The 144,179-nt window shown below is 41.5% G+C and overlaps 1 protein-coding gene and 1 long non-coding RNA gene across 9 annotated transcripts; one reads left to right on the forward strand and one right to left on the reverse strand.

Annotated features, from left to right (window-relative positions):
* The first annotated feature begins 14,632 nt into the window (after nucleotides 1-14,632).
* On the forward strand, nucleotides 14,633-104,184 carry Tnc (tenascin C). 8 transcript variants are annotated; one of them, XM_013142926.3, is made up of 28 exons: nucleotides 14,633-14,908; nucleotides 38,837-39,421; nucleotides 41,694-43,103; nucleotides 43,790-44,053; nucleotides 44,798-44,913; nucleotides 45,658-45,814; nucleotides 49,369-49,638; nucleotides 50,609-50,794; nucleotides 51,032-51,121; nucleotides 53,588-53,851; nucleotides 62,101-62,373; nucleotides 63,318-63,590; nucleotides 64,185-64,457; nucleotides 66,904-67,176; nucleotides 69,517-69,789; nucleotides 77,659-77,931; nucleotides 79,448-79,720; nucleotides 85,245-85,367; nucleotides 86,472-86,615; nucleotides 88,187-88,306; nucleotides 90,332-90,481; nucleotides 91,235-91,365; nucleotides 94,384-94,516; nucleotides 96,035-96,186; nucleotides 96,955-97,051; nucleotides 97,921-98,082; nucleotides 100,726-100,889; nucleotides 103,480-104,184. In XM_013142926.3, exons 2-28 carry the CDS (start codon nucleotides 38,965-38,967, stop codon nucleotides 103,588-103,590), a joined length of 6,612 nt encoding a protein of 2,203 aa, XP_012998380.2. In that variant the 5' UTR covers nucleotides 14,633-14,908; nucleotides 38,837-38,964; the 3' UTR covers nucleotides 103,591-104,184. The 8 variants fall into 8 exon arrangements, with proteins under 8 accessions (XP_012998380.2, XP_012998381.2, XP_012998382.2 ...); XM_013142927.3 differs by lacking the exon at nucleotides 77,659-77,931 and having other exon boundaries at nucleotides 14,637-14,908; XM_013142928.3 differs by lacking the exons at nucleotides 69,517-69,789; nucleotides 77,659-77,931 and having other exon boundaries at nucleotides 14,638-14,908.
* LOC134478533 (uncharacterized) lies at nucleotides 21,647-30,277 on the reverse strand. Its single transcript, XR_010051230.1, has 3 exons — nucleotides 30,085-30,277; nucleotides 23,527-23,578; nucleotides 21,647-21,844 (listed from the first exon to the last, which is right to left on the reverse strand). It is a non-coding gene; the product is annotated as an uncharacterized LOC134478533 (long non-coding RNA).
* Nucleotides 104,185-144,179: the final 39,995 nt, after the last annotated feature.

A 144,179-nucleotide genomic window follows, 5' to 3' on the forward strand; every position in this document is an offset into this window, starting at 1 on the left:
ATGGTTGCATGAAGCTTGGGGTGGGGGCATCTGAACATAAATCATAACAACAAATTTCTGTAGACTGAGTATTTATGTCCCCTCAAATTCTTGAGTATGTTTGGAACTAATCCCCAACTTGATGGTATTAGGAGCTAGGGTACCTTAGAGGTAATTAGATAATTAGAGCGGATCCTTTCTAAATTGAATTAGTGCCCCCAAAACCTTTCTTCTACATGAGGAGACAGTAAAAAGATGAAAACCAAGCTCTTAACAAACATTAAAGTGCTTCCAAAAATAATGCTAATAATTTAACCTTGGACTTCCAGCTTCCAGAAACAGGAGAAAAAAAGCTCTTTTGTTTAAAAGCTTCCCAGTCTATGTGCAGATATTCTGTTATAGCAACCAAAAGTAACAAAGACACATATGAAATATGATGTCTTTGATATTGATGTTTAATTCTGTTAAAAAATTGGAATATTTATTAGTTCTCATGATAAATACATGCAATACATAGGCAGAAATGTCCAGTCCCTAGCAAAAGATACGAAAATCTTTTCATATTTTCCTCTTTCTCAGATTCCTTCCTTTTGACAGATGAAAATGCACAAAATCTCCTCTTCTCGCTGCTTTGAGGTGAGTTTGGGTTCCAGAAGGTAAAGGACCTGCCTAAAGCACACCAGCCAGGCGCCTGGGTCTCTCAGAGCCAGAGCTGCTGTCCATGTAATCCAATCTGGCTGCAGAGAATGTAACTAAGTGAAACCCCATCTGCTGGGAGGTTTCCGTGGGTTCCCAGGAGGACCTGAGCAGGATATGAGGCGGCGGTGGTGGCGAGGTGAGGAGTCTGCACGGAAATGGTGAGATTCCCCACGTGTAATGTGTCTCACCACAGGCAGCATGGGTCTCCCCCAGCATTACATCATCCTGGCACTCACTGCTCCTCCTGTGGGTAAAGAACTTAGAGTGTTCACGTGTACATGTGCAACGTGCATTTATATGTGCACTTGTGCTTATGTGTGTGTGCATTCACCAGTGTGTGGTGATGGTGGGTAGAAACCAGGGCTTCTCAATTATAACACTGTTTACCTGGTCAGTCGGATAATTTTTTGTGGATGTAGCTGCCCTGTGCATTGCACAATGGTAGCAGCATCCCTGGCCACCATCCACTGGATGTTAGAAACACCTCAACCCTTCCCCAGCTGTGACAGAACCTCTTACAGTCATTTCTGAATGCTTCCTAAACCACTGCCACAAAAACCAGAGAGTAGAACAAATTATACACCTTTCCTAATAAGGCAGGGAAAAGAATTCAGGACAAAATAAAATATAGTGAATATTCAGGTCCTTCCTTTTGATCGATGAAACAGCAAGCCAGCCATCCTTGTGGAGATTTAGCTATGATTTAAAAGCTGAGAAAATAGCTGTGTTTGATGGTTCAGACGATCATTGTTAAAAGACGACGAAAACCTAAACGTAATAATAATTACCAAATATTTAGCACTTTTTGTGTCCTCATGATGGTGCTAGGTAGTTATCTCACTGACTTCTCAAGAGTCCTCAGGGTGGATATGCTCTCTGTTTCTTTGATGAAGATTCTGGGTCCAGGGGAAGTGAATAGTCTTGCTGAGGAACACAGTACTAGTAAGTAACTCAACTTGGATTTGAAATCAGATATGTATGACTCAATGGCACAATCAGAGTCATTTGGTTCTCTTAATCCGTTACTTTGACATCTGTATCCACCATCATGAAATTTCAAAGTCTGATTTAAACCAAAGTGTATGAAATAAGAACTTCTACATCTCACATCATCCAAATTGAAGTGGTGAATCTGAGTAGGAAAATCAGGCTTTCCATGTCTTTACCTGATCAAGACTAAACCGCATTCAGAAATCAACATGAGATAGTACATAATTAACTTCTAAGTGGGTTGCACATGTCATAGCACTAAAAGTAAATAATATTCTAAATAAAAAGAACATGTTTTAATCATTTTTTCTCTACTCACATTCATAAGTGAAACTGTTCCTGAATGGGGTGACTCATAGGTTCTGAGGTTATCATTGTGGACGTGGGGTTGAGAACACAGAGCTGGGATTAGATAATTCAGGATTCTAATTCCAGTTCTAACATTAACTGCATGACTCTGGGAAAAGTAATCTACAGTTGGGAGCCTCAACTCCTCAGCAAAGTGAAGACTGAAATACTTCTCAGGATTAATGGGATTAGCTAATGTCAGGCAGTGGAACCTAATTTAGACTATCTCACAGCAGCTTGCCTTTACATTCATGCACTCATCGATGTTTGTAATTATACTTATTTGTGTACATGCACTCATCGATGTTTGTAATTATACTTATTTGTGTACATAGTTGTCCCATCTATGAGCCTGAAGGTCTATGTGAGTGGGGACCTTGCTGCTTTTGTTCCAGCACCTTGTACTTGGCAATTAGTAAGTATTCATCTAAGATAGTACTCAATAAATAAGAAACATTAATATGCTTTCTTCCTGTGTTTCCTCCAACATGATGCTTTTCTAGACATTAGAAATAGTGGAAAAAGTAGATCTTTTGTGCCCCTGTGTTCCTATCCCAGCTTCTTCTGGTGATTTTCACTACAGTAACTATTACAATATTTTGTAACTACTGTTATAAACTCCTTCAGGGCTAGATGTGACACCTTTCATTCCCTGTGACATAGTCTCATCATCAGTATCTGAAGTGTAAAACATATCTGAGTCCAAAAAATATATAAAATAAATAAATTGATGCCTTAGGGACCACCTACCCACTGAATTAGAAATCACATAACATTATCTTTCTGCCATCTTACAACTCATCAATTTCTAGGCTTTGACAACCCTAACTGCTACCACAACAGCCCACACAACACCCAACAGCCCAGGAACACAAAATTGGTTTGCTCTGTTTGTTATTGCAGAAAATTATAGACAATCAATAATTCTATATTAAATTAAATTGGTTACTTTTACAAAGAAACTCATGCTGCACATTTTCCATATAAAAGTGAGCACCTCAAGCACTGTTAACGGTTCAACCATTCACATATAAAACAAATATCTACAGCACTTTTATTACCAGCCAGCCTGCACTCAATGTGCTGGTTAAAGCTTTAAAGTTTTTCAAGATGGTTAGAATGATTTTGGCATTGGAGAATCCTCTAGGTTACCAAAAGCAACACCAGCTGTTCTTATTGGATTGTTTAGCAGCAGACAGCAATAAAGAGCTCAAGAGTCTTAGACACAAACTCTTCATCCTCTGGTCTCAGCGATGGAGAAAGGAATATCTGATGCGCAAAGGAAACAGTTAAACTAAGCCATATAAACCTCCTGGATAGAGTTTAGCATCTGTGATGGGATGGTTAGGCAATGGAAATTTTAGTATATCTACTTGTCTCATCATCCCAACCACCATGCAATGTCTCTGAAAGCAGGAAAAGTTATTACTTCATCAGTAATTGTTGTTCCTGAGAAAAAAGAAGAAACTAGTGGGGATTTTTTGTGTTTTGTTTTGTTTTGGGTTTTTTTGCAGCTGGGCCTAAACTGGAAACTATATTATGTAGCCTTGTAATGGGTACATGCCAGACTTGAGGGTAAATTATTGCCCTTTATTTTTCTCAATTATGCCATTTTCTTCTATATTCTCACTTAAGCAACTGATAAAACATTCAGTCTCAACTCTGTTGTGAGTAGTTCCCCTGCCTATCTATTTATGGAAGAATTCAGGGGTCTTCTAAGACCAAGGATGTTTAGAGACCAGTTGTATGTCTCAGTCCTCCACAGCCATGGAAAATGTCCTCACTGTCTGAGTCTGTATCCTTATAACTGAATAGTTCTGATTCTTCCATTCTTAGTTGTGATACTTGCATTTGGGAAAGGCCGGGCATCTCCCTAAAGGCAGTCTCTTAGGACACACCCATGACCAGTTGAGCTCTCTTCACAGCCTAGGTCACAACACTGGAAGCAGTTTGTCTGATTTTTTACAAAACCTACACCTCTTCACACACAGATGTTCCACTGAAACTGTGCTTGGCTTGTTCTACCCAAAGTTTTAAATGTTACAGTGTGATTTTGGGGGATCAAGTTTGGGTCTTTCTAGTGTATTATGGTTGATATATGTCATGATTCTTGTACTCCTTCATTACTCACTATATTAACAGTATCCAAATTCAGCACTATTTTCATGTTAGAACAAATAACTAGTTGTTGTGAGACACCATCTGTGCATTGCAGACTGTTAGTAGAGTCCATAACGTCTGCCCACTTCAGGCCAGTAGGAACCCCCAAATCACGGTAGCAAAATTTCTTCAGACATAAACAAGTATCTCTTGAAGTACTAAAATCCACTCCTTTTGAGAAATGACTCTCTGAAGGTAAGCTTAAGAGGTAATGGACTGTCTCTGTCATGTTTGCAGCTGTGCCCATAGTGTCCGCTAGGGCTGAGTCTGTGTATACTTTTGTTAATGTGGATGCAATGAAGAAGTGATGGCATGACTGAGTTCACTATGCACTCTTCTTGCCTCTCTCCTCACTTTCTTATCTCTCAATAAAGAATCCAAAGCAGTAAAACATCTTCTTTAGGAAAACATAACAAAAAGGATCCCCCAACAAGATGAAAGAGCTTTAATCCCTATTCTACATCTGATACCAGCTAGCATTCTTGGTCCAAAGGTAACTTCTCTTTGCCATGTCTGTTTGGGAATAATAAGATCTACCACAGAGTTGCTATGAACATTAGATGAGATTAGTAAAAGTTCTAAAAATGGCATCCAGCATATACTAAATGACCATTAATGATGAAAAATCAAGCTAGTTGTGGTAGTACACACCTGTAATCCCAGTACTGTTGGACACTGAAGAAGGGAAGTTGCAAGTTTGAGCCCAGCCTGCACAATTTAGTGATTTAATGAGACCCTACCTCAAGACAAAAAGAAAGAAAGAATTGGGGATGTAGTTCAGTGCAAAAACCCTGAGTTTAATGTCAGCACTATATAAATCTCCACAATTTGGGGGCTCTCCATGACAAAAGCAATGGCGAAACTCTTTTCTGCTTTATTAAGCAAACTTCCACTAACACACTAACTCAGCTGTAGACCCAAGGACTCCATGCCTTTTACTATGCTCCCTTCTCATCTCTCTGGCTCTCTAGGGCCTGGATCTGTATTCTTATAGTTAATATCAGCTTGTGATATCTCTTCAATCAGTTGGGTATCATATTAATCAGCTTCACATCACTGTAACTAAATACTTAACTCAGGCTATTTATGAAATACAGACAGGTCTATTTTGGCTCATGGATCTGGAGGGTTAGGTCCAAGATTGGGCAAGTGACAGGATTTGAACCTCTGGCAAGACCAATACATATCACAACAGAGGTGCTTGTCAGAGTGAGTACTCATATCAAAAAACTGGAATAAGAGAGTGAAGAATGCCACTCTATCTTTTTTGAAAGCACAATCCCCTATGACTAAGGGACTACCCTTAAAAGCCCACCTCATAAAGATCCACAGTACCTGCCAAAACTGACACCATAAAGACTAAGCCTTTACATATGGACCTTTGATAGATACTCATATGTCCTCAAAAAGTATGTCCTCATTCACACTAGGCTCTACAGAGAGCTTCAATATCAGTGGTGTATACACAGACAGGGGAAATAATTCAAAGCACGGAGGCTGGGCTATTTCAGGGACCTCCATAAAGACCCTCCCCCATACTACCTGAGTTGGCATTCTGTTGCAAAGATGATAGTGTAGAATATCATTTAAAATTTAGCCAAGGTCCGAGGTGCAGCTTATATTCATGGTTTTGGCAATAAAGCTTGGGGTACATTAAGTTTAATCATATAAAAGTGTCATTTAAATGGATCAAATATGGTTGAAGATGGTCAGTTTCATAGGGGTTACTATTTGGATTAACTGTCAAATACAGCTGCAACTTGCTAACGAATCAAATTCTTCAAGAGCAACCATTTACTACTGACTTCAACTCTTTCAACCAGGCTCTCAGAGGATCTCTTCTTGGCAACATTTTACTACTTATCTCAGCCCCTGGAGGAATCAACTTCAAAGCACATCCCTTTCAGTCAGTCTTCTATCCTGCAGCTGTCCTAACTGATTCATCCTGGCCCCGAACCCCGCCTGCCCATGGGGATTTTCAAGACGGCACTGTGATTTCCTTATAAAGTATTTCCACGAAAGGAATCTTCTCTCATCTGCCTCAAGTGATGACTCATCCATCCATACTCACTGAAGATCACTCCCGTTGTACCATTAATCTGCAAGTCAAGTTCAATCCTGGCCTAGACAGGTGGTGCTGCAAAGCCTTTGAACTGCACCGAAAGAAACTGTTCTCCAAACCGGGATGTGAAAAACTTGCTTGATGTTTCACAAAGGGGCAACTTCAGTCTCCAGATACCACAGCTCCATCTGATGAGGTCACTGAGCACAACAGAGACTGGAGAAGGGGAGGAAAGAGAAAGAAACAGACCAGATCTGTGCACTGTTCACCGACGCAATGGAGGAGTCAAGAGGCTGGTATGCATCTATCACTTACTCTCTTAGACTGCTTGTGCATCTTTTTGTTTCCTTAGAATATAAATTTAATCAAGCACAGAAGTGTTACTAAGAATTATTGTGAATACTTTTCTCTTTATGCACTTAGCATATCTTGATCATTTTTATCACATTATTCTCCTCTCCCTTTCTTCCCTAGAGCAACCAAATCTACGTGAAGAAAGTTTTAAGTGATCCACTCAGCCAGTTTGCAAGGATCTTACAGGTATTGAGGCAAGTTTTTTTCTCCCATGTGGAGTATTTCCTTATGAGCAGTCAGACTTGGATGCTGGCTTCAGTTTTATCACAGTCCACAGCATGTGAATAAGACAAGCAATGGCCCTGAACCTCGCTTTCTTATCTCCAGCTCAAGTAAAATTACCCTTTATCTCTTTTCAACTGGAACATGTATGCAGTGGGGGAATCCTCAAAATTATAAATGAGCAGCTACCCACACATGTCTGGCATTTTCTGGGGTCAGGCTGACCCTGGGGTGATAAGGATTAAATGTGTAGGTCCAGATTTCTCACTGAAATTGTGAGCTAAACTACTCAACACTGCAAAACTCCCATATCGACAGGCCACTTCAGAACTGTCAAGCTAATGGAGAAAACTGCAACTCCCCCCAATTTCTGTTTTCTTCTCCATCTTCCAGCCCACACCTAAAAAGAAATCTTAAAGGAGTTGCAATAAAAAAGCTATTTGGAATTCTAGAGATACAGATGATGGAAGTATATGTCTATGGAAATGTACTTCCAATTTTTTGAGAAAAATAATACCATTTCTTCTAGGCAAGCTATTGGGACAATGTAAAATGTTACCATTTTTAAAGCCACATTACATTTAAGGAAGAGATATCATCCCAGAGTTACTGTCTTTGAATTAGTTTCCTATTGCTTTTCTAACAAATTACTACAAAGATGGTAACTTAAACAATAAAATTTTATTCTCCTGAAGTTCTGAACACAAGAAATCTGAATTAAGCTTTAGTAAACTAAAATCAAGATGTTAGCAGGGGTAGTCTCTCTAATGGTTACAGAGAAAAACATGCCCCTTAAATTTTTTACCTTCTGGTGACCACTAACATTCTCTGGCTGGTGGCCACATCACTGCCCTCTGTTTCCTCATCACATTGCCTTCCCTGTAGGCAAACTTTTCTTTCCTCTGACAAGAACATCTGTAACTACATCAAGGGTAATTTCTCTATCCTAGGATCCTTATCTTAGTCTCAACCACAAGGTCTCTTTTGCCAACCAAAAGGGGCGGGGGAAGTAATATTTATAGATGCCACAGATTAACATACAGACTTTGGGAATCATTATTCTGTCTCCCTGATCCCCCTATCAACCCTACATAGTAGATATTTCCCCTCAAGTTTCACAGATGCAGACACAAGATGGAGCTCACATAAGTGAGAGAATTTGAAAAGGGCCACATACTAGTAAACAGCAGAGCTAAGTTTGAACTGAAGTGTGTCTCATTTCAGATTGTGAACTCGCCCTACCATAAAATGATAACCCATAAAACTGGTAAAATAGTACTCTCTACAGATGATTCCGGAAACAAAAGTCAAAGAGCTCAGGAATTTTCATTCGAAGACTTCTGTAAAACCACAAACTGGCAATACCTCATTAATTGAGTCTCTTCACCTCTTCTCATCTTGGTTTCTTCACTTCTAATACGGAAGCGGTCTGGTGTAGAACTGACGGTATGTAAATGCCACGTGATGTAAACCCGAATGGGCATACTTGCCACAGCTCCTACTATTGGAGGGCTGGAGAGTGATATCTAAGTCCATTTTCTGTTGCATGACACAGTATGTCAGACTTTGTAATTTGTGAAGAAAAAAAAGCTTATTTTTTAATGAAGAAAATAGGGAGGCTGCACAGGCACTGACATTCTGATAACTTATTATGACTACCTTCCAGTATGGTAGAAAGACAGAAGGATAAGTAAATACACACAGAAGAAAACCAATGGCTGAACTCCCACAGTGTCTGACAGCTTCTCATAAGAAAGGCATTGAGACCCATTCATGAGGTCACAACTCAAACACCTGCTTTAAGCCCTACCTCCTTACACTCTTTTCATGAGAATCCAATTTCAACATGAGTTTTGAGGTTAGAAACTATACTCAAACCCTAGCAGATGGGGTGTAATAAAGGTAAGGATTACACCCTGACCACAAAGGACCAGCCAAGGGCATGGCCCAAGGAGCCCAGTGATTCAGTCCATTCACTTCCAATCCTACTGAGAAGCTTCTTTCTCTGAGGCATACAATACCTCCCAGGTGAGTGGGCAAGGTAAATATTTTCACCTACGTAACAGAATGTGCAAAAACTTATAAGAGAATGAAGAAGAGAGGCTTTCTTCAAAGGCTGCTACTGAGTTAATGGGCAAATGGAGTTCCACTTTACAAAGAAAATTAGTATTATTTCTCCTAGACAATAATCTCTCAGAGCAATACTAAACACACCTATGAGGAAACACTCATTTCAACGATCTCTCTCTCTCCATTGTTTGTGTACATGTGTGTAAGTCATATGTTTATCTTAAGAGTGAGGGAAAACTGATGAAGGATGTGTGAGTAAATAGAATGACTAACCCGATGTGACCAATCTGAAATCTCATGGGCCATCAAAAAAGGATGAATCTATAATCATTATCACTCATAATATACATAATTATATATTCTTAAATATTTATAATCACTCAACATGTTCCGTCTGAGACCAGAAAAGCAATCATTGCTTTTGGGCAGTTGTTAAATTAAAGCAGGAGAATACAGCCTCAAAATAGTTATAAAACTGGAGGCTGGAATCCTCTTGGTGGCTTTGGATTATCTTGCTACTACTTATTACCCATGCACCCTGGATGTTTATTTGACTTCTCTGTAGCCTGCAATCCTCATCTACAAAATCTAGAAATAATAACAGGACTCACCAAATAGTCTCATTGTGACTATTATGTAATTTAATACATGTAAATTGCTTACATAGTGCGTAGGCCACAGGAACTACTCTATAAATATTAGTCTCTGTTAAGTTTTGTTGTCCACAAAGAAATCTAAGAAAAACATAAGAAAGAAATGAGGAAAAATGACAAATTATGCATTCTCATAAATATCCAACACAGCTGTGAAAAATCAAGCAAAAGCATTTAGTCTGTATTCATTTCAAAGCTGCGCATTCCCTCACTGACCTGCAAAAAGCCCAAAACGGCTTGATTCACTCATACTCATCACTGCAGACTGCGCTCAGACCAATAAACACACGACTCAGCCTTCTGGAGAGAATACCTCTGTCTGTTCAGTCTCCAGCTAAACGTCAGTCTTCAAAACAGTCCCAGGTGGCTTCAACTCCTCTTTCACCCTCTGTTAATCCCTGCAGTTTCCAAAAATATTTCTGATAGAAGCTGAGAATCATGACTTCATAGGCACAATATAGCTAAGAAAAATGTGAGCTTTTAGGGAAAGAAAATCTCACTTAATATCAAGTAGTTTTAGATAGAGCATCAGTTTGCAGAGAACTTCCCTTTCTGTCCTCTTTCATGGTCTTCACACCAACTCTGGGAGATAATCAAGGTGTGGATTCCTATCCTACACTCACAAAAGACTAAACTAACTGCAGAGAAGGAAATTGTTTTTCTCAAGATAATTTACCCTGTAAGTGGTCAAGCAATGCAAGATCACTTGTGCCAACCTTACACGTCTTTTTCTGCCTTCTCCTTCATGCAACCAACCAGGTAAGCCTACCAGCCCTACATAGGAGCATGAACTGACTTGCTCATGCTTTATACAGTCTTGGAACTCAGTGTTACCAATGAGAATAATAGACTGTAATCATCTAATACATCATTTCAAGAATGTTTTCATTGTTTACCTCTAAAATCTCCTGTAGGTCATATGTTTTTCTAAAGGCTGTAATGTGCACTAATGATACCCAAAATAATTAACAAACAACATGGCATAGACATCAGCCATAAATTGGGGCTAGCTATAAACAGATCTGCCAATAAGCAGATGACAAGGCACAGTGCCTACAGTCCACAGTCTAGCAGGGCAAACAACAAGGAAATACTGTGTGTAATGTATTAAGAATGAAAAATGCTGATGTGAATGAGCATGAAAAAGTGGTCTTTCTCTCTGGATGTGACAGTCATGAAGGCTTTCTTGGCAGCAATACCATGAAGTAAGTCTTGGAAAAATGATGACTTGTCATGTTGATCATGTATTGCTTGTTCTAGGAAATTGAATATGCACAGACTTCTAACTTATTTCTTTGAGTTTTTAATGTAAAGTTTTTGAGCTTCTAAGATCCTGAAACACTGGCCATTTAGGCTAGGCATGATGGTGCATCACTATAATTCCAGCACTCAGACGATAGAGGCAGGAAGATTTTGAATTTGAAGCCTGTCTAGACTATATAGCAAGCTGAAGATCAGCCTGAGCTGACTCAAAATCAAGACCCTGACTCAAAAAACTAGAACAAAATTGCTTATTCACTAAGTTATAGAGAGCCAGAGAAGTGAGGAATTTGCCTGAAGTCAGACAATAAGTTGATGCAACATCAGGATTTGAACCTGTTCCAAGCCTAATTCCTTTCTATTCTGCTGTGCTGGCCAAATAATTGACTATCCAGGGTGTTGGGTCAGCTGACCTTCTCTATTCTATCTGGGAAGGAAGCTCCTTTCTGTCCTATTTCTCCTTCAGTAGTCTTTTTGCCCTTGGTTGCCTACAGAAAAATGAAAAGATATGGAAAAGAAGAGCGCTCAGTAAAGACCTGCAGACAACTTGAGAAACTCTGACTCCAAGGAATGTGCTTAGTTGAATGACTCATACATGTTGAATCCAAGATCCTTCACAGCTTTGGGACAGTTTTCTGGAAACTGAATAGTCACAGAGACATTGGACGGGTGTTCTCACACTAGATAGATCGCAAGAAGAAGAAGAAGTCAGAACAGCCAAAGAGTGCAAATCAGAGTGGAAAGTGCTCCATGGGTAATGCCATGTGGAAGTGGGCATTAGACTTCCTCAGTAAAAACAGGCCCAGCTATCAGTACTCATTGGCTGGCCTGTCTGGGAAAAAGTATATTACAGTTAATAGGCCTGTAAGGAAATGAGAATGATTTCACCTGACACAAACTTCCACTTTCTTTCTGGCTTCCAAACCACAAGCTCCACCAGCAACTCATGAATGAGGACCATGAAGAGCAGCAACAGAATCAGTCCTTGGCTGGGAGCTCTGTGCAGAGGTGCGGTGTTTACAAGCACTCATTCTGCCCTCTCAGGTGGAAAACAAGTGCTTACTGTACTGAAACGGATTCAAGTGTGCTAGACCCAAATGCCAAAAGGTGTGGCACCCTCTGGTAAGCAAGAGGATGAATGGTTACTAGTTTCCACAAACATCTTCCGTGTTACTGTCTGCTGGGTGTTGCTTGCTCAGTTCTGATCTTGATGATGACCTGCCTCACAGCAGCCATAATTGTCTCAGGTAAGTCCCTTGTCTTCCCCGGGGCCCATTTCTTCATCTGTGCAGTGAATGCATTAGACATGATAATCTGGGTTCCTCCTCAAACTATATGGTGAAATAGGAAAAACCAAACATTCATTTTTTATTATTTCATCCATTCAACATCTCTGAAATTGTAGTGTTCAAGGCTCTATTCTAGGCATAGAAAAAGCAGCTGTGATCCCTGACTGCAGAAAACCTAGCGTCTTAGTGAAAAATTTAGACATACACGAGCATGATTATACCCATAGAAGTAGTAAATGCCATAACAGTTAGGAAATGTGCATGAAAACTTTGCTTCTGGAAGAAACCTAAGACACTTCTTGGTGAAGCTGGATCAAAACAGGATGATAAATTGAAGTGAGAAGACTTGGGTACTAGAGAACACACATTGTATGCAGATCCATTTGTACATAACAGAGGGACAGGAGGTCCAGGGATAGAAAACAAGTCCTCGTCTAAGCTTTCCTCACTCAGATGCCAAGGTGTGACCTAAAATGTCACATAGCTTTTGGAGAAAATTTTTGCAAGTAGCACCTTCTAAAGATACACAAATAAAGCTAGTTATTCCTTCCTGATGTTATCATAATATTCTTCTATGACAGCTGTTGAGTTAATGTGTAGTAATAGTCTTGTTTGTGAACAACACTGGGCCATTTCCCAAGCTGCAGACCAGCCTGGTTGTAGTTGTTTTCTACAGCTGGCTGAGCCACCTCTGTGAGCAGGTATCAGTGACTGCAGAACACTAAGAGGCCTGGGACAAGGTTCAGGCTGAGGACATTTCCAGAAGAAGCTATATTTATCTTCCAGCTTTCAAGCATGTTCTCTTGTCTTATTGAAACACATACACATAATTGTACGTCTATATGGAGAGATTGTGCATTTGGTGTAACTGTAGTTTGTATGCCATAAAACATATACACTACTCTTAATATTTTATTTGCTTATTCAGGAGACAAGTTTGGTAGATTTACTAATCCCAAGAGGCATGGGAGCATTCCCTATGAGTTGAAAGACACAATCTTCTGCAGGTTAAAACACAGAATTAAACTTCTAACACAATCAGCATTTAAAAATGTTTTAAATGGTGAAAAGAGTTGTTTTATGACATAACTATTTATGAGCTTTCTTGTTATCTGCAAAGGTCAATTAAGCACAGATGTCTAGAATTCCAGAGCCAGAGCTATCATTAGGTTGTCATCAATTTGTCTTGATTTTTTTCAGATGGAGAGATTGTGACCCTTGACAACAATGAATACTGTGCAAACTGTATTTAGCATTAAAAATAGGTCAATTTTTAAACCTCTATTATTAGTAGGCACTAAAAAAATCAAAGATTACTTGTAATTATTCTATAGAACGAAAACCACTTTCCATGTTCCAATATGACAATGATTCCTGTACAAATGGCATAGTAATTTAATAGAACTTAAAATATCATTTAAATAACATCATATACTCTTCCTGGACAATAACATGTCATGGGAAAAACCATGGAGACCGGTGGGATTCAGTGCTTCCCGCGTGGATTCCCTTGGTGAGACGACATTAGTTCTCTAAACACCAGTTTCTTCTGCTGCTAGAAGGGACAGTTGCACCTACTTCCCTTGGCATTGCAAGGGCACAATGAGTGTTCCAAAGCACCCTGCACAGCACTGAACAAAGACTTAGTAAAGGAAGCTTGGCTGGTGCTGCTGCAGGTTACCTGTGCTGCCCTTCCCTGCTGTCTTACACCACGTGCTGCAACAAGCCCAGGAGTCTGTCCAGCATGGGTGGCTGCTACTTCCCCTCCTTCAATGCCCCCACATGCCCTGGGGACACTCAGTGCATACTAACCGCCAAACCAGCGGATGACTCAGAGATTGGATACAATCCACCGCGGTCTGGAGACCAAAGGCACAGCTCCTGGCTCACGGATTAAGTTATTACTTTCTTATTATCACTTTTCGTTGACATGCAGGACCCTTCCCAGGAAATCCAGCTAAGAAGAAAGCACTTGATACAGGGCGTAAACAAGCCCAAAGTCGCTCCCTGGAGGACGCTGGAGCAGGGATAATGATCCCTCTGTGAGGCAGAGAGGCAGGGCTGGCTCCTACTTAAGAAAAGGGAACTGATCTGTGCTGCAGCACGGTACCCACCTGCCGAGACAATCCAGGGTTATCTCTCTGCTGGTCAGAGAAACATGAACCGCCAAGGCCTCTAAGAGCCTTTATCTCCTCTTTCCAGGAACTGCTTTCTCTGAGGTGCCACTGAGCAGCTGCTGCCCAGAGCCCCGGCGAGCTCGGGTCGCATTTCCAGCCCGCTGGAGTAGAGAAGCGAAGCTAGGATCCTGCTTCCTCTCCTCTCTCCCCCAACCCCAGCCCACCCGCTTCTGTTTCCCAATTAGAAAACCCCCTTGGGGGGCAATGCAAAAGTCACACTTCACTAACAGCTACTCTGCTGGAGGGCGGAGGAAGCGGGAATTCCTACTTTCCATAAATTGTATGCAAATGTGTTCTTTCCCTGGCCGAGAGCCGGGAGTGACTGCGTCTCGCATGAGCTAACCCTGTTCCGCTGGGAGGGCTGTTCCTTTAATTCACCAACTGCAAAAGTGGGGAAGGATGTCTGGAGGCGAGGCGTCCCATTACAGAGCAAGGAGCTGGCTATATAAGCCAGCCAAAGCTGGCTGCTCTGGCTACAGTCTGCCTACTGTCACACGCTCTCCCGCGCGCAGACACGCGCCTGCCTAGGGCTACACAAAGCCAGCGCGACTGGGGACCCGAGAGGCTCACGTGGGAACCGCTGCAGCTCTCCAGGTACGCGCTCCAGGGAGCCCTGCGCACGGTCTGAGGTCCCATCCCGGACAGGTAAGTCTGTTTCGTCCCCATCAGCAACATCATTATGATGTGTTTCATGCTGTGGGTATTGCTGGTACCAAGTGGGCTGTGTTTTATCAATTGAAAACTTTGGCTGTGTTTTTGTCGCTGGCAAAAACAGAGTGATCAGTTGATTACAGTCCCGTGGGTGCACCTTGACAGTTGCTTGTCTGCTTGACCTCCTCTGACTCTGTTTCTTTCTGTTTGTTCTGGCTCTATGAACAGTCAGACTGGAAGGAACTTTTAGCAAAGTTTTCACTTCTGCTGTTCTTTAGAAATTTCTTTAAACCCCTGCCTGGTTGATTCACCTGTGGATACATTTGTGTCTTTGAACGCTGGGGAAGTTTTGTTTGAAAGTGTAGTTTTCTCACTTAGGGATGGTTTAGGGGCTGTGTGTGGAGCACAAAATTGTACATCAAAATGACCCTGACAGTTTACAGAGTTTTGGATACCCCCCACTTCATTATAATCTCCACCCTGTGGAAAGAGATACCTTTGGGGCAGCAGAAGATAAGAGGTGAATCTAGGGCCAGAGGACTAACAAGTGAAAGTGGGGGTGCTTCCTTCCATTGTTCCAGGCAAGGAGTGTCCAGGAGAAGTATCCTGCTGGATAGTCCTGATTCAGTGACCCTCAGGTGGGACCCATGCCTGCTCCGAGTGTTTAGAGCCAGCGATATATATCCAGAATCACCTCTTGGGTATCTCTCTAGAATCTCCTCTCCTGACTCAGACACTGGAGAGTTATTTCCTCCACTTCTGGGAAATCTATCTCCTCTTTTGGAAACAATGTGGGGTTCCTCTAGCCTATCGGTAGTAAGAGATTAAGACATCAGATTTCAAAGCCAGAAGTGACTTTAATATTCCCACCACCATCACACATACATCCAAGAGGAATTTGTAACTTCTGTGGCCTCAGTTTCTATTTCACTTCCATTGCAATGAAGAGAAAATGAGGCTTAAGGGGACTGGCAGTGAGTGTTCAATAACTGGAAGTATGGATAATCGTTGTTACTGCCAAAAACTGCCATCACCCTGGAAGTTAGAAAGGGCACTTAGCCAATCTTAGATTCTTTCTTGTGCGTTCCTCACCCCCCAGCCCAGCTGCTGGCCTTTTTATCTCACCCAGGCTAAGTGTCTGGTTAGGCTGGCAAGTCAGAGACTTGGCTGCATTTTACAAGCAGGAGGTTGTGTTGGCACAGGTTGGGAAAGAAGGTAGCAGCCTGAGGCTGGATGTAAATGTCGAATTCTGATTACAGAATGTCATGAGGTTTTGAGTTTAAGCATTTGAGGATTCTAAAGCTGCTGGCTGTAAAGTATAGAGTGCTGCTGGAAATTCTCTGGAAATGCTTTTCAACCGAGGGAGAGTGGGACAGGGAGCCGGTTAGAAGAATGAATGCCTCTTTTTCATGTTCTTGTGGATCTTTATTTTTTTCTCCTCTTTTTTATAGAGCTTTCCCATATGTGCTTTAGAAATGAAAACCGTTGCCCACCACAGCCAGCTTCCCACCTTGTCCTGAGACATAATAAGTCTAGTTCAGGGCTAGGGAAAAGTTGGTTCGGTTCTGAATAAACTCATGGAAGTTTTGCTGGCATGGTGTTTGACTGTGGATGCTCTTCACAGGTCGCAAGTTAGTATGTCTTGGCCCCGTGCACTCCAAGAAAGTAACCACATTTAAGGAATGAAATGGAACACAATATGAATATTCTCTGGTTTGTTCAAACCATGTGAATTGGATGAGGATGGAAAAGGATGTTGTCAAGCTCTGTAATTATGTTTTTTCTCTATGCTTTTTTCTAAAAACATAGCTTTCCTATCCTGTATTTCAAGAATCCCTCCTTCAAGGGGTTATTAATCTTCCAGTCCTTGGTGCCTCACTCATATAAAGAAGGTGACAATCAGCATTGCATAGGGCTCCGGAGACATTCAGCGGAGAGTATAAAAAGTCTTAATACAATATCTTGCACACTGTAAGAGTTCAGTAACAGAAGCTTATCTTAGCTTTTTCGCTTCTCAGTTTGCAAAGATTTAGTTCAGCATTAGTGTACTAAATCAATGATTTTTAAGCTGATTTTTAACAATGGGAATAATCAATGAATTTGGGGCAAAACCTCAGTATTTGATGGGAAAATGTGAGGCTATTTTTGGTTGAAATGCAGTAAGATGCCCTAAACCTCACCCCAGGATGAGGGATATCTCTCTCTGAGGTATCTTCCCTGGATCCTGACCAACTGACCAACGGAAAGTGCAATCACAAATCTTGCAGCCAGCAATGTACATTCAGGCTGCAACTGTGCACTTATTGGCACATTTGTCCTTTAAGTAGTCTGTAAGAGGAGGGAGAGCAAATCCCCATGTATTATTGTAGACACAAATGGGGAAGCAGAGTAAAAGATTTAACAAGGGTTGATTATTTTAACTAATTTTAATGCTAGCCAGAGCCAGCATCTCTGATGAACCTATTCTTTAAGCTATGACCACCTGTAATCATCATCTCATTGAACATCCACACATTTCTGAGGCATGGGTTGTACCGACAGGGAAATAGGACAGCTTGTATAGCAAGGAGATTGAGTCCCTTGCCCAGGCTCTAAACACACAGAGTGTCGGGACTGGGTTTCAGACCCAGGTCTCTATGATCGCCAAATCAGAGGCACATTCTTCCACATTCACCCTGAAGGCTTCTGCTTCTCTCATTGCTTTCAAAAGGAAAACACTTCCTTTCTGAGTAAATATCCCCTCCAGGCAGGCTGTGGCCACCCATAAATACAGCGGTAGCCTGATCGTATAACCAGAATGGAATTTGGAAAGGGAATTCAAGCTGGTGGAATAAAAAATATATCCCTCCCCCCTTAATCCTACCCTTTTAATGCTTGCAAGGAACTAAGAACACCTCTGTGTTTCTCTCCCTTGCTGTCGATGGCCATACAGCCATGCTCCCTTTGCATGCGCCCTGCCAACATTAGTACCAGCCATGCTTTCCTCCTGGAAAAAATAATGAGTTCGTACAAGGCATAACCCTCTATTCTGAAGCCACTTCAATTTGCAAAGTAGAAAGTAGGTTACAAATATTTAATTGGCTCTAAATGCACAGTTCCTTTGTAGTGATAAAACACAGACACACAAAAATAATAGTGAAGGCTGATGATATGTCACATGTGATGGGGCTTTTGTCTGCTGCCTCATCTAGTTTTCAAACAGGGAGAGTAATGAAATTCTAAGGCTCAAAAACACTAAGTGACACAGCTGGCATCTCAGTGAGTAGAAGAGCTGGCTTTGAATCCAAGCTTTCTAACTATACTGCATTGCCTCCTGAAGCCCGGCTCGGCTAAATAAGTACAGGACTCTAGGCGGCATCCTTCAGTGAATGGCTATGATGGTGCAGAAGGCCCCAGCTGGCACGGGTGTACATTGATTCCACAGAGTAGCTATGCACATATCACTTTTCATGGTGCTCACAAAGGTCTGCCTGGATATGAAAGAGTTCAAATTTCAACTCTGGGAGAGATGAGAACAAAGCTAGAGGTAGCGGTCAGGTCATCCCCACTGATTTCCATCCCAGAAAGTAGGCACATGCTTCTCTGTGCTGTGGAAGTGAGAGCTCTGATTGTGGGAGCCAGGCTGTACCTTCCAAAATCCAGGTGAGCTGAGCCTCAGGTTCTAAAAAGACTAATTGGGAGAAGCAGTGAAACCAGCCTTTGGGCACTGAATCCCGGGACAATTTGGAAATGCTTGTGAGCTCCAAGTGACACACTCAGCCAAAACCTCAGAGAAGAAGATTATGATTCAAACACCTCTAACCCTGAGAAGATTTCTGGGAATCCCCTTGCATGTAACACTGAGCCAGTTCAGACACCTTCATGTGGGAAACATTAGAAAAAAGCCGCCTTCCAAAGAGGAAAACCCCCTCAAAGCATGATGAGATGATCTTCTGGCAAACTCCGGTGATAATTCTACTTATCACAAAAGACAGCAGTGTCTCCCCTAACATAGGAGGCTGTACATGCCTTTTGGCTTCTTTGTAGAGAAAGTTCATATATCTATCTGATTCTGACCCTGGTGACCAGACATTTTTCCACTTTTATAAATAAGCCTTGAAATCTTTGCTCTGTTTCCTTCCCCTTTACCTCATACATCCTCAACTTTAACAACCTCGTGTTCAACATTATCGTCACTGTCTTTGACCTCCATTATGGAACAAAATCAAAATGCTGACATTAAAAACAGATTGTGAATGGAAAATACCTTCCATTATATTTTGGCCTATTTATGGGTGACACTTTTTTTAAAAAAAAACTCTTGCCAAGTTCTCTCAATTTTTGAAATTTCCTGAAGTTTACAGGTCCTTAATTATGCAGACCTTGTAACTCACAATTTAAAAGGCTTTGGTGAACCCTTAGTCCTTTAATTCTCCTCAGACGCCCTACACAAGACCCGGGTATGTTTGATAGGCTCTAAAAGTTGACTTTCTAAAGTTTTGCTTTAGAATTATCTATTAACCACCTCTTTTCCTAAAGGAGGTCAAGAGGCTCCCATTAACTTCTAGATGAGTGTGTCCAAAATATTCCAGGAGGGACCCGAGGGCTAACTGCAAGCATAAATTTTACTGAAAATTCTACAGACACTGTGTCCCTTATGCACCAACCATTGTTTCCCAGTGTTGCCACCTCTCTATTGAAATATAGGAATCTGGGGATGAAAAAGCTGAAGTAGCTCACCCTGACACCAAATAAGTAAGTGACTAGTGGAACCAAACTCAAATCCAGTTTGAAACCCTAAGAAATCAGTAACAACCATTAGGCCTCAGCAAGTCAAGCTCAGCACAACAACTGTTCTTACCGTATCTCCTGTTCTACCCCCAAACACTGGACACTTGCCAGCACAGGTACCAAGTCCTCAGCACTTACTGAGAAACAATTCTGCTGTCCCTGAGGAAATGGAACAATAACACGATCTGATTCACTTCGTTTTTTGCTTTTCTGGTTTTTTGGGACTCTTTGGTACTGAGGCTTAAGCTCACAACCTCACACTTGCTAGTGTTTCCCTTCTGAAAGTACTTTTTCAATCAGTTTTGTTACTTTGATAGCTTAAGAATCATCCTCTCATGCAAAATATATATTTTTAACAAACTAATAGAGTCACAAATTTATAAATGCATAGAATGACTTTTTGTACATCATTCCCTGCTGTTCCAAGCAAGTATATCTTATTTTATGGATAAATCAATTGGGACCTCAAACCATTGTCTCTTGCACAAAGTAGAAAGTGGTGGCATTGGGTTCCTGCCCAGGGCTGTCACCCAAAACTGTGCTTTTCTCATGATACTACATGAGTACTAGTGCATTACTCCCATTTTCCAGATTTACAAAAAGACTAAAGATAACAAGCTGCTTGCTAAAGAAGTGCAATTTAAAAGAGTAGATAGCTAGAGAGGGCAAGGCTTAAAGAAATGAGTGAGTTTCCAGTGGTGGACTTCAGAAAAGGGATACTTCAAAGGAGAAGAGCTCAAAGTTTGTCATCTAGCTGATATATGGAAGAGTAAAATCCTACTTGGGAGGTTAAAAAGAATTACAGAGACTCAATAATAAGTGGAAAATATTGAATATTTTTGGCCCAAACACTAAACCGCTAGAGCCAAAAAATCCCTGGGTAGGATTAGTGTGTTGGGAGCTCTGTTTGGCGTGTAACCTGATCTGACCACAGGTAACCTCACCTGCAACACACTCAAGCCAGAAAGACAGAGCTCAGAACATTACTGGACCCCTTGCCAGCGAGGCATGCTTCTGAACATGAGTCCATATAGCCACCAAGATACAAAATAATCTCAGTGATATTTTTAATGCCTATCCATGTGTCTTAGTAAGTTTTCTCTCATTGCTGAGACAAAATACGTGATGCCCAAAGTTAAAGAGGGAAAGGTTTATTTAGCTCACAGTTTGTAGAGGTTTCAGTATATAATCAGCTGGCTTCAAGGCAGGTTGGTGTAGCATATTGTCATCACAGAGAAAAAACAGTTCTTGGTGGGCAGAAGGTAGCAAAGCAACTAAGAGATGACTGTAGCTATTTCTATTCTATATAATTTATCCAGGCCACTTAGAGAGGGTAGCACTCAGACCCTTTAATCTTAAAGCCCTTGACACTAGCAACATACCATGAATCAGTTCCAGCATCACACACTCTGGATCCAGCCACCTCTGAAAAAGCCTCACTTATGACTGCATGAGGTTTTGAGGGGACATCTAGACACAAACCATAGTACCACATAAGAGAGAGGGGCAATTCCCTAAGAAACTTTGATGCAGTAGAGTAAATCCACCTGGCATCAGGTTCCCAAAGCCAAAAAGCTGTCCAAGCATGGGTCAAGTGCACCATTATCTCAGTTCCCAGAAAAAGAGGCTTAACTTTGACATGGCCAGGTTGTGAAGGGTCACGCAGAAGCATCTTGATGCAAAGATGTTAAAGCAGTGCTCTCACAAGTGTGTTGTCTAAACAGTTTTTCTCTAGAACTTAATGTTGAAACTAAAATGACTCAGGAGCATCCTTGCAGCCAAAACCTTACCAACTGCACTGGAAAAAGCCAAGAAGTGGTTTGGGGAAAGTAATAGACAGATAGGGAGGTGAAGGACCACTCTTACCAACCTTATTTCAACCAGAGTGGTTTTGCTTTTATCTGTTTTTGTACATGAGCTTTCTTGTGATATTTTATTTGGTAAAAGAATTTTTGTGGCAAAAAAATGTTTTTACAAATTGCTGTCCTAGTTTAACATCCTTTATTTTAAAGATGGTGAAACCAAGACATGGAAAAGAGAAGGATCTTCCTAAGATCACACGCCAGTTGGCAGCAGGGTCAGAACAAAAATCCCAGGTCTTCTGACTCTTTCTCTTGGAAGCCAGGGACAATATAAAACACTGCAGGATGAACACATTGCCTAAGAAAAGAAAAATGAACAGTCTTATTCACTAAACAGCCTTAGCGCACATAGACTGAGCCAAGAATCACAATTAGTTATTTATTACTGCATAGCAAATTACCACAAAACTGAGTGGCTTAAAGCAATACACATTTATTATCTCATATATTATCACATATTATCTCATATATCTCTTCTATACATTAAGAACCTTAGTGCAAACTAACTGGATCTTTTGCTTTTGGTTTCCATCACAGTGCTGGCTAGGATCAGGGTCCCACATGAAAGCTCAAGTGGGGAACATGCATCATCCAGGTTCACATATGCAGTTGTTGGCTGACTCAGTTCTGTGAGAGCTGATACACTGAGAGCCTCATTTCTTTTTTTTTGCCATGAAGGCTTATTCAGTACTGCCATTTATTTCATTAAAGCCAACAATAAAGGAGTTTCAAGCAAAAGAAATGTAACCTCGTCATAACAGTAGTCCTCTTGCACCTTATTTCAAGTGCTATTGGCTAAAAGCAAATCATTAGGCCACAGCACACTCAAGGATAAGTAACTATACAAGTATGAAAATGCCAGGAAGCAGGATGAAGAGAGGATCATCCTTGTGTCTACTACAGAATGTAAAACAATGTTACCATTTTCTAGCTATCAGTTGTTAGTGACAAGTTCATGCCACCTATCTGTACTTATGATGATGGCAACCAGTAATTATGGCAGCCACCAAACTAACCACTATGACTGTGTCTCATGGAAGTTCCCTTTCCATTTATAAGGTAGAGAAGAATGTTTTTCAGTAGGTCTCATAGGTCACTGGATAGCCCTGATTTTTTTAATATCACACCAGGGTAGGGTCTTCCCAGGCAATGTCTCCAAAATATTACATTTAGGGGCAAGACAGTCAAGGTGATCAAACTTGGAACATACCTATCCTCTTTCTCCCTTTACTTCTCCCAGCACATATAATGAAAACTTAAACCCAAGGTTAATTACTTTTCTTTACTCCACTATTTTGACAAGTAAATCAGCTTACTGCTTTCCCCTCCCTCCATCATTCCCCTTCATGTTTAACCGTTGGCATCTCATGGCTCAACTATTGTGCCAGCTTCCTCTGTGTTCCCTGTCACACCAGTCTTTCCCTTCAGGATATCTCCCAACCTTGAATTATAGAGGTCAGCATTTCTAGACCTAATGAGCTCCACATGGCTCTTTGCTGCCCATGGAAAAAATGTCTAACTCTCTGCCTGATGTTAAAGGTTTTCTGTGATCTTGTCTCTGGTCTCTAAACAGACCTTGTCCCTCAACTAAAATCATACTTTCCACACCAAATATTTTGTGCCTTCTTATGTCATTATAAATGCCAATTCTTCGTGCCTAGAATGTTCTTCTGTATATTTTTATTGACTTAGTCTCTCTTTAAAATTAACTTTAGATGCTTTCTCTGTTGTCTCTCCATTTTACTGCATGCTTTTCCTTCTTATCATCCTGGGATTGCCTCTCCACTCATGTCAAACCTCTAAGTTTGCAGTTCTTAAAAAGAAAATTCTGTTCTGTTTATCTGAAGATGAGTACAAGTGGGTTAAAATTAATCTTCAACAACCAGCAAGAGCCCTTGCTGGGTTCCAGACTGGAACATCCTCTTTCTTACCAGAATTTGTTCAGAAAGCCCAGAACTTGAAGTTGTTTTCATGCCTTACCCTTTCGGTGTATAACTATGCAGAGTGATGACAGGAGGAAGCCAGCCCAGTCCTAGGACAGAAAACCGTTTCAGGACACAGACTTCAAGGAATGTACTTGCTTTTAAGAGGTGGCCCCAGGATAAAAGCATGCATTGCCTGAGACTTAGGAAAACCAGTACCAAGGACAGAGGGAGGCCTGTCTGGGGATCTGAGGCTGAGTCACAAGAGATGGCTGACAATCTGGAGGTTATAAAGATCACCCAAAAACTAGTGAGAGAAATGAATATGCTCAAGAAAGGAATGAAGACAAAGAGCTCTCTCTTTTAGGATGTGGAGAAATCCACAGCCCAAGGGAAGGGATGAATAATGGCTAAGACTATGGCTTTGGCATCAGAAAGTTTGGGTTCAAAAGATATTTGGTTGCTAAGCAGTCTTGGCCAAATTAGTTAACTTCTCTAAGCTTTGTTTTCCTCGTCAATATTTACCAACTTTAGAATGTCATTGTGATAATTAAATTATCTAGTACAAGAGCACTGCTTAACTCAATGTAAATAGCTATGGTCATCATTACCTGTCATCAGAATGATTCTTTGTGATAAGACTCCACTAGAGAAGCAGTTCCTAAACTGTGACTTGTGAAGTGGACTTCTCTTGAGAAGTACCTAAAAGCATGTTCTATAGAGCAATAGTTTGGGGAACCCTTGTTCTTACAAATTCACAGCTCTTGTGTCTATTCAATATTTAACTCCAAGGGCATACAATACAATAGAAAACAACATAAATAAGGTCCTTATATTTATAGAGCTTACATAATTATAAAGTGTACTAGTTCATGTTGGCTGATAAAATGGCACAAACTGGGTGGCTTACACACAACAGAAATCCATTTCTCACGGTCTGTAGTCTCTGGAGTCTAAAATATTGGTAGACTTGGTGTCTGAAGATGACCCACTTCCTGGTTCACAGATGACACATTTCAGCTGTGTCCTCATATGATGAAAAAAAAATGAGGCACTCTCTGAGGCACCTCTCATACGTATACAAACTCCATAACCCTCCTAACCCAATTACTTCCCAAAGATCTCAGTGGCTAATATGATCATGTTGGTAACTAGGTTTCAACATATGAATACAAACATTCAGACCTAAACATGTAGGAAAGGAGATAAACAAAAAGAACCGAATAAACTTTGTGTACAATCTTAGTAGTGATAGTTGCTAAAAAGAAATACACAAGTGTAATAAATCAATCACAGAAGGTTAGATATCATGTGGTTTCTCTTACATGAGAAACCCAAAATACAAGTAAAGAACAAAATACAAGAAAGATGATAGGAAACAGCGAAGTGGATTTTGTGAAGAAGGGGAGAAGGAACCTGGAAATGGGGAAGGACAGGGAGGGGAAGGGGAAGTAACAATTATGAAAATGTGACATCTACTGTACCAGTTACTAAGATGAATATAATTATTACATTCCCCGAAAGTATACTAATAAAAAAGCTAAATAAATAAATAAATAGATCAAGGTAAGGAAACAGACAATGAATGATGGTAAAAGGTGCTCTTTTAGATATGGAAGTATCTTTGGAAAAAACTAGTTCTTTAGGCACTGGCTGGGAGGTGGGTTTTATTCTACATGTGATAAAAAGCCAGTGGAAGGCTTGGGGTAGTATAGTGCATGATGTGATAAATCCTAGAGCAATTAGTTCGTTCAGCATCAGTGAATACAGTACCCACAAACTAATTTGACCTTCTCCAGAAGACTTTCGTCCAAAAACATTTGGAGCAATCACTGAAGAAACTCCACAAGAAATCCCAGATTTTGTCCATTTTCAAGGAACTGTAAATTTGTTCTTACTTATCTAAATCTACAATAAAAAGCCAAAGAAACATATCTGGGCCAAAGCAGGCATGCCCTGGGCAGGAAAATATAACTTCAGAGGCAGAGACAAGTAGAATGGCATCCTAATTAGCAAAACTTTTTGGCTATGATAATCAATGAACATGGCCAGACATCTCTAGATGCTAGAACCCCATCTAGACCAAAGAAAAACTGCCAACCTCTGCCCAGAAGCTAATAAACATTTGCAGGGGGCTGGGGATTTAGCCCAGTGGCATAAGCGCCTGCCTTGTAAGCAGGCAGTCATGAGTTCGATCCCCGGTACCGATAAAAAGGAAAAAGACAAAAAAAAAAAAAACATTTGCAAACAGTATATCTTGGCTTAAGTGTTCTCCAAAGAGGAATGTATAAAACTGGAGATCCAGCCCAAAGCAGGTAGAAAGACAGGGGTCAAATATTTTGGTGCTTACACATGAACAAACATCGAAGAACTGCTGTAAACCTAGGAAGTAAGTGGTGAAGGTAGATTCTAGGACCCTGGTCTTTCTCTTTGTCAGGCAGTGAAAATTTAAGTGCTCACCTTACATGAGTTGAAAGCAATTTCTGAAGAGTCAACCCTATGTAGTTCAAATGTCAGTTAAATTATGCATCTGAGAGCCTCACAGCAGGTTTTGTCTCTTAAGCTAGAGATCCTCTCTGAGTCTCATTTGAATTTCCAAATTGGCATAGTACTGCTTATCTCACTGGGTTATCATGACGAAAGACAAGATACATGATAACATGTATACAAAAGCATTTAACATAATGCTTGGCACAAAACAGGAATGCAATAGGCACTCAACAACGTGTTAGTTTCATGTTAATTTGCTTCCTGTCCAGTTCCGTCTGTATTTGGTTTTCTATTAGTAGATGTCATTTATTGAATAACTACTATACTCCAGTAGGGGTCAGCAAATGAAGTTTTTGGCTCATTCTTCACTTATTGCCTGTAGCTATTTTGTCTACAGCACCAAAGCTGAATAAGTTGTAACAGTGATACTCTGATTTCAAAGTGTAACATGTTTACGGTGTGATGGGTAGACACTGTTGACCCCTGCCAGTCAGCATGGGAAAATCTTTGCACATGATTTTCAGTTACCATAACTTAGCAAGGTATAAATAGTTAGGTATTCACACATATAAAGAAAAGGAAGCAGAAATAAAGATTTGTCTGGCAAGTCCACACCCTCCTAAAACATAGCGCCAAACCCTATACCTGCAGAACCTAAAGAATAATAAAAGAATTACGCATTTGTATGAGTCAGCCTGCATTTTTCATGACCTCTGATTTTTATATCTTTGACTAAATCGCCTCACTTTCCTGCCATATATGGCAATAAATGATCCTATCTAGACAAAACTGTGCCTGTTTTCCTTGCCTATTTGTCTCTTTGTATAATTCCATCCTTTTGGAAATGAATGGTATAATTTGCAAAACCTTCTAAAATACTCTCATGCCTTGCCTGGTGCCCTGGAAACTATACTGTTTTGGGATGGTACATAGCATAGTCCTAATATTATTAACTGACAGATTTTAAGGCTCCCTTTTTGGACACTTCTCACTTTGTCTTTCTATCACTAATTAACAATCTCTCCAGGTCAAAATAAAGGAACACAAACTGTTATCTGCGGCCAGTAAAGATTTGCCCAAAACTAGGTAGCTTAGTGTACCTGACTTTGTGCCATTCCTTTGAGTTCAAAATAATAAATAAAATTAATGTGTGCACCCTAATTCTCCAATTTCACTGTCCTGTATTGCTCCATTTTAGGAATCCAAGAACTCTACTCATATTAATGATGTTGGTTTTCTCCTCTGAAATTCATCATATAATTTTTTAAATAAAACAATAATTTGCTTCAAACCAATATCCTGGTATAGCAGAATAGACGGGGCTTTTAATTCTGATACAAATAATTATTGACTGGGTAGTTTATCCTACACTTTGAAACCTGAAGTTCTTGTACTAGAAAAATGGGAACCATGGTCTTTAACATTTTAGACTGGCCTCACAATTAAACAGCTTGTTCAAGTATGAAACATGTGATAAATGTTAACTTATTTGCCCCATTCTTAGTTTAAATTGCTCCAAGCCCTCCAATCCTGGGGCTTCATTCCTGTCACAGACAGGTATAGCATATTTCCATCTAATACATTAAGAAATGTGAAAGAAGAGAGGTTCAGGGATTTGTTCTGTTCCAGCACTTTCCACATTGTGTGACTCCAGGCCTAATCCTGTGACACACTTCAAGCAGAAAATAATCAGCTAAGTTTGGGAAATACTCTACAAACTGTCCCTTTCTTGGAGATTTCCAAGAACACAAGTACATAAAGACCCTGAAAAATCTGAAGCAAAGAATTCTATGTAATTTGTTCAGCTGAAAATAACATTTGGCTTAAAAATAGCACTTCCCAAACATGTTTAATTAAGAAATACCTTTGCTACCTCCCTTAATAGTTCTCAACATGTTGTAGATTAGACATGAAAATACCATTTAAAGTTATACTGTTAAAGTAAGTCCAAATCAATGGTTAGATACATTTCTATATCCTCCTACCCAATCTGTAAATCATAAAGCTTTTCCATTTCCAACAGTCATTCAGGAGCCCAAACATTCCATCCTTTTGAAGTTAGTCCTTTGAGCTTTATCAAAGATCACCCTTTGCCATCATTAAAACGTAACAGCAGAGCTGAGATACGAATGCTATCTTGGACCATCTGGTCAGCCCACCTGAGTGACATTTCTGTTTCCTGTTTATAGCCTGTCACCAGGAGCATGGAAGATTCAGTATAAACTGAGAGCACTAATAAGGTATTTCACGTAAGGCACATAAAGCACAGATGTTTTTAGCACTGGCTGTGATTGCTGCATTTCAGGGACCCCAGTTTTAGAAAAAGGAGACGATGAGTCATAGTTTTCCCTGAGAGTTCAGCTTCCTGCTAACCGTCTTACAGACCTGTTTTTATTTCAGAGGTCATATTCTATCACGGTGTAGCAAATATTAAGAAACACAATTCTGACAGACTTCTGTAATTTTCACTGGTCCCACCTGGCTCCTTCTGACTTAGGCCTTGGTCAGAATTCTACTCATTTGAATATCAGCACCCTGGGTTGGAAAAGATGTCCAGATCTTTCTGGTCCTACTATGCCAAATATTTAGCACATGTGTTCCCCACTCGCCGCTCCTGTGCAGAGTTGTCTCTGTAACTTGCCCTTCCTTGATAGGTCTCTTTAATTTTTTAACCTTGCCTCGCAGACCTGAGAACTCACTTTCCAAGACATATGAAAAAGCTAATTAGATTCTTAAAATTCTAGATGAAGGAGAAAATAGAAAAGACCACTGTTCCACTGGGAAATGAATTCAGATCTATTTTGAAACTATTTTCCAGAATTTTACAGGAATCTATATTGTTGCCACTTGGTCAGACCTACTTTTTATTTTCTTTTCTGTCTAGGCAAGAAATTGAAAAAAAAAAAAAAAAGCAATGCTCTGCAATTTTATTTCAAAAATTGAAACCAGACCACACCAGGGCAGTTTGTGGTCTGTATGTATCAATGGATCTAGTCATACTTCATCTGAGCTTTTCTTAGGTTTACTAAACCGCAAATATGAATCTCATTATTGCATCTAGATGGAAATATTTTATGGATTAAGTTGTGGATTTAATTTAGTTGGTAACGAAACTTCTGTTCAAGGGTTAAGAGGTAGGGAAGGAGGGAGGGGCCACAAAATAACACCAATGCTCGAGTCAAACAATTTAAGAGAGAAATGATATTTGAGAATTTTGAGTTTTGTAGTTAATGCTGGCCATTTGGCTTGGGTCTAAAATGAAATCTACAATGAATTGCAGCAGAAATACTATTGTACTAAAAGCTTCTCTGCAGTCATGTAGCACTGGGTTCTCAGGAGCCTGTGGTATTGACAAGAATTCTTTGGGGAAGAGTGACGGCTATCTTAATCACTTTTGTTGTACTTAGTATGGTATTTGGCAAATAGTGACTACTTACTGAAAACTGGAATGAATAAAAGTAAGTCTAATTACAGCATTGAGGCTGTGATGAACTGCCTGGTACAACTTGAGTTACAAGGAATCACAGAAATACTTACATTACTCTCCAGAAAAAAAAGAGTATTTGTTCACTTATTAATTCTTCAAATATGAGAACCTGCTGTATGTTGAGTTCAAATCAAGAAGTATATCCATGTTTATTGTAGTCCACCTAAATAATGTTATGCTAAATAATATTTATAATAATAAATATAATTATGTTTTAGACAGTGTTTGGAGTTGATATACAGGCATGAAAGTCTCAGATGTAGTACTTACTCTCATGGAACTGCCAACAGAAAATGATCTAACTATATGTAGACTCGGTGTATACATCCAGCTGTACATAGATACAAAGTGGAATTAGGTAATTTGCAAAGTAGACCTGTCTAATCTTCTCAGAAGTTATAGAAACATAATAAAGTCATTCAAAAGCTTTATAAAACATAGTGGAAATAATATCAGATCAGCTATTCAGACAATTCAAAAAACAGAAAGATCAGTTTTTAGCTGAAGTTACCTGACCTTCCAGTAAAGGATTTTTGTCCAGACAGAGATGGCAAAGGAGCTTTCTAGAATCCTTTGAAGCATGTTCCCAAAAGTAACAGAAACAACAGTGTCCCAAAGTCATCCATCAGCTTGTCTCACCTTCCCATCAGGCCACAGGATGTCTGGCACATTTTAGTTCCCAGAGATGGGCAATATTCCCCCTTCCTTGGGCTTGGAGGCCATAAATACCTCATTAAAGTCAGAAGGGTCAATGGAGGCCTGTCCTTGAACCATAACTCCTTCCTCTGGCCCTCCCGCCCAAAGGCCATCTGAGATGATAGCTCAAGGCACTGTCTTTGGACTCTGGTGGACTTGGGTTTAAATCCTGACTCTACAACTAAGGAAACATCTGAACTTGCACAAACTGTTTAATTATTAGTCTTCATCTGAACAGGGAAAACAGAGTGTACTTTGTGTTATTTTACGAGAATTTGCAATTGGATATATAAAATGCTTAGCATAGTCTCTGGTAAAATAAAACTCATTACCCAATAGTTACAGATACCTTTATTGCATATGTTAACACCTCTGTGAGAATACATCAATCTCTTTAACCTACTCCCTTTCTACTCCAGGAAACCCTCCATGAACTTTACAGCTTAGCATGACACTGCCTTCCTCAGTGCTCTCACTGGGGCTACCAAACCTTGCTTCTTTGTCCTAGGTCCAAAGACATCTGGGAAGAAGGAATCGCTTTTTACTCAGCCTGTTTTCCTCAGTATCCAGCACATTGTGAGGCCCTTAGTAAACAAGCAGTAATTAGCTCTTGTAGGAATCTTAACATTAATAGCCTCACTATTGGCTTTGCACCACATTCTCAACCAGATAGCACTTACAACATCGGAAAGAGTAAATCAACAACATGTGCCTTTAAAAGCAATTACATTTTCCTCTGGGAGCTTCATTACATACAGACCGTGATTATCTTCATTGTTTTACCAATCTTGCTTATTAATATGTCACATGGTAAGGAGTTAAGAAAAATATACTAAAGAGATGGGTGGATGGAAGGATGGATAGATGGATGGATGGATGAGTAAAAGTAGCCTGACAGGACCAAAAAGTTTAGAAATCACTTAACACCAGGGTTCTCTAAGTTCTAACCCTGATATTTCCCTCTGGAAACTATTACGGTGTCTTCAGACTAAGAATTAATAGAAACCTGCTAGACACCATGGTACACCCCTCTGTAGCAGAGGCTGAAGCAAAGATTCTGAGTTCAATACCAATTTGGGAAACTTAGCATGGCCTTGTCTCAAAAAATAAATAAAGTGAAATAAAAAGCCTGGAAATATAGATGTAGCTCAGTGGAAACCTCTGATGCAGTGCATCGCATGATGACAGGTGGTGGAGAGGGCTGCTTGGACTTGGTTCTGTAGTATTCAGAATGTTGCCTAACATGGACAAGGCACTGAGTTTAATCCCTTGTGCCAGAAATAAGAAAAAGGGATTAATGGAAACCTTTCATATATTTCCTTTTTTTTAAATTTTTGCCTCCAACTTTAGTGAGCTATAATGTATAAATGAAAGTATACAATTTAAATATTTGGTATTGTGAAATGGTTAACAGATTTAAGCTAATTAACATAGCCACCACTTTGCGTAGTTACCTTTATGTGGCCTGTGTGTGGCAGGGAGTATAGGTATGTGTTTTGAGAACACTTAAGATCTGTCTTAGCAAATTTCAAGTCTAAAATATAGTATTATTAACTATAGCTTCAGTGAAATCCGCTCAGTTCCCCTTTTCTTCCCCATAAGCTAGAGGAAAAGATGCACCTGATCAAACTCCTTGACCAAGAGGTAAGATCTCTGGGTTTTTATCTGCTTTTTCAGTAATTTTCTGAGTGACCTTCTCTAGATGTTTCAGTTCAATTATTCTCTTAAATAAGAAGATGCTATGCAGAGTGTTTCAGGTCATATGCTATTTCTACATCATTGCAAATAGCTGCCTAGAGTGACAGATTCTGAACACATTGGAAACAATGCTCCCCTGGAGTATCATTATCAATTATAGGCATCTGCCATGTACACAGAATAATATGCATGGCTGTGACTGTTTCACCATCCCTGGACTCAATGGTCTTTTACAGTTGCTTCTAAGCCCTGCTCAAATGTGATTTTGATGCTAGAATTTGATTTCTGCCTGCATATGGAAAGTACTGAGAAGCTGGGCCAAATATTTCCCATTACGAGCAAGCCTTGAAAGATTAAACCACAGGCAATCTGTTCTGGAGAGAGGCCTGGCTCGGCACCACGGACAGCCATCCCAGTAGCAGCACTGCCTCTGAAAAGCCTTGGCCAAAGAACTGACCTCCCAGAAAAAGGCCCCACCCAGCCTTTCCCTGCTACTGAATTAGATTAGAGAGGTTAGGAGGAAAACCAGGGTGGCAAGCATTAGCCTCTATTTTCTCCTAAGAATTTCAGCGCATTCTTGCTACTTGACAAACCAAAACAATTAAGAATTACATACTGCCATGAAAAAAGTCATGGTGCATCTATGGAGGAAGAGACTTCCCAAAATTCTCTTACAATTTTCTCAGTCATCAAAGATTACCCTTCTCTCAACTGCTTTCTTCAACAAAACACACCAAGCAATTATGCAGACCAGATACTAAGATCTTCTTGGTGCTAACTAATTGCTTTGCATGTGTTTTTTTCATTTAATCTCATTTATTCTCAGTTGAAGATGAAAGAACTTTATCATGGAGTTGATATTAATGTTAGCTTTTTACAAATGAAAAAATTTAGGCCCAGAGAGGGAATGGTAGATGTCAAAGTAATAGCTCCTAGATGAATCATATGGAGTTGCCACCACCTAATCATTTTGATCGTTAAAAAAATGACAGCTCCATATGGTTCAGACTAACACTCAGGGGCAGTGCCAAGTTCTAACAGTATCAGATTAATTCTGGAACTGATAGTCTCAAGCATTACATAGACTTCTTGGATATTTGTTGAATTTTAGCATTTATCATTCTTCCCAATAAGGATCTATTCACATGTCTGCCTCCTTAATGGGACTGTGAGCTCATTGAGAGAGAGGTTTGTCTATCACCATGTCTAAAACACCCCACTGTTTCCAGCCTGACCTACAACTCATCTCTGTTGGATATAAGGATAAATCATCTCTAAATGAATTAATTCTCTGGTCTCTAAGTGATTGCTGCCCCAATAGTATGTTAACTGGGCACCAATTAAGGCACCATGCTTGCTAAAGTGATTATTGCTTCTGAGCCCTGGGACCCAAGCACCCAGGGCTAGGAGGGTTTTGGGGTTTTAGTTCAAAATTTTTCAATTTTCTATGCCTCAGGTTGTGCTGACCTCACTCAGTTGTGGGGATCAGATGTCCTCAGAAAAATATCCATACTTAAAGCTGTTTCCTGGCTCTTGGCTCTTCCTGACACATTCCAAGAAGGAATTTATGGATGTGGGGAAGGACAAGGGGTAAAGAATGTCAAGAACATTTAAGAATGCCCATGTAAGCAACTCCATGCTTGACAGATTGGACACAGTAAAATTCTCTTGCCTATGTGTAAGCCAGAAAAGAAAACTGGTGTAAGATGTCTCATGTGTTGCCAAAATGATGCGGAAACAAATTCATCTGCATTTTTTAAACAGTAGAAATCATCCTTGTCCCTCCAAACCATGGATATTTCACATGCATACTTCAGTATTGCAAGGAATATGTTCTTTGAATTACTAAAAATGAAGCCAAAAGTAATTCTGAAAAGTGACTTTAGCCAGTTGGATGTGTTACCATTACCTAAAAGTGAAACTGTTTGTTGTATATTCTCTCGCTGTACTGAGGGAAAATTTCAAAGCATATTGGTTTCTTCATCTAGCAATGGTCTTTTTCCTGAAGTGAAATGATGAAAACTAACCATTAGTTTAATCCATCCTGCTCCAAAATGCCAAACAGCTCACTAGAAAGATCTCTCTCCTGTGTGCAGAAACCTGTCCTCTTTAGCTGACCCCCAATATATGTACATATTAGCACTTATTCTGTTTTTGCGGGCCCAGAGATGAGACATCTCCTGCTTTTCTGGAATTTATACTCGGCAATCCTGCCCTCCTCTACCTTACTGTTCTCAGCTAAGGATAAACAGTCTGCAGTCCTTTCTCCTTCAAGATGTTTTCCAGACATTTCATTACTGATCGCTTCCTATAAAGATAAGCATCTTTTTGTGATTTTTAAAAGGTTTCTGTAGGATAATTGTTCATTCTTAAGATATGAAAGTCCTTCTATCAGACCTTGATTTCTTTATGTCTAACCTAAACCTCCCAAACTGCAAATTCAAGTCACTTTCCCTAAGCCAAGCCTCAAAGGAGACATAAACCAGCCAGTTGTCTGCATGAGAATAGTTTGCATTCTTGAAGGTCATTATTTGCTCCCTGATTTTTCCCTCTCTGGAATAAATATTTCTGGTTCTAGTAAACTGATCTTCACAAGGTTTAGCTCCTCACCCGTCAGTAATTTCTGCAGCTCCTCTGATCTAGATCCAAGTTGCTGCTCAGTTTAGGGTAGGATTCCACTAGGATGTCATGTTCCAGCTTAAGTAAAAGGAGGCCATTGGCATGAGCTCCTGCGAGGTTTTATTTGTTCCCAGAAGTACAATAAAATAGCAGCTTTGTTTAGTGAGTGCCTACTATGGGCCTGAAGCCATACTGAGTGCTCTGTGTACAACTCTCTAATCTTTAATTCCTCCCTGGAATGGTTTCAATCCCTAGCTTTTAAATGAGGTCATGATTTAGCTAAGTTTAGTAAGTTGCCAAAGTGATGGGGCCAGTAGGTGGCATTTATATACAGGTGTGTCTGATACTAAAGTTCAAGCATTTTTTACAATGTGGAAGATGTGATGGGTTCTCCAAAAGCACAAAACCATCCCTTGGCTCTCAGAGCACCATGAGCTGTGGGAAATGCAGAGCACTTAAGAATGGAGTACTACTCAGCTATAAAGAAGGATCACATTAAGATATTTATACATAAATGGGCACAGCTTGACACCATACTCATAAGTGAAATAAATCAAACTCACATGTATGAATACCGAATAGTTTCCCTATTGTAAGAAATGATTCAAATATATAAAAGTATGTGGTAATCATGATTCCCCATTATGTGGCTTTGAAGCCTTATAAAGTTTTCACTCATTAATTAACTAGAATGGCTTTATTCTGGGCTGTTTGATATTGCCTGTGATGATATAAACAGCTATTTTAAAGAAAACAAAACATCATAATAACTAGTGCTGATTTAATATCATCTTGTTTTGAAGTCCCACCAAACTGTTGTTCTTCTGTCTCCATTGGTTTTATCATGTTGTATCTTACTGGATTTTATTATATGTGATACTATAAACAAACAATTTTATAGGCAAAGAGATAATATAGAAACCATTGCTCGTTTTCCATTAGCTGGTTCTAAATACCCTGTAATACTTTCATCCTCTTGAATGGTTTCCCACTGTCTTGATATGTTTGATGCTATAGTATACGAAGTTATATTCAAATATTTCAAGGAAAGGGACATTATGATAACTACTATTAAGTCAGGTTGTCTTGTGATGAAGCACTAGATTGCTGAAATTGTCAAGCTTTGTCCTGTATAGTTATGTTGTTATGTCCTTTTTTATCTCAATCTCCCCCTTTTTCATAAAAAATTTATTTATTTTTATTATTTTTTTAATTAAAGAAAAAATCAAGAAAATTAGCAGAATATATTATAGTAACTTTTTTGATTTCCTATTAACTTAATTTGAAGCCCTGTATTACTCCCACTATCTTGTTTTGACTGATTTTACTCTGTTCTGTTCTGTTTGACAGTATCAAGTTTGAGGGTATAGGCAACTACTTTGAAGGCAGTAAGATTCACCATGATGCCCATTCCAGTTTGACTATTACCTTCATTTGAAGTCCTGTAATGTTTCCAAAGTTTAGGTTTTAATGGTCTTGTTCTGTACTGTTTTGTTCCATTTTATTATACCTAATGATATAGGCAATTCTTTTTAAGGAAGCAAGAGGCATTATGGTAACCATTGTTGATAACCTTGTATTCTGTTTTTACATCATGTGTTATGTCTATCCTTTGTTTTGACTGACTGCTTTGTTTTGTCATATTTGGTTTTATTCTCTTCCAAAAAAAAAGCAATAAGAACTATGGGAGTAATAAAACCCAAAATGTATAAATGTTGTTGTAAAAAAGAGAGGGAAAAAAAGTGCTCTAAAGGATACAACTGCAAATGTGTTTAGGTGTGTTAAGATAGAAGACCATAGTACTAAGTATTTTGTTGTATCATTGAATACAACTGTTTGCAGTCTCACTGTTTGAATGTCCACTTTGTATGCTACACTTTGTATGCAAGTTACAGGATTACCTGTAACTTGAACAACTATTTCTAAGATGACAATATGTAATCTATTAACTATTGATTTCTTACCATTTTTTTAATTCTGTATTACTTGTATCCTTATACTGTTTTGTTTTTTTTTTCCTTTAACTAAATTAAAAAAAGAATGACATGTTCATCCCCAACTTGACATTTCACCGTGTCAGTGCCCATCTCCCAAATATGAGTGAAAACTCCTCACCCAACCCACACCCTAAACTTGGAGTCTTCACCAACAACAAAAGAGTTTTAGATAAAAGTTTAAAAACACTTCAAGCTTAACCCAGGAGCTTTCCAAAAGGAATGAAGTATTTACAGGACAAAGGTAGGAAAGGACTTTGGTAGCATAGTAAAAATTAAACAGACATTCCCATGGAGCTTACAAATATTTGTCCAGTGAACAAATTACCTACATCACAGATCCACAAATAATTACTTAGGTAACCAATTTGAATGAGGAAGTATGTTCAGAAGAGTTGTTTTGTTTTTTTATTTGTTTCTTTGTTTTTTCCTAACCACAAAGTAGAGGCTCTAAATAAGCATTACTTGATCAGTTGGTAAAATATCAGTATGACCATAATTTTATGTGGTGGTAATGTAGTTAGAATAAACCTTGCTAAATGCCTGGCAGGTGCTTTCTCAGCCTCCAGATCCCTTCTCAATCTTATTAAAGTGTTTCTCTGTTCATTTTTTCTACCACAGTCCCTCTCTAAGTTTTTCAGAGAATTTCTGTTGGCATGAAAGTATTAATTATTGATGCATTCTACCACCAGGATAAGATGTTCCTGGGGGAAAAAGTTGGAAAATGCCTTATAGCATAAGCAATCTGAATGCCACAGCTAATTGACATAAATGGTCATTTTAGAATGTGTAAAACGGAAATGTGTTTGCAAAATGATTAACTGAAGACCGAATAACTCTCTATTGTTTATTAATTGAAGAGGATCATGAATGACTTCATACCATGAGCAGATCAGTTTCATATGTATTCACAGTTATTTTAGTCAGTGTTGGATTTGTCTTTCTACATTTACTCAGTAATTTCTCAACCCTCTTTGGTAACGCTCCTTTCCTCTGCTGCCTGATTGCCCGTATAATAGAATAGCCACAAGACAGATGAGTAAGACAGCAAAGTCAGAATGCTTTGTGGCAGGATGTTTTCTCAATACTGTTTCCTCTCTTGCTATTGAAGACTTAGTTTAAATTTCACCCTTTCCCATATGCCAGACCCTGCCATTCTTTGAACAATTCCTTTGCCTTTCAAGCGCCATAAGCAATTAAATTCTGTACCCACAAAATAAATTCCTTGCATTTCTTCTTTGCTCCCTAAGTAGTAAATAGATGATTCCATTTTCTTCTTAATTTTATTATTAAACCCCCTGAGGATAGACTCATGTTCTTATATCTATTTCCACCAACCATAAAACTGTTGAGGGAGCCTGTATAGCAATAGGATTCTGTAAGTGCCGGTTGATTGGAGAAGACCTCAAAGGTTCATGTGTATCATTTCTGAGTCCTTAGTTGCTGTGACTATCAATGTACACAACTATTGAATGCTCTTCTGAAAAACTAGACTTTTGAAAGTTTTGTATTATAAATCAAGAGATGAAACTAGGGTACAGAAAGAAAGAGAATACTACACCATCCATCACATTACCAGAAAGAAGGTTGGCTGAGGTTAAAGCTTGGGGTGCATTCTGGTCTCCTTCATCTTGCTCTCTGAGAAAAGAACCTGTCAGAGAATCTTAAACTCAATTTGGAAGGTCAGAGTTAAAATCACTGGAGAGGTCAGTAATTAGAGGCAGGGTTATAAACCATCAAAGAGGGCTGTAACCTTCACATGACTAATAAATCACTCAGAAGACTTGGCTGGTAAATATTGAAATTAACAAATACACAAGTGATTTCTACTTAATACTGTCACTTACATCATTCTTTCAATTCTGTTGTTAGCCATTATGATCTTCACTGTACATAGAGTAAAATAAGGGCTGGGCATGATGGTGTATGTCTGTAATCTCAGGGCTCATAAGGCTGAGGCACAAGGATTAACATGCATTATGGGCCAGCCTGGATGAGTTCAAGGCCAACCTGAACCACATAACAAGACCTTGTCAAAACAAACAAACAAACAAAGCCAGGTAGCAAAAGGAAACATAATACAAATTACCCAAGGTCTCAGGTAAGAGATGAGAGACAAACCTCACTCTGATGTTTTGCCTTTTCCTCAATACTCTGTTGTCTCCCTAAATTTCCAGAAATTGAATAGTGAGTAAAATAATTCCTTAAGATTGTAAAATTCCTTTTGATACCATTTTATAGGCTTATTACAGTACATACTCAAGAAACATCAGGAAAACTCCAAACACAGAAGACAAAATACAGTTTAGTTGGAATTGTATGTATCCAATAGATTCAATTAGTAGTGGATACTAATAAGTTTGTTTTCCTTCATTTACTTATAGAAAAACATTCTTTCACGAAGACTGAGGATGACCGCTTCAGCTGCAGCTCTGTGCTTCTAATTCCTAAATTAGTACGAGAGTGAGAGACCTTAGTTTCCTAGAAACACCTAGGCAGACCCACCTCCACCATGGGGGCTATGATTCAGCTATTGCTGGGAATCTTCCTAGCTTTTCTTGTGCTCCCTTCAGAAGGTGGGGTTCTCAAGAAAACCATCAGGCACAAGCGACAGAGTGGGTTGAATGTCACCTTCCCAGAGGAGAATCAGCCAGTAGTGTTTAACCACGTCTACAATATCAAGCTGCCTGTGGGATCACAATGTTCTGTGGATCTGGAATCAGCCAGTGGAGAGAAAGATCTGGCTCTTCCATTGGAGCCCAGTGAAAGCATCCAGGAACACACAGTGAATGGGGAAAACCAAATTGTCTTCACGCACCGGATCAACATCCCTCGCCGGGCCTGTGGTTGTGCCGCTGCTCCGGATGTCAAAGAGCTCCTGAGCAGGCTGGAAGAGCTGGAGCTCGTGGTGTCCTCCCTGCGGGAGCAGTGCAGCATGGGGACAGGCTGCTGTCTCCAATCTGCTGAAGGTAGGAGCTCATGGCAGGCTGGCCCCTCCCTACACAGAAGGGACAAACGATGGGTACAGCAGGGTCCATTAGTGGTTTCCAAAGTGGGTATCTAGGTGGTCACTTAAAAATCTCTTACAGTCAAATGAATGTGAAGAACATAGCCATCTCCTTTCTGTTTTCAGTTAAATCATGATGGCAAAAGTTTCTGAGAAATTCCTAGGCCCCTGAAAAATGTGCTTTTGAAAACCCTATTAAATTTCAATGATGTTTCTAAAACTGAGTTAACCTGAAATCTATCATCCTTCACCACAAAATTCGTGAAAGCATTATGAAATTCCTGCCCTCAAGGGATACTCTGTGTAAGATACTGCTCCATCATCTCATTGTACAATTAGAGAAACTGAGGCTTAGAGTGTAAGAATCTCAAGATCTTATAGTGAGGATCTGAGTTAGATCTTAAAACATGGAAGGCCATGCACCAGATTTCTTAGCAATGTATGGTGATGACTGTGATGGTGCGGGATCTATAGGAATTGGAAAACAATTTCCCATGCAATTGAGCCTAATGTGATGATCACAGAGACATAAGCCACCTCCATTCCAACTGCTCTGTATGAGATGCTGTCACTATTACCCCAGTGGATCCTCCAATTACCTTTAAAGACAAAACTTAATCCCCCATCTGTAGGTCTAAGAATTTAAACTTGAAGAAGTTAATCACATGTTACAAGATGACACAAAGAACAAAGAGGAATGGGGCTCCCCTCTGTGTCTTCAGAGCTCATACCTTTTGTTGACACCGTGTATCCACATGCATCCCATTTTAAAGAATTTTGTTCCTTTGGAATTATGTCTTTATCTCCATTCCTTGAATTCAGTAAGACTATGGAATTTTCATCAGTTTCAAATCAGAAACAAAAATCTTTATATCTGCCACTAAAGAAAAAGTATCAGGAAGTACTTGGATAATCATTTCAAGGTTAGACCTCTCCACCATGAGTAAAACATACTGTAGGTACCCAAGATTTCTAATGCAGTTTTTAAAATTTTTGTTTTGTTTTTTCATTGTTGTTTGTTTGTTTGTTGGTACTGGAAATAGAACTCAGGGACTCACACTTGCTAGGCAGTGTCCCAGCCTCTAAGGTAGTATTTTTATATGGTTTCTCTAGGCATAATTGTCCTACCCATCTGTCAACTCCCTGGCAAAATGCAAATGAAAATACTAAGGTTTAATGCTAAAAATTAGGCTGTAATAATTGTTTGTGAGTGCTGTCCAGTAAAAATTTGATGTAGCCACAAGTGTAATCTTAAACATTTCAGTAGTTATAGTAAAGAAAGAGAGTATGAGAATTTTGGTGTTTTTTTTTTTTACTTGAATTTCATGAAGATCATAGCAGTAACTTCTGCAAGTTAAATCAAAACACTTAAGATTCAAAAAGCTGGCAATTTGTCAGCCCTGAATTTCTTTCCTGTTTTGTTTTGTTTTGTTTTGGTCAGCCCTGAATTTCACCAGAACTGTAAGCTTCTAAAAAATAGGATGGGCAAAAGCCAGAGGTGCATGAGTTTTCTAGGACAGAGTCATGTTGAAAGGTGCCCTAATAGTAGTTGAAAGACACTTTTTAGCTGCGTCATTTCATTTATGGAAAATTAAAAAGCTTGCATGATGTAGGTTCACATACCAACTTAGGCCAATCACAGAAACGTTTCAGAAAGGCAAACAGAAAATCACAGGAGTAAGCACTTCGCATTCTCATCTGACCTCCACGTGTGCCTGTGAAGTAGGGTATCAGATCCACCTGACCTAGAAGGAAACTGAGCTCCAGATGCTCAACTCATGCACACAGCTGGCAAACCTAAAGACAATCAGAATTCAGTTCAGTTGAACTATTTTTTTTTAGCTATCTCTTATGTGCCTATCCTTTACTAGGAACCAAAGAAATAGTGACATAGCTCCAAATAACGAAATCCACAAGCCAGTGACTCATAATCACAAGAGACATGGGACCCCTTGAAAATATGAAAACTATAGATACACACACACTGAGAGAGAGACACAAACACACATGATATATCTTATCTTTATATGCAAGTCTATAATTTGGGTGAATTCAGGCTTAGAATTCCTGTGCGTTGGATGTGAACTCTGACTGCACACACTAAGCAATTTGGAACCTAGTGGAACCTAAGAGTGCGCCCTTCCTCTGACCCTAGAGCTGGGCTAAGCTTGAATCTGAGTTTTACAGGGAAATCTTGAGAAACGCCTGCCTAGTCTCTGCTGTCTTCCTGGTAGGTCGTCTGGACACCAGGCCCTTCTGCAGTGGCCGAGGTAACTTCAGCACCGAAGGATGTGGCTGCGTTTGTGAACCTGGCTGGAAAGGCCCCAACTGTTCTGAGCCCGAGTGTCCAGGCAACTGTAACCTGCGAGGCCAGTGTCTCGAAGGACAGTGCATCTGTGATGAGGGCTTCACGGGTGAGGACTGCAGCCAGCTGGCCTGTCCCAGTGACTGCAATGACCAGGGAAAGTGTGTGGATGGGGTATGCATCTGCTTTGAAGGTTATGCAGGAGCTGACTGCAGCCAGGAAGTCTGCCCGGTGCCCTGCAGTGAGGAGCACGGGAGGTGCATCGACGGCCGGTGTGTGTGCCAGGAAGGCTTTGCGGGCGATGACTGCAAGGAACCCCTGTGTCTCAACAACTGCTATAACCGCGGACGCTGCGTGGAGAACGAGTGCGTGTGCGAGGAAGGCTTCACAGGCGAGGACTGCAGTGAGCTCGTCTGCCCCAATGACTGCTTTGACCGTGGCCGCTGCCTCAACGGCACCTGCTACTGTGAAGAGGGCTTCACGGGCGAGGACTGTGGCACACTCACCTGCCCCAATGACTGCCACCAGCAGGGCCGGTGTGAGGAAGGACAGTGCGTGTGTGACGAAGGTTTTGCTGGTGCCGACTGCAGCGAAAAGAGGTGTCCTGCCGACTGCCACAACCGCGGACGCTGCCTTAATGGGCAGTGTGAGTGTGACGACGGATTCACGGGAGCTGACTGTGGGGAGCTCAAGTGCCCCAATGATTGTAGTGGCCATGGCCACTGCGTCAACGGCCAGTGTGTATGTGACGAGGGCTACACAGGGGACGACTGCAGCCAGCTGCGGTGCCCCAATGACTGCCACAGCCGGGGCCGCTGCATAGAGGGAAAGTGTGTGTGCGAGCCCGGCTTCGAGGGCTACGACTGCAGTGACATGAGCTGCCCCAATGACTGCCACCAGCATGGCCGCTGCGTGAATGGCATGTGTGTCTGTGATGACAACTACATAGGCGAAGACTGCAGGGACCGCCGCTGTCCCCGGGACTGCAGTAACCGGGGTCGTTGTGTAGACGGGCAGTGCCTGTGTGAGGACGGCTTCACCGGCCTCGACTGTGCAGAGCTGTCCTGTCCCAGTGACTGCCATGGCCAGGGCCGCTGCGTGAACGGGCAGTGCGTGTGCCACGAAGGCTTCATGGGCCAAGACTGCAAAGAGCGAAGGTGTCCTGGCGACTGCCACGGCCAGGGCCGCTGTGAGGATGGCCAATGCGTGTGCCACGAAGGCTTCACGGGCATAGACTGTGGGCAGCGCTCCTGTCCCAATGACTGCAGCAACTTGGGACAGTGCATTTCCGGTCGCTGCATCTGCAACGCGGGCTACACCGGAGACGACTGCTCACAGGGTGAGTTCAGGCATGCAAAAGGGCATGATGCCAGCTGCATTAACGTCCATACTTGGCATGGGTCAGAAGACTGTATGCTTATCAACACACACTGAGACTCATTCCATACGTTAATGTGCTTCTCCTAAACACACGTGCAGGCACTTCTTTCTGAGGCAGCTGTGGTCATTCACTTGGTACAGAGCTACCTGGCTGAGGACTCAAAAGGGAGTCTTATTTGTGCCTCCCTCAAACACCCAGATTATAAGCATGACAGAGATCCCTGTCATTGGCAGCCAGATCTCAGTGTCTAATATGACAGAATCAGGGTCAGAAAGAACACCACACTGGTGGGGAGGGAATGGGAGTCCCACATTTGCTGAGATGAGCAAGCTTGGACAGACTCAGGCCTTGCCTTCCCACACCGACTCTGAACTAGGACCCGGGAGTGGAGAAGTAGGAGGGGCTAGGTTATGAAGAGCCCTGCATACCACACCCCTGCCCAGTAACATCAAGTGCATGTGGTAGAAGAGACTAATGAATTTTCGGGCCAGAACCTATATTTTAGAGATGACGGAAGCTTGATTTCAGTGGGAGAGCCTCAGAGATCTGCAGCTGACAACAGAAGAGACAGAGGTTCAGAGAAGCAAACCCGGGGGGATTTTACATGGCATGTTACTGACCTCATCCTTTCTGATTTCTGCCAGTATCTCCTCCCAAAGACCTCATTGTGACAGAAGTGACAGAAGAGACCGTAAACCTGGCATGGGACAATGAGATGAGAGTCACAGAGTACCTTGTAGTGTACACACCCACCCATGCCAATGGCCTGGAAATGCAGTTCCGGGTGCCTGGGGACCAGACATCCACCATCATCCGGGAGCTAGAGCCTGGCGTGGAGTACTTTATCCGCGTGTTTGCCATCCTGGAGAACAAGAAGAGCATCCCCGTCAGTGCCAGGGTTGCCACTTGTGAGTGAGCCCACCCTGTAGATCCCCCCCGAGTGGCCTCTCCCTCCTGCTTTAGCAGCCCCTGCCCAGTTGTCGTTTCAGGATTATAGTAAGTGAGAGCCCAGATCCCAGTGGAGGCTGTTAAGTATTTTTTTAAAGAAACTCCTCATTTTTAACCAGCTCTTCCTCCTTGCTCTCCCATTCTTTCCTGTAAGTTGTTCCTTTAAATGTCTGGCATCAGCAGAATTACCTTTATACCTGGAAAGCTAGCTGCATCTAGAGATTGGCTCTTTCTTGCTTAGTAATATTAACACAGGCTACTACTTCCTGAACTTGTACTACAGGTCAGGAAGCAGACCCAGCAGTCCATGTGAACTTTATCACTAAATTCCCAATGTATTCCTAATGGCAGTCAGTGTCACCTCCTTCTCCCAGGAAGAGGAACAGGCTCAAGCCATTTTGTGCAACTTACCCAAAGTCAAATGTTTATAATAATGGAGTTTAGATTCTAGCCCATCTGTCTGATCTGAAAGCCTGTCCTTCATTAATGATATGAACTGGCAATTATCCAACCACAGAATTAGACCTATTATTAATTTTCACCCTGTCCCATAATAAATAGTACTCCAGAAGAACCTTTGAAAAATCATCTTTAATTATCCATCTCAGAATGATGGTCTGTTATGGTCTTAGGGATTCATAACTGGGTGGCCCCTACTGCACATCTGTCTGTCCTTATATCCTACCGGTGCTCTTCCTTTACAGACTTGCCTGCACCCGAGGGCCTAAAATTCAAGTCCATCAAGGAGACATCTGTGGAAGTGGAGTGGGATCCTCTAGACATTGCGTTTGAAACATGGGAGATCATCTTCCGTAATATGGTAAGTAAGAACAGATGTATTTGACCTCAAGGACGTGGAAAATGGCCAAAGCACCTTGCAGACTTTTACCTCACTCCATTTCCTTAACTCTGGAGGACAGATAAGGCTCGAACTAGCACTTTCCAGATTTGCGTATCTATTTTAAGTGATTTTAAGTCATTTCCCCTTTATTTTAATCAGTCAAAAAATACAGAATTTCAGCCTGAAAGCCTTGACAAACAGAGATTAAATCCATTTCTAGATTTTGTTTTGCAAATCTCTACTCAGAGGCAAAGAAAAGAAGAATCAGTTTCTCTTTAAAAACCCTTCTAGGCAGATCTCAGATTTGGGCAGCCCCTCTCTCCATCCCCAAAAGCACAAGTGAGGCAGGAAACTTTACTTCTGAAATGAACCCAGTCTCTGATATGACATACACGTGGCTAAGGGTCAATCACACAACTTCTCTGATCCTCTGTCAAAGGAGGGGTTGAGTTTAGAGTTTCATAATTTCTTTGGCTCTCATGTTCTGTCATGTGACTTTCTTGTCAAATGGCTAGTGGAGAGATTCATGAAAAGACAAAATGAACTAGTGAAATGTCTATCACCTTCGAGCTGTCATCATCTGACATATAACTCTGATGCAGGGGAGGTGCCTGACTGATAGAAGACAAAGAAAGAGGAATAAATGAATGAAGAAGAAATGAACCATGTAAATGATGAGGTTGTCACCTCCTCTGAGGCTCATCAAGGTCTCCTGTCTTTCAGAATAAAGAAGATGAAGGAGAGATCACCAAAAGCCTGAGGAGGCCGGAGACCTCTTACCAGCAAACCGGCCTGGCCCCTGGGCAAGAATATGAGATCTCTCTGCACATCGTGAAAAATAACACTCGGGGTCCTGGCCTGAAAAGGGTGACCACCACCCGTGAGTATTCCCCGTGACCCATAAGAGAGCTGCTAGGGCCTCGTGGCACCTTTGGGTGCTAAAATGCCATCTCATCATATCAAGACACAGTTTGCCAATTAACAAAAAGCTCAATTATTGTGGCTTAAATTTTTCTGCAAATTCATGATTTGATGTTAGGCTCAGCTGAGCAGTCCACCTGTGCTCCACTTGCTCATGCATCTGTGTGGTCTGGGGGCTGATGGCTCTGGTATGGCCTCTACCAGATGGTGACATCATGCACCACATGGTCTCTTACCCTCAGGAGGCTGTGATAGAGGGGTATTCATGTGTCTGTGGAGCAGGCTCACATCTATACTTCTGTAAAAGAAATTCCCAAAGCCAGTCAGGTTTAGGTATAGGGAAACAGATCTATGTCTAGATGAGAGGAGCTTCAAAGTCACAATCTAAGGGTCATCACTGCAAGAAGGTAAGCAACTGAGGTCATTGCAATCTATCTACCACAACATCAATGTTCATTCTCATGACCAAGACAACATTCATGATTTTTTTTTAGTCTGAAAATTTTTTTTAGTCTGAAACTTTTTCAATTTTATTTTTATTAGCAGATGTTTGCAGTATGTAACGGTTACATAGCTTGTGGGGGTTTTTAAAATGTACGTAACACATACTAATTCTTTTTTCATCCACTTATTTCCTTCCCACTCCCTCCATCTCTTGGTACCATCCCCTTTGAAAAAAATGTATCTCCTCTTTAATGAAGAACAAAATAAAAGATAGCAGGGGAAAAGGAGATATACTATCTTTATTTATATTCTGGGTTTCTCATGAGAGAGAAACTGTAATATCTACCTTGTGTCTGATTTATTTCACTTAACATTGTGGTCTCAACATACATCCATTTTCATACAAATGACTCAAACTTATGCTGCTTTGGGGCAGAAGAGTGTTCCATTATACATAAATACCATACTTTATTCTTTCATCTGTTGAAAGACATATAGGCCATTTCCAATATTTAGCTATTATGAGTTGTGCTGCTATAAATAAACATGGGCATGCATGTATCACTGTAATATAATGTCTTTAACTCATGTTACTGTATTTTAAGATGATAAACTGAGGCCTGGAGAAGCTGAATCACTTTAGCTAATACCACTTAGGCCAGACCGTTAGACCACAGCTTTCAGCAATGATTAGTTTCAGAACTTTACTCCAAGCTTTCAACAAGCTCTGGTTTTTGCAGAATATTGATTCCATGCTTTCAACAATGACAACAGAGGTGGGGATATAGCTTAGTGGCACAGTACCTACCAGGCAAGCTTGAGGTTATGAGTTCAATCCCTGGTACAAAAGAAAGAGACAGAACAATAAGAAAATTTTACTCAATACTAATGTCATCAAAATTTCTGAGAGTGGAAAAGAACAAAGAAAGATGCAAGAAAATAATCTTGAATTGCCATTTAGGAAGATCTCTTTACTTTCCAAAGTAACATATGTACCACCTCTTGAAGGAGTAGACTTTTTGGCAAGAGGTCGTTGGAAAAGTTATAACTGTTGACTAATGGCAAGGAAAAAAAAAACATCTTGTATTTAAACATTTGCGCATTTTGCCTAGCTCGGGGCTAATTCATAGGAGTCTCCTTCATAAGCAAGTGTTTTCCATCCTCAGACAACAGCTCTCTGTGGCACGCAAAAGGCAGGTAGCAACAGGAAAAAACCATTAGATCACCAGAAGGCACAGAAAAGATTAAGCAAATGCCAACTCACTGTAGAGAAAGCACACTGAGAACACAAAAGACGTTTCTTTCACTCAGCCTTTTCTTTTTCATTTCAATTTGATAATTAATTGCTTTTTTATTGAATAACAAACACGCCAAGAAGTGAAGTTCCAGAATTATGTAAATATCAACATTGAAAACCGGATATTGCCTTTTGCTGACCTTTCTGAAGTTTTTCCTGGTTTAGAGGGCTATAAGCTTTAAATGAAAAAGGAGTTTGCTTCCCTCTCCCTGGCAGCTAGATGGAGGATGTATTGTAACTATTTTGACTGTTTTGATGGTGAACGATTTTGAAAGGCACTGCAATATAAAGGGGAAAGAGCATAGGTTTGGGGTCCAGTCGGTTATGAGTTTAAATTTCATCCTCACCATCATTTTGGAAAAGGCCATTTCTTTCAGCCTCAGATTCAACATTTGCAAAATGAGTGTATCCAGGCTTCTCCTTGTGAGACCATGACAGCAGCAATGTCATAAATGGCAAAGCATCCTGCTTCAGATGAGACTAGTAGGGATCCTGGTCCTCTAATGCAGGGAGTGTCAATGTCCTTGATGAAATCCTCCCTTCCATCCTGAAAAGAGTAGGAAGGAGTGTGGGGCTATGTTTGAGCACATGTTAAGGACTGTAAGGAGCCAACACAAACTGCATCACCGATTTGTAGCATCATTTTCATGGTGCTTTTTTGTGGGTTCATCATCTTCCAGGTGAAACTAACTTTTTAAAACTTAGAGTTCAAAAATAGACTGCAGGATTTTTACAGCTACCCCTGTGATTCAGTCCCCCTTCTCGCAGCCTGCAGAAAGCCTAGTCCCTTCTATTTGATACTATCAATTTAACTAAGGCTGAAAATGCAGACTTTACTACTTCAAAAAGTAGAAAGAAATGTCCACTGCGTGTCTTTCTGTCTCTATGCTGGGGATCCAGAAAGGCCAAAAACTCTCTGAACACATGAATGACCCCATCTAAATTGATCCAAAGTGTGGGGAAATCTGCTAGAGAAAAATTGTTTTAGAAAACCTTTCAAGGCAATAGTGTTTGCTTATAGCAGGATTAAAAGAGGTTTCTGTTTAGGATGTGATATGTGACATTTTAAAAGGTGAGCAGGAGATTTGGGGAAGGCAGATAGTGACCTTATGGAGAAGCATCATAGACAGACACCAAGACCAAACAACAGGAGTCAGCCCCAGAGGTCTGAACAGTGTGTTACTGTCAGATCAAGAAATATAGGGGTGGGTGGGCAGGAAGAAGTTTAACTGGACACCAGAAATACCAAAGACTGGCATATATATGGTATAGTGCCTAAATTCTAAAAACAACTTGCAGACATCATCAAGGCAGTCAAATTCCTACCCTATAATTCTAAATGGAAAAGTTACCTACCATGTAGGAAAATTTTGCCTAATTAAAATAAATTAGAAAAACTACATGATAATTTTTTAAAGGAAGTACCCCTTATGCATGTTTCCTTAACGTATGAAAACCACAATAATAATAACAATACCATAAAGGAAGAACCATTTATCAGATCTGTGGGCAGGGCTCTGAGCTAGTTGCTTTGCAAGCTTTGTCTCCTTCACTATTTGAAAAAAAAAAAAATCTCCTAGAGGTAGATATTATAATCCCCATTTATAGCTTAGCAAACCGGAAGCAGGCTCTCAAAGGTAAAATAAAGTCAAGTAATCAGTAGGAATCTAAACATTCACCCACGGGTCCAGATGATGTCAAAGCCTTCCTTTCTGCTCCAATCTGGTACTGACCCTTATCTCTGAAGTTGCCCTCTCTTCTGCCTGTGACAGGCTTGGATGCTCCCAGCCAAATGGAGGTGAAAGATGTCACAGACACCACAGCTCTCGTCACCTGGTTCAAACCCCTGGCTGAGATTGATGGCATTGAGCTCTCCTATGGCCTCAAAGATGTGCCAGGCGACCGCACCACCATCGATCTCACACACGATGAGAATCAGTACTCCATCGGAAACCTGAAGCCCGACACCCAGTATGAGGTGTCCCTCATCTCCCGCAGGGGCGACATGTCCAGCAACCCAGCCAAGGAAAGCTTCACAACAGGTAACAGCCCCCACCCCGGACCAGGAGAGAAATAGAGGGTGACAGAGTCTCTTTCCTTTTCCTTTTTCCATCTGCTCAGTAGTGAGCATTGAACGAAGCACTTTCACACTAGGTTATATCTCCAGCCCTTTCTCAGCTGTTGAAACAAGGACTCACTTGAATCACTAAGTTAGCCAGGCTGGGCTCTGTGACCCTTCTGCCTCAGCCTCCCACAGTACTGGGAGTACAGACATGCACCGCTACCCTAGACTGGATGGCAGGTTTCTATCCCATTCCACGTGGGAGTGTCTTCCAGACTCATGTACAGTAAAGGAAAGTGGAAAATGTATTGCCATCCTTTTATGTTTTTTGAAATACTGTAGCAGTTAATATTTCAAAGACAAAATACAAAAAACCTTGCACAGCACTTTTTTATTGTTGTTTTGTACATAGGTGTTGGTCTGGTATTCTCAAAGAAAGGTTCTGGTTAAAGTAAAATTCATGAAACTTACATGAACATGTTTAAAATAAAACACAGCATTTAGGAGACCTGAATGACAAAGAAGCCCTTAAGCGCTTAGCCTACAGCATTATCTTTAAAGAACCAACATCTCAATTGTTTATTCAATAAATACTTTTAGTAAGCACTGTATAAGTTACCAGAACTAAAATAAAGAAACACAGCAGACCAGTCCCAACACTCATGATCTTTTTCATTTTTGTGTTGTTTTTTAAACACAAAGTCTGAAAAAAACATGGAGGATTAAAATGTCACACAAGTCAGAAACAGGAGAAGATGTCAGACCTGCAGGATTTGTTTAGATTCACGTATCAGCCATGGAGACAGGGTTGTGTAGGTGTTGGGTAGGGAAAACTCATCAGTTCTTTCCAGTGTCTGGTGCCTGCTGTATCTCAGCTTGAACTGTCAAAGACCCCTGCTCCCCTGGCGCCTGGCGTTTTCAAGGCAAAGGCTCCCTCTTTTCCTCAACAGGCCTGGATGCGCCTAGGAATCTCCGACGCGTCTCCCAGACAGACAGCAGCATCACTTTGGAATGGCGAAATGTCAAGGCAGCCATCGACAGCTACAGAATCAAGTATGCACCCATCTCTGGAGGCGACCATGCCGAGGTCGATGTTCCCAAGAGTCAACAAACAACGACCAAAACTACACTCACAGGTGGGTGTCCCCAGTCTAGCAGGACAGGTACCGTTTCCCATGTCTCTCACTTTGCAACCCTCCGAAGGAAGAAGTGAGCCCCGTTCCTAGAAATTTCTATCCACAAGAACTTCAACAGATGAGGTCCCAGCAACTTAGAAACCAGAATATCTAGGAACAGGATCAGAGCCACTTTACTGTACCTTTGAAACCCTGCCCAGTGCCAGCTTGAGCCTCAACTGGTACCTTCTCTCCTAGGTCTGAGGCCAGGAACCGAGTATGGGATTGGAGTCTCTGCTGTGAAGGAGGACAGGGAGAGTGACCCAGCAACCATCAATGCTGCAACAGGTAGGCACACGGGACCCCCTCCATCCCAAAGCTGGAGCTGAGCAGATAACACAGGGCTGATGAGGCAGAAGCCTACTAAGGAGAAAAAGGAAACACTGGAGCAGATAGAGTGCTCTAGTGTCATCTAGCAGAGGGCCAGCGTTCAAAAGTCACACAGACAAGCATGGTGGCACACACCTAAAATCCCAGATCCTTGGGAAGCTGAGGTAGGAGGATTATAACATCAAATGCAGCCTGGGCAGTTTAGTAACTTAGCAAGACCATGTCTGAACATTGGAAAAAAACAAACAAACAAACAAAACAAAACAAGAAAGGCTGGGTCAAAGACCTCAGGTTCAGTCCTTAGGAGCACGAAATAACAATCATCATCACCACCACCATCACAATCATCGTTGTCATCCAAGCTCACCCAGCTAAACAGTCAGTAGTGTTTTCCATATAGGAAAGGGATGGGGGGCTTTTAAAGGCAAGTTGCAGCTAGATTTTATAAGGAACCTAGGTATTTAAAGTGACTGCCAATTCTGTTTTTTTAGCCATTTTCTTCTTAAAACATATTTAGAGGTTTCTCAACACTTTAAAAAACTCCTTCACAAGCAGATTATAAACAGAAGGATGAGAGTTAAACCCAGGTCCTGCTTTTCTTTGTTTTTGTTTCTGTTTTTGCTCTTTGTTGTTTTTGGAGACAGGTTCTCACTATGTACCCCAGGCTGACATTGAACTCACAACAGTCCTCCTTTTTGGACCTCCAAATATCGGGATTATAGACAGATGCCACCACACCTGGCTCCCAGGCCCTGCTTTACCCACTACATCCCATAGCTTCAGCCTCTGGGGAACTCCAGGTGGAGATACAGAGTTTGAGGCCGTTGGTTCTTTCTTTAGGATTTCTGTTTTTATTTTTGGAAAATGTGTGTATCCAGAAAAGGATTCCTCCCTCTGCCTTTCCACAAGTTTCTACCTTACCTCTCCCCAAGTATTAGGAGGAAAGGGAGGCTGGCATATAGATTATACTTTCTTACACATTTTCACAGGATTCAAGACCCAACACTGGGCATTTATATATATATATATATATATATATATATATATATATATATGCACATACATTTCTCCAGAAAGAAATAAACCCAGACCCTAGCAAGGTATGTCACTTGAATACTAGCAAAGGAATCTGCAACACATCTCAGACATGTGTGTCCATGACTAGGTCAGGTCATTTTTATAATTTTCTGAAATATACATTTTGTATAACTATATATGATATTATATATAAATATATATATCCAAAATCAGAAGATATATATATATTCAATATGCAATATATTATTGTAGATTCACATGCAATTGTAAGAAATCCTGCAGATATCCCCATGCCCTTCACCCAGTTACCTCAAGGTAGCATCTTGCATATTTATAGAATATTATTAGAACTAGGAAATTAATAATGATATACTCTCTCCACTTTATTCAGTTCTTTATAGCATCACATATACACATGTGTGCACGTACATATGTGTGGCTATTTCTAGGTTATTCTATTGCAGGTGTAGATTTGCAAACCCACCACTAAAGTTTATCCCAAGTACCCGCCGTGCTACCCACTGGAGTCACAGCTACTACATCTCTTCCCCCTTTGCCTCACACTGTCTGTGCAGTAATCTGTTCCTCAGTTCTGCCATTTAACCAAATTTACATAAATGGAATCCTATGAGTGTTAGTCTATTTGGGCCACCATAACAAAAACATCTTAGACAAGGTAGCTCATAAGGCGAAGAGTTTATTTCTTATAGTCTAGTGTCTGAAAAGTACAACAGTCTAGTGAAGAGCCTTTAGCTAGTTCATATGAGTGTCTTTTGGTTGTATCCTCACTTGACAGATAGGGTGAGGAATCTCTGGAACCTCTTTTATAAAGCCACTAATCCCATTCATGAATTTCCCAAAGGCCCCCACTTCCAGTACCATCACATCAGGGTTTAGGTTTCAGCACATGAATTTGGTACTTTCCACACAGTTTATAGCCCATATCAAAATATTATGTAGTCTTTCGAAACTGGCTTGTTTTTTTTTTCCCTTCACATAGTTCCTCTGAGATTCATCAAGATTATTTTTGTATCAGGACTCCAAACTTTTATTTTCTTTAGTACATTTGTAGTACAGAATGTTAACAATCTTTGTGAGGAATTGATACATGCACATAATATATCTTAATTCCTTTTAAATACATTCGAGTGGCACTTCAAGATACAGATACACCACTATCTTGTTTTTGATCTTCCAAACATCCAGTAAAGTGATGCCATAAGTGAATCTGTCTTATTAAAGTAGACATTGAGAGTCTGAAAGATGACTCTCCTACAACCATGGAGCCCCTGAGGCAGACCCAAGGTGCCAGCCCATTTGGGTGCCTTCAGCCCCAGAAATAGTTGTTTCTTGCAATCTAAAGAGCTATCTCTGTTTTTCTCCCAGAAATTGATGCACCCAAGGACCTGCAAGCTTCTGAAACCACAGAGAACAGCCTGACCCTTCAGTGGAAGACACCACTGGCAAAGTTTGACCGATACCGCCTCAACTACAGCCTCCCCACGGGTCAGTCCATGGAGGAGCAGCTGCCCAGAGATACCACCTCACATGTGCTTCGAGGCCTGGAGCCTGGCCAGGAGTACACCGTCCTGCTCACAGCTGAGAAGGGTAGACACAAAAGCAAGCCAGTCCGCGTGAAGGCCACCACTGGTGAGTGACCCCACATACCTCTAAGCTCTGTGATCACTCTGAGGGCTGCAGGCCCCTTTGGCTGGGTTGGCCTCATGTGACAAATCCAGGTGGGAAAATGTGCTGCTTTATCTACATACCAAGCCTCTACAGCTCTTTGTAGGGGCCACCCATTGCCTTCTCAGTGATCCTGCTGAGTTGATCCTGCTGTCAACGAGCCACCTAAGTTCCCTAGCTGGGCAATAGGGGTTTTAAAATATTTCTTTCCAGGAGAATGTATAGCTTCTCGATTGGTGCTTGCTGTGTTCTTTGTTTGCTTTTTTGTTTGTTTGTTTTCCATTAAAACTTTGATATTTTAAAGTGCTTATTTTCCTTCTTTAATCTAATGATTAACTTACTTTTCATTTTTTTAAAGGTGACTTCAATATTGGTGATAACTGTTTGGTTGTTTTCTATGCAATATTTTTATTTCAGGTCTTTTGCCTTCCTTTTGGTCTGCTCCTGAAGAATAGGACAAGGTCCTTGGCCTTCCTGGTGTCACTAGGTTTTCTCTTTTCTCTTTTCTCTTAGTCATTAAGAGGTTAATCCTGCCAGCAGGGTCTGATCGCACACACCTGTAACCCCCACACTTGGGAGGCTGAGGCAGGAAGGTTGCTACAAATTTGAGGCCAGCCTTGGTTGCAAAGTGAGTTTAAGGCCAGCCTGAACTGCATAGCCAAACTTTATCTAAACAAAACAAAACAAAACAAAACAAAACAAAAAACAACAGTTTAATCCTGTCTAGCCAAGTTAACAGCTTAATCCTGACCTCTAGGGTTCTAGGGTCACTTATAGCCCATTCATCCTGCTCGCTGAGCCACAGCCACATTTCATCGGTGGGTAAGATGAGGAAATAATCAGAAGAATAAATGATTTATTCAGGATTACAAATAGCTCTTTCAATTTTGACTACTAAATATTGAAGATGTAAGTGAAAATGTTATTCCTTCAGAATTTTGCAAGTAACTTTGTTAACTTTTAATTTAATCAGTAAGCATCTTGTTGCATACATTTTACTGTGCTGGTATTTGAAGAGAAGTAGTTGACACAGACATCACTGTTATGCTGACCGTGTGCTTCTGCTCAGTCCTTGGGGAAGACCATGTATTCAGAATATTAGGCAGTGCTCAAACAAGGAAAGGCAGTTGTATTATTTTTTTCCACTGCTGTGACCAAATACCTGAAACCTACAATTTAAAAGATGGTTTATTTGGCTCATGGTTTCAGGGCATTCAGTCTTTCATTGCCTGCCTCCAAGGCAGAAGCAGCATGGCAGAAAGACATGGTATATAACAAAGTAGCTTTGTTCATGGCCGCAGAGAAACAGAAAGAGAATGGCACCAGAGAGACAGAGGGAGGGACCAGAGAAAGACTCAAGGCCATTTTTCCAGAATCTGCCAAAACATTCCCAGAAGTGCATTTGACTAATCCCCTAGGCTGCTCCCATGCCAGCTGAATTGGCAGTTAAAATTAATGATCGTAGGAGTGATTGAGAGATGCAAGGGCAGCAGTTGTCATGGTAGAGATGAAAGTGTTATGATAGATGTTGTCCTACTGAGTCTTAATAATCATTGGAAAGATTACAATAGAAATATTTAGAAATGCCTTGAAGTGTCTTTGTCACTTTAAATATCTCCAGCCAAATCCAACAGAACTCTTAAGTAACAGCCACTTAATTAAGATTATAGCCTATTTGTTCTCACTAAAAGAATTTGGAGCTAGGGAGTTCAGGGGTACCGCGGTAGTTTTCAAATTGTCAGTGATCTAAGCTCTTCTCTCTGTTCCACCTCTCTTAGTCAGCGGCTCCCATTCTCAAAAGCCACCTCAGGGTCACAATGTAGCTGTGCAGTGCACTCATCACATCTGTATTCAGGGCAACATGATGGAGAGAGAACTCAGACTCCAAAACAAGGCTGCCTCCTAGAAGAGTCTCTCTGGAAACCTCATCAAGTTGCCATTTACCATTCTTAACTGTCAGTGAGCCTGAGAGGGTTAGACATCTGGCTGAACATGTTTTCATACCCATAAAATTGTGCTTGTTTTTAAGGAAAAGAAAGAAATTCGGTAGGCAAAGGGCAACCTCTGCCAGTGAGTATAAAGTAAGCCCAGGTAGTCAGTTCTGTTGGCTCAGAGCACAGACTGCAGAGATGATTGTTAAGGATGCTCAGAAGGGATAGTTTGGCCTTCTCTTCCCTCCTCTCCTTTTCTCTCCTCTCTTTTCCTTTCTTCTCCTTTCTTTCCTCTCTCAGCTTTCCTATGAGTCTGACAAACAGTATATCAAAGAGATTCCTCTTCTCACAGTGTTATACCACCTTGGCACCTCTCTCCCGTGGTGCATCCCCAGATCTGAGCAGCTTGAGGAGATAATACTTGCAGTGAGCCACAGTCTGGAGCTTCTCTACCTCTGACAAACCCAGTATTGGACCCCAAAGCTTCATCATGCCTACTAAGGCTCTTTCAGAGAAAGCACATTTTATATTCAAAGGCATTCCTTATTACAGGAAAGTTTCTTTTCACTGATGCTTCTCCATTGTCTGCAGAACATTGCTCCCATGGCCTCCCCTACAGAATGATAATTAAAAGTGAAGTAGAAGAGGTTGGAGGCACAGCTGAGAGGTAGAACATGTCTTTGTCTAGTATACATTAGGTCCTGGATGTAGTTATCAGCACCGAACAAAAAGGTGGAGTGGACATTTCTTTCAACATCTTCTGCATTAACTAAGTGAATAAAATGCTATAGCCATGCTCTGTGCTAAGTGGTAGGGCTGCAGAAGACGGACATGTGCTTCCCTGGAGTTCAGGGTCTGGTGAAGAGACAGATGCCAACAGGAGCATTCAGCCCATGATGGTTGGACTGGCAAGGGTTCCATGGGGTGGAGGACACATGAGTTCTACAGGGAGATCTGGGAAAAGCTTAGCAGAAGCTTGCAGACAGAAGCTCGAGAGGCAGACAGAGTGGTACCGTGAAATATGGAAATAAATAGGTCAGGATCTGGCCAGGTAAAGAGAGGATGGAGAAAAAAAAAAGGAAAAGTGAGAGCCTCTGGGTGAAGCACCCATATGGCTGAGTCCTGAAATGTCAGAAGGAACTCTCAGCAGTGAAGCACTAGAATCACAAAGCAGATATCTGCAAGCCACCATTCATTGTTGGTTCTATGGAAAAGATAGGAAATGGATGGCCTGCGAGCATCTTCCCTAGGGAATTCTAAGGCACTGGCCTTAGTTTGGGGTTAGAGCATAAGTCTTTTGCATGATATGGTATTGTATTAAGTATAGGTAACCTAGCTATCCACCATGCCTGAAATAGGCTCAAAGACCCTCCCAAGGGTTACATGGCCCTCCTGTCTCTCTGACCATGCTGCCACCACTCATGATCTTGTCCATCCCACCAAGATGATTCCTTCTCACAACTCTTTATGCATGAGTCTGCACCACACCCAAGCTGTTGCAAGTGTTCCCCCTGCTTCTTGGATATCCCAATTTCCCCAGTTCTCCACACGATGCCATCATTTGTTTCAATCAGCACAAGTGTCATCCAAAACAGACACATTTCTGCCACTCCTTTTTTGATGTACTCCCTCATGCTGTCCTAGAGTGCCTTGGTATGCTCATCCACCATGGCAGTAGACAGAGGTCTGCCTGCCATCTGTGGCACGTCTCCCACCACTGACTAGAATAAAGAATTGCTCCTTCATTGATTGCTGTGCACCAAGTTCCTTAAACACAAGTTAGCATGTGATGTGTACATCATGAACATTTGGAGACCTAGCTACTTGAGAGTCAAAATTGCTGCTAAATCCTCTGATACATATTTTTTTGCCATCTCTACATTCACAGACAGTTATCTCCTGTAAGTGTGAAGGAGAAGGGAAGTCATTGCCTTTGAAAGTCTTTAATTCAGATAAATCTAGACAGGAAAGGAAAGGAAAGGAAAGGAAAGGAAGGAAAGGAAAGGAAAGGAAAGGAAAGGAAAGGAAAGGAAAGGAAAGGAAAGGAAAGGAAAGGAAGGAAAGGAAGGAAAGGAAGGAAGAAAGGATGGAAGGAAGGAAGGAAAGAGAGAAAGAAAGAAAGAAAGAAAGAAAGAAAGAAAGAAAGAAAGAAGACAAGGAAGAAAAAAAGGCGAAGGAAGGAAAAGGCAACTACCATCACTGTTCATGCTGAAGAAAATCAATGTATGTAGGCTATTTCTCTCCCTCCTGCTGTCCCTGTCACTGTCTCTCTCCCTCTCTCTCCTTCGCTTTCCTCCTCCTTTTCTTCATCTGTATTCTGATAAACTCAAGTAAACCCTGCTGAAGGTCAGGCTGTGCATTTGCTCTGAGCAATGCAGGGCATAAAGCAGAAACAATAGGTGGAAACACAAAGACAATGCAGTGTCTTTCCATAGCAACCTAACATTCCACAGTGACACCCCAGTAATTCATATAAAGTTTGGAAGCAGAAAGTGGAATTTTGTTTTTAACCACAGCTACAGGTTTTAGAGAACATTCTGCTCTGCTTTGCCCTTTGGACTGTATCGTGGAGCAAACTGAAATGTATTCCAATATTTATCCTTCCAACAAATATTTATTTCATATCTACTCTGAACCAGGCAGTGCTGGTATATGAAACAGAACGATAGGCCCTCCCTGAAGAAGCCTTTCACACTACAGTGAGAGAGACAGATAATCAACAACCAACTGTAAGAATGTAATTCACCTGTTTCAGACTAGGGACACATGAAGGTCACAAAGAATAAAGTCAGGTTCCCATCACTCACATGGCCAAAAGCATGAAGATTTCAGAGAAAGTTTGGAAGAGATGGTTCTTGACTGATCCTCACAAAGGGAACACAGTCAGGCAGGTGGAGAAGGGTGAATGGCATTTCCAAAAGGAAGACCAGCACCTGAGGAGAAACCCCATATTCATGAAGCACAGGCTGTGCCATCATGCCCCCTGGTAGAGTAGGAGGAGAGAAGAGAGCCTGCTAAAGCTACCATCAGGGACATGTGCAAAACATAAGATGTCACAGTCAGGTGCTTGAGCTTCCTCCTCCCCCCCCAAACATATGTGTGCATGTTAGTTTTATAAAATATTGGCTTTTGTTGCATCATCTTCATACATGCATGTAAGGTGCTTTGAGAGATTTCATTCTTGATAGTTACAAAGAGTGACAAGGAGGGTAAACACAGCCAAAACCTTCCATATCAATTACGTTGTCTTGGCAAGATGAGACTGGAGTCATTTAATCTGCTTTTTGGGGTCCCCAGGATTGGATTGACCATTGTCCTGCTGTAGGAGACACTCTCCTGCATAAGTGCTAAGAGTGGGCTTCTTGTCAAGCCAGCGCTTGATAATTTCTACCATCCATGAGATGGTAGGAATCTATAAAGATTTCAAGTTGACAGTGCCAGGAATTCCTCCCAGCCTTCTCAACCCACCATGAGCACAGACATGGGATTTCAAAATTCTGATTTCCCAGGCCCACTAACATTGTTTGGAGGGTAGATTCTGATGCACAGCTGTAAGCAAACGACAATGGCCTTTTCATAAAGAAATGCCAAGAAAGTCAGTGTGGAAATATAGCATGGAAACATTGGCTTCTGGGGCAGTGACTCACAGTGTCATTGCTATGGAAATGTAGAGTCAGCACTTATGTTAAGCTTCTTGGTCCACACCTCAACTATATTTTTATTCTTTACTGATCCCGCTTTCCCATTCATAATTCTCATTCCTCTCCCATTCATCTGTAGATCGTGTTGTGGGACTTGCACCTCTCACTGATCTGGCAAGCATTACTTGACTGGAGGGGTTTTAGAGGACACTCATGTATGTCACTCACTGCAGAGATGACTGCAGCCCCCTCTCAAATACCAAACAGTGCTCTTTCCTGATTTGCCTATCAAAAACTTGGAATAGTCAACAATCTGGATGGAAGATTGTCATGATGACTATTACTATATACTGATCCCCTTGGAATTATAAGAAAAGGACTCTTTCAGCTATAAGAACACATAAAGCAAGATGTGAGGGTCATTGTGTAAAAATACCAGTGACGTATGCAAGACCTGATCCAAAGAGATGAGATAATTCTTATCAGGAAGAGATGTTTTCCAACATGCTTCTTCTCTCTTTCTGAAAGTCTTTTCTGGAATGGCTTAACAAGTGATCTGTAGGCAGCTCCTCCCCCTCCTCAATTTAGGGAACTCTCCTCACATCATTTATAACCTGGCTCTCAAGTTTCTTCCATGGAACAAAGATATGTTAGGTCATAAATAGAAATAAGGCTTAAAATACAGTTACCTGGAAAAGTGAGACAGTGCCTTACTTCACATGAAGTTGTAAATTACTAGTGCCAAAATTCTCACCAGTAGTTCTATACATCAGGAAAAACAAAAAGAAAGTGAGCCAAGAAGGGGAGTGTAAGAGGTATAAAACTTGTGATTTTATTTTATTTACTTTTATTTTTGATTTATTTATTTATCATTTAGATTTCTTTTTGTTCTAGATCTCTACATATGAGGACCACTACAAAATTTGAGAAAGCCGTGCTCCTAAGTTTAGTTGTACTTAAATTCCAAAGTCAAGGGTATAATTGTTGTATCTGGAGGCACATGTTCTGGCTCTGGCCATAGGTTTAAGGGGGTTTATAGCTGACTTTCCTATCTGTCCCCAAATCAGATACATCAGTGTTAGTTTGAGGACCCTTCCTTCTCCTAGAGAGTGTGTGTAAGTGGTTATAAACTGCTACAAAGTTCTGGGTCTGCTCTCTAAGACATAAATTCAGTTAAAGGAAGAATCCATAAACTGTAGCTTTGGAGTAGGTATCACAAGCGTTTGCTGTTCAGGGCCAGATGGTAAATATTTCAGACTTTGCAGGCCATGCAGTTTCTGTCACAGTTATTCAACTGCAGCACAAAGGCAGCCACCAGCCACAAGCATGGCTAAGTTCCAGTAACAGTTTATGACACTGAAAATTGAATTTCATTTGATTTTCATGAATCATGAAATAGCATTCTTCTATGGGATTTTAAAACTAGTGACTTAAATGTAAAAACTGATGTCAGTTTGCTAATTACCAAGGTAGGCAGCAAGCCAAATGCCTCAAGAAACAGTTTCTGTATCTATGTTCTAGAGCAAAAATAAATTTTAAAAAAGAAAAGAGAAAGTTTAAAGATGTAAGCTTTATCAATATCAAACAAGTGAAGAAGAATATGCCCCCAGAATTGGGTAAAGTTTAAATATATTAGTGCATTAAATATCTTCTAGAAAATAAATGATTTCCCTCTGAAAGCATATTTTCAGATTTGCAGGATGATGTTTCCAAGTGAGGAGGTTGTTCTTAGGGGCACATAGGGCTCATTTGAAATTAGCGGCAATATGAGCCAGAAGTAGAAAAACAACTGTCCCTTTAAATGAGCAAAGGCAATTCCAACTCTCTTGTTTAAAGAATCCATTTCCAGAGATCTTTTATTCCTAGGTCATGCAGAGTCCACATAACCTCAGTCCCAGGCAAAAGATCGCCCTTCAAACAAATGCATATAAGTGATTTTTGGCAGATGTTCTGTGTTCTGGTGATACCTAAAGATGGAGCATTCATTTTTAATTGAGATTAATAGGTTCTGCTTCTCCCAGAGTCTCTGTTTTTCTATGCAGTAAGGGGCACATTTTGAAAGGCTCATCACCTTTGTCAGGCCAGTCTTACTCGTACTGTGTTAATTTACTTCTTATCTTTACTGCAGTGTTTGATGCAAACAGGTCCAAAGCCCAGAAAATGACAAAATCCTGATACAAACTGCAATACACTTTCCAGGAGAGACTGAAACTGCATGGAAACAAAGGGAATCTATAGGTTGCTAAGTGTCTCAAAATACAGAAGCCTGGACCCAGATCCCAATGCATTGCGGAAGGCCATGGCCCTAGAAAGCGAGATGCCTTCCAAAGTTGGAAAGTAAACCACTGGAGTATCACCAACGTAGATGTATAAAGTTTTCTAAATTTAAGAGACACTGGTCACCAAGAAAACATACTTCCAAAAGACAAACTCCAAGGAGAAGGCAAAATAAGTTATTGTAGGGATTTTCTCCCATTGGTGTTTTGAAGAAGACAGCCACTTGAGGGAGCACAGTGGACCAAGCATTACGCTTGGGCCCCAAATGCCTTTCAGTGCTGGCAGAGGTTTGCCATCTATGGGCTCTCAGAAAGAAAGCATTTTGAGTGATAGTTTTACTGACCCCAATTTTGTCATTATTCAGAACATGTCCCTGAACTGGAAAATCTCACCGTGACTGAGGTTGGCTGGGATGGCCTCAAACTCAACTGGACTGCAGCTGACCAGGCCTATGAGCACTTTGTCATTCAGGTGCAGGAAGCCAACAAGGTGGAGGCCACTCACAACCTCACAGTGCCTGGCAGCATGCGGGCCGTGGACCTTCCGGGTCTCAAGGCCGGCACCCCTTACAGGGTCTCCATCTATGGGGTGATCCGGGGTTATAGAACACCAGTCCTCTCTGCTGAGGCCTCCACAGGTACTTCCTACTTTTATATTTAAAGTTTCTATCTCTCCCTAAAGGAAACTGCTCAAGGACAGACATATCTGGTTTTGGGAGGAGACTATCCCTGACACACATGCCATGAAAGAGGAGAGGTTTATTTTGGTTCCCAGTTTAAGAGGTTTCAGTACAAGGTCAAGTGTCCAAGGCAGGGACGTGATGACCAAAGGGTGTGGCACAGAAAAATTGCACACCTTATGGTAAGCAAGAAACGGGGAGCAAGGAAGAGCCCAAGAAAGAAGGGGTTGGGGACAGAATGTAGCCCTCCATGTCACATTCCCAGTAACCTCTTCCTCCAGTCAGGCCCAGGATCCGATTAGAGCATTCAAACATCAGTGGGTTAATCCACTGATGAGCACGAGTGCCCTCATGATCTAATCATCTTCCATAATCTTCACCTCTGAACTTTTGAGCCTTTCAGGAAAAATCTTTAATCTAAATCTTAATAAAGGGACTTGTCCTGCCACAAGCCCAATAGTGCCCTGGTATCTGATAATGGACAGCCAGGCTAGCAGGCTACACAGCTCCATAGGCCAGCATAACATTTCATTCCCTGGGAAAACTCCCTGGAGCTATATAGAGGCCATTCTGTGGGACAGTCTGACTAGGCTGGGGAGGGGACATGACTCCAACAAACAAGCTCCCTCCTGTTACAAGTGTTTGAATCAAACACTATGTAAAAAAAAAAAAGAAAAAGTCACTAAATCCCTTCATCTACCAATACTTAAGGCAGCTCTCTCATAAGGTAAGAGAACAAATGTTTCCCCATACCTCTCCCTTTGCTCTACTTCTAAAATTAGAAAGCTGCATGCTACACATTTATCTAAAGAGAGTCACATGTTTAAGTGATATCAAGCCTTGGGTTCAAGATTTCCTGGATCTTGGTATGTGATGTAAACTAACTTTTTGTCCTTCTCCAGGGGAAACTCCCAATTTGGGAGAGATCACGGTGACCGAGGTGGGCTGGGATGCCCTCAAACTCAACTGGACTGCTCCAGAAGGGGCCTATGAGCACTTTCTCATTCAGGTGCAGGAGGCTGACACAGTCACAGTGGTCCAAAACCTCACAGTTCCAGGAGGACTGAGGTCCGTGGACCTTCCAGGGCTCAAAGCAGCCACTCACTATAGAGTCACCATCCGTGGGGTCGCTCAGGACTTCAGTACAACTCCTCTCTCTGTTGAAATCTGGACAGGTACTCTAGATGAATTCACTCATCTGCTCTGTCTCTCTTGTCTCTGTTTAGGAAAAATCAAAGCTCCAAATTGAGTTACGTACCCTACCGTGTTGGAGAAATACCAGTGACTCATTCTTGCTTCTTCCAAATGCCACATCCCTTATTTGGCCAAGCTCTAGTCATGGCCCAGTAGACAGTTCCATGGAAAATTCCACCTTCTCTTCCTTTGCAAAAGTGAGAGTTGACTTCTCTTGCAAAGAAAGTTCTAGTCATAATGTCTAAGAAGTTGGAAAGCGTAACTTGCTACTAAAAAAGAAATAGCTCTGAGCTCATTTTAAGAACACTAAAGGACTCCCCAAAGTCCAATTTGTACGTCAAGAATGGAAGCTGTGAACAATTACTAAAACCATCTTTCATTCCCAAAGGCTGAATAGAAAAGCCCTGGCTTCAGTGCCAACAATGAGAGTGTGTTCAACATGACTATAAATCATGCATCCGGAGTCAACACTAACCAGACAACTAATCCCAACCTTAGCCAAAATGCCATCTCACCTGAATCCCAGCATGCAATTGCCTTTTTTAGTAACTCAATGGCTCTGTGTCCTTATGCAGAGGAGGTTCCAAGTTTGGGAAACCTTACAGTGACTGACGTTAGCTGGGATGCCTTCAAACTGGACTGGACTACACCAGATGAGATCTATGACCAGTTTGTCATTGAGGTCCAAGAGGCTGACCAGGTAGAAAGGACTCACAATCTCACTGTTCCTGGCAGCCTACGCTCTGTGAAAATCCCAGGCCTCACAGCTGGTACTGCTTATAGGATCACCCTGCACGGCGAGGCCAGGGGCCGCAGAACTCGACCCCTTGCTGCAGAGATCTTCACAGGTATACAACCCTCCTTCCAGACCAGAGATGTGATAAGAGCCAGGCTGTCACTGGATTAGAAATCCCCTATGTAGCAGAGCATCCAGACTCAATGCAGTTGACAAGCAGATGAATTTAAGAAAGGCCTTGGCTAGAATTCCACCTCACTGGCTGAATATTCTTGGGTATAGCACTTTACATCTTTGGGCCTTCTTTTCTCATTTTCAAATCAGAGGTGATATCTTCAATTCAGAAAGCTGCCATAAGCAGTAAATTAATTCATGAATAAAAGTACTTAACAAGTACTCTAGGCATCCATAGTCAGCATTGAATAGCAAAGAGTGGAATATATAAAGCAACCACAGTCATAATGGAAAACAGCACATTCAGTAAGGCTATGGCACAATGATACAATCAGAATTTTCTAGAAGAACCCTATCATTCCTGATCTCAGAGTCATTAACTCACACCAAACTCCTATTCTGGTCTCTACAGAATAACATTTGGCAATGATGCAGTCATCTTTTGCTGAAATTTTCACATCTCTTTCTTAACAGCTTCTCAAGGCAAGAGCGTTTCCACCAAAGGATGTCACACTAGAGTTCAGTGTTTTTCATTAAACTTGCAGAGAAAAAAAAAAAATAACAAGTCATCAAAATTTGTCCCCTGAAAATATTCTGCTTCATCTACCATAGAAAACTCTAGGCTCCTCATGAGCTTTCTAGAAGTAGCTTTAAAGAGACCTATGGTCATATGGGTATAGCTAAGTCTACCAAGTTGCCATCGCCCTGTGTTTCTTGGACTAGCTTCTAAATGGAGAAGAGCAAAATGGACCGTGGAGACATGTGTGATCTGGGTACAGGACACTAGTAGTCCACAATTGTTGTTCTGAAAAAAAAGGTTTTTTTTAAACAGCAAACTTCTTTAACAAGTGAAATCTTCCAAGGACCACATCAAATGACAGATAAGCAACTGTTCTTGGTGAGCTAGAAAAGGAAAGTCGAGCAAGCCTACATCTGTCCCCAAAATAATCCTTCCAGAAGGTTCCAGGTGTGTGTGAAACACAAGTTTGAGAACAGCCCCAACAGGCAGAACTTGCTTATACTCACAGTGCACCTGAGGACATGATCCCCTAGCCTGCTTGCTTGCTTGCTTTTTCTTTTTCTTTCTTTCTTTCTTTCTTTCTTTCTTTCTTTCTTTCTTTCTTTCTTTCTTTCTTTCTTTTGCTTTCTGTCTTTTGTCTTTTCTTTCTTTCTTTCTTTCTTTCTTTCTTTCTTTCTTTCTTTCTTTCTTTCTTTCTTTTATAATATCCCTACAGATATTTTCCTCCTTAACTTCAAATCTGTGGCCACTTCTGTCTTAAGAGAGGTGAGAGATTGCATGTAACCCCGAGCAGCATCTCACAAATGCAGTGGAGTCTTCTATGACCTCATTTCAAACTTTTTTAATAAGCAATAAAAACTACACTAAATTTCCTTCCTACATTGTAAAAGAAATTAATGGTGGATTGTGCTCTGCACCATTTACTGAAGGATGTCGTCACTTTTAGTTAAAAGCAGGCACATTAGTTTCACATTGCTTGTGACACAGCTTTTCTTCACTCAAAGTGCTAGCAGACTCAAGTAGGAGGGAAGAACATGCCAAGCATCTAGAGCACGACCTCTGATCCCTGAAAGTCAAGAAAAGTCTAGAGATAAAACACGCTTGTCTAAACTTGAGACAGCATATGCTTTGTAAACCCAGGCAGAAAATGTGACCAAAATGAAATGATCTCTAATTTCAAGCAAAGAAATGAAACAGACGAGTCTTTCCCATATGACTAAAGAAGCTCCAAGGGGAAAAATCTAGCAATGATGTTCTCTGTGTCAGCCAGTATGGTATGAAGAGGCGATGAAAGTTATCATTTAATAATCACACAATCCAATCAGACGGTCCTGTCAGCTCCATTTAAATATGAAGGGAAAAGGGCTCCGAGAGAAGCAGTGATATATCTAAGATGACACAGCCAGTGAATGTTATATTGGGATTTTAACCAAGGTCTAGCTTCTGATGATGAGAAGATTTCAAAGTCTGTACTTCTCACCATGCCCAATCCCCAGGCCCTGGCTCTCAATCCTCCCTTTCCCTGAACCCTTTAACTGTTGCGTGCCCAGGGACTTCCAACTGGGTGGTACAATGGTGTTCCTTGATATCTCAGGGATTAACAGTACAGATGTTCCCCATATTTGACCATCTTCAACTTCTGAAGAAAGCTATAGAATACTAAGTCCAACCTACACCTGCCCAATGACTAGGAATTACCAAAAAGCATATTCTCTCTCTCTCTCTCTCTCTCTCTCTCTCTCTCTCTCTCTCTCTCTCCTCTCTCTCTCTTTTTACACTACTTCTTTTCCTTGGATATGGGTTGTGGGACTTCATTTTTTCATGTTTGATTTGCAGCACTGACAAATACCTTTCTGTTCTTTAGAGAAACTCCCCCAGCTGGGAGACTTAGCTGTGACTGAGGTTGGCTGGGATGGCCTCAAACTCAACTGGACTGCAGCTGACCAGACCTATGAGCACTTTGTCATTCAGGTGCAGGAAGCCAACAAGGTGGAAGCCACTCACAACCTCACAGTGCCTGGCAGCATGCGGGCTGTGGACCTTCCGGGTCTCAAGGCCGGCACCCCTTACAGGGTCTCCATCTATGGGGTGATCCGGGGTTATAGAACACCAGTGCTCTCTGCTGAGGCTTCCACAGGTATCTTCTCCTCCTCTGTCCATGCTTTCTCCCCAAGGTTTTCTGCTTCCTCTTCAAGAGCTGGAATGGGCAGCCTGATTCTCTCCACAACTGAATCCTTTCGACACTCCCTTCAGCTGCTGGCCATGCATGCTAGAAACTTCCCTGTATGCTGTGCTCCTGACCAGATCCTTTGGCATGGCAATGATGAGCAGTAGAGACATTGCGCTTTCTGCCCTCCAGCCTCCCATACTTTGCCTGGCCAATCCTATATCAATGTCTCCTGTCTCCGTCTCATGAGGTTATGTTTCTGGATTCAACCTGATGGTTTTTAATCCTTTTCTCTAATTGTTGCTATGTAACTAAAAGCCCACCTCTCCAAGTGTAAGTTCCTATAGAACACAGTTTATTTACTTTAGAAAGTCTTTTGTCACTTGGAAATGATAGTTTACTATTTCTAATCACTGAAAGTCGTGGAGCCTGTGGTTCTTGCATTTAAGAAATATTTCTTTACAATCCACTGAATAGAATAAGAGAACTGAATTACCCTCCTCTGGGCAGTTCTCTCAGATACTGAGTCATTGTTAGAACATCAAATTAGCAAATTGCTAGACCAAAAAGAAAAAAGAAAATCACACAATTATGAGTGGAAACTGTACCAAAGAGAAAGCCATTCATTAGCAGAAGGACATTCAGCAGCATTTGAAGTAAAGAATGTTGCAGGCTATGAATGTGAAAAGAGCTGATAGCCTTTTTGCTATTTGAATCAGAATTTTTCTCCCTGGAGTACTGGACTTGAGGTGACAAACTCACAATCCCACACCCAGGGGGCTGAGTTAGGGTTTACTCGCCACTCTTTTCCCAGCTTCAAGGCATTGAGGCTGTCCCCAGGAGCCTGCTAAAGTGACCATTCCCCCTCCAGCACTGCTCCTCTGCCTCTCTTTACAACCTGCCCCAGATGGTTTGAAAGCTCAGTAGATGCTGTGCTGTTTTCCAGTGTGTCTGGCTGCCTCCCTCTTCACATAATTATTGGAACTCAACTTTCAAGTCAGAGTGTCTTCCATCACTGTTGACTAAAACACATAGCTCTGCGATTCAGCCTCAATCAGTTCATTGTCTGTCCCTGAGACAGACATAAAGCACAAGCAAGTGCTCCCTGGAGAGTGACCCTAAAATGCCCAGAAATGGCAGCTGAGGCGTCCCTGAATATGCCCCGGGGTACTTTTATCTTACACCCACAAACCATTTCTTCCCAGAAGGCAGAGAAATCACTCACCACTTCTGATCATTGTTGTAGATCCTGTGGTTTAGATGCCACTCACATTTTTATTTGTATGTGTGCTTCTCAGTTTAGTGGCAGCAACATTCTTGCCTCTGATGAGTTGGCCTCAGGATGGGCCACAGTCCCATTGCATCTCTCAACAAATAGGTTGAGGTGGTCTCAGAGACGAGAAGTTGTCTGCTTTGCAAAAGAGACAGTACAAATTTTTCAAACCCTGGCCTTGCCTGCCTTCTGCATCATTTATTCCTATTGCTCAAAGAAGCATTAGCAGGACCATCTCCAACACAAAAGGGTATTTGTTGGCTAAAAGGCTGTTTAAACTGCTTTGTTGGCTTAACTCTCTTGGTTGGCAATTCGGTGCTAGTCTTCTTGGCCCACAAAGATGCAATTACAAGGAGACATGCTTTTTTTTTTTTTTAACAGAGTGTGAGAGCAGCTGGCTGGCCCTTATCTGAAGTTAGAAACAGCACAAGAATGACACCGAGAAAATTTATGCAGTCCCTCAAGTCAAATAGTCAGATACCTCAAAGTAGCACCTTGGGAGGGCAATAGTGTCAGAAAGATTTGGCCGTCATTTGAACAGACTCAAGGGCTTTCAAAGCAAAAGGTGCCTGAAGGACTTGTTCAAGGAACCTGGGGCACATGGATACAGCTCAAAAGATGGAAACTGCCAGCACTCATGTCTTCAGTCCATTGCCAGACACTCTGAGGGAGGGCTCCTGGAGACAGGTGCAACTGAGATAATGCTGCTCAGCATGACATCTCCCCTGACTGCTCCCCCTGACATCATCCAGCCAGTCTTCACCCTCAAAGGACCTCATCAAGGCTTGAGCATGAGTGGCGAGTGCAGAGTAGGGAAAGCTAATTGCAGTACTTTACTTTCTAAATGTTTCTCCTAACAAAACCCCTTTTTCTTCTCTCATTAGCACTAACCAGTAAAATGGCTTCATTTTGCGATAACCCTGAACTATTGGGTCTTTCTTCCCAGCAATGGCTCTATTAACTTTAGTCTTAAAACACAGCCAAGTGAATAACTCAAATGCATTTGTTTTTTCTCTCTCACCCCCCCCTTTTTGCAGCCAAAGAACCTGAAATTGGAAACTTAAGTGTTTCTGACATAACATCTGAGAGCTTCAATCTCTCCTGGACAGCTACCCATGGGATCTTCGAGACCTTTACCATTGAAATTATTGATTCCAATAGGTTGCTGCAGATGGTGGAATATAACATATCTGGTGCTGAACGAACTGCCCAAATCTCAGGGCTCCCCCCTAATACTGATTTCATTATCTACCTCTCTGGACTTGCTCCTAGCATCCGGACCAAAACCATCAGTGCCACAGCCACCACAGGTACATGTGCTTCCTCCCATTTCCAATGCCTCTTTCCACAGTTTTGTTCTCAGGATGAAGCCATGCTCCTCCTCATCCCCTGGAGTGCAAACCATAGTGCGCCAACTCTTCTGTGATGCTGGACTGGAGCGTAATTTAACTCAACTCTTTCCCAACAGCTGTCCCAGTGGTGAATTCCACACAGCTATACACCTAGTTTATCACTGGGCAGAACATTTGCAGTGGGAAATGTAGTTTAACATTACCATGTGGAACCTGAAGAAAACAATTGTCCCCTTTGGTAACTTAAAAGCTATAATGACAGTTTCCCCTGCTAGAACAACATCCACTTTAGTCAAAGAGGTTTTAAAGATGACGGGTTTTGAGCGTTATCCTAGTATCTTTCTCTTTCGAGAGCCTTGCATCTCTTCATACTTGAATATCCCAATAGTTTAGGAAAATCACTTATAGTTTTCTGTTTGCTTCAAAAGGGAAATGAAAAGGAAGAACAGATGAGTTCAGGAGGTAGTCAGACCATCGGGATTACTTCACATTGCTGCCAGGAGAAAGATCTGACACTGCTGATTCATCCCAAGAGCAGTGAATGGTTCCTAGCAAAAACAAAACCAGAAATGATCATGTAGGAACAGGGAGCTTATGTAGAAAAGGGTCTCATTTTGAATTTGTGATTTCTGTAGTGTGTGTGTGTGTGTGTGTGTGTGTGTGATGCAGAATATGTACACAACATGCTCTCTCTTTATATATATATAGTGTGTGTAGAATATATATATACATACATGCAATATTATATGTGTGTGTGTGTGTGTGTATTTTGTCATGTAGTAAAAGAGAACCCTGTGTGAATGTAGAAGGGAGACCTTCATCCATTCAAAATAGCATTTTTAGCTCGTTTTACACAATTCCTTCTCTTAACAGGTACACTAAAAGATCCCACACTGAAAAAAAAAAAAGATACTGTGGAACAAACACAGAGCAATTTTTTCTTACAGTTCACAGAAGGGGCCCCACTTGCTGGGGAGTCCATGAATAGAGCTGACATCATAGCACCAAAATTGTCTGTCACTTAGGTTGCCTGTGGTGAGGGCGAACCTGTCTTTATTCTACATGAGGCTGCACAGCATTACCAGGGCGGTCCTCAGAACAGGGATGATGCCAGCATTATTTAGCTTCCAGCTCAGCTGACACAAGTATAGCAAAATCTAAGGGAGAAAAATAATTGACCATATTTATTTGGTTCAGATTACTTTTCAAGAAAGGTTAATTTCTTTTCATTAGAAGTTAAAGCTGAAAATGTTATGGATTTAGTCTCACGTGGATTTTTTACTACAATGGGTTAAATTAACATTTTTTCTTCGCACTCTTTTACCTAAACCCCTTCTTAGCCACCTCAGTGTCTGAGATGTGACCTGGGGAAGTGTGGCTCTCTCCTGAAAAGTCTGAGAGGCTACCTTCAATAGCTTTCTTGTACACGTTAGTAATTTTGACTACCCCTAGGAGACAGTGTTACTCTCCCTGCTTGATGTGTCCCACAGCTCTGTCATCACCAACCTCACAGCTTCTAATAACACTGTCTCCATGGGCTACCTGGAGAGCAGCGTGCCCGGACGCTGATGGCCCAGGCGATCACGGGCATCTCCCGTTATGGTTCCTCTCTCTCCACGAACTTCATCTCCCAAGTTTTCCTCCCTCAACTCACCAGATCCTTCTCAAGTTTGATAGAGCCAACCAAGCCAAAGCTTGAAAACTTTAAAATATCCTTCACCCCAAATTAAGGAATGTTAGTGTCAACTTCTGTTTCCTAAATATCCAATCCCATCTGGAGCTGCTCTATTTGTATAGAATTAATGTGACTTCATTTGGTTGAATTTCTAAACCATCTTTCATCTGGTCTTGAATAATCCTTTGTAATACCTTCCATGATCTTCTGGCTGTGTCTTTCTAATCAAAGTTTGCCTGTATCATATTCATAGAAATATGTGCCTGCCATTTTTACTTCCTTGGTTAAAACAATCTGAAGTGTCATTTTTGTGTACCAGGATTTTACATAATGGTTCTCCCAGCAGAATGACAATGCTTCAAAGAGATGCTAGGTCATAACCTAAGAACTGCATGACAGAACTCAGCATTGTCATCTTATACTTGATATTTTCATTTGTCTGGATTCGTTGCAAACAAACTGGTCTCCTTTGACATTTACTAAGTGAAGTACGTGTTGTCATCCAATGCTATCTGTTCCAAAGTGTTAGAATCTCTTTCTTTTCACCATCTATACAAATCTTGGTGCATGTGACACTACTCAGAGTATGAAAATTTTGAACATGTCTGTCTTTCTGGAAAGCAGACTGCATGTCTAAGAATTGTTTCTTTGGGTTAGAAGAGTCAGAAATGATAGGAGAAAAATATTCCTTCTTGCAGGAAACATTAAACACATGTTAACTAGCATTCTCTCTCTTAGTTTTTTTTTTTTTTTTTTTTTTTCATTATTTGTACGTCACATTTCAACCTAGTTGTATCCTCTGGGAGTTAGATAAAGGTAAAACTGATCTTAAGTACCAAGGTCTTATTCTACATGGTGAATGTGTTCACAATGCCAGTCCTTATCTAGTAGCATTAAAAGAACCCCAGCATACATCCTTTTTTAAACAAAATATAGAGAAAGAACAGAATTCCACTGGGAAAATTTTATAACTCATGTGGTTGAAGAAATTTATTCTCACGGTAGCTGAAGCTACAGCATTATCAGCTTTGCAAACTAATTAATAAGTATAAAATTCCACATATCATACATAGCTGTGTTCTATTTCTGAGACAGGTCCTATTTGACCTCAGAGACTTTAGAACATCAAGTTATACAGTGCAGATGTGCACTTAAAGTTTATTCAAAAGACTCGCCTCTTGCCTCCAAATACTATAACTGAAATAGAGCAACTCCCAAGTTACAGAGGAAAAAAGACTGCCTCTTACCAATCCTAAATCCTTTCCAAATGTCTCAGTCCTCCAACACTGTTGCCTCTCTCAAAAATACAGTCTTGGTATTAGTATGAAAGGATAAATGAGCCTTTAGAAGACCTTAGATATACTCCAGTTGAAAAAGGCATAATGCTCCTTACATTGAATGAGTTGCCTAGACTTTAAGAACCAAGAGACAGCTTTCCCAATCTTCCCAAATTGAGAAGTAAATTTTCTAACCAAAAATTTTTTTTTTAATTCAGAAGATTTCCTCTTGCTTCTGCACCTATCCAGATTTTTTAAATAGAAGCTGTCTTCATCTTTATAGTATTTTGAATGAGATACACATTTCTCCATGACACATATATTTGTATTTCTAAGTACCATTGGAGAATTTCTCATACAGAGATGTTGTCTTTAAGTTGTACAATCCAAATATATCAAAGAAAACTAAGAAAATGTCAAAGAGTATTTTCTAAAACATATACAATGGAATACTAGCTCTTGAAGATGTTCAAAGAATATTCTGAGTCAGAGGTCATTGATCAGTAAGTTGATGAAATGTTGAGCTAAACAAAATTAAATAAATTTATCCACAGAAGCAGCTCATCAGAGCCTTTAAATGTGAACAAGCTCTGAGAATCTCTACAATGAGGAAACTCTTGGGATTATCTTATAGGCCTAGTTCTCCATTACAAACTTCAGAAAATGTAATCCTAGCTACCACTCTAATGATACATTCATTTTTCTTCATAAGGAGTTAGCATACAGTCATATCTATCTCTTAAAACCATACAAATTTATACTTGCATGAAAAGCAATGTATTCTGTTGTAATCAATGCTGGTGTTGACATGGTCTAATATACTATCTTTTCTTCAAATATTTGGAAATACTGATGTATTCATATTCTATGGCAATATTCTGAAGAAATCTGCTTCTTTTAATCTCTGTCTCTGTCTCTCTCTCTCACTGTCTGTCTCTGTCTCTGTCTCTCTGTGTCTCTGTCTCTCTGTGTCTCTGTCTCTCTGTGTCTCTGTCTCTCTGTCTCTCTCTCTCTCTCTCTCTCTCTCTCTCTCTCTCTCTCTCTCTATGTTCCTTCCCCTCCCCACCCCTCAGAGCCAGAGCCAGAGCTGGCCACACTAATCATTAGCAATGTTATTGCTAACAGCTTCAATGTGTTATGGACCACTTGAGTTGGGCTCTTTGCAAAGATTGTGATCAGCGAGGGCGATGCTCACTCACTGCATGAGTCCCAGCAATTCATAGTCCCAGGAGACACACAGCACACTCACATCACAAGCGTGGTGGCCAATACTGGCTATGACAGTGTGGCAGGGACCACCTGGGCTGGTGCTCCCACCAGACCTCTCACTGCCCTTGTCATCACAGGTATTCCAAGGTTCTCACTTGTTGCTTCAGAATCCTACCCAGTGAGAGGGGAAAGGAGTTAGGCATTCTGCAGGAAGATTCAATCCGATATGTAATCTTCACCTCAGCTGTAAACTTCCCTACTTTCATTTTTAACTGAAAAATACAGTTGTCTGTATTTATGAGGCACAAAGTGACATTTTCATATATGTATACTCAATTTACATGAGCTCAACTTCTTAGATTCCCCATATCAGTGAGATCAGGGAGTGTTTTTTATTTCTGTGCCCAGTTTATTTCACTTAGCGTACTGTCCTCCAGTTTCATTTGGATAGTCACTGATGACAGAATTTCTCTCTTCTAATGCTGTCTGGTACCCCTCCAGGCATATTTACTATCATTTCTTTATCCGTTCATCCACCAAAGGACATATAATTTGCAATGTAGCATTATTCAAAATATTCGTACTACAACATCTGAGCTTCGGAGGAAAAGAGTGGCTACTCCTGGAGAAAACAAGTCCCCAGGAGCCAATTTAAGAAATAGATGTGATGTTTCCAACAGGTGCAGAAAACTTTCAGAGATTTTTTTGGGGGGGCACAGTTTTATAAACTTCCTTATTCACAGCTTTGAGGTTTAGGCTAATGAGTGAATTCTAAATTAGGAAAGGCTTGGATCAGGAATTTTGTCCACCAGTCATGCTGTGTAAAAGCAGTTCATAAGCTACCTACCCCCAAAATATAATAACCTTTTTCCTTAAAAAAAATCTTATTACTCAATTTCAAAGTATAAGAGACAGAGATTGATAAAGGTTCAACTGAGGATGGCAAATAGGTTCCAAGATTAATTAAATCTGACCCATTCATAGAACTTGACTTTTAAGATCCCCTTGAATTACATAATGATACAGTTGCCTACCCAAGTCAGTCACACAGGCTGCAGGTGATGTCAACTTACCAAAATCTGCAGCTTGAAAAACAGTCAAAAGTATTTAGAACCCTATTGTTCTCCACCCATGGTAATTTCCAGGAGGCAGACTTTGCCATCTGACTTTCACACTGTTAAGTCTCTTCCAGTGTCTAAATTGCTGTAAGAGATATCAGTAAATAGGATTCAATATTTATGTGGGAGCAGGATGGTGTTTAGAAGAGTGAGGATTCTGAGATCGAGTCTCTCCACATCTTAGCCAAGTAACCTTGGCAAATTTCCCCTTTTATGATCACCATTTCCCTTGCCTATGGAGTGTGGACACCTACAGCTGTGTCTGGCATCTCATCTCAGAGGTTAACATGCACCTTCCTGGTGTTGAGTGAGCATTTTACAGATGCTTGAGAGTTTCTGTTATCTGCAAGCACTATGGAGACAGTGGTCCTGATAAAAGTAACCAACAAGTCTGGCAGTGTTGTTCTGTGATGCCTAGCATGCAAAAGGCCTTGGGTTCTATCCCCAGTTCTGCAAATAAGCAAATAACAAGCCTAGATACAAAAAGCAGAGGTATGCAACTACAACTTCCCTGTTATTTGTAAGAGAACATAGGACAATCTTAACATAAGTTGAAAAAGTGCTTATTTTTTCCTGCCTCATTATTTGATGAGTGAACTCATTCAGATCAGCCTCCATTGTACTTTCTGAGGGCGGCTGGGAGGAGTAGCTATGAGATGAATGCTCTTTTGCCTTCAAGGAGAGGCTTGACCACAAACTCCATCAGGCCCTTACTTGTAGCCTCCTGCACGACTCCTACTGAACAGACAGAAGAAAGGGAGGCTGAGGTCTCGGGAATCTGAGATCAGTTACAGTATTGTCTCTGCTAATCCATGATATGAAAAGACTGTGCTTTAAAAGAAGCATACGGAAGAAGAAGAAAAAAAAAATAATGAGCAGGAGGAACTTGAAAAAACAAGTCCTTCATTGACTCACTAGCCTGAATGCCCTCCTTTTGGTTGGAATTAGCTGTTTTGATAGCACACACAGAGGTACAAAGAGGCCAGTTATCAAAGAGAGACCCACTTATTTAAAATAAAACCAAGCAACAGAATGTGAGACCCATGTCTGGCACACCAAGAAGGCTTTTACTAAGTGTATGGGATTTCATTTCTGCCTTTAACAGAGTAATGATTCTTGGAAATTCTGAAAAAAAATGCCTGAAAATAAATATCAAGCGCTTCAAAATAACTACAGGAAATCCAAGCCACAGCAAAATTTAAGTTTCTGCCTAGGGGATAAGGGTATCTGTCCACTTATTCATGCAATCACCAAATCCTTCTTTTAAACATTTTTCTTTACATACCATGGATCAGTCCATGGGAATTAGTGCGGGGTCATTTATACTTTGAAAGTTTCCATAGCTCCATTAGAAAAGGAAGCTCTAAACTAGATGCCACTGATTGAGCCTTGGCCTTTGAACTCCCATCCCCTTGCCCTGCCAGTAAAAAATAGATACTATCAGCCTCTTTTAGTGCTATTTTACCACAGAGGAGGTGCTGGACCCTCTCCACTAGTCCTGCCTGTGTCTCTGGACTCGCCAGCACTGAGGGAGTTTATGAATTAGACTTTGGTTTGGGATATGGAAAGAATATGCAACTCACAATCATAATACCCCGATGGATCTTAGTGTTGCCACCTGGTAGATGTGTGATCTTTGACAAATCATGGTCTTTCTGTTTTCTTAAAGGTTATAGAGGTCAGGGACCAGACAAGTAGCAATACCAATACCTTACAGTGTCATTGTGACTATCAAGTAGGATAATGAATGTGAGCCCTCCTCAACTGAGAAGACGGAGACTGAGCTGACATGAGCGTATTCCTTTCGAGACTCTTAGTGTGTGAAAAGACCCCTGGGCATCTGGGAAGTCAGAATGCTTGGGATACAGATGTTTGATGAATGAATGGATACAGGATGACAGCAGACATCCTTGCTCTCTAACTTTATCCAGAAAATTAAGATGCAAAAAATGAGCAAATCTTGAAATTGGGCCATAAACATAGTCAATTTTGATAAGTTAAAAAAAAACTTACTGTGTTCTCTTATCTTTGCTAATGAAGATGCATTACTAATTAGTCCAAGGGACTTGATTCATAATGTGAAGTAGAAGTGAGTTAGAAAGTTTTACCAAAAAGAAAGTATGCTTGCAAAACACAAAGAGACAATAAAAGGCAATTTCCTTCCAAACCCAAAGTAGATAGAGGTGTCCAAGCCCAACACAAGGCATTCTTTTTGTATAGAGAGAAATAATGTAGACTCTGAAGTCAGACTCAGCTAAACACTTTTAATCCTTCACACACTGGCTTGGGAATCTGGCCAAGTGAACAACTTTTTTGGAACTCGGTTTTCTGACTTAAACGGAAATAACACCTATCCCCTAGGCTTGCTAAGAGAATTACACTAGGTAACAGTATCTGGCATCAAATAAACTCTTATTAAATGCTCATTTTCTGAATATATAGCACATGAGGTGATTTGTTGGGAATCCATCAGTGTTCTTGAGACTTGTGCTGTCCTAGCAAGGCCAGTGGTGCTAACCTGAGTTATTCTCACCCTCCCTTCTTTCAGAGGCCTTGCCCTTCCTGGAAAACATAACCATTTCCGACATTAATCCCTACGGGTTCACAGTTTCCTGGATGGCATCGGAGAATGCCTTTGACAGCTTTCTAGTAACAGTGGTGGATTCTGGGAAGCTGCTGGACCCCCAGGAATTCACACTTTCAGGAATCCAGAGGAAGCTGGAGCTTAGAGGGCTCATAACCGGCATTGGCTATGAGGTTATAGTCTCTGGCTTCACCCAAGGGCACCAAACCAAGCCCTTGAGGGCTGAGGTTATTACAGGTATTGCAATTCAAGTGAGCCATTCCCCCTTTTCCTGACCCCCATCTACGTTGTCTGTCTCCAGGGTCTTCATGATCTTAACATTGTTGTCCACCTTCCCTGCTTTCTCCATAGAAGTGACCTGTTCTTTCATATTCTCCCCACCATCCCCTGGTCTTAACGTATCTGTTGAGCACTCCCCACTCCCATCCCAGAAATGAGAAGGTCAAAATGTTTCCTCTTGGTGCCCCCAATTGTTTAGTCATGTCTCACCCATAGTTCCTGTGTACTTACTCCACATCACGTTCCCTTGTGTTCATTCTAGCTGATCCTAGCTATATTTCAGCCTTCTCAGAAGAAATATACCAATGAGTATATTTTGAAAATGTATTTAAATCTTTTACCATCTCAGAGTCTCAACTGTGATCTTAACAAACTTACTCAGTGGGCTTGTTCTCAGGACTTTTTAAATAATAGCAGAGAGATTCTGCATCACAGACTAAATCCATCATTTTCTCAAGACTAATAATTTCCAGATAAATACAAAATTAACCACTTTACTAGCCAAAAATCTGTGTTTCCCAAAGGCTTTCTGGAGATCACTAGCATATGGCTAAAGATCCCACTTGGTGAAGACGTTCCATGTTCAAGTAAGTTTGGAAGTCTTGAGTTAAACAGGATTCTTGACTACAGGGCTTTTTACAATATCTTATTTGCATTGTGTATTTCCAAGAGGGCATTATTTTCTAAACTTACTTGACAATGAATAGCATTTAATGAAGATATCTTCCTTTACTTTGAGTGTACTATGGGAAACTCAGCTCCAGATTTACCTTCACTTTGAGTTTTGTCTAGTTAAGGCAATGCAAGGTGAACCTCTGGGTCCAAAATCTGTGCCTCAAGAGGTTCCAAGCCTCAGTTATACTATCTGAACCCATATCTAATGATTAAAATAGCACAGAAAGAAAGTCAAATGGAAAGAAAATCAAGAGTAGGGGTCTTCTTCGTTAAATCAGCTCCAAGAACAAAGTAAAAGAACTATAACATTTTAAAAGCCATTTTCCTGGGGCTCCAAGGAAGTATAATCAGCAGAATCATCATGGGCAATTCTACAGATCATTAATGCTGGTTTATTTGTCTTTATAAAAAGAAAAGTAAAAGGTCCCACAGCAGATGGGCACTCAGCCACTGGAAGACAGAGAGCTAATGTAAACAAGTTACTGGCTTTGAACTTGTTTAATAATACATGGGAGGGGCCAGTGTTAATTCCAGATGTGGATTTATAGAATTGCTTTTAGACAAAACTCACAGATACAAGCATAATGCTTGGCTTGTATTGAATGTATCAACTCCAACTTTCCCCACTCCTATTCCTACTTGTTAATGCTGAATGATTTTATTTCTGTATCTCAGGATGCATCCATCTGTGAAATCCAGGGTATCACTGAGTACTGATACCCTTACAGGAGAGAAGATTGCATGGGCTGCTAAGTGATGTTCTCTTTCCTCCTTCTTCTACCATTTTCTCTCCTTCTAGAAGCTGAACCAGAAGTTGACAACCTTCTGGTTTCAGATGCCACCCCAGATGGTTTCCGTCTGTCCTGGACAGCTGATGAAGGGATGTTTGACAGTTTTGTTCTCAAAATCAGAGATTCCAAAAAGCAGTCTGAACCTCAGGAAATAATCCTTCCTTCCCCTGAACGTACCAGAGACATAACAAATCTCAGAGAGGCCACTGAGTACGAAATTGAACTCTATGGAGTACGCAATGGAAGGCGATCCCAGCCAGTCAGCGCCAAAGCAACAACAGGTACTGTAAACACACAGGAGAGAACACAGCAGTGTGCTGACTTGGGGCGCTTCCTACAGGATGGGGGAGTCACAGGTGCTTTAGACAGATATAAGCCTGCATTCAGATCACAGACCATGTTACCTTGGACAGTGTGTTAAGACTTGGCACAAAAAAGTGTGATGCTGTTTACATAATAAGACTGCCAGGGTTCACCAAGATGACACTTGCAAAGGCACTGGCAGGTGAGAGCCATCACATGCAGTCTACTGCATCATCCTCATAAGTGTCCCATTTTTAAAAAAATTCCAATGACTCTTCTTACCTGTTACCTGATGGGGTTTTGTCCAGTGATAACAGTTTCTGAGTTCTTTGACCAAAACTTCGGGTCACCTACATCAAGGACAATGGGAGAAGTTGCACTTGTACCTATAAAGATTAATATTTATAAGATGTCCATGTGAATAAATAATACTGTGATCAGCAAGGAAGGAAAAGTGAGCTGGCCAAGCTGACAGGCTACTCATGAACTCTTTTGGAGATTTGTGATCACCCTAAAGGCATTTACTGTGGGAAATAAATCTTTCCCATATGAGCTAACACAAGAGGGGAAGAAAAGATGGTTAATAACATAATTCTTAATACTAGGTCTAATGTGACTCTTCAGAGAGAAAAAAAGAAAGACCCACAAGAGATGGGTAAATACTTTAAGGAAAAAGAGAGATACAGAAACAGCACTCACAGAGACACTGCTTCAAAGAAAAATCAGAGTGGAACAATCACAGAGGGGAAACTAGAGAAATTCTGTAGGTCAGCCTTTTCTGTGTGTGCCTGAAGAATCTGGTGCCCAGAAAGGTGATATACCTTGCTCAAGACCACACAGATAGATTTTGTGTAGAATCTAAATAAGCACATATTTTAGCCCTAATTAATATAAGCAAAAAGACGAATGACCAATGTCTGTATACATGTGCCATCTTGGACAGACATAAAACCAGACACTAGCAAAAACTCCAAAATATTTGTGTGAAGATGCATTTTTATTATCTTAAGTTTCAGGACTTAATAAGCCCCACAGAACACCCCACAGAAATTGTAATCACCCTCTGTGGAGGTGGAGAAAATTCTGCAATCCAAGCAGCAACCTAGTGAAAGGAAAAACTGCTCCTTATGCACGGCCCCCCACCATTCCAGCCTGCAAATGTGAGGCTCCTCCTCCTGTGGCTGCCCATAAAACAGCTCCAGATCAGAGACAAGAGTCTGATTTTGACCTCAGTTTATAAACACTGGTCTTTAAAGTTTACTTCTGATCCCTAATTTTGTTTCGCTGATTTTTTTTTCTCTAGAAGCCCTCTAGTTCTAAAGCAAGAAAAGGAGACTGAATAATCATGAGCTGCTTGCTTTATTTTGCTTTTTCAGAACAAAAGAAAAAGCACAGTCTGCTTTTTGGCAAGGCCCTCTCTTAGTTTCCCCTCTCTGGGTCCTTTGAGTTCACAGCCAAAGGAAAGAGAATGTGTGTGCACACGCACACATATGTATGTATGTGCACATGGATGAGTGTGCAGCCATGTATGTGTATGTTTGTACCTATCTTTATAGGTACAAGTGCAAAATCTATCTGTGTGGTCTTGAGCATCTGCATTCCTGTGATCCTGGACTGGGAAAAGGCAGGAAAAAATGCTATGACACCGCAGACATCTAGCACATACCCTCACCTCATCAGCTCTGTACTTTCCTTTGTGTTTGTTCATCCTTTCACTCTCCTCTCCCATTTCTCTCACACCATTGTTAATCCCCTATGTGATGCTCTGTCTTCCTTCTGATAACGAGCTGTTGCAACTCCTTCTTAAAAAGCATTTCTCCCAAGCACACGCTCCCCACATTGGATTCCCAGAGCAACAGGGAGAAGAAATACCCTAGCGGTTGGTTAAGCAGTGGTCTCTGGACAAACTGTTGGCATTGAATATGGCACTATCCCTCTGAGCAGCTGTTAAGCAATTCTCTTTTTCTCTCTGGACCTAAATTCTCCCTCTGGAAAACAGAATTCAACTCAAGATCAGCCATGAGGTTGAAATAAGATCATGCATGTCAAATGTCTAATAGAATGTTTCTGTCCATAGCAACAAGAGTAACTATTATTAGGTTTGTGGTATTAATGTAATTTTGTTTTTAATGGGCTACATGACCAATACTCAGCAGTTAAAAAGGATATACACTGGAGTCTCTATTCAGCTGTGTTGCAGTACCCAGTGTCTCTAACTAGAAACAATTAACAGTGCCACTTCTTGTCCCTTCAGAAATAGATAAAACTCAACCTAAGATTATTTGTTTTTAACTCTTTTTTGAAGAATGCAACGTTCAGTGCATTCTTTTTTTTTTTTTAATCAGTATTGGGGATCGAACTCAGGACCGCCTGCTAGCAAGGCTTAGGCTGCTAAGCCCCATTTAGTGCATTCTTATTCTTTCATCCTTTTCTCTCTGTGTGTGTACATGTGTATGTGTGTGTTCTACTTATGAATAGCACTTGGAGAAAATCCCATATACATTATTTATTTAGCCAGTTTCCTATTGACGGGCACTCAGACTATTACTGTCATTTGTCCATGGTCAGCTTGTGTGCTTGCAATGACTTCTGTGGTTGGACCCACTTTTTTGTAATAGTCTTGGTCTCTCTTGAGGAGATGCCTCTTTCCCCTTCATGAACTGAAATGCCAGCCTATCTGTAGGTACTATCTTCAGGGTACCAGAATCTGCAGAAAATAAGAAAGAAATCCCAGCAAATGGGTAAGATGACTTTGCCATTCTCTTCTGGAGCCCTCACTTCTGGGCTTCTCTTGTAAAGCTCTCTTTTCAATCACAGAGGGTGCTCCAAGTGAGGACCGCAAAATGCTCGTCTAACCTGTCCTCATGCCCACCCCACACAGTTCTTATCCTGGAACTCTCTTCCATCCTTTAAGACAGTAGGGTTGTCAGTACCTCTTCCTCCACTTCCCAGAACATGCCTGCTCTCTTACCCTGCCCACTCTCTCAGTTCTCAGTTCCAGCTCAGTTCAGGTGGACCTGAAACCACCCATGAGTCACATTTACATTGTCTTGAGCCTGGGACAGGGACTCCGAAGAAACAGCTTCTTGGCCATCGTTCCTTGCACCCAGGCTCTTAGTGCTCAACACAGCCAAGTCATACTCATACCTTCCTCCAGATACCTTAAAGATGCTCCCACCAACCATAGAGCACATACTTTGTACCACATGCAGCCAGCGACCTCCTTGAATTTCCAAAACACAGGCAGACAAAGGGGAAGAGTACCACATTAAACCTATTTAACAGATGTGAAAACCGAGGCCCAGGGCTGAAGCATTTGTAAATAGTAATGCCAGAATAGAAATCACACCCAGATTATTAGTTCAACCTCAAAATTCCTGCTTTAAGTCCTACTGCATATAGCAGTCCTCCCCTTCATTCAACACAGGAACTAATGTATATTAAATGCTCAATAAAATTATGTCAAAAGGGGACTTTTTAAAAAAATTGTTAACTGCCTTCTAATGAGAAACATTTGCTATTGATTTGGGGCAGAAAATTTATGCAGGGAGAAAATAGAAGCCCTTTTTAGTCTTCTTGCAAGGTTTTAGTAATTCCATATATTTCCCTAGTGGAAGATTAAAATAACAGAATCCTTTGGAAAGAAACAAGAAGCATTGCCTTGGTCTCCCCAGCTTTTCAATATGCATGATTCAGTTCTTTCCACTGCGATCTGCGGTAAGGCAGTAAGCTTATGGGCCCCATATACGGCAAACAGAAACAGGCTAAAGTCACCTGGGAAGCTCTGTGGCCCCAAAACATGGTGCCTGTTGTTGCTGGATCTCCACCACAGCTACGCTGCTGCTTTAGGTTACAGAGCCATTCTCCTCCTCCCACTGTTACCATGCAAATCCCTGAAATGGGTGATGGATGGAGCCCTTAGTTCCTATAGTATGGAAGACAGGGCAGCTATTATGGCCATCTTATCAGAAAATTGGAGACTGGAGAAGAAAGACGCAACTTCTAAATTGTGCCTAATCCTACTCCAGCAAGACTTTCAGTCAGAGCAAAAATCGGAGTGACCCAGTCAGGCAGAGGAGGATCCTGTATACCTGAGTTTATGGACTCCGTGGGGTTTTTGCTCAGCTGGAGTCAACTAGATCTTTCCAAAGTAGACCTTAAAATCCAGAGGGGCCCACAGAAGGAAGGGCTACGTGGGAAAGAAAACAAAGAAAAAGAACATTTGCATTTACTGAATTCTTACTGTGTGCCAGATGTCATGCTAGGGGTTTTACTTCCATTATCTCTGCTAATCCTCAAAACATTCCTGTGGGTGCCCACTGCTGTCCCAATGGACAGACAGAGCAAATGAAGTTCACAGAAGTGAAGAGACTTGTCCTGGGACGTCCAGTCACCCAGCAGTGTCTTGCACCATCAAGATCTTGCAAGCTCCTGAGACCTTGTGGTTTCCAGATCTTTCTATACACAAGAGGAAGAAAAAAAAAAACAGGCAGTCACAGAGTATGGGAGTGGTTCACAGGTCACAGAAGAAAGCTGCAGGAGGAGATAGATGTTTTGGATGATCAAAAAAGGCAGACATTGGTCTTGATGACTGATGTGGGTTGAAGAAAGGAAAAGATGAGGAAATGAGCTCTCCTAGAGTCTGAAAATAGTTTCCTGAATTCCCGTCTAAACATGGTTGGCTGAAGTGGATAAAAATCTGAGCCAAAAAATACACAGAAAAGTCTTAGAGGAAATTGGCTTGGGGTAGGGAACATCAAGAGCAGAAAGTTCCCACTGGATACATGAGTTTCCTCACGGATAGATCCAGTGTCCAGTGGTGGTTAACTTTGGTGATGGCCTTTGGTTGCTCCCTGGCTGTGGCCCTCCTTTCAGTTCCACCAGTGGGCTGTCAAGATACGTGTCGTCTATGTGCACATTATCTCCAAGAGCCCCGTATGTATGTGGTCCAGCGATTCAGTCCTGTGAAATAGAAAGGTCACATCACAAGAATGTTGGTTGAAGAAAAGAGTCTCACCTATGCCTTCTATTCAAGGGCTACAAACACATTTTCTTCCAAGGAGATTCCACGTGAGGATTATACCTTCTACATTGCATATTAACTATATACTTGTCATGTCTTTGCATTATTTAATAAACTAGAATTCAAAGATTTGAAAAAGTGTTCAAAGCAAAATAAAAAATGAAAAGGGAATACATTCAGATTTGTGAAACCACTCTCTCTCGCTTCCTTGAAAACCAACCAAGATGCTAACACTCCCCTTAGTGGAAATGAATGACTGCACAATAACACCCATGGGCTGGTACTTAGAACAAAAGGATGATTGTCTCTAGCAAATCACACCTTGGTCACGGGTCACACCTTTTTCATTCTAAAGGCTTGGCTCAGACATCCACTCTAGGTGCTAAATTTTCTTGAATGAAGGATTGATCCAGGAAAAACCATTCATGGAAAACACAGTTAACCATATCTGGATTTCTCTTGTGTTTTCTCCTTGACAGCCATGGGATCTCCAAAGGAACTCATTTTCTCAGACATCACTGAGAATGCAGCCACTGTCAGCTGGAAGGCACCCACTGCCCAGGTGGAGAGCTTCCGAGTTACCTATGTGCCCATCAGCGGAGGTAGGAGACTCAAAGTTGGTAGAGTGGAGGAAGGGACCATGGAGGGTTTGATCACAGAGTGAAAGAGACCATGATTATCTCCAAACACATGGCTAAAGGAAAGCTACTTGCTTCATTTTTGAGACCAGTTGAAGAGATCCTATTTGTAAAGTCCTATAAGATCCTTGAAAGCATCATCTTTGGGAAGGGACATTTTATGAAGATCCTTTCTAGCCTTGAAATCCTAAAATTCTATGAGAAATTCATCCCTAGTTTTTGGAGTGTTTTTTTAAACAAAATTACAGAAAATTCTCTGTACAGTGTCCTTTTCTTCCTGAGCACACAGATCTTAAAAGTTGCTCTTGGTTGTGTATGAGATTTTTGTCTCAGACACCAAAATCTGTCTGTCTCATTACACAGTGGGGAGTTGGGACCTTAGCAGAGTTGTTGAATTGTAGTTCAGAACACAGGGCTGTGATAGAGGTCTCGGTGAAATCCATCTAACCACATTCCAGCAGGGAGTAAGCTCTATGTCGCTTGAGGTGTGTAGAGAGGACAGCTGGTGACAGGAATGCTGATGCATCTGTATGGAGAGTTTGGCTCTTCACCACCCACGAAATTCTAAGATGTGTAAATTCTGAATTTGCTGAAAAATATAAAGGCAACATCCTTGACTATGATCGTCTTTTTACTAGAAGTAGCATTTCTGCTAGTAACAAACTCTGTATAACCCTAAACCAAGATAATGGATAAGAAGTTGAGATGTACGTTCCATAGTGAGCTTTCCATATACTTTACAGGGAAAAAATAATAAAGAAAATAAAATTGGCACAACATGCCAGCCCTCTGCTGAACGGAGACTTGCCATTTTTAGTACGTTGTGATTTCATCTTTTTCCTCTCCTGGCTTGGTTTTTGGCATCCGCACCAGCGGAAAAAGCATTATACAAAAAGTAAGGCCTTTTCCCTCATGCCAGAGGGTGGGATAAAATGAGAAAAAGTCAAAGGAATGGTAGCAGAGAAAGACGTAATTTCATCTCGAAGTGGGACACACCCATCCTTGCGGCCCCCTAAACAAGCACTGATGGGATTTGCCACTGTTTACTGTGCCTCCTTTGTGTTCCAGGGATGCCCTCCATGGTTACAGTAGATGGGACCACAACGGAAGCCAGGCTGGTGCAGCTCATCCCTGGGGTGGAGTACCTCGTCAGCGTCATCGCCATGAAGGGCTTCGAGGAAAGTGAACCAGTGTCAGGGTCACTCACCACAGGTGCGTTGAGTTGGGGCCTGGTTTTTCAGAGATCCCTTGTTTGCTGTCATCAGCAGCAGGGAGAAAAGTTTATTTATGAAATCTAGTGGAAAGTGAATTGCATTTCAGGTGCCAAAATTCTTTACTGGAGCCTATCCCTGGACTCAGATGAGCTGTGAGGCCTTGACCTTCTTAACTTTCTAAGACCTCTACTTCCTGCACTACTGTGAGAACCAAATAACTTTGAATGAGTCTCATACTTCGAATGACCTGGGTTGAAATCTCAGCTGTGGAACCCACTAGGTTTTTAAGCCATCTGATAATTCCTCCACCCTCTGCGTTCAGTTTCATTCTCTACAAAATGAGTGTAATTCTCCCTCCCTCATAAAGATCTATAAATATGAATGGTTGTGTGAGTTCACCTGCCACCTCCTTGCTTCCTCCAGTACCTAGAACCACTGTGAGGACCTTTTCAAGTAGGTGTTTCATGCAGACCTACCATGCTGACAGTTATTCAGTGACTACTCTCTATTTGGAAGCTTCTGTATTCCAGACCCTGCTGTGACACTCTACGTTTAATCCCTATAACGACTATGATTCCCATTTGACAGAGAAAACAATTGAGATTTGGGGAAATTACTAAGCTACATGATTAGTATTTGCATAATGCTGGAACCAGATATGAGCACAGGTCATTCTGCCTGCAACCCCTATGTTCTTCTAAAATAGTCATTTCCCTATTGAAACCTGACTTGTCCGATAGGCTGTTAAGGAAGGAAATAATGAATCTCATTTAAGGGGGAATAAAGTGGAAAAGTTCTCTTCAGACAGCTATGTCTCTAAACAATTTATCCTTTGAGATATGAGCAATTATCCAGTCCAATCTATTAAAGGTCCAGAGAATGGAAATGTTAAAAATACCCTAATTGCCTAATACAGTTAATAATACAAAATTAAAACATCTCATCTGAACGCAGAGTCCTGTTCTCCCTACCACACAGGCCTTTATTCTTCTAAAGAAGTCCCAAGGCAGCGTTGCCATCCCCAATTAAAGTGGACTCTGGGCATATGTGGTGAAACAGGAAGGAACCCATGGGCACTCCCAAAATGTTCTGGTCCACCCTGGCTCTCAAGCCAGTTATTTCATCTCTTGAGGCTCAGATCCCTCGACTATGACATGAGCTGCCGACAGCTGCCCTCAACCTACAGGGCAGCTCTGCAAGGCTCCACTGTCTGTATAAGTTTCTTTCACAGAAAAATGGGGTTTGAGCTCTGGTGATATGTTTTCTCACATGTTCAGAACTTTTCACTGTATGCAGCATGTTTCCATTCGTCATATGTGAAAACCAAAATAACACTGAGAAAAATGCAGGCAGAATCATCATCCCCATTTTAGATGTGAGGAAATAGAGGCCCAAAGGAACGCAGTCAACAAGCTAAGGTGTCATGACTCAAAGCCATGTTTGGGACTCAGGACTGACCTCGACACCTGACAGTGTGAACTAACATCAGGAGTGTAGATGGTCAAGCAGCTCCGGTCTGATGTCCTTCCCCATCTTGACCAGTCCCTCTCCCACCATCTTTCTTTGCAGCTCTGGACGGCCCATCCAGCCTGGTGATAGCCAACATCACTGACTCTGAAGCCTTGGCCATGTGGCAGCCAGCCATAGCCCTTGTGGACAATTACATCATCTCCTACACAGGGGAGAGAGGTAAGATCTAGCCCAACACTCCTCACTCCAGAGGGTGTGGGTCTCACTGTTGACTTTTTCCATTCTCCCTTGTCCATGCTGTGTTTAGATACAGGATGACAAAAATGCATGGGTAGGTAGAAAGGCCAGCAATGTTCCTATGATTCTCACTTGCAACCTTAACAGAGTCCAGTAGGCTATGAAAAAAACAAGAGGCATATATGTCAGCTCTGCATATTTTCCTAGCCTTCCCTCCTGGCCTGCTAGTCTATCTGGCAGCATGAAACTCCCTTGCTAGGAAGCAATTCTTATAAAGGAGTTCAGAATCTAAAATCTTAAATAACATCAAGTGGAACTGAGTCCTGGCTCCTTGGAAGCCACAAGAGAGACCAATGGAAGCAAATTGCATTGAAAAACTCTGAAAGTATTTTTCTTTGTTTTTGCAACTGCCTGTGCTCATTTACCCAGTTGGCAGATTAAACACTTGCTTCGAGCACCTGCCAGCTATGGGCACAGGAAAGTAAGACCCGATACAAACAAGAGAGAGGAGAAAAAGAGTCCTTTTCAATGAACTGATCCATAATTTTGTAATGAGCAACCATGGAAAGAATTTTGCTGTTTTAATTTCCAAGAATATATATAGGTCGTGTGTTTTATGGATCCATCTTGTTTTTGTTTCAGTGATAATATGAGATGACATCATAATCTTTGCCCGGGGCCTCTGAAAATTTTAACTGAGCCTTGATACAGACCTGAGAAAGTTCTTTGTAAGGACACAGTCAAGATGGGGTCAGGATAGGAAAATTCTGATTTATTCTTTTTACACTTTAATTCTCATCCCTACGAGGAAACTTTTCTGAGACAGGAAAGGCAATGTTACCTAAAGTAAACCAGGGTACAGTCCATGATTATCATGGAAATTGTGGAGTCAAGACTAAAGAAAGGCTTGGGCCAGAAAGGAGGAAGGGAGCTTGCAGTTGATGAGATAAGGTAATCAACTATGTCAGTCAACTTTCCACTGCTGTGACAAAATACCTGAAGATCAAATTAAATAGAGGAAAATTTTATTTTGTCTCTAAACTTTCCATCTATGGTCACCTGGTCCCATTGCTTTTAGTTTTTGGCAATGAAGAACATCATGATGAGGAGCACATGGTGAGGCAGAGCTGCTCACCTGCTGGTGGCCAGGAGGCAGAGAGTAAGAGAGAGAGACTGGAGCCTGCATCCTAATATACAAGGACATACCCCAGTCACTAGCCTTGATTACTTCTTCTAGCTAGGCTGCACTTTATTGTTTCCATCCCTCCCAGAAGTGCCAGTAGCTGGGTACCAAGCCTTCTACACACAGCTTTGAGGGGAACATTTAAGATCCAAAGCATCACACCCACTTTTCCATGTTTCTAGAGACTTTTCCATTTTTAGTGCCAAAAGTTCTACGTGGGGGAAGCCATTCTGTCCTTGACAAACCAAAATCGTTCGTGCCCTGTGATTAGAAAGTAAACACATTCACCACAGCATGGTGGTTTGCTTTCTACCATTGGACACGACTGATCCTGGTGGGCCCAAGAAGCTATAACAGATTCTGGGGAACCTATCAATATTGTGACCCCTCAGCCTTAAGGATTTTGTGATCCTTTATTTGACAATATATGGTAATTTATAAAAAGATATGTACCTGGAAAGGAGGAGGAAAAAAATCATAAGACAAGTTAAATTTAGATAGGCTGAGACTTGGGAGTTACCTGCAACCCTCCTCTAGATCAGTGCCAGGACAAGTTCTGCCAGGACATCATATGGAAAAACTCCTGACCCAGGTCCTCTACCTTCTGATGGAGTGCCTGGAAAATCCAGTCCTATAGGATCAATCCTTTGTCTATGAGAAGAGCACTCGAGAGAGAAAACAGTCTGAGTTGTTTCAGAAATCAGACCTGCTTCTCTGCAAGGTCACTGAAAGTTTCTGTGTTAGGAGGAGGTGTATACATTGTTTGCCAAGCCTGCTGATGACTTGGACAGCAATAGGTAATGACCCTCGTATGTGTATTTCAGGTTTAGTGCCAGAAATTACACGCACCGTGTCTGGGAACACAGTGGAGTATTCTCTGACTGACCTTGAGCCTGCCACGGAATACACACTGAGAATATTTGCAGAGAAGGGACCCCAGAAGAGCTCCACCATGACTACCAGGTTCACAACAGGTACAAAGACAGATTGCGGAAAGCTGTCCCCTGAGACACCCACCCACAGCCTTCTTCCCAAAGGGCAGAAGGGGCAGCCCCTTGCAATGCAATGACATCAGCACCTGCTGAGTCACCAGTGGCTATTCAGTCAGAAGCCGAAGAAACACCATTTCCACTTCAACTGAAATGACCTTGTTCTCCCTGCAGATGAGGAAAAGATTTTAAGAGGAGAGATTTTTAAGTAGTAAAGCAGTCTTCCTTGGCCCTAAACCCAAAATTTAATGATCCATATTCCAGGAAGGGAACTATATTTGAAAAGGAAAGATTTTTCAGGCAGCTTTTCCTAGATGTCTAATGGAATTTTATGCATTGAGAGTTTTTTTTTTTTTTTTACAATCTTTAGCAATCAGAAACACAGGGAACATCTTCTCTGTGGGGGTAGACGATGATACTAGCACTCATCCTTCCTCTTATTTATAAGCAACGTGGTTTAGTGATCACCTTGGTAATGGTCATCACAGCTGTACCTTCTCCCTGAACTCCACCCAAAGCCAACCAGGACTGTATTGGACTCATGGGAATCAACCTTTAGGAAGAGATGAATCATGGAGAATCTGTCTTTAAAGATCCCATGTTCAATCTTTTCATCCATAAGCAGGGAAAGTTCTTGCACAAGTCACACCAGTTGGTGGAAGGGAAGGAACCTCAACCTACTCCCCTTAATCCTCCCCATCCTGTGTTTGCTGACTGATTTGATAATGTCTTCTCCAGACCTGGATGCTCCCAGAGATTTGACTGCTTCTGAGGTTCAATCAGAAACTGCTCTCCTCACCTGGCAGCCTCCCCGGGCATCAGTCACTGGTTACCTCCTGGTTTACGAATCCCTGGATGGTACACTCAAGGTATGTTGAAGTACATAAACAACCCCCCACTTCTGGTTGAAATGTGCATGAGACTGGTGCAGCAGAGTTTAAACAACAACAACAAATTAGTAGGGACTGGATGCGATGCTGAACCTTTTGAATCATACACTACAATCTCTCTCATTTTAACCAGCTCCCGGGTCTATAACAAACCAGTCTCAAGAACCACTACTTACAAGACTTGAGGATGTTTTAGGAGCTAGATTCCTTGTTCTTCAATGTTAAATTGAGCAAAGACCAAGAGCTTTCTGCACATTTGGCCTACATATGATCTCACAGACCTCACATCATTACATGACATTTATCACATATTTCACCAAGTCTTTACAACAGTGACTGCTAATACTCTTTATACTCTTTATGCCCATTGTTAATGCTACTTATTAGTCCCTCCCCCATGAACTTTCTTTTCTTTTACTTTTTAATTTGCAATAGCTTTAGACCTTCAGACAAATGAAAAAGATTTTTGAAAGCTTACCTTCCACACATGATACTGGATTTTTCATTTTTGTTATCTTACCTTGTATTCCTGAAGTCCTTTACTTATTCTCCGTACATTCGTCTTTTTCTAGCATCTTATTCATTTCCTATATCATCTTCTCTTTGCTCTAAAATATATTATTGGCATTTCATTCCAGAATGGCATTTTTTTTTCAGTTTCTTCATTTTATTGTTTTGGTTCAGCTTTTTTTTAGTATATTCTCCCTTTTCCAAATTAAAGTCTCCAACCAGCACCTATTAGTCCCAATTTATCCTTTTACACTTGGTCCAAGAACAAAACAGCTGATTGGGAGTTCCAACTGCCCCACGGGGATTATCAATTATGGGATTCACTATAGAAATATCTGGCAAGTACCTAGCAATTTTATTAGGGCATGCCAAATATCAGTACCATAAGTCTGGCTCTCACCATATGCAGAGTTTCTCTCCATTTTATGATTCCAGTGTAACACCCAGCTTGAGCATGGCGGTAGAATCTGGTGGATTTGAATTCCAAGCCCCCTCTCTATCTGAGCTTCTCCAGTGAATAAACTGGACCAGAGGTGTGTGGGGAGATCTGGAAATCTGTTTCTCACACAAAGCTTTCAAACATACCAAACCTTACTTAGTTCAGCCACACGCCACCTTGCCACCAAAGGCATCTTTGATTTTGTACACATCCATCATGAACTTATAGACATCAGCCAGACTGGGGTTGCTCTGCTCACTATAATTAGTAAGCCCCCAGCTCTTGTTATCAGCCCCTCAGGAGCTGCTCTATCACCCACTTTGCATCTACCAAGGTTCTATTGGCATGAAAAACCTGTCACTGTCGCAGTCCGCTCATCTTTGCATATTTACACCCTACAATTCTTTACTCTCACTTCAATTGACATCAGGAACAAGAAGAGGTAAACAGGCATATCCAATATCCAATAGGTCAAAGTTAAGCAGGAGTGGACACATGTCTCTAGTTACTGTCATGGCCATTCCTGAGTGGCTGTGCAACAGACTAACTTGGCGTAATCTGAAGCAGGTTCCTTGTCTTCTCAGGATCAATGCTCAGACATCCCACTTACACATGTCTATGATCCCCTCACAGTTAGGCATCCAGGACTTGTCTGCCTTAGTTGTGAGTCTTATTCCAAGCTGTCCTACTTGCCTAGAAGACAACTTTGCATAGCAACCTGGAAAACTGATAGGTAATTGTACCCCTGAGTACTACAGTAAGCCCAGCTTTGTATCTAACAGTTGATCTTTCCCTGGGGACCAGACCTGAGAGGAACGTGAAGGTCACTGGTATTCAGTAGGAACTCATCCTGGTTTACTTTTCTTGCATGTTCCATCCCCAGGTTTAGATTTCTCACTCAAGAGAATCAACTTAGTAGAGAAGACTCCCATATAAAGAGTTGAGAGACCAAGAGGCAAGATCGTCTTCTGCCACCAACAAATTATGGAATGGTAGCAAGTCTCTTAGCTTCTCTGGAACTCGGTTCCCCATTAGAAGTCAGGATAACACATGTGCTTCTCAGGCTGCAGGCAGCCTCCCAGGGGCCTTCACACTGACTCAGCACCTCCCAAACCCAGCCAGCCATGCTTGTGTGTGACAGAGGGCCGTGTTGTTTGGTTGAATTCCAATCTCCGATACCAAAGTCATCTGCTAAAAAGAATTGGAAACAAAGTGGATTTGAAAAAAAAGAGGATCACCTGGGAATGGAAACTAATCCCTTGCTCCAGACAGTAGTCCAGGGACCAGGCACACAGTTAGAGAGTCCCAGACCTGTCTCTCCTGATAGATCTGTTCTGGAAAATCATGCTGGGTTAGCCCAAAACTTCTCCATGCCCCACCCACTGAGGTACTGTTATCATCTCCTGACTCAAGAGGTTTCTAAGCTGACTCTGCATCAGAATCCTCTGGAAAGCTTCTTAAATACACACCCGGCCAGGCCTCTGCTTCTCTCCATGATGGCTCAGTTAGTCTGAGCAGGGGCCTCCACATCATGGTATTCTTAAAGCTTCCCAGGAGAGCTGTGAGAAAGAGCCAGACTTAGAGACCACTGACCAGACTGACCACAAAGTCCTCTGCACATTGTGCAATTCATCTTGCCACCAACTTGTTTCTTTTAAAGCAAAGTTGGGTTTATATTGTCGCCTGTTTGAGACCCTTTCAGATCTTCCCATTTCTTATAATGATAAGCTTCCAGTTTTGTAGTTTGATATTTAAGGCCCTTTATAATTTAGTCTTTCCTACCTTTTCCATTGCTCCTTCATCTGAAACCAAGTACACTTAGAGTATTGTTTCTTCACATTATTTTCACTTACTCTGCCCTCTTCCAGCCCCAGGGCCTTTGCTTATAATGTATTCTCCCTATTTCTGCTGGTCCAGTAATTCACATAGAGCCTGGATCAGAGGGAGTGCTCTGTGGCTTCTCACCGGATGAACAAATGAACACATCATCTACATATACCCAAGAATATCCACGGTCAAACTGCTATGCTTTTTTCTTCTCTTCTTAGGAAGTCATCTTGGGTCCGGATACCACCTCCTATAGCCTGATAGACTTGAGCCCATCCACCCACTACACAGCCAGGATCCAGGCACTGAGAGGCCCCCTGAGGAGCAAGCTGATCCCGACTGTCTTCACCACAAGTAAGGAGGCCAGGGAGCAGTGGAGAGTTGAGATCTATCTTTATGAAACTGAATCAACCCTCTGCTTCCTCTTTGACTCCTTAATAACATCTTCTAAATAAGTCTCTGAAAAGTACCAGTTCCCTGTTACTCTTTGGAACCCTGGGGACTGTGGGTGCATGAGGGTATGAGCATCTTAGTGAAAGGAATGGAAGACAGGGGTAGGGGACCCATCTGGATTCAGTCCCCATCTCTGAAGCTGACTGAGCAAAGTTCTCTAAGCCTCAGTTTCTCCATCTGTACAACTGGACTAAAAAGCATCCTTTTGTCATCAGACTCCATTAAGGGTTAATGAGATGTTGTATTTGAACTCCTGGGAGAGTGTTCAAAATAACAACTGTCCATCCTACCAAACTGGCACAGTGAACAATGATTATTATGCCTAATTTCCAAGTGATAAATGAAGGCTTCCAGAGACTAAATGCCTTGTTTAAAGCTAGCCTGAGTTAGAGTTGGCCTTGGGTGGTGCTGGCCGGGAGCCCCCTCTGCACCCATCACTGGGCATCTTCTGTGAGCAATCAATGGGTAGATTGTTCACTGCCTCCATAAGAAGCTGCATCTACTCATGAGTAAAGGCAGCACGGTCTGGGAGCTGCCTCCTGCCCTTCCACTTACCTCAACAAACATTCTGACATGACTGCCAAGGAGAGTGCCCTTTCCTCAGATCTTAGGGAGCATGAACTGCAAGTGGACCCTAAAGATGCTCTCAGGCTAGGGCTGTGACATAAGCAAGAAGACAGCTTGTGTAAGTAAAGTACAGTGAGGAGGTGGTGTCAGGTGACCAAAAAAGAACTGCGATGACTACCAGCTCACTGGACGTCTGTTAAGTATGGCCCTCAAACTACCCATTTTTATAAGGTTGTTAATTTTTGTGTCATTTGATTACACTTGAAAACTTCCCAGGGATTCTCATTTTAGCCAAGATTCTCAGGCTCAGAATAGTTAAATGGTTTCTCCAGTGTTATACACTAAGCAAGTGGCAGGTCCAGGATTTGGGCCCTTATTTCAGAATTCTCTGAAGAGCCTGAGATGGAGCCATACATGGGTTTGAAATGTATTTATCTGGGGGACTCAGAGCTTCAGACTTTTATCAAAGTCTCAGAGCCTCCTGTACCCCAGTAGAATCATCTGCACCACAGAAAGCCACCCACTGGATACTGGAAACAGCCACCACAGCCAGTACCTGGGTATGCCTGGCACTTTACCTTCACAGCAGCTCCAACTGGCTCCCATAGAGATAGCTTACAGTGTCCATCAGTATGGGGGACTGAGTGGGCCCTTCATGTCATGACTTCTAGGCCACATAGCAGCCCTACAAAGTGGGTTTCAACTTCATGCTGTCTGGGAAGCAACAGAGACTCAGAGAGTCACTTTGTTTGCCCAATAAACATCAAACCAATGAACAGTTGAACTGCAGTCTTGAAAGCTCCTACCCTGATCCTCCAGCTCTGAGATTTATTATTTCTCCTTTCCCTGCAGTTGGGCTCCTGTACCCGTTCCCCAAGGACTGCTCCCAAGCAATGCTGAATGGAGACACGACCTCTGGCCTCTATACCATTTATCTAAACAATAATAAGACCCAGGCTCTGGAGGTTTTCTGTGACATGAGTTCCGATGGAGGTGGCTGGATCGTGAGTATCATGACATATTCCAGAGTTCTCAGACCAGGAGGGTGGGCACACCAGGACAGGGAATGGAAATGACCTCCTCCTTGTGCATTGTGACACTGACATGCATGAGGCTTTGCAAGACAGGGCCTGTTGTGCCGAGGAACTTGGGAATGACCCCTTTCGACAAAGAAATGGAAAGAAATTGTGGGTTGGAAAATAACATGAGAAATAATTTTCTTCAAATGAATCTCATCTAATCCTTCTCAAACAACTTGTATAAATACAGTGATCATCAAACCCATTACTTCTTAGTAGTGGCTAAGCCCGTACTCCTTACCAGAAACTTTCTAAGAGTTTAATAAGAATTATTTAAACCCCATTACCATATTACTGGATAGTAATAAATTTTATTCTTAGAGAAATTTTAGGCTCACAGCAAAGTTAATAGGAAAGTAGGGTTCCCATATGTCTACTCCACCCACACAGTGTCCCTCATATCAGTATCCTACACCAGCATGATATATTTGTTAAAACTGAAGAGCCTACACTGAGACATCATTATCCCCCAAAGCTGGGTAATATTTTCAGTCCCCATTTCCCAGATGAGAACACCATGCATAGTTCAGGGTCACAAAAGGGAGGTGACCTGCCCAAAGTCACATGGAAAGTGAATGCTGGACCGAGCAAGGCTGGGTGCTCTTTCCCAGTCCGATGCTTCTTCCTGCCAGAAAGTAGCCCTTTCTTTCCTTCAGGCTCAAGTGCACCCAGATGCATTGCTTATGTTTGTAGGTGTTCCTGAGACGCAAAAATGGGCGTGAGGACTTCTATCGAAACTGGAAAGCCTATGCTGCTGGATTTGGGGACCGCAATGAAGAATTCTGGCTTGGTAACAAACCCCTGCATGCTTGTATCCAAAATGTCCCATTTCTGCCTGCTTTGGCATTTGGTGTAAACAAGGTGACCTAAAGGGAGAGAAATGGGTTAGAAGGAGAGAGGCTCTACTAGTAGGAGCTCTGGTAATATGGCAGACTATCTAAATCCCAATATGAGAGACTATTTAAAGGCTTTAGGTCCCTAAAAAATCCTGAGGGCCAACAACCAGCCTCATCAATTAATCTACCCTTAAGTCAGTGACTTAACCATTCACAGAATTGTTCCAATTGTACCCCCTGATAATGCTAAATGGGTCCCTCTCACTCTCCAGTTATGGAGATGGGTCCCTTATAACCATAACCTCTGACCTCCTGACCACTGCACAGTGCATTCACATGAGGAGGCAGATCCTTAGAGAGGCTGAGTGGCTTGCCCATGGTGATCTACCCAGTGAGCCACTGAGCTGCAATTTAAAATCACCCAAATCAACACCAACTTGCTGTCATTCATCCATCCATGCCACTCACACTAACAACCTGCCTGCACCAAGCCTGACCCTGAGAATATCCTTCCCAACACTGCCTGTCGCTTTATGTGAGTAAGGATTTTCAGAATTTAAAGGGTGCCTTCACCCTTATTGTCTCTGAGTTTCATAATGTGGTGGGAGGCTACAAAGGCACTGATGATAACCTGATTTTACCTGAGGCTCAGAAACATCATATATTTTACCTCCTGTGGTCCCAGTGGAACAAGCTTCCAGTGTATCTTGGTGACACATACTCTTTCCAGTGTACCCAGTTGATGCTTTGTACTGGGTGGAATAGAAGATTGATGGCGTCAGTCAATTGTGCTTCCTTTGCAACCATTGCCTGTCCTCTGCAGGGCTAGATAACCTGAGCAAAATCACAGCCCAAGGGCAATACGAGCTCCGTGTGGACCTGCAAGACCATGGAGAGACAGCCTATGCCGTTTACGACAGGTTCAGTGTGGGAGACGCCAAGACCCGATACAAGCTGAAGGTGGAAGGGTACAGCGGGACAGCAGGTATGGGACAATCACACCGGAAGCCGAAGGACCGCCTCGGTGTTTCCAGCTAACTTCTGCTTTCCTTCCTTCCCTTTCTTCCTTTGTTCCTTCTTTCTCTCCTTCCTTCCTTCTTCCATTTATTGAATCAATCAATACTTGAATATGTACTAGACAAAAATACTAATCCAGAAGAACTATACTTGAAAAAGGCTGGTTAAGTGTTTTAGTCACTAAAAGACAGCGAAGGTTGAGAATTGGGCCACCAGGATTGATTTATAAATCCTCATTCAAAAGATACACGGAGTGATCAAAAAATACGATGAATACTGAAAAATGTTTTTAAATTTATTACAGTAAAAGACACATTTCCAAGAAGGATAGGAAAGTGAGATGGAGTATGTAATATTTTGAAGAGGATTAGTAGTACTGTGCCTTTCATTGTAATAATTTTTAGTTGAAACATTCATGGTGTGTTTGATCATCCCACGTATATCTTTCTCACCCATTTTTAGCTAACAGCTCCAGACTTAAAGAAAAATGGTTACCCAAAGCTCTCAACCCTCATCTAACCCAGTGCTTTGTTAACCCGGTGCTTTGGGTAGAAGATACTGTTAGTGTGTAGATGCTGAAACAGAAAGTCCAAGTGGGGCTGAGAATGCCTTTCTTATAGGCTCCCTGGTGATAGCAACGGCATTGGTGTTGCTGGTCTATGGACTGCTGTTTGAGTAGCATCTGCTCTGTCACCAGCTGCTAACATGTCTTCTAAGACATCGCTGCTACCTGGCATCCAGCCTCATCCTTCATACCCACATGAACAGAAGCTCACTCCACTACCTCTCCAGTGACCTTTTTATTCTGTGCCGTTCATATTCCTAGTTCTAGTTTTGAAAACTGCTTTGATTTGATACAGCCTTTGTAGGATTTTTCTGGCTGCACATTGAGGAGAAATAAGAAAACAATATGTATTGTCTGTTGGGTGGCGTTGTCTTTTGTAAATGTATTAGTTGTATTATCCCCACTTAGTCCTCACAAAAATCAAGATGTGGGTATAAATATAAGGAAGCAGGCTCAAAGGAACTCAGTGACTTGCCCAAGGTGAAACAGCAGCTAGAAGGGGAGGAAAGTGGTTGCAGAGAAACAAGAAGCGTAGCCAGAGATTTTCTTGTTATCAAAAAGGAATTGGCTGAGCGAAGGGACTACCCCATGCAAGCCAAACCTGCTTTGGGTGGTGGCTCTTTTTGTGTGTATGAAAACAGAAAAGACAGATGCTATGGCACATTTCCAATCCTTCTGAGCCCTGAAAGGAAACATCCAGAAAGGAGAAAGTGTGCAGATAAAGGGATGTCAACAGCTCAGCTTTAGTCTAAGAGGCACAAAGCTGTTTCAAGATGGCAGTTTGGTGGTAATAAAGAGGAATAGCCAGGGGTGAAAATTGTTCTAGCTATGGAGAGCCTCAAAGAATTCTGACATCTTGTTACTTAAAAATAAATACCTCTGGTTTTGATGACTTCGGGCAAGAAGGATACTGTTACATGGCAGAGAGAAAGAGAGAGAGAGAGTGGCAGAAAGAGAGAGAGAGAGAGAAGAAAGAAAGAAAGAAAGAAAGAAAGAAAGAAAGAAAGAAAGAAAGAAACAAAGAAACAAAGAAATAAACAAAGAAAGAAAGAAATTCAAATTCACCAAGCAGCAAAAATGTGGCCCTTGTATGTCTCTGCATTTCCGAAGAGAAAATGTACCATATTTCCCTTTAGTATGACAACTTTGGTAAGACTGTATTTTCCCCTGCTTTGCTAGCAGCCAGGCCCCTACAGGGGAGCATCTGCTACATTCACACCTACCTGCCATCCTCATGCTCTGGGTAACATCATCGGTTACTAAGTCTTTCCACGACTTGCTCCAAATGGCAGCATACAATGTTTAGGCATCCTGAAATCTTTTTACACAACAAAAAGAAATGCCACTAAATTGCTTCCAAAGTTCAATGTATTAAATTACAAACTGCATTCCCCAATAAACTTTTATGAGTTGGGCTTCTTGTACAAGAATCAGAGAACACTAGTCAGATACAGATTTCAAAAAATAACTACATGACACAGGCTCTTTGACAACATCTAATACCTGAAGGGCTTAACTTTACTGCATGTGGAACAAGCACACATCATTGTTAAGCGAAAATTTCTCAGCTTACTCTCAGCTCTTTTTTGTAAAAAGAATGCAGGAAAATCATAAACACACTTATCATAAATACCTCCTGCTCTACCTGCTCAGAGCACACCTTCGTAGCCACTGCCACACAACACTGTGATGCAGAGGAATTGGGGTGCTGGTGCTATTTAGAGCACAGAGGGTGAGCAGAGGCTTGATTCACCCAAGGCCCCAGCTAGAGAGAGAGGTGGGCCCTGAGGCTAGAGCCTCTACAGTTACCAACAGCATTTTTCCTGCCTCTTAGGCTGCTGTCAGAAATGGGCCTTGGGAGGCACTCATGACCCAACAGCTCCACTTTCAGGCACAACTTTGAGTCTGCAGTTCAAGGCCCACTCACCCCAGAACCATACGGTTTAGCAACTGTTAAGAAGGTTCTCTGGCTCTTCCCTTCACAGCCCAGAAAGAAACTGCAGCTGAGATGTTAGGCCCTTATTTTTCTCTCCCTCTTCCTCTCAGGTGACTCCATGGCCTACCACAATGGCAGATCTTTCTCCACCTATGACAAGGACACAGACTCAGCCATCACCAACTGCGCCCTGTCTTACAAAGGAGCTTTCTGGTACAAGAACTGTCACCGTGTCAACCTGATGGGGAGATATGGGGACAACAACCACAGTCAGGTGAGTAGACTGTGCAGGCAGGCAGGGCTGGGGACGCTGGACGGGGTGAGGGGAAGACATCTTGGCTACTCATACAGGTGAACACTTAGAGGCAGCAACCACAGAGAGTGACAATATGTTTTTCCTTCAGCACAGCAAGAAATCTCAATGACAGCATAGAGAAGCTAAAATAAAATATCTCATGTTAACCTTTGAAGATCCCAAGGAGAAACATTGGCCAAATGGATTCTAGGCTTAGAAAACTTTTTTCAGATACAATTTCTGTGTGAACCTCAAAAGTAACCCAGATAAAAATGGAGATCATTTAGATGAAACAGGATTGAGAGCCCCAGAGTTTAGGAATAGCTTAGGATGAAGTCACACATTTTAAAACCCATAACTTTATGATAGGACCAAGGACCAGAGAAAGGTAACTTTTCTGAGGTCATGGAATGAAGTTGAGGTCAGACACAAACTTCCCCACTTTCAGGCCCCAGTGTTTTTCTTGCACCACACACAACTCTAGCACAAACTTTGCAATCACAGAGGTAGGTTTTTTAGATGCCCTTTAGAAATGGGGGAGCAAAGCCAACCCAGTAGTCTCCCTTACAATGGGCCCTTCCAGCATCAGTGTGTGCCTGGAGGGTGAATATTGCCAAGTGGGGCCAGCACATTACTCAAAAGCAGCTCCTATCCTGGCCCTGCTCAGAAGCTCACCCTGATCCCAGAGAGGAGGGACAATGTTCTCACAGAGCCTGCCCACACTGACCCCTGGACCTCCAAGAGCCTTGCCAGATCTTCTCACCAGAATCCTCAGGGCTTGGTAAAAGTGCAGTGGCCCAAGTCACACAGCACGACCCAAGGGTTTGTATTTGACAATCCCAGAAGCAGTGAAGCATCTCCACTTTTTGTTTATTGTACTTCTGTTGCTGTTGACTTGGGGAGATTTGTTTTCCAGGGGATCCTACAGGGAATTCCTGCCATGCAGTGGGCTTGGGCATTGCTACCCTGTATTGTTAGCAATTTTGGTACCTGTGGTTACACCTGGATTAACTACTAGCAATTCATACCTGTGACCTTAAATGTACATCTCCCCTTGACAAAGCTTTCCAAAGAACTCTCCCCTTCTCAGTCTCACCTACCTATCAGCTTTATCCTCTAGGGAATCAAGACCTGACTTTTCACCAAAAAAGCCACTAAGGAGACCCAAGAATCCATCTCCTGGGTTCTTTCCATCTTACTACATTGCCTCAGTAACATTTCCACCCTGTGCATTCTTCTATTCCATTTATTGTCCTATCTCCTAACACCAGTGCAAAGATTTTTCCAAAAACAAATCAAACAAAACAAGTCAAAAGTGAAACCTATTTTTCCACCCTTCCCTCCAATTTCAGAAGAAGAAAGAGATAACACAAAGAACTCACGAGAGCTCAGACCCAGCTCTGGCTCTGCTTAGGCTGCCATGTGATTTGGTAATGTCTCTTCCCCCTTTGAATTGAGTCTCCACCAAAATACAAAGAGATTTGGCTTCCAAACCTGATTATGAGAGGAAAGAGTGAGGGAAGGGGAAGGCAGTGTGTACAGCAGGTGGGCTGGACTGTCTCATGGGAGCTGAGTGATTATAAGCACATTTGCCCATGAAACAACCAGCTCTTCGTAAATCCCAGTTCCCTGGCAGACTCAGAGACCGGTGAATGCCAAAAGAACCAAAAAATGTGTCTCTATTTTCCCCTCATTTCAGTCTCTATTAACTTCTTTGTGGACTTGTTCCCTAGCCCTACAAAGAAGAGGAGTCTCTTCTGGGAAAGGGAGGGAGCACTGCTGGAAACTATAGGTACCCACCTCCTCTTGCCCTATCCTGGGTGAGGACCTTATGCCAGACCATGCCCTCTGTGGACCCCACTGAAGAGCTACTCATGGAACCAGGAAGCCCGTAGTCTTTTCTTGTAAAAATGCTTTGACCAAAATTTCAAGGATCTTTCTCCCTCTTTGAGATTAAAGAAGTAATATTTACTGAGCCCCCTACAAAAACCCAGCACTGTGATAGCATCTCTACTCATTTAATCCTCATAGTATCTCTCAAGGATGACATTATTGCATGTTGAGAAAGGAGAAAACGTAGTGAAACTGAGGCCCAAAATATTTTGATAACATTCAAAATCATTTATCACTCAAATAAACGCAATAATGTTACCCTCTTCTGTCACATTGCAACTCATGTTCCACCTCTGATTTTTTTGCTAATCCATACCAACATGCATACCCTGCACTTAGCTATTCACTTATGTAACCTCCAGTCAGAACTTTCTGCAGAAACTGTTATTAGAAAACCAAATTTATCGCCAACATTTTGTTTCAAGATGGCCGCCCAGAGCTCAGTGCAAACTCAGGTGACTTCTGACCAATGGTAAGACACCGAGTCAGATTCAGCTGGTGCCTTTGAAAGTTCCACAGCACAGACCAATGGACAAGAGAGGCAAGAGGCAGCTGCTGTGTTACACCACACAGACAAGTTGTGGCAAAGCTCTTTTGTTTGAACAAACTAAACAGTAAGGGTCAATGCACATCTTGCTTAGCGGAAACCAACTTTAGGGTCTCTTCTTTCTTACAGGGAGTTAACTGGTTCCACTGGAAGGGCCACGAATACTCAATCCAGTTTGCAGAGATGAAGCTAAGACCCAGCAACTTCAGAAATCTAGAAAGCAGGCGCAAACGGGCATAAACTCCAAGGACAACTGGGTGAGAGAAGAGGGCCCAGAGAAAGGAAAGGATTTTACCAAAGCATCAATATACCCAGTCTGATCATCTGGCCACACCTGGGCATTGGGCAAGAGTCAAGGCTGGCCCCAGGCCATGAGGCCACTGCATCACCCACTCTGCGGTCACTTCCTTCACACCAAAGACAGCGGGCTGCAGCAGGCTTCTGTTTTGTTGTTTGACTCAGCAAAATCCTTCCGGTGACGACAACACAATAGTTTTTACTTCTCTCAGTGGCTCTGGGAATGGGAGAGGGGGAGACAGTGGTAGTTTGTTTTAGAACCAGCTGTATTTTTAAAAAAGCTATATAATTAATTGTTATTATTTTTGTTAGTAAAGATAAAATGTGTGTCATTGGAATTTGCCCCCCTGTTTTTTACATTTCATACAACTGAAGTCAGAAAAGCAATACTGTTTCCCTTTCAAGGAGATGATTAATATTATTAATATAATAATGATGATGATGAAAACTAAGGATTTTTAAAGAGTTGTTCCTATCCCAAACACATCTTGATGGTACGTGACTGTATTTTTTTTAATAAAACCACAAGTACTTTAAGTTTGGCTGTTACACTGCTTTTCCTTATCTGTCCTGAATTCCACTAAAGCCAGTGTGTGTGAACGTGAGAGGAATGTTAGAAAAGACAGGTAAGGACAGATGAGGTGGGAAGAGTGAAAGAGATTCAAAGGCTGAGAGAGGGAACATGCTTTTTAGAACAAAGTTTAACAAAAATGGAAAACCCAGCAACTTAAGATTTAGCTTCTTGCTCCACCACCTTTCTGCTTTCCATAGCTGTTTATAATGTAAAAGCTCTCTTATTGTAACCTCTGAGTCCTATAAGGTAGATGAGGTGGGGATTATTACTATGCAAATGTAAAATCCCCCAAAGCAGCATCCTTGTGTTCCACTGTTGGGAGATCCCTAACTTTGGCCCAGGAATATAGCCCAGTGGCATAAGCACCTGCCTGAAAAGCACAAGGTCCCAAGTTCAATTCCCACAATACCCTCCTCCCAAAGAAAGAAAGAAAGAAAAAAATCCCTAACTTCTCCTGCCTCAGTTTCCTCACCTGTAAAGTGAGGACACTCATACTTCTTATTTTGCATCATTTCTGTGATGCGTAAATTATGTCATCCATATAAAACCTTAGCATGATACGTGACATATATAAATGCTGTTAAGTGTTATCTATCTGTGCCATTCCCTTATAAGGGATAAATTAATGCCTTATTTACTTTTTTGCTTGTTGTGGAACCAAATACCCAACACCCAAAGCTAGCTGAGCAAAGATTTATTGAACCTTGCAATTTGTAGTGCTGCCATTCCGTAATCAACTGGCTCCAAGCAGACTGGTATGGCGGAGGGGCATTGCAGGGGAGAAACAATTCATGGCAGGCCAAGGACAGAAAAACAGTGAAGTAGCAAGCAGCTGTCTAATTTACAGATAACACATCCTTGATCTCAGCATCACACATTTAATTCCAGTATCACACACTCTGGATACAGCTGCCTCTGAAAAACTCCTCCTATCAGCATCAAGTTTTGAGAGAACATCTAGACACAGCCACAACAACTAGAGTTTATGGACTTGACTGTTGCTACTACCAGTTAATGACAGAACTGACATTTAAACCCAGGCTGTCTGGCTCCAGTGTTGCTGCTGTCACCTCCCTGGCCCCTGATTAAAAATGATCTCTGCATCCATGGACCAGGGGATGCCCCGATGACAGAATGCTGGTTGCAAATTGGAGAAATGAAGGAATTTCAATTAGCTCCTTCATCAAGTTCTTATAGTCTTGGGTTCTTAGAACTAGAAAGAATATCTTGGTTCCCCCTTCTCCAACTACTCTTAAAATGAAGAGAACCCAGAGACCTTAGCCTCAGCCTGAACAGGTCTAGTGATGGGCACTTGTTGCCCAAACCAGCAGGTCTTTTCATACCGAGCAGTGCGGTGAGTCAGAACCACACAGCACAGGGCACTGCTCCCTTAAACAAGGGAGGGGGCCGAATCCCATCCATTCTCTCAGAGATCTTCAGCAAATTGGCTTATTTAATGAAAACGTTTGGACTCATAGGCCTCACTCAAATGGAATGCGATGGCTCAGATGCTAGGGGCAGAGGAATTTATGCCCCCAGCCAGATTCTTTGCTGTTGAGTTTATCTTGCTTTAATAAATGCTGTCATGTTGTATACACAATTGGATTTCCCAAATCATAAGACCTGTTGCCTGCAATTCAGCCATAGCAACACTCTGCTGGCTGCACAAATACAAACAAATAGGGTCCTCTAACAACCAGACCTCAAGTAGGAGGCTTAACTCTGCCCTGGCTGCTGACTCAGAAGTGTCAACCTCCAACCCATGTGCAGGACTGTGGTTGTAACTAAGCTGCTAAGGCATTTATCCAAAGCCCCACTAGAATCAAATCCTGACTGGTGAAGAAGTCATATCAAACAGGAGTACCTAATCATGGCCTTGGGAAGTTGCAGATGCCCCCAAAGAGGGATTGGGGAGCAGAAGGACCTGAGGCCACAACATTCAAAGCTCACCTTGTCTCAAAACATACTTCAATCTCTGACTATGTGGCTTTTTCAGGCAAATACCTTGCATAAGTCAGTTTCCTATCACTGGGACAAAATATCTGATATCCACAATTTAAGAAAGAAAGATTTATTTCAGCTCATGGTTTCAGAGGTTTCAGTCAATGGTAGCTGCCTCCAAGGCCAAAATGGCATGGTGGAAGGGCATAGCAGAGGACAACTGTTCACTGTTTGGAAGCCAGGAAACAGAGAGAAAAAAGGGAGGAACCAGAAACAAGAGCACATCCTTCCAGGTCACACCCAGTAATACACTCCCTTCAGCTAGGCCACTTCCTATCAGCACATTCAACTATGATGGATCATCAGTTGATTAATCCACTGGCAAGGTGAGCACACTTTGTACAGAAGGGCTTCCTCACTTAAAGAGAAAAGATGCAGCTCACATCCCAACAGGGAACCTTTGTGTATAAGCATATTAAAATGTAGTAAATGTCATGGGAAAACAGAACAACTGGCCTGTGATAAGAAGTGGGGCACCAGAACAGGGGGGCATATTGCAATATTGAATGGGGTAGCCAAGACCCATTTTATTGAAAAAGAGCCAAGAGGAGTATAGGATGCATTCAGTGAATATCTGTCACACTGTGTCCCTGATCATTCTGCCTCATTTTAAATGTGAAGAGGCAACATCTAGGCAAGGCTAGATATTGCCCCATGGCAAGGTAGCACTGGATTCTGATAGCAACCCTGCTCTGCAGTGTGGCAGTCACAAGACACTCCTCACTGAGCCACCCTGTCTGAATGCTGTCAAACATCACCCTATACAGCCAGTTCTTTGGGACAGTTATTCCCCTCCTGCCCTTTTCTGCCTTTCCCTGTTTTTATGGTTTGTATCTAGAAGTTCCCCCAAAGCCCTCGTGTGCTCATAGTTGTGACTTTTCAGGACTGACTGGATCTAGCATGTGTGATATCGAGACTAAGGATGTGTGATACTAAAGGTTGGTAGCCTGGATGGGACAAAAGGGAGATGAGCCTTGCTGCTTGCTGCTGCTGTCTCCTGCCTGCCCATGATCTGTTTCTGCTCTGTGAAATCTTTTCACAGCACCACCCTGCCTTTGAGACAGCTGACTACAGACTGACGTCTCCATATGTGAACCAAAATAACCCTTTCCTCCTTCAGCTTCGGGTACTGAGTGCAATGAGAAAAGTAACTAAGAAACCCACCTCCACTGTTCCCCTTCCAAACACACCAACCTCAGCAAAGTCAGGAGCTCCATGGGGGCTATGCTGATGGGACCTCTTGTCCCAAGACTATCACTTTGCTTTTTATTTAAAATTCGGTATTGTGTAACAACTTCCCTCATAACCCCCACACTAAATGAGCAAAATAAGCACTAGTGTCTACCTTCGTGCAGCCTCCATGTGTGAAAAACTGCTATCAAATCAGACTTGCAAACTGAGATCAATGCTTTGGAAGAACATGCAAAAAGCAAGTGGGGGAGGATGACATGTTTGAATACAGAGCCAAACAAGCAGGAGTGGACCAGGTGAAGGAACAGGGAAGGTGGACAGTAATGGACAGAGCATCTCCACAAGCCCACTGCCAGGCTGCACAGAAACAAGGCCAGTAGCAGACTCAAGGAAAGGACTAGAAAGATAAGGATGTCACGGGCAGTAGGAAGTCATCCTGTACATCTGTCTGGTCCAGGATGAGGATTCTGATCTGTCTGCTAAATGCAATAGAAGATTATTAAGGAATATGAAGTACTCTAAAGGAATATGAAACAGAGGAGTATAATAATAGTCTTGCCTGTTTGTCTAAAACCATCGTGTTACTTGATCCTGGCTGGGATGTGCAAACAGAAGGAGACCATGGCGAAGCTGTTGAAAGGGAGCAGAGAGTGCAGGGGAAGGGAGTGCAATCTGGCTAAGTCATGCAGGCGTAGTCTATGGTTCTGAGGGGTATTCAGAAGATAATGAGTGCTGCTGTCTAAAATGCTGTCTCCCTCACTAGAAATGCAGCTTCCCAATCCACTTGTGTCTTCCTGCTGGGGCGCTGGAGGCTCAGGATGGAGCTACCTGAGGATTTAACAGCTAGCAGAAGGCTCACTCCTTCTGCTCTAAATCCCCAAGGAGCCCCACCACCGGGGAATTAAATCTCTGGAAAAGAAGCAGGACGAGGCTGTCTTGAGAATCTTCATAATTCTACCAAGACCAGAAAAAAAGAATTGAGTTCAGCATTTCACAGGGAAAACATACACACGCACATGCACACATGCACACACACACACACACACTCACATATATCTGTGTCCCACATTTGTCCAGCACAAGTGGAACTATAGGTTGAGAAACTGTGTCTCAGGACAATGAATGACATCCCCTGACTTTCCCTCTTCTGGATGCCAGAGCTGGGACTCCAACCTGGATCTTCTTCCAGGAAGGCCTCAGCACCCTGGAGAATGTGGTTTACTCATTCTTCCATTCAGACACCTGAACACCTCCCACGCACCAATTTCCTCGTGGTACCGCAAGGTTTGCATAGCCAGTGAAGCCAGCATCACAGCAATTTCTGTAAACTACTCATCTTTGTAGTGAGAACCAAGCTCACATCCCAAGTTTTCTAATTACTGAGTTGTCTTGGATTAGTCACTTAATTTTTCTAGTTGCTCTTGAAATGAAAATGAAGAACACCTACCTTGATAAGAATTTTTTGTAATATAAGAAAATGGACAGTGCTTTGCCTGGAAATAATGCCGTTTACATATTGTTCTTTCCATAAAATTCAAAGATGAACAGCATTGGGATAACTATTCAATTCAACCAGTAGATGGCAGCATCCTCCCAACTTTAAGGAAGCAAAAACCAGGCACTCCTGAACATTGTAAATGTGGAAGGGATTGGAGCCTCCTGGGCTCCCAGGCTCCCTTCAGGTAAACAGCGCTCCATCTTCTCAAGCACCCTCTCTGGGGACCTTGGTCAAAAGTTAAGGAACACAACATATCCTTGCTTTTGTCCTTGATCTATACCTGCTGCAGAAAATTATTAACACTCAAAATCTTCCAGCCTGTCACCTCCTGTAAATGTATTCTGGGGCGGGTGACAGAAGCGGTAGAGGCAGGGAGGAAGTGTTTATAACCCAGCGTCCAGCATGCTAATCAGATTCAGCAGTGATCACCAAATTTCTCTAGCACTTTTGATGGCTCCATTTACTAAGATTTGGTTTTTATTCTCTAATCTCTTCTCGTGGTTGTGAAAGCCAAGCTCGCACTCTTCCATGGTCTTAGGCTTCTTTCTTCCTTCAGCCTCTCCCTGACCCCTGGGCAGTTAGACTTCTACTCTCCTTCCCTCCCCATAGCTCAAAAAGTGGACTTGCTCCTCCTGTGTCGCTGCCTCTGTTGTATCTACTTTCTCTCCATCTCCAAAGCTCAGTGTTGAGCTTTAGAAGTGACACTGGAAATCAAATCAGCACCTGCTTCCCATAGCTTGTCTACTCCCCTGGCATGGTAGAGTATCCTTCGGAACACAGAGTCATCATGGCACAGAGCTCTGCTGCTCAAACCCTGCAGTGCTATCTTCTGGTTCAGGATAAAGCTCACAGCATTATGATGACCTTGAGGCCCATACTCTCCAGCTTCAACCTCTTTCTTGATGCTCTGAGCACTCTGGCCTCTCTGTGGACCTTCAAGCCCGGCGAGTGCACCGTCTGCAACAGAAGTATCCTCTCCTTGACAAAAGCATGGCTCACTCTTACACTTCTTTCAGGCATCTTCTGATGCCATCTCTTCAGGGAAACCTTCTCTCATTGTCCTCCTAGTGCAGCATACGCACCCATGCAAATGCAGCCTCCAGTCAGCACACTCTTCTTCATCTGACTCACTTTGTGTGTTTGCTTCCTAGAAATCAAGTAGGAACTTTGTTCCTTAGTTTCCCCTATTCTATTCCTAGCACCAAGAACCAAGCCTATTTTGTCTCTTCCCATTCATTGCCTGTTGACTGAGGATATGACTCAAGAGGAGAGCCAAGCTGGTCCATTATTCTCCCAATATATTTAATGCTGATGGTATTCATTATTCCCAGACTATCGTTTTACACCTGAAACAGAGAGAAAGCGATTTTTCCAAAGCCATGATGTAATCAATGTGGATTCAAACTCAGTTCCTGTTCACCCACACCATTACCTCAACAGGAAAGAGCCTAGAAATATGATTTGAAGACACTACAAAGGAAATGTGCTATCAAGAATTCTTAGGAACAGGCTTCCCTACTGAGAAACAGATTGAATTTCAGTGGAGAGATCTAAGAGGCTATTTAGAGAAAAAAAATATTAAGAACATCGGGTACTTGAAAGACAGAGTGCGTCAGATGCCCAGCCAGAATAACTTTTTCAAGGGCCTTTCTTCATGTCATCCCCTGGACAGCACCCTCCCCTTTCTCATAGGACGCGCAGCAGCTTTCAACACTAAGCATCATCACTTATCAAGGATCTCTGGGAAACCAGACTAAAATAACTGACCTTTTAAGCCTTTTATTTGCAACCATTCACTTAAAAAGTTTACTAAGAAGATGAGGGAGGAAGAGAGGGAGTTTCCCAGGTACATTAGAAGAGCCTTAACTAGTTTCACTTTGTCATATGTTTAGAAGCTTCTCAGTAAAGACTTGTTTCCAGTGTTAATGAGGTCATGATTATTCCCTGAGGCATTCAGCTCCTTTGTACATATTTCCTTGCAACATGGGACTTTCACCAAAATAGGACATGTGCAAGCTCATTAAACATTCTTAAGAAGATGCAAAAGAATTGAAATTATCTCATGCATATTGTTAAAAAACAAACAAAGAAATCAGTGACAAAATATGCCACACAAAAACTATAAAAACACATGGAAATTAAATAATATGCCCTTGAATAATCAATGCGTCACAAATTAATTAAAGAAGAAATTAGAATGTTCATACGATCAAATAACAATGCTGGAAGTATATACCTTAACCCATGGGTCCCAATGAAAACAGTTCCAAGAGGAAAGGTTATACAGATGAATGCTCACATCAGAAAAACAGAGAAAGTGCAAATAAATAACCTAAAAAATGCACCACAGTGTCCTAGAAAAACAAGAACAATCCAAACTCAAAGCTAGTATAAGGAAAAACATTATAAAGATCAGAGCAGAAATAATGAAATTGAGACTGAAAAAGTTACATAAAATCAATGAATCAAAGAGCTGGCTATATGAAATGTTAAAAAAATAGATGAATCCTTAGTCAATCCTACCAAAATAAGGAAAGAAAAGGGCTAAAGTCAAACAATTAGGAATAAAGAAAAATAACAACAAATTCAGTCAAAATCCAGAAAATCTTTGGTAGCTACTTTGAGAAGCTGTACTCTACTGAAATAGAAATGGATAAAGTACATATGAACTATCAAAGCTGAACCAAGAAGATACAAACAACCTGAATAATCCAATATCAGTCAATGAAATTGAAGAAATGATCTTTTAAAGCTACCAACAAAGAAAAACCCAGGTCTGATGGATTCGCTGCTGAATTATACAAGAACTTTAAAGATTCAAGACTAATACTCCTCAAACTTTTTGTTAATGAAATCAAAAGTACTCTCAAAATCATTCCTGAAAGCAAGCATTACTGTGATTCCAAAACCAGGAAAAGACCCAACCATAAAAGAGACCAATCAGCAAATCTCTTCAATGAACATAGAAGCAAAAGCCCTCAATAAGATACTGGCAGGCAGAATGCAGAAAATCATCAAAAATACTACACAACATAACCAATAGGATTCATTCCAGGGATGTGGGTATAGTTACACACATACAAATCAACAATTGTAACACACCACATAAACAGAAGCAAGAATAAAAATCACTTGATCATTTCAATAGATGTAGAACAGGCATTTGGCAAAATCCAACATTCATCCATGACAAAAACCCTGAAGAAAATCAGAGTAGAAGGTCTTTATCTCAACCTGATAGAAGCCATGTGTAACAAACCAATGGCCAACATCATACTAACTGAAGAAAAGCTAACAGCTCTATAATCAGGAAGATGGCAAGGATTCCACTGTATCCGCTCCTGTTTAGTATAGTTCTGTAAACATTACCCAGAGCAGTTCAATAAGAGAAATAAATAAGAGGTGTAAACAGGAAAGGAAGAAGTTAAATTATTATTTGCAGATGGTATGATCCTCACCCAAAGACTTCTAGAATGAATAATCACACCAAGACTCAGGATTAATAACCAACTTCAGTAGCAGAGCAGAGTATAAAGTCAACAATCAACAGTGTTCCTATACACCAATAACAAACTCTCAAGAATAAGAGAAACAATATCCTTCATAATGGTATCAAGAAAATGAAATATTAAGAAATTAACCTAACCAAAGAATTGAAAGACTTCTACATGAAAATTATAGTACTATGAAATAGGAGATCAAAAAGAATATCATAAAATGGAAAGCTATCCCCCATTCCTGAATAGACAGAACCAATATAGCCAAAATGGTCAGACTTTCAAATCTTTTATTTAATTCAGTTTCAAAGAAAGTCATGATAACATTCTTCACAAAACTAGAGAAAGCAATTCTAAAATTCATATGGAACCAAAAAAGACCTAGAGTAGCAAAAGCAATTCTGGACAACAAGGGCAAGGCAGATGGTGCCTCAATCCCTCACTTTAGGCTAATAGTAAAAACAGGACAGTACTGACAAAAAAGATGCAGATCAATGGACAAGAATAAAGGATCCAGAAGCAACTCCAGGAAAACTCAACTACCTTATCTTTGACAAAAGAGCCAAATAATTTCATTGGAAAAAAGACCATCTCTGTACCAAGTGATGCTGGGAAAACTGGCTATGCACATGCCAAAGACTGAACATAGACTTATATCTCTCACCACGTAAGAAACTAAAATATTCAAACAAAAGATAAGACAACTAAGACTTGAAGATACAGATATAAGCAAAGGATATCAGTTTACTCAAGAAATAAAACCAGGAATCCACAAATGGAATCATAGCAAATTAAAAAACTTCTGCCCAGCAAAGGAAACCATGAACAGAATGAAAAACACTCTACAGAATAGAATTTTTTCCAGATACTCCTCAGGCAAAAGGCTAGCATCTAGAATGTATAAAGAACTCAGAAAATTAGACCTCCCAAATTTAAAGACCCAATCAAGAAACGGGCACCTGAAATGAACAGACATGTCTGAGGTTTTAAAATGCAAATGACCAATAAACACATTTTTAAAAATGTTTAACATGTCTGGTCATTCAAGAAATACAAATTAGAAACAACCAATAACAAATCCTAGAGAAGCTGTGGGGGAAAAGAAGCACTTTTCCATTGTTGATAGGAGTGTAAACTGGTACAGCCATTGTGGAAATCAGGATGGATAACCCTTGAAAAGCTAGAATGAGAGAAATTCCATTTGATTCAGCTTCTAGAGTATCTTCCTAAAAAAATTAAAGTCATTGTGTTACAATGACACATGCATGCTCATGTTTATAGCAGCACAATTTATAATACTATATCTTAGAAATGTTCTATATAACTGTCCACATATGAATGAATAAAGAAAATGCAGTATTTATGTACAACAGAGTAGTATTCTGCCAGTCAGGGAGACGAACTTGAGGTATTTGTAGGTAAATGGATATACTTAGAGACTATATGTTAAGTGAAATAAATCAGATACACAAATTTAAATACTATATGGTTTGTCTCTTGTGAAAAACCCAAAGCATAAACAAAGAGCAACATGAAAGATAAATAACAGAAAGTAGGGAGATCTTTCTCAAATGGGAACGGGAACAAGAAATAAACAGGGGAAGGAAACAGAGGAAAAAGGAAATTAAAAGGGGGGAATTGAAGAAAAATAGAAATAGAGCTCTTATAGATGGGAAGGGGAAAAAGAGTTGGAAGGACCAGGGAGAGTTGGGAAGGGAAGGGGACCCCAAAAAATATTAAGATGCAACATAAGGAAGACAGTCACAGAAAGTTAAGACACTAGGAAATACTGACGTTATTCCTCAGCAGCTACGCTGTGAGGACCTGGAAGAGGGCATGGGATAAAGGCAGTGTTGCCAGTTCCTCTGCACAGGGACAGCTTGCCCCAGGGAGCACACTCATGGGGGAGATCACACTTTGCAAGGTGGTAAAACCCTAAACCTTCTAAAACTCCTGAGTTTAATTTTCCAAAGTGTGGTCCTCACTAGTGAAGAATTCTATAGCACCCGACAGGATTTAATGCAAGAGAAGGTTGCTGCTTCCTGGGTCAAGATAATTCCTGTAAGAGATTACCCCAAGGCAAATTTCACAGTGACATGAGCCAGTCTACACTTGCTCCTAAGTTACAAGGGTCTTGCTCTCAGTATGGTCTTCTGACATAAAGCAGGCCTCTGACATAAAAAAGAAATGTGACATTACCAACCAGCTTCCAAACTCAGTCACCACTGAATCTTATTTCTTCCCCCAGGGACACTGAGTTTAAATTTTAAAGACTTGATATACAAGATGTGATTCAAAAAAACCCGAAACAACAGTGTTGTGTGTGTTTAATTTTTTAAAATGTGTTAGAGTAAAAGACATATTAAAATTAACACCCTCACAGTTCTCCCCCGTGCTTGAAACACCCTTATTCTCATCATTCTTGCCGCTTTCCAAAGTCATGCTTTGTCTCTTGGGGTGCGCTGGTATGGCTGCCTCAGCGTTTTGAACTGATTCTGAACTTTCACCTTTCATGGTCATTTGTGCTTTGAGGAAAAGCCAGAAAGCACAGGGCTCTAAGTCTGTTGAATAAGGCAGATGAGGACACACCAGACCATTTTTAGGAGCCTGCTCTTCTGTTGGGTGTCACACAGCAGCTGCACTCCCCATATTGTTTTATCGCACCTTGGGCAGACACAAAAGTGAATTTCCACAATTGCTGCAGAAAGCTGCAAGAAGGATGGGGTAAATGTGCTCAGAGTGAGGTTGGATATTCCGAGGGGACTAATAGCATGTCTTTCAGTGTGATAATTTTAAAATGTAAACATTCGCTGTATTTTCCATCACTGTTACTCACTTCATAAAACATGTTTTCAATATGGACCTGTGAGACTGGGTATCACAAGACCCATGGTCATACAGCCAGAAACTTGTCTCCTTGACCGTACAGTGGGCGTGTTGAGAACAGGAATCATGTCTTAGCACCTTTGTAGGGATAGTCCCTGATCAAAAAACCAAAAACAACAACAACAAAAGAAATCAGTGAATGAATTCACTGGCTGATTATTTCTAGTTTTGGTTCAGGTACAGAACTAACCGCATGACCTTGGTCAAGTTACGTAACTCCTCTAAGCCTCAAATGATTTCCATCTATAAACCAGAAATAATTATAACTACCTCTTATGACTGCAACAAAATGTAGCTATGTGTATGTGTGCCCCAGGCAGTGTCTGACATAAAGTTGGTGCTTAATCAATAGTAACTCTCTTTATTACCTACAACCATCTCTCACCCAGGGTAAAGGATCAACATCCACTTGACCGGTTGGTCAATAGATAGAACTAATGTGCCCAGTCTCAGTTAATTTAAGAGGAACCACAGATCTGGTTAAGTGTTTCAAGTCACATAACTGCAAATTGGAGGAGTCTGAGGCAAAGAGGGGAAGGAAAGTAAAACCTAAGTGTATCTGCTAAACTCGAGAGGCAGCCAAAGCTTGTGTTTATCTTTCGGTTCCATTATGATTTCTGCTTCAGTGTTTGTGTTCCATAAAGCAAAATGTCTGAATCTTCTGAAGGATCATTTAAGGTTCACACCTTTAACAGCCTGTCATAATAAAACTGAATATATAGATGCAATAAACCATACTCAAAGTCATTGGTACTAACGACATTATACATTCCTGCTGCATCGGATCCCTCAAAGAGTTGATTTCTGCGAATGAATGTACCTTTGATGCTGTGACCAGAAAGAGAAATATTTGTCATCCAATGTTTTTCCCAATTTTCTTAGCATCAAGAAAAAGAAAGACAGATTCGCTGGCCACATTTTCTATCCATCAGGGCTCCAGCCCAAAATATAATCTGTTCACTTTTGTTTCTTCCTGGTCTCCATTCTCGTTTTTGTTTTCATCCCAATAGACCAATTTTGGCTTTTTGTTTGCACATAAACCATCTCAAATTCTTTTGCAAAAAGGTAAGATCAAAGAACATTAAAAACATGAAATAGATCCCTCACTTTGAAAAATATACCCCACTCCTCTTCCTCAAGATTCACTAGCCTTCAACAAGTGATGAAGCTAAAAAATAACATCAAATATTCGTGACAATTTCTGACATACACCCATCACTATCAGAAGGAAATGCTTCTCTTATAAAAATTTATCTGATCCTCACAAAAGTCCTCTGAAGCATGCAATTTCAGAGTCTCCACTCTTGTTAGTTTAGAGGTAAACAGTCCCCATAAGTCTCACGTATTCAGAGACGGGGCTTTCAGAATGCAGTTGGATCATGGGGGCACTGTTCTCATCAGTGGTTAATCCATTGATGAACTAACAACTGAACGTGCTGTCAGGAGATGGAGCTTAGACAGAAGTGGGTCACTGGTGGTGGCACCTGAACGTATGTTTTCTCATTTTGTTTTGTTTTGCTTTGTTTTTTTTGAGACAGGGTCTCACTACATAGTTTAGGCTGGCCTCAAACTCACTGTGTAGCCCAGGCTGGTCTCGAACTCACAGCAATCCTCCTGCTTTCTGAATACAAGAATTACAGACGTGTACCATCACATCCAACTGTGCTTTCTTGTCTCCAGCATATCCTGTCTTTCTGCTTCCTGGCTGCAGCACAGTGAGCAACTGTCCTCTCCTATGCCTTTCAGTCATCTGCCTTGAAGCTAACTAACTACAGACTGCAACCACTGAAACCGTGCACCAAAATAAACCTCTCTTCCTTTAAATTGCAGTGGTCAGGTATTTCTTCCCAGCAAAGGGAAAGCTGACTAACACAACTATATAAAGGAGGAAACTAAGGCATGGAAAATTTAGATTAACTATAAAATTAAACCATCAAAGTGGTACTCTACTTATACAATTAAGATTAAAATGGAACACTTCGATTTCAAATCTTGTTGTCAGGAAACTGGGAAGGTAGATATCTATAAACATAATTAACACACTTTTAATGGTGGTAACATCATCAGCCTACATGATTCAAACACAGATAGTAATGATAAAGTGTGAGCTCCACTTTCCTTCCACCACTAAAGCTCTGCCAGTTGAATTGTGGAACCTAATGATCGCAACAAAGAAAGCCAAGAGGTGATTTATTGTTGTAACTCTATTTATAGGAGAAAAAACTCCACAGCACAAAAGGACAGGTACCCTAATGTTCTGTCTGCTTACAAGGCAGGCACATAATCTGTAAATTCCTCCTAGAAAATGCAGCTGCTTTCCTATAGCATGAAGAGTTGAGACAGCCACTGTAAAGTCACTGCGAGGGAGAACTGCAGCCCCAATTCCCAACCAGAGTTGGCACGGGGTAGGGTGCATACTGGATTCAGAGGAGCTGGTCTTGCAGAGATGGTCTGATGGAAAAGTGTGGCTCATAACCTCTAGCCCAGAGAGCCAGGGTCAAAAAGAGAATCTTCCATGGTGAGTCACAGTCCAGTGCTCTCCATAGCTCCCAGACCCATGCAGATGGCACAAAATGTGTGCTCTGAAGCTGCTTTGAACCAAGACTCAAAGAAAGCTTATTTCCAGGTTCTAGATGCACATCACCTTGAGGATGAGTGGCAGCCATATGGGGAAGAATCTTCACCAAGAGGTGTAAGAAGGTGGTCACTTCTTCCTGTCATCCATGTGGACGCACTAAGGAAATGGAACCCGGATACAGAGGAATGCTCTTGAACTGATCTAAAACTGGACCGGACAATGCCTCTTGCCTATTCGCAAGAGATCCTCCTTGAAAGCCAATCACTGCTTGCAGAAATAACCCTGGGCCTGTCTGGTCTCTGCCTGTATCCTTGTTCTGGCTACGCATTGCCTTCTGGAAGTTGCTCCCTCTGCTTCCTGCATCTGACTCTGACTACAGATTCCTTTTCCTTCTCTCTAACACCCTACACCTGATAACAAACTGAACCCACAGTTTCTTTTACACTTGTTTACACTGTTCCTTTTATACTTGTTTTCTAACTGGGCATTGTCATCCAAACCCTCTCCTTCCATTAATGGCACACGCCAAGTCTGGCATGATTTAGACACATTGTGGACTGCTAAATTTTTAAATCATACTGTGTTAGCCTGGCTGTCAGAAAAGAGCCATGGGAAGAAAATTAGCATGAGATGGAATAACAACAGGTAGGCACCTTCAGATAGGATGTCAAGAAAGTTGTCTCTGAAGGGAGACCTGTGAATGAGGACCTTAGAATGACTAAGGGCAGTTCAGGCAAATAGCGTACAGTGAAAAACAACTTGCTATGGAAAGGAGCTACTGTGTCTGTGTCACATCACAAGGGGCTTTTCCTTCCTCCCTGTCTCACTCTACCCCTACCTCACTCTTGTGTTCTGGAACCACTGCTCAAACCCTTGCTTCAGGCTCTGCTTTAGAGCTGGAACGTCTTCTCCAAGTAAGTACCTTTAAGTCTCTCCACTTTTCTGCCCTGGGGCTTTCTACAGAATTTAGGAACCCATTCAGACTGGAATGAAAGTTCAAAGTAGAGCACTCTTGGGAGGCTCTCAATCAGCAAGGACAAGGAAGAGTAGATGAGTGTCCCAGGTTCCTGCAACATGCACCTGAGCTGTAGCTGTCCATCAGAGAAACATGGTCATTTTTCTTCCCTCTCCGTCTCACCTACCCACTAACTCACTCCTGTGTTCTGGAACCACTGCTCAAACCCTTGTCCCAGGCTCTGCTTTAGAGCTGGCAAGCTGAAAAGGAAACTCATTGTGGTTGGAACATATGAGAACCAAAATCAAATTAGTAAGGCTGGTATGTGTCAAACAGTGAAGATCCCATGGAAAAGGGTCAGATTTCAGATCTCAGTGCCTGAGTTATTATGAAGGAGCCCGTGGGAAGGCAGCAGATAAGACTTCAGTGCAAAGCTGGAGAGAGGAGTGAGAAAGGTGGCCTAGGGCCTACACCCCAGGAGGACAGCATGGGGTATTGAGGTCTGGGCTGAGCAGCTTATGACTCAAGGAAAAAAAGTAAACTGCAAGGAAATGATTCAGAGCAGCAAAAAAGCTGCTCATAGAAATAGGGCCAACAGGGAAGCCACAGGATGAAAGTCTGACTGAGCTGTGAGGCAAGCAAGTGCCCAGAACGCATCTCTAGCGCACTGGATATGGCATGAAAATAACCGCAGCTTTCCTGAGCACTACGAGTTACAGTCTACTAAGCAGTTTTAAAAATGAGCTCATTTAGACCTCAAAACAATCTCATATATTAGTCTCCCTTTTTATAGATGGAGAAAGTGAGGCCACTAAGCACTAGCACTATGATTCAAATCCAGAAACTCTGGATTTCAAATTCTGCCCTTGTAACCAAACACCCAGCGAGGGTCTGATGGTGCTGCAGCCAGGGATGAAGGTTAAGCATTGACCCAATGGCACCAAGTGGGAAACATCACAAGAAATAGGAACTGATTTTGAGAGGTGTCAAAATGCACACCCAGCCTGGATTCACCAGCATCTAGAAGGTAGATGTTCCTCGTGCTGCTGACCAAAACATGTGTCTGTATCGACTGCACCTGTCCTCCGTTTCCTGAAGCTTTTCTTCAGATCTGTCATTTGCTTTCAGAGCCAGAAGGGAAAATATTCCAGGTTGGGGTAGGCAGGATGCCTGGTTCCTTGTAATACATGGGAAAAATCCACACCATCCGTGTATCCAAAACGCATTGCCATTTACAAACTTACCCCAGTGCATGCACTTCCAGTTCTGAGGATGAGCAGCTCTGACGGCTTCATTCCCAATTCAGAATATAGCAAACTGAGGAACACAGATGCAGAAAGGCTGGATAAGGCAGTAGAAATAACAGCCACTGAATGTGGGTGTGGATGTGAAACCTAGTGCAAATTCTCCTGCTGGACTCACTATGATGCACTGTATCCCTCTGGCATTGACTTTGGGACTTGTGCACTGCAGAGGGACGAATGTGACACTAGTAATCACCTGATCTGAACAACTGCACAGAGTAGAAATGAAACTGACCATAGCACTGGACCGCGATGTGTGTGAAGAGTGAATGAATGCTGCCAGTGTTGGGCCCCGAACCCCCTGGGGCTCTTTGTTATGGCAGTTAGCCCACCCTGTCTGATGCAGCCCAGGGTGATCTCTTTTTAGGCCTGGTCCAGCAAATTCAGCATCCTTTGGAATTTCCATCTGGCACTTTGAAAGCTGGCTTTCACTACAAGCAAATTCGTTGGTTTCTGTGACAGCTCTTCCCAGCTCCCAGGCCTTGCCTCACTCCTGCACTACCCCTAAACTCAGTGAGAAAGCAGAGCGGTGCACCACTCAACTCTCCTTCCTGTTGGAGATGAGCCAGCCCTATCAGACAACCAAAAGACAATCGGAGACCGGGTGTGATTTTATCTTGGCCTCTCATGAGCTGTGTCACCGACGCATTTCCTCAGATCCATCTCTAAAATGAAGGATTCGGCCAAAATGTCCTGCTAGCGTTTTAGGGATTTGAAAAGCATAACTAAAAGAAGGATGTGGGTCAACTAGTCAAAGCTGTGGGATAATTAAAGAAGGCAATTTCCCCAGACTCTATGGGAGGAAAACAGATTTCATTGGAGAGGAAATAATTATTGAAACTGACATCATAGTTACGCAAGCAAAAGATCAGACCATTTCCATAGAATAAAAGCTCACTGAGCAGCGGCAGAAGAGAGTGAAAGGCCGTGGGATCTGGATTTGGGCAGACCTGAGTTCACATCTCCTCTCTACTTCTACCTGGCTGTGTGATGGGAGGAATTAACCTTTCTGGCTTCAGTTTGTCTCTGGTAAAATGATGCATCTTAGGGAGCTGTGATAACTCATTAAGATAGAATGCATAACACACGTAGTACACTGTGGCATGAACTTCCCCTATTTTTGTTATTCTGCAATGAGAAATGAAGCCAGTCTAGAAGTTCGTAATAGAGGGAGAGAGGTATCTTATTTATTTCCATAGTAGTTTGTTTAACATCATGTCTCAGACACTGGCAACTCACAAACAAATAAAACACAGCCTCCAACTTTCGGAAACTCAGTGTGTGGGGGAGACACCAGCACATAATCAAGTTGTTGATCCCCTCACATAATAGCTACGTCAGACAAGTACAAAATGACCAACTCTTCTATTTCTAGAAGGGTATTATGGAGAGAGGTACACATGGACACATGTTCAGGGATGTCTCCTGCCATTTCCAGACACAAATTTAAAAATTAGAAAAAAGTTTATAGGGCCATGAATAGGAAAGCAAACAAAACAAACACCTGAGATTGTTAACCTATAATCTTAGAAACTAATATTGAGAGAAAATGCAGTGATCACATATGTGCACACCTGGGTACTATTGATTAATTTTTAAAATAAAATGTTTTGTATTTATTGTGGATAGATATATTTCTAATTCAAAAGACCCAAAGGATAAAGAGTTTAAAGAGCAAAATAAGAACCATGTGAAGAAACAGAGAGGCAGACTATAGAGATGGGAAGGGGACCTGGGGAGGCAGAGGTGGGGCAGGTGGGGTCAGGGGGAGGGAAAATGACCAAATTGCCATGTGTATATGCACTGGGCTCCCAGGCTCCGAACCTGTGCATCAGAAATGTGCTCATGACAACAAAAGGAACCACTTATTATTTTTAAAGCAGTTGGAGATGGAAGGCAGAAAATCACCATTTTAGTTGGAAGGTTTTTTTGCTAAAGAGAGTGAAATGTTTAAAATTATTGGCTAACTGAATATAAATTATGTAGAATGTTAAGCCTATATTTGATCTTCTCATTGGTGTGACCTGGATTTCTGACATAGAGCAGGATTCATTAGAGTTGAAGTGAGTCCATGGATGACCTTATCTCATTAGTTAAGTGGTGAAACTGTGTGTTGGAAAGCTGGAATTTTATAGCTTCAAAACAGACTTTGCTGTTGCCTTTCTTACAGTGTCAGTGTGACCAACAGCAGTTTTTATGATCGCCTCTCTCAACCTTGCTGACTAATTTTTAGAATTAGAAAGATCATATGATATTTAGCCTTTTGTGACTGGCTCATTTCACTTAGGACAAAAGTCTCAGGACCCATCCATTTCCCTACAAATGATTGAAATTTTATCCTTTCTTAGGGCTGAGTTTTACATATATATTCACACTGTCTTTACCTATTCCTCTCTTGGTGGGGCATAGGCTGCTTCCCTGACTTAGCTCTCGTGAGTTGCACTGCTATAAACATAGGCGTGCATGTATTGCTATTTTAGGCTCAGCCATTCCCACAGGTAGAACCTGTGCGCTGGAAATATGGGTAGAGGAATCTTGAGGTCTGCCATCACACACTCTCTTTCTCTTCCTTTGGTCCAAGTCTAGGTGCTCTGTGACTAACTTGGCTGTCCTTGGCCTTGGTGAGGCCTGATGTGGATCTGTTCCTCCTTGGCCAGATGACTTACTGTTTCTGCAGCCCTCTCTGTAGGACCACGTTAGCCATGCTGTGGTGAGACCTGGCAAGCATTGCCCAGCTCTCAGCTACTGGCTGGTCCTGTCCAGCCCGTAGCCCACAGGAACCTAGGGCACTTGGTGAGGCTTGCACCCCCACTTAACAAGCACCACCCTTCCATATTGATTTGGAGGCTCCACTGGCACTGGGACAGCACCCTGTGCCACGACTGTGTCCAGCAGTCCCCTAAGCCAAGGGGAAACAAGAGCTGCCCTTAGTTCCAGTGGCTTCTTCATTTATCTAAAGCACTTCCGCTTCCCTGGTCTAGAGCCCAGGTGGTGACAAACTAGAACATAAAATGATTTCTTCCCTTCTCCTTCCCTCTCTGCTTCTCCTGTCCATGAAGCCTAGGCTGGTGTGACAGTCCATCACATGTGTCATCCTGGCTGAGCCAAGCATGCACAGATATTTGCCATATGTGTTTAGATGCAGCGGGGAGGTCTTTTTAATGTGAGGTTAACATTTATCTCAGGAGATGTGAATAAAATCAGCTCTCCATCCATAACTGAGTGGGTCTTTGTTGACAGCCTTTTGCTCTATAAACCTAAAGACTGGATTTACCCCTATGGAAAAGGGCATTGTGCCAGCAGATGGTCTTCTGACTCAGAATGCACCATCAACTCTTTCTTGGGCCTCCTGCCAACCCACTTTGCAGATCTGGGTCTTTCCCCTTCCAAAATTATTTCTCTCTCTCTCTCTCTCTCTCTCTCTCTCTCTCTCTCTCTCTCTGTCTCTCTCTCTCTGTCTCTCTCTCTCTCTCTCTCTCTCTCTCTCTCTCTCTGCTCTGTCTCCCTTATCTTTCTCTGTCTCTCTGTCTCTTTCTGTCTTTCTCTGTGTCTGTGTCTCTATTATCCCCTGGCTATTGGCTCTGTTTCTCTTGGTTTTATATATAAAGGTACTGCACCAGCTGGCTCTGTTTCTCAGGACAATGCTAATATAATTTGAGCCAACTTTATACTTAATGGTATACAAAGGACACTGTTAAGTCTTTGATGTGATAAATGAGAGATGAAGAAATTTATAAATTTAGAAAATTAGCAAATTTCTTCTCCAAATCACCAGTTTGCAAAGCTATGCTCTTGCTAAGGTCAAGTACCTTTTCTCTGGAAAAATAACCTTCAAAGAAGTACGAACCCACCAGGAAACAATAACTAAAGGGGAAAAGTTTGAAAGAAATCTACTCTTATACATTTGTATCATCATTACACTCTGTGATCTTGGACAGGTCTTCTTGTATCTCTGAGCTCCTCTTTGCTTCACAAAGTTGTGAGAATTTAGGGAAGTTGTGGCCTGATGCGTAGTAAGTGCTCAATGAATCATAGATCTTGTTGTTGTCATTAGTATTAGTGCTCATGTTCACAGCTTTCACAAAGCACTAGTCACAAGGCCAACTTTAACCAGAATCATGAGTGTTGGGGTTTGAGGTTTCAGTGAGAATGATGAAGTCAGAGTGCAGAGGCCACAATTGGGGGTCTATATGCCCAAAATAAGTTTAGACAGACAAATCCTAGCTGAATCCAGACAGCGGTACAGATAGGACAGGTGTGTGGTCTGCTGTGACCAGGCAGGTGACCTGGGGCACTGGGATCACAGGTGAGAGACAGAGAGCACTGAGTGCTATTCCTGTCTCCATCTCTTGTCCCAACTTTACTATGTTTGCCTTTGATCTAAAGAAGCACCTGTTTTGGAGGCAGCCTCACCTCCTCCTTTGCCAGGGAAGAAGCAAACAAGCAAGCTTCACCCCTGGAGTCCCAGGAAGATGGGGAATTCCCCTGGAAGCCCAAAGCGAACTGAGGCCAAACTCTGGGCTTTTTCTGAGCAAACATTTTGAGAGAAACCAAAGTGATGATGATACAGAGGAGCAGATGGGGCTGTCCCTTTGCTCTGAGACAAGGCTGCTGAAAACACAGGGATTAGTACAGATGAATCATGGCCAGTCTTCTCCCCCAAATGCCTTTGTTAGCAGCAACCCAATAAACGCCAGAGCTCCAAAAGACACTGACCACCCACCAGCAGTTATAGAAATCACTTCTGAAAATGGTGGGAGGCCAAAGTGGGCTGCAGAGTGGGGGTGTACCCCCTTCCAGAGTTCATGTTCCTCTCACTGGTAAGATAATTTCCTACTCTTTCAGCAGTGTGGGTGATTCTAGAATCTAGATGAGTGGTGCCTCTATTCCAGCCTTTCTTCCCTTCTGTGTAGGTGAGATTCACACTCCTCTATGGTTTCTGCCCTTTGGCAACCATGACGGGGATGCTGTGCTTGGTGGGACGCCTAGAGGCAGGGGGAGCTGCCTTACAGATCATCGGATCACGAGCGGTGAGAAAAGCTAAAGATTTCTAAAAGAAACGCTTCAGACAGAATCTAGGGAGAGCAGAACTTTAGAACAGGTAGTGTTCTGTTCCCCAACGTGAGTACTGAGTGGATTTACATACCTACACTCATGACAGAGCAGATAGAATCCTAACAGGGAGGGAGAGAGAAATGGTTATGAGTGTAACTGGGGAACTCTAAATAAGAGCAATACGATGAATCAATTTCAATAGCCTGCCCTCAATTTCCTATTGTACTATAGTTGGGCAAAATATTACAATGTAGAAAGTACCTAAATTCCCTGTATTACCTCTCTTTTTTTCACAAGTGTATTGAGAAAGGATCCACAAACTACAGAACTCCTCTGCTTTAATTTACAATCCAATAGTCTTTGGAATATTCAATGAGTAGTGAAATCCATTACCACAATCAATTTTAGAAAGTTTTATTATCCCAGAAATGAACCCCACACTGTTTTATTAGTATTTTCCAGTTTTTCTATATCCTAAGCCTAAGACAACCAGTAATCTACTTTCTGGCTCCACAGAGTTGCCTACTTTGTGTAAGAGAAACCATAAAATACACGGTCCTTTCTGACTGACTTTTTAAAATTCAACATTATTAGAGAATGTTTTAATACCACATTCCTTTTTATTGCTAAATAATAATCTTTTTATGGATAGATCACGTTTTATTTGTCCATTTACAATGATAGGAATTTGAGTTCTTCTCCTTTGAGGCCATTAGAGATAAAGCTACTAAGAATATTCATGTACAAGTTTTTGTGCGGATGTATGTTTTCTTCTCAAATTTATTTTGCATTCAATGTGAAAATAAAATAAGATTTCACAACAAAATACTAACAGAATAAGAATAGTTAATACACTGTGTAACATTACCTTCCAAGTAGTTAGTCAGCGTATAAGATGCAGGCATAAAAGATTCTCTTACAAAAGAAAAACAGGCAATAGTACAAAACTTTTTGGACATGTTTTCAATTGTCTTACGCATGTAACTGGGGTTGGAATTGCTGAATCATACAATAACTCTTTCTTTAGCCCTTGACAAGCTGCCAAAACATTACCCCAAATGCCTGCACTGTTTTACAGCCCTACACGCAGTATGGGAGGGTTCCAGCTTCTCCATATCTTCATCAACATGTGTCACCATCTGTCTTGCTTATTATAACCATTCTAGTGGGAGGAAGGAGTATCTTTCTCGTTGTAGTTTTAATTGCATTTCCCCGATGGCTAATGAGACTGGGCGTTTTTCCATGTGCTTATTGGCCATTCATGGTTTTGGTTCCTGGGTTTGGTCTTTTCAAATACTGGTCGACTTATTAATTGAGTTATTCATCTTTTCATTATTGATCTCTATTATTTCTTATAAGTTCATATGAACCTAAATCACCTCAACAAAAATTTTCTTTTAAAAAAAGATAATAGGAGAGGGGGCCAGGGGATGTATTTCAGTGACACAATGCCAGCCTGGCAAGTGCAAGACCTTGAATTCAATTCCTGATACCAAAAGAAAAAAAAAGAACTATATGGTAAAAAACATAATAGGAGAAATGGAAAGTAATTCAGGAAACATTTTTACAGATGAAGACTAAATCGTCAAAAGATATTCAACATAACTATCCATTAGGAAAAAACACAAATTAACATGCAATGATATATAACCACACACTTATCAAAGTGGCTAAAATAAAAATTGCTGGAAAAAAGCAGGCCAGAAAGGATACAGAGAAGATTAGGTCACTTGTGCATTGTTTGTGGGAGTATAAAATAGTATAGTCAGTCACTCTGTAGAAAATTCTGCCAATCTTTTACATAGTCAAATGTTCAAATGCACAAATGCACACAAAAGCAATTATATTCTTATGCATTAATCCCAGAGAAATGAAGGTTTACATTCATGACTGTTTAGGGCAGCTCTATTCATAACAAACTGAAAGCAACCCAGACATCCTTCTGCAGATAAATGGTTCAACGAAGTGTGGTATATCTATAGCATGGAATACCACTGGTCAGCAACAAGAATTATTATTACTTGATTATCAGAGAGATTAAGCTGAATGAGAAAAAGCCAGTGACAACAGGTTACATGCTATGGGATTGCACTTCTGTAACACTTTCAAGTTGGAGAAACCATAGAAATGGAGACCAGCTAGAGAGCATGGGAGGGGAGGGAGTCAGAGGTGCAGGGGTCTGGCAGGGGTGGCTCCTGAAGGCAACTCCCAGAAAGGCATCTACAAAGGTTCTGTTTCCTCCCTGCATCAGTGCCAGTATTAAATCCTGGTCCTCCTACTCTACTATAACTTTGCAAGATGTCATCTTTGGAAGAAAGTGATAAATGCAGGCATATACTGATCTCTCTGTATTGTTTTCTGTATGTGAGCCTATAGATGGCCCCAAATAAAAACATATAATTTAAAAGGGTACTGCATGAATAGCGCTGTTTATAGCTCTACTAAGCATTAATCGTGCATTTCGAGGCAAACTAATACTAATGGTGTTTTCATCTGTAAAATGGAACTAATAGCTACTCACATAATGATAAGGATCAAACAAAAATAAAAGTGAGAGAGCCTGTAACTTACAAAGAAATTCCTGATGCTCTTGTAACTTTTACCATTCTCCTTTCCCAGTCCCTCCCAATGTCAGAAATGTCTGCTCCTCATCTTCTGACTTCTCCATTTGATAATACAGTGACTGCGAGGCAGTGTGCAACTGAACTAGCAGGTGGGGGTGTGTGGAAGGCTGCTAATAAGGACACAGGTGCTTTGAACAGGTCAGGGTTGGGGGAAATGAGCCCAATCTCAGAGTATTGTCACAGTCACTTGGAGGGGGTTAGAGGGGGCACAGGGCTGGACACACTGGAATTAAGTCACAGGGTCTATGAGCTCTTAGTATATGAATGTGGGGCTTTTGAGCTGGTTTAAGTTGTCCCTTAACTCTGTGACCCTATGAAATTTACTGTTCTCTGCCCCGGGTTTTCCTGGCCTGCTGGACAAAAGGAACAGCATCTCCCTTACAAGGCTGGAGTAAGGGCCACTGCGGGATATAATTCTGTTTCCTGTGCCAGTGTCATTATTTCCACCAAATTCACTTGAAACTGAAGTGTCATTTGTTTCTTTTTCTTTAAATTAACTCATTTGTTAAGGGAAAATGAAAAGATATACAATTCTTCATATTTTAACAACTTTAAAAGCAGCATGTTTCTCAGAACCAATGGCATATGATGATTTAATTAGAATTACTTTTCTTTCTTAATGGAATATGTAATAATGATGTTTTATCATCAGTAGCATTTTAGATTCTATTAAATATGGAATGTCAGCTCTTTAAATAGATCTGAGCCCAGCTTTGCTTATTAATAATGGAAAGAACCGTTTATATAAGTACATTTTGCTAAATTATCTTTTAATTAAATTTCCAACATAATTAAATTTCTGCTAGCATGCATTACCTGCAAATATTTTAGCCTGAAGCCTGCTTCTTATCTATTAGAAGAGAGAAGTTGAGAAAGCGGAGAGGCAGTACCAACTTGCTGGTGCCGAACTCACAGTACTTTCTTTGTTTCTGTAAAACAAGTGGTTGCATTTGAGAAACAGCAGAGAAAGAGTGGATGCGGGACACCCCCAGAGCCATTTTGCTTCACTGCTTCTGATCACAAACAGTTGCAGGGAACATAGAACCCATCCCAGGAGCAGGGAAAGGACCAGGTGATAACTATGCACTGAGATCATGCAGAAGTTAGGAAAGGCAGCCAGATGCACCCCAGAGATGTGAATGGATTCCTGGACTGAAATGCCCAGTGAAAGAATAAAAAGCTGAATGAGTTGTGTATCACATCCTCCTATATGTAAATGAAAAGCTCTCCCACTCATGACATGTACTACATATTTTTAAAATATGCATATATTCTTATGATGCAGTGGGAAAGGTGGGAGAGAAAAGCCAAAGATTTAGGGAAGAAAGATAATATTAATAAAATTAAATCACAGCAAGAGAAGCTTGTTGGACCAATGATAATATTGTACTCTGATATGAAGCATATAAATTATACAACTATCCATATAAAATGTAAATAAAAATATAAAACTCTGAACAACATCACAAGTGCATACCACACACCAGCAGCGAAGGTTAACTGGCTGCCTCTATGGTGTATGCAGAGAACAATCCGCTTAAGGCTTTCAAATGAAACAGAATTGCCAGTGACTGTCGCATATGGGTAGATGTCACATATCCCCTTAGCAGACCTAGTCTCTTCTGTCCCCCCACACACACATCCAAGACTACTAACACTCACAAGACTATTAACACAACATGGACCCTCCCCATTAGCACAGGGTACTGGTAGCTTCCCCTGAAGCACATGCTCAGACCCTAATGCTGACACCCCACTAGGTAGCTGCTTAGAGGGTGATCACATGACATCATTCAAGAGGGGAAACTGCAGCCAAAGAAGGGGAGAGCCCTAGCAGAATGACATGTGAATAAGACCAGTTTCATGACTTTCCTTCCGGGCACAGACACATCCTCCCCAGACAACAGGCCTTACAATGTCTCTTATCTGACCTACTAATAAAAACCAGTACCAAGTAGTACTAAGGTGGAATTTCCATCCTTGGCGGGGCTTCTTGGTGTCTAGAGTACTACCTGCCAGGTACTGGGGCACTGAGATACTGGGAGGCCAGGAAATTACTATAAGGGCAAGGAGAGCACTAGCAGGCAAGATAGAAGCAAATGATGTCATTCTTAAGGCTCTTATCACCAAGGGTGAACTGTTCTTTGGAAGAAAAATGGTTGAAAGTCAGGCTGTGGCTGCCTAGGGTCTCAGCCTTATGGCAGAGGGTGGGGTATAAACACAGCATGATAGGTAGGGGCAAGATCCATCCTTGGTGAGTTGTCTCTTTTTCCCAAGGTATATATACTGTCGTCACCCTTTTATAGCTAATAGGAAGCTTGGAAACCCTAAGTTGCCAAAAGCCACAAAGCTAAGAAGGGCAGGAAAAGGGACATAAGCAATGTACTTGTCTCCAAAGCCTGAGTTTCTCCAAAGCCTGAGTTCCTACCCTGCACTGCTTCCTGAGACCACAAAAAGTTTGTGGGAGTCAAGCTTAGTGACCCACACCTATCATCCCAGCACTCTTACAGAACAGCCTTGGCAGTCTGTCAGCTTAGCAAGATTGTATCTCAAAATTTTAAAAAGTCATAAAATGCTGAGAAGTTTGCCCAGTACAAAATATATATTCAGTCCCCAGGATCCCACTCCCTCAAAGAAAGGTGCTGGGGAGTTTCAGGGAAGACAGGGCTCAGGATTGAAAGAATAACCCCAGAAAGGCTCCAACACCTCCATCATTTGACATCAGTCTTGAAGGAAGGGTTCAAGTTCCCTAGGCAAATTGAGGAAGACTGTTTCAGATGGAGAAAATATACAGCAAAGACAACAGGCTGTGAGGGTGCAGAGTACTCAAGAAGTGGGCAAATTGGTTGAGTTAGAATCTCAGGCATCTAGGGTTGGGCTAAGAAGACCTGTGTGAAAGATGGCTTGTACAGAAGGAGGTAAGCACAAACCACCAGGCGAGAGTGTCAGCTTGCACCAAGGGACCCTGGAGCTTGTGGAAAGAGATCCAGTGAGCTGGGGCATGACTGGATCAGGTCTCTACCTTCCCTAGCATTTCTCATTGGCCCCTGTAGCTAGGAGAAAGGTGGGTCACAAACACAGGTTTCAGGTCAAAGTGACTTGTGAATGAGCTTTACCAATGTCATGTATTCACTATAATCTACTCAATGTGCCTTAACAGTGGCAATGATGATGATGATGAAGGCGATCATGACAACAAAGGAGAACAGAGAAGAGAACAAAAAGACCAAACAAGGAGAGGAGGATGGACACAAAAGGAGGTTGAAACAAAGAAGAAGAAAAAGGAGAGGAGAAAAAGGAGATGAAGTGACATTTATTGTGATGCGGAAGAGAGGGCAGCTCCAGAAATTGGGACTTAAAGAATAACGCCATATTCCATCCACCCAGCTTAGTCTCATGCAGCTAGTGGGATTCACAGAAAAGGCCTGGAGACATGATCAGGAAGCTCTTCAAGGCTAAGACTCTTGGCTTCTGCTTGGTCTGACTTGCATTAGCATCTAGTACTTTGCTGATTCTATAAAACCAATACCAATTAACATACTGAGAAACCCCTGGAATAAATCACCATGCCAAGTGCTGGAGATCTTAAAATGAATTAGATGCAGTCTCTGTCTTCAAGGAGTTTATAGTCTAGAGGATGGGGAGGCAAAAAGTGGGAGAGATTCACAAGCAACTAAGAGAAGAGCCAACTGACCTGAGTGCTAGGTGGAGCCTCAAGTAGAGAGCCAGTTACCCTTGAAAAGGAGTCATTTCTGCTGGAAGCATCCAGGGACAAGAGCAGAGGCTTTGGCTGAAGGTATCTAACAGACAACTAGAAAGCCAAGTCTGAAAAGAGCAGAAGGTAGGCACTTGCAAGATAGCAGGAAATGACAAATGATTTTGACCAAGCCTTGCACTGAACATTTCTAAATGTTCAGCCTATACATGCCCAGTGTTCAAAACCCTGAGTACCTACTGTTGGATTTAAAGATGGTTGGGTATCTATCTTATTTAATTTTCTCATTGCTGAGACAAAAAAACCTGTTGTCCAGAATTAAAGAGAGAAAAGATTATTTGGCTTACAATTCATTGAGGTTTCAATTGAAAGCAAGGTGGAATGCCAGAGGGGCATCATAGAGGAGAAACAGTTTATTGCAGGCAGAAGAGAGCAACAGCAAGCCAGCAAGCCACAAGCAAAAGTAGCAGCTTCTTTCTGCCCTTTTTATATTTTATCTAGGCCATTAGGATTAGGGCAGTGTCAAACCAACCTGTGGACTTATTTAGTAATCACACACTCTTAATCTCAGCATCACACACTCCAGATCCAGCCATCTCTGGAAAAGTCCCCCAACCCCAGGAATACATGAGGCTTGGTGGGATATCTAGACACAAGCTGCAACAACACCTGAGCTTCTATCTGGGATAAGATTCACTTTCCAAATGAAATTTGGACAATGTTGCCAAAAGAGGGAGAAAGACATAGGTTATGAAAAAGAAGGAAATACCAGATCCAGCCTGGGCACACATAGCAATTTACTTCCTAGTCTCCCCTGATTTGGTCCAAAGAGCACAGTGCTTACTATAAAATTCCTTCTAACCTTCCCCAACTAACACCCTTTCAACTAAAGATAGTTGTAAGACCCACTTCTATCCAAAGGCAGTAAGGCAAAACTCAATGAGTGGAGCTCCTGGGTAACTTCTTTTGAAACAAATATCCCCTTTGACTTTTGGTTCTTTCCCTTCTTGCATCTGTAAATAGCCATGATGACTAGAATTGAAAGGAATATATTAGAGTTGGGAGCATGACAAATTTGTGGAAAGAAGGGACCTCGTTCTCTGTGACCTTGACCTCTTTCTGCTTGTTTTTCAGTAGAAATATTTATTTCCAGATAGTCTGACTCCAGAACCCATTTGATAACTAGTTTAACATGTGTTGATTCTTCCAGCAGACAAGGTGGTCTCTTTATTCTGGAAATCAACTCAAATGGCTCTATTCAAGGAACCCTGCTTGGTTAACAGAATGATTAGAATTCCTGTTTTATAAGCTTTTTGCTTACCATAGTTTTCCCTTTGAGCAATTACAATTATTTGTATTACTATTGGTATAATGCCTGAGTCTACCAGGAGATTCTGAGCTTTTTAAAGACCCAGTCTATATCTATATCTATAGTCATATTTACTTGTATCCATATCTATATGTATACTCCATCTCCATATCAATTGGTTTACCTTTCTAATTATATAAAGCCTTTGTATCCCTGATGACAAGCACAGTGCCTTGCATACCTTAAGTCCTCAAATCTTGGTTGAGTTAATGAATGAACAACTGAATGAATGAGTTGAATAAAAATCCATGAATTGTAAAGTTATCTGCAGGATCATCCACCACCATTTTTTCTACCAAGCAAAACAACATGTGAATAGATCATAAAGTCCTCACCTCTTTTAAGAGTATAGATATCTCTTTAATAAGATTCAGGATTTGGTTGACTGTTCTGTTGAAGTTGTCCCTCAAAGAACCTCCAGTGGGCATTAGGTAGCTTCTTGAATGATTGCAGGGACCTGTTTGGTTCCTCTTCAGTAAAGGTGGAAGCAAAGTTTGGTCCCCCCTTAAATCCATGTATCAAATGAGATGTGATGATAGAGCTCATACTCTGCACCATTCTCTTATGGGTCCTCTGCTCCCACATCTACACTGTCCCACGCTGGGATCCCTGGCAGAAAGGAGCCAGCTTTTTAACAGCGCTAAATCAAGGCTACTCTGTGTCAAGCACTATCAAAGCCTTATCAGAGACTCAACGTGGGTTGCCAGGTCTGTTGTGAAAGTCCTCGGGAGCCACAGTTCAAGAGACAGGGGCTCCTGAGGCAGCTACCATCTCCCTGGTGACCAGGTACTTTCCTAAAGAGAACACATCATTCAGCTCTTCCTGTGCTTTTACTGTAAACTCTTGATTTATTATGCACGTAAGAGGAAGGACTGAGATAGGGAAGGTTTATTTGAAAGAAAATAGCAATAGATTTTTATATAATCAGAGCTGTGAGTGATTGGCCTCCAACTGGGGGACAGACACAGATGAACAGAGAACGAAAGTGATTTGTGTTTGATCTAGGAAGCAAAGAAGGCAGAGATGAAACCCCAGGCCTCCTGGTCCTTTGCTCTGTGCTCTTTGCAGGACACTGAAGAACCTCATTTCCTGAATCTGCTCTGGAACACAAAGTCAGAGAAGTACATGACCATGTGCACTGAGGGCCATACATGCCCACAGCACAGCAGCACAAGATGTCATTCATCCCAACAAATGCAGAATGAAGCAATTTGAGCCTTTGTTCTCTCTTTGCCCCTATGGGGTCAGACAAATGCCAGCTTCATCAAATGCCTGGAAGAAAAGTTGGTGGTGCAGAGAAGAAGGGCTGGATGGTCAGAATGCATGTAGTGCAGTGGGGATCATCACACGTAGCTGATTTCATGGTGAACGGGTATCTATGGGAGGAAGGAAAGTCACCTCAAGCTCAGAGCAATGCAAAGCAAAGGCTTCTAGGTGGGGAAGTACATGACGTGAGCCTGGTGACTCATGCCTGTGAAGCCCAGCTTATCTACTGGGACAGCTGTAGAGAACTGACTAGGACAGTGATTGTAACCAGCAGGGAAGGCCCAAAGCCAGGAGCCTGGCCTTGTTATTTCTAGGCAGAGGAGCACAAACACACTAATCGTAGGCCACTGGACCTGACAGTGCAAACTAAAACCTTTGCAACTCGTGAACCACAAAGCCATGATACTGACATCCCTCGTATTCTCTACTATTTGTGTAGAAATTCCCCAAAGACCACCAACAAGAAATACCTATGAAGTACCTCATAAACCAAAGCACAGAAATCCTACTTCACCTACTTCAAAGCTCTGCAGGCTTTATGCAAGCTGACTCTGCCAGAGAACAAAGTGGCCAGTCCAGATACATAATTTACAGGGATGCTCAATTTTCCTCTCCCCCAGCCCAACAGAGCAGAGGGCTGGAGTGCAATTTCTCCAAGTTAATCCACACAAAAGGACCTTCAAGAAGGTACAAGAAGGTACACGTGATCTGTGGCCAATGGAGTTTGATGGTTTCAAAGTCGGGCTGGGAAAGGGGATGCTAACCATTGTAACCATTAAATCTCAGCTTATTTTATTATTCGTGGTTCCAAAATGACCACACATAGACTCATTATCTACAACATCCTTTCCTGTTTTTGTTTTTGTTTTTTCTGGTTTTGTTCCTCTTTAGAATGATTCAGGCACTTATCTTCGCTGTTATGTGAAGATAATAGCCTGGCTTCATTATTTTTTACAGCTTTAAGATGTGTGTATGCTGTCTCATTTTCTTTACCCAGCCCCATGCTCGATGTTTGTGAAAGGAATGTGTGACAAATACAGAAAACATACAATTTGCAAAAGGGGATTTTTGAAAAAAAATGTTTTACACAGAACAATTATTTAGATAAATCACTCCACCTGGAGTGTGGAGGTCTGGGAGGTGGAGCAGAATCAAGCCAAGCACAGAGTCATTCCATTCTGGTTTGGAAAGATAATGACACAAGTGATGACTTGGATCCAGACTTCAAAGTCCACATTGCTCCGACTGCAAACACCAAACGTTTTGTCAGCAAGTCATGTAAAGAACTGTCAATAAGACAATCATGAAGGCATCAACAGGTATCTGTTGGAGGGCTAAACTGAAAGTGTGTGCCAAGCTCTCTTCTATTTAGATACAGAAAAGGAAGTTACCCAGATTAAAGCATTTCAGTAGCCTGCCCAAGTTAGTATACATAGGTATTGCTCACACTGGGGGGAAAACAGAGCCAGAAAAAGCATCTTGTATTACTGCAGCCCACCTATCTCTTGTCAAAGACCAATGAAATACAAAGCAGTTCACCAAGAGAGGAGGTAACTTATGGAAGAAGTACAAAGCTTGTTTGGTTATTTTGGCAAAATGTCATGGATGTGTTACTCAAGTAATTTTGGATTGTAGCATTCTGGGAAGCCAAAATATAGATAGATACAGTGAAAACAAACAGAAAGCCTCTATCCCGTGAAACTTCTTGGTATTAACACAACTCACTTCCATGCAGTTTCATATGGTGAAGCAGTGTGCAGAACTGAGTGTGAATTCACTTTGATCAAGGGAAGAACTATGAGCACTCCATATTAAAGCTCTCATACCATCTTGCCTTCTGTATTCTCTGGCCTCTTACCACTTGGAGTTGTTATAAAGAATGAAATACAACAGGAAATCAAGTACTAGTGCTGTCCTATCTGACCCGAGCTAATCTACAAGTCCCACATGCTGGATAGGGTATAAAAGAATAAATGTAGGCAGCTGAGTGAATTCTTATTCTGCTATTTAGCTCAGTGATCTGGGTCACATAACCTCATGGAACCTGTGAGTGGACACTGTCACATAGACTTCATTCTAGTGTTGCTCTGAGTAATACAGGAGATAACATTTACTAGAAAATGGTGTGTTTGATAAACCATGGCTCAATTCTCCTTCTCATTCCTCTAATTGTTCTGACTCCACCTTGAAAAATTCTATTAGTGATTTCTTCTAAGGATGAAATGCTAACGAGGGATGGTGGTTGCTCGTGGTAAATAGTCCTAAACATTCCTCCTTGGCTAGCACTTAGTGTGCATAGTCAGCACATGAACTGCCCTTGGGGAGGCAGCCTTCAATGGCTTCCAGCTAGTTCTTTAAAACTGTGTAAGGCCAGGTTGTTCCAAAACAAAGTGGATATCCCCAAATGCCTGTATGACTATCTCAACCGAGGCCATAGAGAGAATCAAAGCTGAATGTGGGCTGCTTATCCTAACCTGTATTGTTATCAAAGAGGCACTTTGGAAATGGAGCAGTAGTCCCAAAAAACTGCATATTTGAGTTATTTCCTAAGTGCATGTATGTTGATGATCTCTTTTGATCTTTGCAACAGAGTCATGAGCTTCACTGTACAAGTATGAGTATATGACTTTTGCATGTAGAGAAACCATCAAAAGATGAAGCATTGTGTTTGTAGTCATAAATCATTATGTGGTAGCATCAAAAGCAAGCCAGTGGATTTCTCACTATAGTGACCTATCATATGCAAGCACACTCAATTTAGAATACATCATTCCCTGGGTAACTAAAAGCACAACTTATGTTAGCGCCTGGACACTGCTGCTGCTCTCTATCCCATTGCTTAACCATCCATCTCACTACTGAGTTGTAGACTAACAACATGAGGATGTGAAGAAAATGTGAGCTTAAAAAAGAATAGACAGTTACAGTCCTGTCTATTCACTCCTCAAATTAACACCTGCTACAAATAATACACCCTCAGTGCTGCACCAGTTGTCCTGGTTCTCTCCTGGGCTGTGCAAAAACAGGATGATCCCAAGAACAAAGTCTTTCACTTCTTTGATATTTCCTAAAAGACAATATCCTGGATCTCCTGGTATGCACTAAGAATTATATTAGCATATTATTTCATCTAAAATTATACTAGTAATTACTCTGATGTACAGGAAACCATCTTCTTTAAGAAAAAGATTTTAAACTAGACATTGGTATACACACCAGAAATCCTAGTACTCGGGAGGACAATTGATCCAAGAGGACAATGGCTTGGAGCTCAGCCTGCATAGCAAGATTTTGGAAAGAAGAAAGAGAGAAGGAAAGAGGGGAAAAGGAAGGAAGGAAGGAAGGAAGGAAAGAAGGAAGGAAGGAAGGGAGGGAGGGAGGGAGGGAGGGAGGGAGGAAGAGAGGAAGAAAAGAAAGATTTTAAACATGGAAAAGTGTAAAAATGATATCAGTCACTATTTCAATTTATATGAATGTGTGTATTTATGCGAGTATGTGTGTACATGCATATATCCTCTGTACATGCATATATCCTCATATGTATATGCAGATATGAATGCATGTGTTACTATGTTTTTCTTTGTTCCATACTTTTAAAACTGGCTCCAAATTTAGTTCCTATTCACCCTCATACTCTTTGGGCAGGAGGATCTTAAATCCTCACATCACCTTCCTTCCTTTAGAGTGCAGTGTGGAGCTACCAGGCCTAGGAATCTTATCTGATCTAAAATGCAGAAAAGCTGTTATTTCAAAATTTCCTCTGTCTTTGTTTGAGCATCAGTGAGCAGATGACTTTATGATGACTTCCCCTTCTTTACAAGCAGGTAGCCTCTGAGCACTGCCAATATCCCAAGGAGAACTCTGCCTATCAGAGAAAGCCCACATGATACTGACCACACAAGAGGAAACACCCCCGTTAAGAGTCCTTGCTTGTCTGGGAAAAGGAAGTCAAAAGTGATAAGAAGGTCTAGACTCAAATGTTTCAGACAGATGTTTCATCTTGTAGTTTAGAATTTCTAGACACAGATAGACTAGAGTTTTCGTAAGCAGTTGTTTAATAATCAAGAGGTTTTCCTAACTAAGCAGTCTGCTGTCTTAGGAAGGATAACATTTACTCAATTTCCCTAAGCAGAATAAATGGATTTTCATGAAATTCCTGAGGTTAACAATGAAGTTAACCTCATTTTACTGTTTTTACAGTTTTGTCTTCCTGGAACAAATAGTAAAGACGTGCTGGGCCTAAGTTATCTCCACTTATCTCTCATCCTGAAAGCCAGAGCCTGAACCAAAGGACTCCAGACAGACGTTAGAGAACTTCACTCCCACAGTGGACAGAGATTGGTGCAAAAAATTTTTTTAATTGTATCATTTATTTTTTAAAGGTTTTGGTACAATTTAAGTATACCCAATAGCTAAATTCATTATATGGAATTTGTATCTCTACATGATATATCTGGATTCTTCTTTTTTTTCCATTCCCATCTCTTCTTTTCAAATCCTCTTACCCTCTGCACTCAAGAGCTCACTTTTCATTTTCTTCTTCTTTTCTTCCTTTTCTTTCCCTTCTCACTCTCCCCTCCCTATTTCCTTTTTCCTTGTGAATAGTTCCATCTATTTTACAATATCTATTGTACATTTATGTTCTTACATTTTCAGTTTCTCACATCAGAAAGATAATACAATATTTACATGTGCATCTGACTTATTTCACTTACAGTTATGGTCTCAGTGTCCATCTGTTTAGATATAAATATCTCAATTTTATCTTTCTTTGTGGCTGAGTAATATTCCATTATTTTGTTTTAAAAAGCACATCTTTTTTATCCATCCATTCATTAGTTGATGGGTGTTTGAGTTGCTTATGGGTACTGTGTCCTTAAACTGAGTTCTCTTTGAAAATTAGTATTTGAGCTAACCTGAGAGTTATGAGCATGTGTTTGAGTAAGGTATGTGTGCTTGAGGAAGAGACAGAATCTCATTTTCCACATCTCTGAGTCTCAAATAATATTCCTCAAACATGAAAAGTTATCAGACTTAAGAACAATGGAGGAATGGATAAATCAGGAGATATTGTTGATAGTATCAATCAGGAGATCGTACTACTGGTGTCTCATGGGTAGAGGCAAAGGAAGCTGCTCAAATTCTTAAAAAGCCTCAGACATCTCCTCCCTCCTCCAACCAAGAATTGTCAGCTTAATGTGAAGGGGACCCAGTTAAAAACTCTAACCTATAAGAAAATGAAGATTCACTCTGAGGACTTTAGAGGAAGGAGAAGAGCAAGGGAATCAGAAAGCAGTTCAGGGACCATGAAGGTTTCCTGTGCAAAGGAAACAGCTTAGCTAACGGAGAACTGGGTCCAGCTATAGCATGTGTGTCACTAATGATCTGCCATGACTTAACAGTGCAGCAAAGCATTTGCTTATCTGGTTAAATATTCTCTAAAAACATGGCTTTAATAGTTGAATAACACCCTTGTGTATGCATATACCATAGTTTTTGCTTACCAATTCCTTATTTTTTGGAGCCAGAGTACTTTTAATTTTCTAGTGTGTCAGCAGCAGAGCCATGAGCATTTCTATAATTAGATTTTGTGAAACAAAATTGTTTCCTTAAATTCTTAAACAGAAAGTTGCCACATGACAATATAGACACATTTTATGTCTTTTGTGGACATTTGTCCAAAGCACGCCAGCAGTGATGAGGAACTCCTGGGTTTAATTTGTCAAACTGTTGACTAAAGAATATGTCCCTGGCATAGGAGATTTTTTCCCCACTTGATCCTTCACACTCCTTTTTTAGAATCTGTATGCTGCTATGAATGAAGTAACCTTCCAGATTTCTTTTTTTTTTCAGCACAGAGAATTATCTATTGTTAGAAACACAGGAATGCCCAGACCTTTTTACCTTTTTCTCCTACTTTTTTTTTAATTGTTTTTTATTTAAGGAAAAAAGAAAAAAAAAGTGAAAGGGTACAAGTTATACAGATTTACAGAGGAAAAAAATGAACAGTAGGAAATCACTAGTTAATGGATTACATATTGCCATCTTAGAAATAATTGTTCAAGTCACAAAATTAAAGCTTGTAGAGTGGACATTCCAACAATGATACTGCAAACAGTTCTGTTCAATGATCCAATAAAACTCTGTGATATCATTTTCTATCTTATACACTTAAATATACATGCAGTTATATAGTTTAGAGCACTTTCTTTTCCTCTCTTTTGTACAATGACTATTACACATTTTGGGTTTCATTGCTCCCACGGTTCTTATTGCTTTTTTGGAAGAGAGTAAAACCAAATGAGACATAACAGGACAGAATCGGTCAAGTCAAAAGGGTGGACATAATAGATAATATAAAAACATAATACAAGGTGATCATCAATGGTTACCATAATGCCTCCCGCTATCTCTAATAGAATTGCCTATATCATTAGTTATAATACAATTGAACAAAATAGTGAAGAACAAAACCGACAAAACCAACACATTGGAGACATTGTAGGTCTTCAAAAGTAGATAAAAGTCAACGAGAATGGGCGTTATAATGAATCTCATTATCTTCTCAGCTGATGCCTAAACTTTCGAACCTGATACTATCCATCAAAACAGAATAGGGGAACATCAGTCAAAAACAAGATGGTGAGAGTAATACAGGGCTTCAAATCGAGATAATAGAAAGTCAAAGTGGGTTACTATATTATATCCTGCTATTTTTCCCTTTAATTAAACGGATAAAAATAAAAAAGTAAATAATGGGGTGGAGATTGAGAAAAAAGAGGGCATAACAGCAAAACAGCGCAGATCAAAACATAACCATTTAAGCAGAATAGTGTTTCACCACCAGAAAATTCTGACCTAAAAGTAGTTACCATATTGACTCTTTCCTTGAAGTCCTTGAGTACAACTTCATATACTGTAGCATTAAGAATATCAAAACAATGTAAAACCATTTAAGAGAATGACAGCATTACAGAGTATTTAGAATCGACTAACAGAAAATGAACAATGGTTTCTGTATAATCTCCTTGTCTTTAAAAGGTTTTTGCTTATACTATCGTACATAATAAAATCCAATAAGATACAACCTGTTTAGACCATTGGAGACAGAAGAACAAAAGCTAGATGAGACTTCAAAACAAGATGATACTAAATCAGTATTACCTATTAAGATGTCATTTTCTCTAAAATAGCTGTTCCTATCATCCAATCTTCTCTGTCTCATTTCTGTTGAGCTCTTTTTCTGTCAGTGGCTGTCAGTTTGTCTTCTTCATTTTGTTCTCTGCTCCATTCGTTGTGGCCTCCCCGCCACCATTTCTGGTTTTTTTGTATTTTTCTTTTTTTTTAGAATATCGTGCAATACTTTCTGTAGGGTTGAATTGGTGGTTGCAAATTCCCCCAGTTCCTCTTTATCCTGAAAGCACCTTGTTTTTCCATCAATTTCCAGGGACAGTTGTGCAGGATATCTCAATATTGGCTGGAGATTATTATCTTTCAAAGCTTGAATTATATCCCCCATGCTCTTCGTGATTTGATGGTTTGTGCAGAGAAATCTGCTATAATTCTGATGGGTGTTCCCTTGTAAGTGGTCTGTTTCTTGTCTCTTACAGCTTTTAATATTCTGTTCTTGTATTGAATTTCTGGAATTTTTATTATTATATGCCTGGGTGTTTCTCTGTTAGGGTTGTAGGTAGCTGGGGTCCTGTATGCCTCGTACATCTGAGTATCTTTACCTTTTGCTAAATTAGGAAAATTCTCCTGGATTATTTCTGTGAGTAGCTTTTGTAGTTCACTTGTTTGTGTCCCTACTTCTTCTTTTATGTTCTTAATCCTTAAGTTATGGCTCCTCTTATCATCTTCTTGTCTTTGTATTATTGCTGTTTGTTTCTTTGTTATTTTTAAGAAGTTTTTCATTTCATTCTCCCATATTACAAGTCTGCCCTCCAGCTCAGATAGTCTGTCCTTAGTTTCTTCCAAGCTGTTATGCCAGTCTTGGATAGACTTCTTAATTTCTTGATAGTCCCTTTGAACCTGCTTCACGAACTCTATGCTTTCTCTGTTTTCTCCATCAAACAATTCTCCCCTCTTTTTCTGTTCTTCCATTCCACCATCTGTTTTTTCCTGGGTGGTGCTTAGCATTTCTCTAACTATTCTGCATACTTCTAGCTTCAGGTCGTTGATAACTTCATTCCTGAATTGGTCTATGAGGCTCTCTATATGGCGCTTAATGTCTATTGGTGCGGTGTCCACTATTGCCTGTTTCTCAGAATTGGGGGCTGAGGAGCCTTTCTTGTTGCTTCCCTTCCCCATTTTCTCCTTTCCTTATAAAATGCAAGCTTACATAGGAGGCCCAGCTTCCCTGCCTGTCAGCCACAGCCTGATCGAATTGCGCTGGCTAGGTGTTCTCGCCCACCGCTGCGCACCAGGGAGTTACGGACTAGGCAGTCTACGCGGGAGTCACCCCTCCGGGCCACCGTCAGGCTCTGGGATCTGGGTTAGGCCAGCCTACCAAGTCTGCCCACAGCGTCACGCAGGCCAGGCACTTTTCACCAATCCCGTCCGAGAGGGGAATGTGTGGCTGGAGTCGCCACCACGCCCTGCTCTTACAGGACTGCCCGAGCCCAGAAAGTCCTCCGCTGGAGTCAAACTGTGGTAGAGTGTCAGTTTCTCTCACTCACCTCGCCACCAGTCAGTGTACGCCTCCTTGTCCGTCCTGTTTTCGACTCCGTTCACAGACTCCCGTTCCCAGAGCTTCTGCGCGTTTCTCCTTGCCGAGCCGCTGTGGAGGCAGCCAGCCGCTGAGCGGCGGGAAATCCAAACCACGGTTTCCAATGGCGCGGGATTCAGCCTCCACACCGAGACTTTTCTGTTCCTATTTTAGCGTCAGGACTGCATTCCAAGTTGGTTTCTCTCAGCCCAGTTTGTTCCTGAGTCAGCAGAGCATATCTCTACCGGCTCAGGTCTCCTTAGTCCGCATCATTCCTGATTTCTGAGCCGAGCCTTTCAGAGAGCCTCCGGTAGTTGCTGTTATCTATCCGCCATGTTCTCCCGGAAGTCTTCTCCTACTTTTTTGCTTGTGTAATTTGCCTTCTTTTTCCTTATACATGTATGTCGTATGTGATGTTAATGTCCTCTATGTGCAGTTCTCATGTGTACATAACACATCTCGCTTCCTTTTCTCATCCTCTCCCTGTTCTCTTTTCCCCTCCCTCCACCTCTCAATTCATTTCCCATTTAAGAAAGACCTCTCTCCCTACATTCATTTCCTATCTTTTATTTTTCTCTTTATTTGTGAAACCATTAGAAGTAGAGGGACAATGAGAAAACAGTAATCTCCTTCATGATATTCTAGATTTATGATTATTTTAGCTCACCGATTATGTCCAGTGATTCTATTTGAAAAGAAAGGATTGACAAGCTCTAATATGCTGCCCCCACAGGTCAAAATGGGAAAAGCAAGATACAAAGACAGGATGAACTGTTAGTCTCAGAGTTAGGGGAAAATCAAAGCTGAAATCTTGATCCTTTATTCTTTACCCAGCACTATTTTAGTTGAGTCCATTTTTCAAAAAAATAAATTAAACAGCAACAGTAATAAAAGTATAACTTTTACAGGTGATATTTTTACACATAAATAAATTGGACTTGGAGAAATTAAGCATAGCTGATACATGGAAGAATTGCATTCTAATAATTCTTATCTGACTTGGCTATTTGGTAAAGGCACTTGCTTAGAACTCTGGTAATCCAGAAAAAGATAATTCTGTAGTCACTTGCTCATAGGAAAGCCACAGGGACATAATAATATCCTCTTTCATATTAATGTAGATTATAATGCTGAATCAAATTTTCTTAATTAATTAGCAGATTCCCTTTATAACAAGATAGCTCATTGTGTACACAATGGTGCTATTACTGTAGCAGACACAGACTGTAGCTGCATCGCCCAGGGGGTAGACACATGTGGTTACTGAAGACTGGAGATGCAATTGGCTCAAATTGAAATGAGATGCAAGAAT

The sequence above is a fragment of the Cavia porcellus genome, unplaced genomic scaffold (genome assembly GCF_034190915.1).
Source record: "Cavia porcellus strain 051 isolate PalLab524CR breed Dunkin Hartley unplaced genomic scaffold, mCavPor4.1 scaffold_1, whole genome shotgun sequence".
Lineage (NCBI taxonomy): Eukaryota > Metazoa > Chordata > Mammalia > Rodentia > Caviidae > Cavia > Cavia porcellus.

Coding starts and splice junctions, on each gene's coding strand:
- Tnc (XM_013142926.3), top strand. CDS start 38,965: ATGGGGGCTATGATTCAGCTATTGCTGGGAATCTTCCTAGCTTTTCTT. Junction 45,815..49,368: donor GAAAAGGGTGACCACCACCC/GTGAGTATTCCC, acceptor TGCCTGTGACAG/GCTTGGATGCTCCCAGCCAA. Junction 64,458..66,903: donor TGCTGCAGAGATCTTCACAG/GTATACAACCCT, acceptor TCTGTTCTTTAG/AGAAACTCCCCCAGCTGGGA.